The 144179-nt window shown below is 41.1% G+C and overlaps 2 protein-coding genes across 2 annotated transcripts; one reads left to right on the top strand and one right to left on the bottom strand.

Annotated features, from left to right (window-relative positions):
• Nucleotides 1-2894: 2894 nt before the first annotated feature.
• On the top strand, nt 2895-74378 carry Itga2 (integrin subunit alpha 2). Its single transcript, XM_038322064.2, has 30 exons — nt 2895-3054; nt 5898-6015; nt 20346-20455; nt 24457-24548; nt 28005-28119; nt 28264-28391; nt 31480-31628; nt 35672-35822; nt 36080-36245; nt 39073-39149; nt 41190-41328; nt 42601-42746; nt 43590-43733; nt 45500-45703; nt 46367-46503; nt 49607-49746; nt 52344-52495; nt 53868-53978; nt 54659-54741; nt 55130-55271; nt 56857-56949; nt 57419-57495; nt 57580-57663; nt 61506-61608; nt 62921-63031; nt 64684-64788; nt 67482-67595; nt 70825-70914; nt 73666-73782; nt 74255-74378. The coding sequence occupies exons 1-30, from the start codon at nt 2895-2897 to the stop codon at nt 74333-74335; spliced, it is 3639 nt and encodes a 1212-aa protein (XP_038177992.2). The 3' UTR covers nt 74336-74378.
• A 7580-nt stretch (nt 74379-81958) lies between these two features.
• Mocs2 (molybdenum cofactor synthesis 2) lies at nt 81959-92046 on the bottom strand. Its single transcript, XM_038322057.2, has 6 exons — nt 91925-92046; nt 90690-90834; nt 87586-87713; nt 86690-86840; nt 85546-85669; nt 81959-83108 (listed from the first exon to the last, which is right to left on the bottom strand). The coding sequence occupies exons 2-6, from the start codon at nt 90785-90787 to the stop codon at nt 83040-83042; spliced, it is 570 nt and encodes a 189-aa protein (XP_038177985.1). The 5' UTR covers nt 90788-90834; nt 91925-92046; the 3' UTR covers nt 81959-83039.
• Between the last annotated feature and the right edge of the window lie 52133 nt (nt 92047-144179).

A 144179-nucleotide genomic window follows, 5' to 3' on the forward strand; every position in this document is an offset into this window, starting at 1 on the left:
GGTCTCTTGAGCTTTGGGATGTTATGTCCAGGGCACACCGGTTCTGAGTACCTTAGAAGAGGGAAAGTATTTCATTATCCTTATCTCTGGTGGTTCAGATCAGATCTTTGAATTCTTGCTGCCTTATTGGTGGAACTGTTTGGGGAAGGATTAAGAGGTGTGGCTGTATTGGATCAGATGTCAATCTCCTACAGCTCCAGCACCATGCCTGCCTGTTTGCTGCCACGATCCCCAACATGATTATGGACTTTTCCTCAGAGACTGTATACAAGCCCACAGTCAAATGCTTCTTTTTATAAGTTGCTTTAGTTATAGTGTCTCTTCACAGCAATAGAAAAGTAACTGAGATACCTGCCCCTACACTAAGAGTGGTGTGAACTGTGTAGTAAGCATTTGATAAACGTCAGTTGACCAAACGAAAAGCTAACAAGTGAGGTAAGTCTGCTTTGCAAACACATGTATGAAATGCTCATGGCCCTGAAAAGTGTCCCTGTGCCTTGGTCATTGCTGTCCCTTCCCTGGTTATAAATCTTGATGCACAGCTGGCTTCTACAGCTGCTGACAACCAGGGTCCACTGGTGTGGCAGAACAATGTTCCATTTTCTTAGAGCATTGACAGCCTCTGCTTCAAACTCTTGGAGAGCTGGGTATATGGTCCTTATATTGTTAGTCATCCTTTAAAGGAAACAGCTTTGCTCCTGAAACACCAGCATAGGTCTGTAGGAATGGCCCCATTAGGATCTGAGAAATAACAGTAAAAATGATCTTGGCTGATTCTAAGTCCATTTCTCACTTTCAGTGTTGACTCTTCTTAACCTGAATTTTTCCTGCCCACCCCTGTGTCTTCTAGCAAATGAATCCCTCACTGGAATCCCTGGCTCACTTGTCCTTCAGTGCACATAGAGGGGCTTAAATCTGCATAGGTCACGTCGTTAGAGTCCACGGCCAAATACTGCTGTGAACATGTTTCCATAAACGCTGCAAATCACATCAACGAAGTCAAGTCTCTTGTGAGGTTAAATCAGTTCCATCCCCAGCCATGTTCAATTATCTTGTAACTTAAAATTCATATCCAGAACATGGTGAGAAAATGAATTCCTCGTTTACCAAAACTTCATTCTTACATGTTTCTGGTTTCCAAGGGAACTATTTCAGTAGTAGTTGTCAACTTTAAGAGGGGGGGGCTCATAAAATATTTAAATGAGAAATAAACCCCAATCTGCATGAGTTGACGTATGTATAACTATCTGGTCATCTGGTTAACTCGCTCATATTAAAATGACAGCATGGCAAGTAAAACTAAAGATGAAACAGTATCCTCTTTTGATTTTGAAAGGAGAGAGAGAAGTTAACCCCCACCCCACCCGCACACCCCAGCATGTGCCAGAGATACAGTGCTTATATCTATAGTTCATTTCAATGAGATTTACTTGACTACTTTGGCTTGGTTATAGTCAATAACTGGCTAACAAGGTTACCTTTGCTGAACGTTTTAGGAATTCTTATTGGCTGATGAAAGCTTTCTAGTCTTGGTAATAATAGGTTCCTGGAAAGGCAAAATGCAAATTGCTTTGACACTCGCTACATCTGATATAGAACTGGGAATATTGGCCTGAATGAAGCAGGCTATGGCTTTCTGAGCAACCACTCTTCACCATCATCACAGCCTTCTCTTCTGGAGCTGACTGCTGAACATGACAGCTCTTGTGCCTGGAATGGGCTTCTCTTCCTCTGCATAGACTGAATTCCAGCTCATCTGCCACTGCTTCACGCTTGTCTTAACATCTAACTTGTTTAACTTGTCTTGAGGATTGGCATATCTTGCTCTGTGCTATGTCTGTCATGTTGTTATATAATCTCTCATTTTGTTGTCAACTCGCAAGAGTGGAAACTCAGAGAAAACCGGGATATTGTTTGTTTTGTTCATCTGCTGCTCTGTCCTCAGGATGTGGAAATGTTCACAGCACAAAGGCTTGACATAAATATTTGTTGAATGAACTATTTCTTAGTGGCTATAGACCTGGAGGCTGAAAAGGGAAGTTCAAGTTGAGTTAAATGTAGTTCTTAATAACCATGTGGTCCTAAGGAGATAATAGGAAGGTATCATTACAAACGGTGGCTTACCAAGGAGAAAGAAGCAGATATTGAGTTAGACAGTATACTTTATATACAAGTATTATATTTACAGAAACTGAGAAGATAGCTTCTGTTCAGTGTGGCACAAATAATGGAAATAAGTGTGTTTGATAATACTTGATTTATCAAAAGAAGCAGAGCCCAAAGGAAATGATTTAAACAGCAGGAAAGGAGAATTTTAGGATCAGTAACATAGAGGATGGTGATGACAAGTGACATGTTTTATGAGAACATAAGCAGGTCATTTATTAATAGAACTCCTAAACAGTAATGCTGGAGAAAATGAGCCATGTCAAGACTTGAAGAAAAACTTGGACATAAGCAATACGGACATTTAATCTTCGTGAGTTTCCCTTTCCTTATTTGTGCATTGGTGGTAATGGGCTATGCAATTACACAAGGTTATCTGGGGTTCAGTTAAGTAAGGATAATTCTGCCATTGTCATGAGTACATGACCACTAAGATACAGCAGGTTGTGGGGTGGTGCTGGATACAGTAGGATGGTGGATAATAGGATATATACTATAGCTTAAATTATATAGAGAAAAATAATGGGAGGAAATATTTTGAAAAAAAATTTAAAAACTTATATTTGCGGAATGAGGCTCTAGGTTGTCTTATTTCTCCCTCATTTTTTATATTCAAAATTGTCTCTGAGAATATGTATGTTAACTTAAACTGTTTTCATCAGTAAACATCATCTTAGATGCTGAGGTCATAGAGATGGCTAAGCGGCTAGGAACACTTCTATTCAGGCATGAGGGAGGCCCTGAGTGCAAAGTCCCAGGACCCATGGAAAGCTATTGCAAAACCAGCTGCAACTGCAGTGCCTCTCACCGAGCAGGGAGTGGAGCCTAGAGAATCCTGGGGATTACCGGCTGCTAGTCCAGCTCTAGGTCCAGTGAAGGACTTTCTCAGTGCTGTGACAAAACAGAATGCTTGACATTGTTCTCCATATGTGCATGGGCATGTGTGTTAGTCATGTGCATCATGCGTGAATGCATGCACACATGCACACACATGTGTGCACATGCACGCACACACTAATATTACCTTAAGTTCTGAGAAAATATGGGGAAATAAAAGCCATGGCTGGTCTCTCAAGGACCTTGCATTGTAGTTGACAGAAGGTGACATCAAGGAATATGGAAACATGAGAAAACTGCACGTAATTGTCACCCCAATGGGATAGTGTGGGAAGATGATATTGCTGCTAAATCAAAGAATTAAGGAAGTCCCTAGAACAGAGACTATTCAAACACAGACCAGTACAAGGAATGATTTCCAAAACCTTAAATCTGCCGTTTTGAGAGAGCTACGGTCAGTGAGACAGGTATCAAAGACCATGACTAGAATTTTCTGGGTGTGTTCAAGGACAGAACGAAAAGGGATGTGTCTGGGACCCAGTGAAGCCAGGAGGAAAGCAGAGGGATGAGACCAGAAAGCTACATGAGCATCATGTAGAAGACCTTTGAAACTCTGTGAGAAAACTGGATTTTCTCAGTATTACAACAAGACCTTGAGTAATTTAAACAGAAAGATGGAATGATGTCTTCCATTTTTAAAAAATGTTTTTCATACATACATTTATAATATACAGTAATATATATATATACATTTATGAATTAGACTATTAAAATGAATTCTTGTTTCCTTACCTTATTTATAAATAAATCATTATATATGTCTATATAATACATAATAATACACATATGCTACATGTATATGTTGTATAGCAGCATTTTAGTCAAAAAATGGATAACAGAGTAGTATGAACCCTTAAGATAAAGAGAAAAGAAGGACATGAAGTTAGCTGGGTAGGGAGTTGGGGAGGAGTTGATGGAGAGGAAAGAATACAAATAAAATATATTATATGAAAAAACTTTATAATTTTCTAAAAAAATTGTTTCCCCAGAGTGTAATAGTGATCTTGTGTGTTTATGTGCATTTTATGATTACATAATAACAAAGGCACCTAACAACACATTTCTTAAAGCGTATACTTGCCATTATGTTGAAATAAATGCCTATAAATGCAAACTCTCATAAAATTTAACCTTAAATAATAAAACGAACTCCACCCTGATTCACTTCCTATTACATGATTTGCCAAAGTCTAACTTAATAGTGGGAGGGAGCTGCATGATTTTATGTCCAGTCACATATTCTTTCTGGTGTTGGATGTGTTTAAAATGACAATAGTTTGACATTGTCTCTCAAGCTTTAACCAGTATACATAAAACCTGATGAACATTCCAACAGTGTTTGCTAAGTTCTCATAATGGGTGAAGATGAAGTCTTGTTAGAAACACGGGCACTCTAAATGCCGCTTTCGGGATTCTGCTCAGTTTTCGAGCTGTTGTTTCCCTTTGCATTTTGCTTCCTCAGTAAAAAGGCGCAGTGGTCCTATGAGGAGACAGATGTTACAGGTCAAATGTCCAAATGTTGACCCATGCAGATTATGTCACAGTGTATTTCAAAAATAATATGTGCCATTTTCTTCCTGGAAAGTTTACATTTCTAAGAAATAATGAGCTGGGCTTTTTTGAGTGAGCCAACGCCCAGTAGAGTATTTTTGGCACTTAAAAAGGCTCATTGACTGTTTCAGCTCCCAAAGCGTCATCCGTCATCTGTGACTTCATTTTTCCTTGGAAGCAGTCTATAGCATCTCCTCCCCTAAGTTCAGATGCACAATGGTAAAGCAAATCATTACATCCAGGCTTTCTGTGCCTGGAACAACAGACGTCTAAAACACCATGCAGGCATAATGCTGGCCCCAAAGTGAAATCTTCTCTGTGAAGACAAAGGGCACAAGAAGGGTGACGTTAAGTTTAAAGAGTTCAGATTGTTTTGTTGTTGTTTTTTTTTTTCTCTGCAAGGATAACTGGTGGAGCTCTGCAGCCCCCTCTTTCCAAATCCACAAAACCTGGCTTCTACAGTGTGAGGCCCTCCCAGCATCCGTGCTTTTGGCACCAGAGAGAGTTAGCCCTGCTCTTCTCTCTCTTTCGATCAGGAACAGAAGTGTAAAACAAACAAATTCAATTAGATATTGTCTCCTTTGGTTTGTTCTGTTTTCCAAGCATGCCATTTATTGATTGTTAAGTAAGAAAAAAATCAAAAGACAAAGTGCTTTTGACAGTTCCCACTGGAATAAGCAGATAATGCACCGTTTCCTAAGTCTTTAGCTTACGAAGCATCCTTTTCTGAGAAAGCAAATGATGCTGATTTGCGGGGCTGTGACTTTCCTTTCTCCTCAGCACTGCGTCTTTAACACGTTTCATACGGAGACTATGTCAAGGACAGGGCCCCCTTCGGACACTGTGTGTGAGTAGCTTAGGGTCTTGCTCTGTGAGTGAAGACAAGTAGAATTTAAATCACCATACAATATATAATAAAACAATGGTTTAAGAGCTGAGTGTGTTAATTCGGTCTCTCGTTCAAATCCTGGCCTTCCCTTATCATTGGGCATAAGAGACTCATCTGGAACCTCCAAAATCTCTGTGAAGCAAAGATACCATTGTCCGCTGAGGCTGCTGGGAGGGGCAATATTAAGGCAGTGAATTATGCATATGAGTATCTAGACCTGTGCTAGGGCCCACACACATGCTTTAGATGTAGTAGCTGTTACTTCTTATTAACACTGATAAGAAGAAGAGTTATCAGGTTAGACAAAATTTTTTTTTAAAACACGGTCCTTACCAATCATATTATGCACTTACATTAAAAATTGTAAATATGGCTATGTTTTCAATTTTAATAGGTATTTTAAGCTGTCTGGCATACAATGTTGGCCTTCCAGGAGCAAAAATATTTTCCGGTCCTTCAAGTGAACAGTTTGGCTATGCTGTGCAGCAGCTCAAAACCCCACAGGGCAACTGGTAAGGCTATTCTCTTCTTTATTATTTCAATAGAATATAATTGTATAAATGTAACATTTGGATACTGTCAATAGATAGTGTGTGTTTTAACGTTGTTCTGAGACAGTCTCACCGTGTTACACTGGCTGGCCCGGAACATACAGAAAAATGCTTGCCTCTGTCTTCAGGGTGTGTTTGGAATTAAAGGTGTACCCAGTTCTTTTGTTTCTTTGATCAAATATTTTTAAATGAGGGCTTTTCTTCAAGAGTTGGTAACTGTGGACTTATAATCAACAGGATACTAGAATGGTACTTTTTAGTGGGGAGAAATTTCAGATAGAAAACTTTCTGTAAATACGAGTTCTGACCATAATTGTGGTAGATAAGAAAAAATATAGACAGATGCATATTGCCTTGGTTCTTTAACCTGTAACCTGATCTTCCATGAGCTTTCCAATAATCATCCAGCTAATATTATTTTGGTGTCCCTCCTGGGGTGGAACAGACAATGTCCAAAATACTCTCTTTCAGCAGGGCCTTTGCCCCCTCAGCTCTAGGTCAGGTTTAGCCTGGTAGCAAGAGTTCTCAGATGTGTTCATAGAAAACTCACAAAATTGACTTCTAGCTTAAAGTACTTGACTATTGCTGTGATAGAACGCCAGGACACAAGCAAATAGGGGAGGCAAGGGTTCATTCAGCTTACACATCCACATCACAATTCATCATTAAAGGAGAGCAGGACAGGAACTCAAGCAGGCAGGGACCTGGAGGCAGCAGCTGATGCAGAAGCCATGGAGGGGAGCTGCTTAATGACTTGCTCATCATGGCTTGCTCAACCTGCTTTCTTACAGCACCCAGGGCTACCAGCCAAGGGATGGCACCACTGACAGTGGACTGGGTCCTCTGCCACCAATCGCTAATTAAGAAAATGTTCTACAGCCAAATCTTCTTTTAAAAACTTCTATTTTAAAACAATTTTACATAAAATTCTTATTTTGTGTAACAATCCCAGTTCCCCCTGTCAGTCTGGAGCCAGTGAGCTCCAAATAGCTCAGCTCGGAAGTTTCTGTGTGTATCCCCATCACAGTCTTGATCCCTTTGCTCATATTATCACTCCTACCTCTCTTCAACTGGACTCTGGGAGCTCAGTCTAGTGCTTAGCTGTGGATCTGCTCCCATCCATTGCTGGATGAAGACAACTAAGGTGGTCATCAATCTGATTACAGGAAAAACCCAGTTCAAGCACCCTCTCCACAACTGCTTAGGGTCTAGCTGGGGTCATCCTTGTGGATTCCTGGGAATTTTCCTAGTGCCAGAAAACTGGGAGTGTGGGAGGGGAGGATGGAAGGAGAGGGAGAGGAGAGAAGGGGGGAGAGGAGAACATGAGGGAACCACATGGTTGAGACGGGGGAAGGACAGAGAGGGAGAGCAAGGAAACAGAAATCTTGATTGAGGAAGCCATTATGGGGATAGCAAGAAACCTACAGCCAGATCTTATGAAGACATTTTCTTAATTAAGGGCTCCTCCTTTTAGATAACTCTCACTTGTATATAAAGTTGACATAAAACTAGCCAGGACAGTACCCAAGACTTTTTAATGTGTAGGATTACATTTATAACTCAGAGCTTTATTATCTGGTGAAAAATGACACTTGAAAAACTGGAGAAATGTGTGTGTGTGTGTGTGTGTGTATGTGTGAATAATGAATATATAATGGATATCTATCTATATATGTTAATTTAACATATATCTATGTTAATTTATGTGAAAGTAATAGAAAAAACTCAAGGAAATCAAATGACACTAAAATTTATGTTGAGGCAGGCAAGTTCCTTCCCTCTCCAATTTGATGCCCATTTGTGGACAGATCCTTGGAACACAACCTCTCTGTTGTGGCACAGGGACTTAAGCTCCGCCCATTGAGCCTGCAGCTTTAGGTCCTGATCTTTAACCTCTGGATGCTTTTAAACAATAACATGAACTTCAACTGACTTTCAGTGAGATCTGCCATGTATTACCTTTATGTTGCGAGCTTACGTTTGATTCTCTAAGCCACTAAATTAAAGAAAAAATCTATTTTATGCCCATGTGGCTTGTCCCCACATTGGGCCATGCTTATCTGTGTGATGAGAAAACAAAATTAAGTTATCACGGTTCATTTTAGAAGGCATTTAGAAGAAGCAAATGTCAAGCTAGGATTAAAATGACGGAAACATGTGGGCTGGAGAAGAACCTGAACTTCTTACTCTGAGGAGACCCAGAAAACAATGGCTATCATTAGATAGAAAATAATCTATCAGCCAGGAGACTGGAGAGCAGTCAGGCTGGGCGCTCAAGGGCTAGCACTGACTGCCATCATTGGAAGGACCGGAGGGAACACCGGCGGGAGCCGCAGTCCTACCGGTAATCATTCCTTTCTTTAGTTAATATAGAGATGAAAGCAAGCTAGAAGGGAGATGCAGGCCATGTTTTGACCTTAGAATCTAGTTCATTAAGTTGCTAATGAACCCAAGATCAGATCTGGTCCTAAGCAAGAAATCCAGAACTACTTCCTGGGGCTGGAAAGATGCCTCCACAGTTAGGAGTGCAAACTGCTCTTACAAAGGATCAAAGTTTGGTCGCCAGTATTCATGTAGGATGATTATCAATGACTTATAATTATAATTCCAGGGGTATTTAACACCTGCATTCACATGCACCAATTTGTACATAGATAGAAAGACAATTAAAATACATCTTTTTTTCCAGTTTATTTATTTTTTATTAAAAATTGCCATCTCCTCCCCTCCTCCTCCCCCTTCCCTCCCCTTCCCTCCACCCACACCCCCACTCCCTCCCTCTTGAGGCCAAACAGCCATCAGGGTTCTCTACACTATGTTGAGTCCAAGGTCCTCCCAACTCCCCCCAGGTCCAGGAAGGTGAGCAACCAAACTGACAAGGCTCACACGGAGCTCGTCCATGTCGTAGAGACCAAGCCCATCGCCATTGTCCTTGGCTCCTCGGTCAGCCTCCACCACTTTAAAATACATCTTAAAATGTTAAAAGGATAACCATTTGTTGAATGACTAAATGAAGGACCTATTTCCAAATGGTTCACCACCACAGATAGCCTATGAAGTGAACTATTTGAGACTACCTTCAGATATACAAACTGAAGAAGAGCGCTACATGAACTCCAGCTAGGCACATCCACACTAAGGACAATCTGGCATTGAGTTTTAAGGTTGTTTTGTCTTTGTTTTCAGTATCAGCTTTTCTGGGGCATAATACGTCTAAGAAAAAAGGCTACCAGCTGTAATAGATGTTATTAAAGATGATAAGTCTGTTCTGGATTGGCAAGGAACTCAACCACTGGCTAGGTGACAGCTGAGTAAGACCAAAATGACAAAAAGCTGATAGGGACTTTAACAGGTAGAATCCTGGGAAAGTGAGAGTCAGTCTTGTCGTTTTTCTCTGTGTAAGAATTCAAGATATTGTTAAAAGGCATTGATATTAGCAGATTATATTGAAATTCTGGTGCTGATCAGGTGACGTCAAGACCAGGGACATCAGATAATTCTAAATCCTGCACTACTCTTCCCATAATATTCTTGTGTAAATAATAACAATGGCTGTTGGGAGACAAGGCCCTACTCTCTAATTAGCTGGGTTGGTGCCTGGAATTCCAGTATGGAACTTTCTGATCAGATCAAACTTTTGCTTAGGATCACAGCCTTTCTTCCCATTAGCCAGGATCTAATCATCAGCCTGTAGAGACTTACTGCACCTCACAGAGGAGAAGGGGCAATTTGTGTCTCTCTAAGTGGCTGAATCCTCTGGAGGCACAAAGCAGAAAGGAAGAGAGCAAAGCTGGTGGGCAAGTCTGTCCGAAGCCTCTCACTGTTTTGGCTCTTGCCAAGCAAAGAAACAGAACAGGTCAAGCCACGGACAAAATTACCTAATCCACTGTGGAATGGACACTGTGCCTATGTGGGGTGCAGGAAATACAGAGCTTGGGACTTGACCTCCAGAGTGGGGAACAGTCTAGGAGGAAGATTTATATGCAGAATAGGAATGCATGAATAAGAGGGAAGGGGAAATTCGGTGCCAAGCCTTGGAAATCCTCCTGTTTTCATGCTCCTATTCCATGAACTCAACAGTAAGAGCTCATTTTCTCTTTCCAAGGCCCAGAACACTAGAGATAAAAGATTTCCTCACGGCCTCTGTTCTTAGCACGGCTATGTCAGTGGGCCTTTCCTGGATACAATTGCCAGGCTAGATAGTCCTCAGTCAGGACAGGCTGCCTTCACAGCGAGGAGGAAAAATAACACAAAACCTGGGCTCCAGAATCGCCTATTTGTTTTGACAATTGGCACTGTGCCCTTCCCCACTCCTAATTTATGACAATTGCCCAGACATTATGGGAGTAGCAGATGTGGGAAAAAACTGTTTAAACATTGACTTTCCTTCTGATACTAATGAAGTTAGCTTTTGCTAGGAATTCCTTCAATAAATTGTGAGTGTTTTCTCTTGAGTCAGTGCATCATACACACACGCACGCACACACACACTTACAGGTCCTTTTAGTTCATTGCTGTCTAACTGCTTTTTCTGAGGTAGATTTTGCCCGTTTCCTTCTGCTTACGTTTACTCTCTTATAATCTCTTTTACCCTTGACTCCATTTCTCAGCTCCTTTCTTCTAATGCATTCAAGGCTCTATCTAGTTAGAGTGTTTTTAAATCACACTATTGGTTTAGGGTGCAGTTTGAGTTGTCCTGTGTATCCAATGCTAAGAATATAGGCGTGTTTTACTTCAATATCTACTAGATTTTAATGAAGCAAACTTGGCTATTTTAGTAGTCTTATTTATTAGATTTTTTTTTATTACACCCTAGACTTCCACTTTAATAGTATGGCTGACATCCCTTCATTACTCCGTGAGTCTTTTCCACAGTCTTCAGTGAGCTACATAGTTTTAAGAGCACGTTGACCCTCCCAAGCAGAGCTGATGTGTATCCCTCTGGCTAAGAGTAAAGTCTGGTGTACTCTTCCCTCGGCGTAGGCAGAGGAGGGCCCGCCTGCCCTCAGCCTGAATCTCATACACCGGATGTTCAGCGTGGATGATGTAATCCTTATCACAAACAATCTACAAGGGCCTGAGACATGTTTAAGATCATTTCCTGGAACTAGTGGTGATATGTACTCGTTTTGTTTGTGGAGTCTGAAGGCTTGCCCCGAGAAAAATCTGAGTTCATTATGACTCAAAATCATTGTAACTGAAATCACTTGTGAGATGAAGACAAAGAATGAGGGGTATTTCCAGTCATGGCAATGTATTTACTTGTTTTGTCAAGGATGGCGCATTCTACTTCCTTATAAAGAGAGAACAACTATGAATGAATATTGCAGCAAAAAGAAAAAACACTGCATCTGTGTGTGGGCACATGTTGCTGTTTCAACTTTCTGGTTAAGAGAAAACTTAGTAAAGGTCTTTATTTACTATGAGTGTGAATAGTCTTCCAACAAATGACTCTAGTAGAAAGTTAAATAGAAAGTCCCATGGAAGAGAAATTGTTCTGTTTTGTAGCAGACATCAAAGGCTCTCTGTGTTAAATAGCCCTTGCTCAAACTTGCTTTCATCCCTTCTGGACTTGAGTTTGTGGTGTTCATGCACACACACACACACACACACACACACACACACATGCACACACACACATGCACACACACACACTATGTTTTTTACTCACACTTGAAAGATACCTGCTGTTCTAGAATACTTAGAACATATCCGTGATCTGTGGAAAATCCTAAAACATCTTATCAGATAATCCTCGGGATAATATTGAGTGCCTGCTCCAAAGCAAAGCTTATTGATCAGAGTAAAGAGCCTGGACACACAAAGCTTTCTGGCATCCAACCATTTCAAACATTTCTTTCCATTAGAACATGGATGTGAGAAGTGGGAAGTGGCATAGATGTGAGGTGGCTGTTAATGTTTTTAGGTTCCATGTGATGAGCAAGTATTGAGTTCTTGCCTAGAAGAATTCTAAGTAGACCCCGTATGATAGAATTGTGGATTTAGAAGGGAAGGACTTAGGGGTGGGTCTGGATTCTGCTCCCACTGAGATGCTGTACTAATGTTCCATTGCTGTGGTAAAGCACCATGACCAAGGCAACCTGAGAAAGAAGGGTTTCCTTGGCCTTACAGTTCCTCAGGGATGAGTCCACTTTGAGAAGAATACATGACAGCAAACATCAGGGGCAGAAAGCTAAGAGGTCATATCCCAAACAAAGTCAGAGAGAGGAGAGAGAAAAATGAACAGAGGATGAAGCTGTACATTCTCAATGTTTATCCTTAGTGACATGCTTTCTCCAGCAAGACCACACCTCCCAAATTTCCCCAAACAGCACCCCCAGCTGGGGACCAAGTGTTCAAATGCCTGAGTCATGGAAGGGGGTAGGTGTATCTCATTCAAACCACCAGAGTCTTTATACAAAACCAGAAATATGTTACACCTCATAGGTAATAATAAGGAACAAAGAAGATAATTCCTATAAGAGTCCTTAATTAACCATTATGTAGTTTTACAATGCTGTTGCTATTCAAGTGTTTATCTCTGATTTAAAAAAAAAATGCTGTCAAAACACCTAGCAAAAAGGTATGGTATTGTCTCGTGGGCTTTGATGTCTGAAACGGAGTATACTTCAAAACCTGGGATGGGTAAAAGTGAGGGGATTTGCATCACCTTAATTCTTTTTTTTTGTTATTGTTTGTTTTTTCGAGACAGGGTTTCCCTGTAGTTTCTCGAGCCTGTCCTGGAACTAGCTCTTGTAGACCAGGCTGGCCTCGAACTCAGAGATCTGCCTGCCTCTGCCTCCCGAGTGCTGGGATTAAAGGCGTGCGCCACCACCACCCGGCTTGCATCACCTTAATTCTTTACAGTGAGTATCTCAGTTTTTGATTTTGACTTCAGGAAAACTTTATGAAGGACGATTTGAAGCCATACTTGATATTTATTGGCTCCTTTGATTCCAGTAAGAAAGTAAATTTCTAGGGTTTTTATAAAGCCCAGCAGCCTTAAGATGCTTTAGAGATAGAGGTCGGTGGACTCCATTGTGACATTGACAGACCTTGAGGGCTTTGCCATCTCACCACTTCAGGGAACAGTCTGGAAGCTGAAGAGTCTGTGGTCATATAATGAGACTGAAATACTAACATTACTTTTAACTTATGCCAAAGAATTTGCCTATTGGGTTTGGAATAGCAATACTATGACCTAAAAGATAAAGTTTATCTGCTTCCCCCTTCCTTAAGGAGCAACATTTCATAGGTGACCTCCTTCATCCACAAACATCTTTTCCATTAACTAGCAAGAAGCAAGGGTCTATTTATACCTTGCCAGATGCCCTGTATTGTCAATAACCTAGAATGATAAAAGGATGATATTCTTATTCATATGCTGTGGGCTTTGAAATTTCTAATGTTGGCACTAGATATTATATAGAATAAGCTCCAGTCAGGGTCTAGAGGACATCTCAAACTCCTAGTGTCCCGGTGTCACTCATACAGACATTGGGCTTCTTCATCTCAAGATCTTGCTCTGCTGGTCAGCCTAATGTCCCAACTCCTAGGATTTCCCTTGATCTTGTGGTCACCCCTCTGTCCCCCTGTCCCTTTTTCTTCCTGCCTCTGTTTAAGTTTGAAGAAACCCTGCTGACCCTACTTTGAGAAACTATTTTAAGCAAGGCCAGGGCTCAGGGCCGGAATTTTCTGAACCTCTTCGAGCCCCTAACACCTTTTACACCTTTTACACAGGAGACCGCAAGACCAGTCGTTTGGCTTCCTGGTGGCTTTACTACAGCCATTTTAAGGAAGCAACTGTCACAGTTCCCCAAATGTGTCACATTGTGATTACTTGACACTCGGCCCCTGAAGCTTTCTTACTTAGAGATAAAAACAAGGGCTAATCACACACTAGTCTATGTGTGACCTGGCCCGCTTGACAAGCTGATCCCACCGTTTGCCATTTTCTCTGGCCACTGGACGTTTGTGCTTGTTGCACCCCTAGGCTACTCTCCCTGTCTTCTTTTAAATCTTCTTTAAGGCTTAAATGCTTAAGTCTCCTTAAGTCTTGAATGCATTTGGGGGAGTTGGGCTTCTCTAACCATTTGAATAAAGATTATACCAGTCTCTACCTTATGCTTCTGACATTCCCACTCATCTTCCTTCCCAAGCACTGATCACTGCCACCATATGGTTCATTTTCAAGATTTATTATCTGTCTTCACTCTAGGATGTAATTCTAGAATTTTTTTTTAGTGACTCATTCAGTAATGTATCCTTAGTACCTACAATCGAGTATGGTCCATAATAGGTGTTCTGTCTAGTTTTAGGTCAATTTGACACAAGCTAGAGTCATGAAAGGAGGGAGCCTCAATTGAGGAAATGTCTCCATCATATCAGGCTGTAGGCAACATTTTTTAAATTAGTGATTGATGGGGAGGGCTCAGCCCATTGTGGGTGGGGCCATCCCTGGGCTGGCGGTCCTGGGTTCTATAAGAAAGCAGGCTGAGCAAGCCATGGGGAACAAGCCAAAAAGCAGCACCCTTCCATAACCTCCGCATGAGCTCTAGCCTCCAGGTTCCTGCCCTGCTCGACTTTCTGTCCTGACTTCCTCCAGTGATGAACAGCCAAATGAAAGAGTACTAAGAAACCCTTGCCTCCTCGGTTTGCTTTGGGTCGTGGTGTTTTAGCACAGTCATAGTCACGCTGGGACAGCAGGTCTTGTCACCCACCGTACACGGCCTTACAGGTGTCTACTGTACAGGGCCAGGACACACAGTTTACATGAGAATGGTGCCACCTGGAGTTGTGCAACATGTCCATCCCATAGGCACTCAGTCAACGCGTCTCCATGATACCGTGTTGTTTGAACTGCACCCCCATCCTCAATCTCTCCAAAAGTCCTTACTGTTGAGGAAGCGCCTGGAGAGCTTAGAGACCCACAGGCCAAGGGAAGGTATTTTTAGCAGCTCCTGGATTGTGGGTTTAAAATTGTCTGACCTACACCACCGTAAATATTGTTTACTAACGAAACAAAGCACTTGGAATTCCACTGGAGGTGGGCAAATTGGCTGCTTTTTAGAGTCTCCATAATCACTATTTTCCCACAAGATAATTGAACAGTAAGTGTTATTTAGGATAGTCTTGGAAGAAGTCCCAGTTTCACCGTCGGGAAGGAGCGGTTTGTATCTTGGACTTTGGTTTAGTTTGGAGAATCAGCACCCGTGGCTATTCACATAGCTCTATTTTTTTTCTGGTTGAGTCAGTGAAATCCGTAACTGCAAAGAACTCCTTTCATGTTTCGACATGGTTTTCCCACCAGTATGTGCCCTACCCCACTTTGTGACATTTGTCCTTTTGTACTTCTCCCTGTTACAGCTATATGCCCATAAAATTTGATGGTTGGCCAGACCAGCCTCCTTAACTTCCTGTCTGCTTAATTTAAGAATGTCATGATTGCCTGGGAGTGGCCTCTGGTGACTTCATAGCCTCCTATCATGAGGGTGAGCTGTAAGGAACAGGATTCCATGAAAGCCTGTGGGTGTGATGAGGTGTCTGCTGCGGGGAGGGAAATGGTACCAGAAAAGACAGTGGCAGTGGTCTAGAACCTTCCCTGGAATTGGGTATCTATTGGGCTATAATATTCACATACTGAGTCATGTGTGAACGAGGGAGCGGGACTCCCTTGGTCTTCAGGTGTACCCCAAATGGTGAGGTTTTACCTTGTCTTTTGTTGTCTCATGTTAATAATCTAAGATGACAGATAAAGAAAATAACTTTGTTTCTGTTTTGTTCCCCCTGCACATTTCAGTGCTTTTATTTACTGCTTATTAAGTGGCATGTGACAGAGCAGGAACATGCTTCTTTCTCTTTGTTGTGTCTGCTTACCTTACAGAGAGCCACAAAGCTCCCAGTAGTGACAGTGATGGTGACATCTTAACCCCTTTCTAATTTCAAAGTTAACTAATGCTGAATTCTTAGATGAGGTGTGAGGAGGTGAGGGAGCTTCCCTTCAAGGTGCTCAGTGGGACAGAACGGCGCAAGTCTCTCTTGCTTCTTCTTGTGGAGATTAGCAGAGAGCTGGTGCTGTGTCCTTGCTGCTGGAGACACTGAGAAACAGAGCACTTTAGTTCAGAAACCCTTAACTTTCCTCGGTGTGTCTCCCCTGGGCTTTGGTGAGAAGGTGTGGAAATGTGTATAAAAGAAGTCACCGAGTAATCAAATCTGGTACTTCCTGGACATGCTCTGCCCTTGATCGTCATTGTACACAGAGTGACCTGTACCATGCTGTGTATATGTGCTCTCGCAAGGGTGACAATGGACATGTCTGAACTGGGGCTCCCTTCAATACCACACAACCATCCTCCTGTGTCCAGGAGGTATGACCTGGACCTCTGCTTCCAGTTTCTACTCCATCAGTTTCTAGAATTCATCTCATTTATTTAGATAGTTTTCCCAGGCCTGGCCTAGGGCTTCTTGCATTGAAGAGGAAAGAGAACTAATTGCCTAGAGGTTACAATCTAGGGCTTCAGAAAGGGACACAGTTGACCCTGACCAGCAATTTTGTAAGGGGTGACTTGTTCACTTCTCTGTCTCAGCACTTCCATTTGCAAAATGCCAATAATATAATCTCAGATTCGTTTTGCAGATTAAATTAGATAAATTTTGGAAGGCCTTACACCCACTCCAAAATAATGTAAGACTTACTAGCATTAACTAGAATTCCCAGAATGCCAAGGGCCAGAGTCCCACTTTCTGTACCTGCTTGTCTTAGGCACTTCATTGGTGACTTTTCTCATTGCTGTGACTAAACACCAGCAAGAGCATTTTAAGGAATCGTGGTTCATTTCCGCTCACACATTGAGGGGTCAGCCATCATGGCGAGGGAGGCGTGAATGCATGAGCATGAGGCGGGTGGTCTTATTTCATCTCTGCTCAAGAAGCAGAGGGCAATCAGTGCCAGAACTCGGCTAGATTTCTCCTTTCTATGGATCAAAGCCTCCAGCCATGGCTGACTGCTGCCCACATTGAGGGTGGATCTTCCCTTCTCCATGCAGCCTTCTGGGAAGCAGACGCCACAGACACAGCTGGGGTGTGTCTCCATCAGATTCTAGATCCAGTCAAATTGGACTACGAAGATTAATGACCATGATGTCCTTTTCCCTTTGCTTCGTGCTTTAAACCTTGACCAGCGAAGCTTCTTTCTGCACGGAGACTCATAACTGGCCCAGGGGCCACGTGTAAAATAACACAAAGTGCTGAGTTTTCTATGGTTCATCTGTATCACGTCTTCACCATCTAAGACTCAGGAAACTATGCAGAATGGGGAGGAGGCAAAAGAATGTAGCCATCAGTGTGTGGGGAGTTGAGCTGGGAAATGATGGCTTCTGGATTTGCAGTCACTGAGCACATCCGCTCCCAGCAGCTGCGTGCTATCTCTGCATGATCAGCACAAGATGAAGCCAGTGAACATTCCACCATGGATGAGGAAAGGGCACATGAGAACCCACTCCTCGCTGAGGAGCTATGGGCAATTGATGGCTGCTGGGGAAGAAAAGTCTGTTTTCTTCAGGGGAGTGGCTACTGGGAGATAGCCAAAACCCTACTGAAGGGTCACACACCCCTGTGCTTATGGGGAGCACTAACGGGACACAGTAGGAGATTTTAAAAGAGGTTCAGCAGATGCACTGGGGGAATAGGGAGTTAGCTTGGGAGTGGAAAGCGGTTACAATCAAGACATGTATACATGTATGAAAATTTCAAAGATAAATTTAAAACCTTAAATCTTTCATAACTATAACTTTGATACACAGTCGAATGTACAAGCTGAATCTGAAACAGCTTGCAGAACAGCCACAGGGTTTTCCGTCCTTTTGGCTCTCTTTGACTTTTCAAGTGTCTTAACCTATGTGTCTAATGTGATTGAAACATTGAGTACAAGTAATGATTTAATATAAATGCTAAATTTTATAATTTACACATATATATTGTGTATGTGTGTGTTGGCTATATTTCACCTTTACTTGGACAAATTAAGTTCTTTGGCTAAAAGATAATTATATATTATTAATTAACTTTTCCTTTACCGAGACAGTTCTTCCAATCAATAATTAAAATGTTTATTTTTTTCATTCATTTGTTCAACAAAATTTAGACCTACAAGCCCAGAATCTTTGGCCCTCATCAACTTTCATATCTACCTCATAGATCCAGTCCACATAGTTCAAAGATGGCTTTCTGGAGGGAGCGTTATTGAACAGGAGATAAATCTGACGGGTAGAACCTGCCATGTGTGGGATGGCATGGCGTGTTGGCAGCAGAAGAGACTTTGGTCTGCAGAGCTGAGTCCCATAAGACTGGACTCTTCTGCCACAGGAGAGGCAAAGTATACGACAGGGCTTAACAGGAGATCAGGGGCATATTGCCTGCTTCTTTAAGATGTGTTTGTCTGCAAAAATAAGGTGAACACTGTGTAGACCCCTGTAAGTAAATACTAGAGACTAAAGATGGAGAAAGTGGAGCACTGTTGAAACAGTTTTCACAGTACAGAGGAGATTCCTAACTGCTTCTCAGTGGGCGTGAAGAAGACCACATCTACTCAAACATACATGCCAAATGCCACCAGCAATCCCCACCATTAAAATGAATATGGTGACTTCATATCCATCATTCAGATTTCTAGCTTTTCCAGAGTCTTAACCTGTGTGTCTCGTGTGATTGAAGCGTTGAGTACAAGTAACATTTTAATAGGCAATGCTAAATTATCTGTTGATGAGAGGACAAATCTTTCAGTTGTGACCTTAATAAAACTTAATTTAATTAATGTATTTAAAATGCTCTCTGAGAATAATTTTATGCAATGAATAAGGTGATTTTACTCTTCATCCTTTGTGTCTATTTTTGTATCATTTGACCATTTTAACATTTTTTCACAGAAGAGCTTAAGTCCTATCCTTCATCTCTCTCATATAATTGTTTTATTGTTTATGTATATTAAACAGTTATGCTGGATTTAGTAGGTAGGAATCTGCCTTAGATTTCTCTTTGTCTACTATATAAAATTTAGCATGGAACACAAATATAAATGATAGTGACAAATTATTAACAAAGAATGCTAATGGAAGATTTTCACAGATAATCTTCACAACTTAAATAAAAACAACTAACAGTAAAGCAAAGGTGCTTCCTTAGCAACTGGATGTTACACAATAAATAACCTGCTATGGCCTCTGAAGATTAAGCCAATCAGGTTGGGCAATAGCTCAGTGGGTAAAGTGTTTGTCTCAGAAGCATGTCCCTGATCCCCAGAACCCATTTCAAAATGCTGGGCATGGTGATTCACTTGTTACCAATGAGTAGAGAGGCAAAGACGGGTGGATCTTTGGGGTCTCTCTGGCTAGCCAGTGAAGCCTAACTGAGGAGCTCCTAACCAATGAAAGACCCTGTCTCATAGGAGGATGATAGCGTTTCATGTTATCTTGTGCCCCTCCCACATACACACACACACGCACACGTGTACACACACATCCACCTGCACACATATGAACACACATGCATAGGAGAAAAATGATCAAACAGTACATGGTCTCTTTCTGTCCAGTACTGTATGATCATAAACATCTACTGTATTTCTGTGGGCAGGAGAAGCATAATCTCTAGAAGGGAAACGAAGCTAACCAAAGGAAGGATGTGAATATCAGACTCATCCTGTATTCTAAATATGCACCCAGTATCTCAGTCAGTAAGGAGATCTCCAAGATACGTGTGTTCAGTATTTCTGCTAAGCATCCTCCTTAAATAAAGGCAGTAGCCAAAAAGCCACCCAGATAGCTCATCTGTTGCCTAAATAGCCCAGCCCATGACAGCATTTAAGGCATAGAAAGAACTCCAGAAATGTCGGTTGTCACTCTTGGGTATGAATGAATATGATGTCATTCTTCAGCACAATGCCACCACACACCATAGTATCTAGCTGCATGTGCCTCTCGTGTTCTTAAAATGTTGCTTGAATATTGATATGTGCTCTTAGGAGGAGCTACCCAATGAATTTTAGAGACTATGCTTCTCTAGATGCTGGGGAGGGACATCTCGGGGAGTTTTGTGAAGCAGCCATATACAGACATCCACTAAGTGTCCTGATCAGCTTTGAGGGCAGAAGACAAGTCAAATTATAACTGAACACATTTGAACTATGAATTTTTATAAGATTAAAATTAAATGCGATGTTTCTGACCTATAGTCCATTTTCTCTTTAATAAACTGTCCGTATCCTGCTGTGACTCATGAGAGCATCATGTTTCTAGGCTGCTGGTTGGTTCACCATGGAGTGGCTTTCCTGAGAACAGAATGGGAGATGTGTACAAGTGCCCTGTGGACGTCCCCATGGACGCTTGTGAGAAGCTCAACCTGCAAAGTGAGTTGTTATTAGCAATGCGATTATTAACAAATGGCAGGTCTCATTTGTCAGAAACGCAGACAAAAATGACAAGATCCCAATCTTGTCTTAAAGAAATGTAGATAGCTTTGTGCCTTGGTTTATTTACTCATATGGACACAAGTTCATATCCACACTTCAGTGTTTGAAGACCTGGTTTAATAATTTTCACAGGTAATGTTTTGCCTCCTGAGTCATTTGTCTTAGATCATTGACTGATTTCTCTACTTTTATCTTTCATATTATGGCCAGAAGTCTTAGACTATCAGTATTTCTCTATCTCTGCTTTTCAGAAAAAGTCATTATGTACAAAAACAATAGTTCTGGGGTTGGTATTGAAGGTTCCATGAAATGCTATGTACTTCAGATTGTACTGAATAATTACATTCTAGCTAAAATACATAACTTAAAATTATTTGCTATTTTATTTACCTACATTGCAGGTGTATTACAATGAGAAATATTTAATAAAGATTTGGGACTAGAAAGCTGAATGAGTAAAATCCCACCAGTATTGCCTGAAGGAAGTAAAAGAACTTTCAACTCTAAGGTTAGCACCTTAGTAAAGCCATGAGGATACAAACATTGCTGAGCCCTAGTCCTCCTAGAAAATCAAGGCAGGCAATGAGAAAGGGCATTGTTAGAAAACTCAGAGGACAAAGAGCCATCAGGGTTCCCTTTACTATGTTAAGTCCAAGGTCCTCCCAACTCCCCTCAGGTCCAGGAAGGTGAGCAACCAGACTGACAAGGCTCACACAGAGCCCGTACATGTCATAGAGTCCAAGCCCATCGCCATTGTCCTTGGTTTCTCAGTCATCCTCCACCGTCAGCCACATTCAGAGGGTCCAGAGAGGGAGGGAGTGGGGGTATGGGCGGAAGGGAGGGGAGGGAAGGGGGAGGAGGAGGGGAGGAGATGGAAATTTTTAATAAAAGAAATAAAAAAAAGAAAAAAAGAAAAGAAAACTCAGAGGAAAGAACGATTTCAATGATAGTTGTCAAGAGTTAGAAACATGGCTGGGGAGGTGGCTCAGTCAGTAAAGTGCTTGCCTTGCAAACACAAATACTTGAGTTTGACTCCCAAAAGTCACATAAAAACTGTCAGCCCTGCGCTGCCTGCATGGCCAGGAACCAGAGGAAGGACAGCGCAGAGACACAAGATAGAACCAAGCACGACTGGAGAAAAAAAAAGTCAATGAAATGATCCCTAATGATGTTCTGCTATATTGATAGATGGGCGCCTAGCCCAGTTGTCAGCAGGGAAGTCATCCAGCAACCAATGGGAGCAGAGGGTAGAGACCCACAGCCAAACACTAGGCAGAGTCAGGGAACCCTGAGGAAGAGGGAGAGAAAGGATTTTAAGAGCCTGAGGGGTCGAGAATACCATGAACACAAGGTCCATAAAATCAATTAAGCAGGGCTCATAGGGGCTCACAGAGACTAAAGGGTCAATCATGGAGCCTGCATTCGGAGCTAAGTCCCCTGCTTATACCTTACGCTGTACTTGTGGGACTCCCAGAACGAGAGTGGGAGGGTATCTCTGACTCTTTTACCTGCATGAGGGATTCTTTTCCTACCACTGGTTTGCCACCTCTAGCTGTGATTAGAGGGTCTGTGCCCAGTCTTACTGTATCGTTTTTAGGCCGTGTTGGATGGATACCCCTGGGAGACCCGCTCTTTTCTTGCGTGTGTGAAGGGAAACAAGAAGAGTTGATCTCGGGGAGAGGAAAAGTTGGGGGGGAAGGACTGGGAGGAGTGGAGGAAGGGGAAACTGCAGTTTGTATGTGATGTGTAAGAGAAGAATAAAAGTTAAAGAAAACATTAAGACAGTCGGCCTCGGCAGCACACACTTGTGTAAAAAAGTCAGGCATGCTGATGCAGACTTGCGAAAATAGCAGTGGGAAGCTGGCGGCAGGTGGGCCTCCTAAGCTCAGTGGTCAGTCAGTATTGCCAGCTAGGTGAAGTAATTCAGTAGTAGACCCTGTCTAGAAAGACAAGGTAGAGGAGGCCTGAGGATCTGTCCACATCTGTCCTCTGGCTTCCATGTGCACACACACACAGACACACACACACACACACACACACACACACCACGTTAGAAAAAGGAGCAAGAGTGCCCCTTACTTATCTCTACGTGACACATTTGTCACACGATTTCCTCCCCACACAAGGTTCTAAATGAGCACATTTTCAGTGAGCCGTGTGGTCAGTGATGTCAGAGAGATGGTACAGAGGTTGAAGTGTGAGGCCCGAGTTAACATTTTGGTTTACGTAAAAGGGATGTGGGTGATAGAGCTCTAAATACTCACCATGTATGGAATTGATATTCAAAAATTTTTTACTGTAACAACAGGGTGTGTAGCTGAATGGTAGATCCAAGAAGACATGAGAGTCTGTGTTCAGTCTCCGGCATTACACGAACTACAGCACCCAGAAAAAGAAAGCAAACACCAGCAATGTTACTGTATTACCTCAATTGTATCATTTTAACTTTTGAGCATTTAGGTGGTGGCTTTCTAGGAAGAGTTTTCTTCTTGATTCTCATGCCTCTGGAAAGAATCTGTGGTTAGTGTCTTCCCACCATCCCTGTTTTGAAATAAACCCTAGAGATTTAAACATCGGGGTTGGCTTTGGGGTCAATTATACTAGTTAGGTGGTCCAGGAAAAAATAACACTGTTGATGGGTAGCTGGATATTCAGCAAAACAATCATAGAATATTTTGTATGAAACACAGGAGTTAGGAAGACACACATACACATAGTTCATTTTAAGCTAAGACGTACTGGCACATTGCCTTATTAACAATATTTACATAAAAATACATTTAAAAATAAGGGCACATGCTTAGGAGTTTCATTGTTTTCTTTCTATACCAAAGAAATTCTTACTCTATGAAAGCATATGTAACTAACGTAGTTATAAGTCCAGTGGGACTATGAGGTTAGGAAAAAAATAATTTATAAAGAAATAAGTACAAGGATCAATAGCCATCCCCCATTTCTAGAATTTAGGCGATATGGGAGTGGTAGCAAGACAACTCTATGGGGTAACAAGATTAAGAACTCTTTCCTGAAAAAGGCAGAGTGTGAGAGGTGCCACAAATGAAGTGGGTATTGGCCAATGACAGAGCAGTATTTATCTAACTAGAGACAAATCCCCAGCGCCTGGGAGAATGCATCGAAGAATTCTTCCTCCTCTAAGACAGAAAGAAAGGAGGGAGGGAGGAGGCCTCCTGGTGACCCTGGGCAGTGCTGAGGAGCCAAGGTCGCTGGAGCACGTGATTCATACCACAGTGTTCTAGCGTCTCACCGAGACTGGCAGAGCAAGTGTGGAATTTAAGGCTTCAGAAAAGGGAAGTCTTTGAGCAGTCTCCCTGGGAAATGGGGGAAGCAACCCAGCTGAGGATTAATGACTGTGGTGGCCACGGCTTGCCCGAAACTAAAGAACACCAGGAAATCGTGTTACCTAAAACTGGAATTTCAAGGCTCAGGAAATATCCAGGTAGTGGTTGGTGCCATAGCTTGGAAGGACAGATTCGTTTCTTGTTTTACCTGGCTGGTCCCATGGTTTCTTTTTGAAATTCTCCTACTGATTTGAGCCAGAATCTGTCAAATGTGTTCATTAAGAGTATTTTAAACAATCCCGATTAAAAAAGAAGAAAAGAAAAGAAAGCCAAGGCAAGGTGAAAACCAGAAATGAATGGTGCCCTCACTGTGCGTTTTGTTTGATGAGAACATTGTCCTTTCTGAAACACATATTTCAATGCCCTGGCAGTGCAGCTGCCTAATGGCCCCTCACACAGGAGAGCTGGGAGTGACTGAAGACACCACGTTCCCACTCTTCATTATACAATGCTTGTTTCCGGATATGTTATACTACACTTAAACCTATGGAAAAAAATGAATCTGCCTGTTTGTTTTATTATAACGTTACATGAAGGGTAGATATTCAATACTTCAAAACATCTCTTTCTCTCCAAAAGGTTCAACCAGCATCTCAAATGTTACGGAGATAAAAACCAACATGAGCCTGGGTTTAACCCTCACCAGGAATTCGAGGACCGGTGGCTTTCTAGTGAGTGTTCTCCTCTCAGCTCCTCCTTCCTCTGGAGAGAATGTGTGGTCAGTGTCATCTTGCCTTCCCTCTTAGCAAATGCAATCTGGAGATTTAAACATTGAAATGCGCTTTTGGATTAACTATGCTACTTGGCTAACCAAGGAAACATAACAGGGTTGATGTGGAGCCTTCTTGAGTAGTCAAAAAATGATAGGGTGTTTGGAATGACATGAGAAGTCAAAGAATAAGGCCTTTGCCCTGGGAGGTGTGTGGGCAGGTGTAGATGCCATCAAAATCACAGGCACCTTGCATTCAGCAGGCAGGGTTCAAAGCCAAGGAGTGTGTTTCCCTTCAATCGCTGCCATACAGTCTGGCTACTCCTATCCTATGGAAAGTGAGGAGCTGTCTCTCCTGTCATGTATCTGCTTGTCCTCTCGTGTATTTCCTAATGTGCTAGGAAAGGAAGGTTTCTGAAGGAAAACAGAATTTCTGAGCTTCGATTTTAATATAGGAAATTGCTGAAAATATTTGACTATACAAATAGTTAAAAAAAATCACATACCCCCCGAAAGTTGAAAGACAAAAATTAAACTGTATTTGAAATTTCCTCTGACTCATAAAAAAATAGTCTAATTAGACAGCTCCGAAAATTTGTCTCCAAAAGCCTAGGTTGTCTGCTATTGACATGCTCATCTAAAATCTTGTTTTATGAAAAAAATCTTGATTTAAAAAATGTAGCCAATATTGTCATTTCATTTAGAATAACAGATATTTACATTCAGAAAAACTTATTACCACTAAATAAATTAAATATTGGCTATCATATTGGCAAATCAGTGTATAAATGGCTATTGCAAGATGTCTTTGTGCTTTTCTGTATTCTGAGATCTTTATAATAGAGCTGATTTCATGGTTTTTGACTATTTTGACAGTTGGCTAAGTCAGAAGAATATCTTGAGAATTATGGATTGTAGATGTACTTTTAAAGTTTTAATGCTAAATTCTAGATGAAATCAAAGTTTTAAAAAACTACAAGGGAATTCGTAGTCACTGTACAGGGGCTGGAAGGAGGAAGAGACCTGAGTTTCTTTACATATTTAAAAGGTCAGAGTCTTGAGCTGCTCTTAAGAATTATGTGGAAAAGACAGACAATCATCACATATTTCTGAACCTTCTTAAGTTCTGGGCTTAAAGCAAGAATGTTTTGGCAGTAACGGCTGGCATATTCCAACTTCAGCTTCTTAATTCTGTTTTCCATTGCTTATGAAAAAGAATGTCTATTCGCGCATACATCATAAATCATCTGCCAAGGTGATAAAAAAGACTGAGGATATAGACATAGGCATGAATGATTATCATCTACTATGTGCGTGTGTGTGTGCGTGTGCGTGTGCACCTGCGTGTGCGTGTGCGTGCGTGTGTGTGTGTGTGTGTGTGTGTGTGTGTGTGTATACTAGCCAGGTGCAACGACTTTTTCCTAATTGGCAAAGTGTTCCAGTTTAATGGGACGAAAGCCATGCTTGCTCACTGGGCATGAAATATGAGCACAGCTGCTAGGAACAAGCCACTAACAGTTAAACTGGGTCAAATAAATCCCCTTTGTTTTTCCAGTTGCTTCCTGTAAGTCCACACTTTTCTATTCAGTTTTAATAATTGGTCTGGCCATAAGTTCAATGTTCTAGGCATGGGTCACAACTTTATATAATGGGAATTCCTTGGGTGATTTTTAGTATCTTTAGACTTGACCTCTCTCCCCACGTTTCTTCTTTTTATATAGAAAATTGAGTGTTAGAGAGTCTAACGTCTCCTGTGTGCTTTAATCATGATTTAGCCCGCAGTTCTCAGCATCCTCCTAAGGGCTGCTGGAAAGGAGAGAATTGGCGCTGTGTTTATGATACTAGCAGGAGTTAGGATTTGTGGGCTTTGAGCGTGGAGATAAGCACCAGCCAGCGAGGGACCTTGCTGTTCAAAATAAACAAACAAGTTTATAGCAAAGTTAAAGGGTAGCTGTTCAACACCTCCCCTGTGTTGTTCAGTGTGTTCATATGCTTTACAAGAAAGCTTTTTTTAACTCAAAATTTGCTTTCAAAGTCTCAGAAAGGAAACGAGTGGGGTTTTAAAATAGCAGGTGAGCAGGGACACAGTGGCCTGCCCCTGAATGGAAGAAGTGTTTGCTTGCTTACCATAATGTCCATACACAGCTCAGGCACTCTTGAGGACTGACCCCTGCCTGTCCTCATAGGCAGTTGGGGTTTTGCTTCCTATGGAGAAGTTTTAGATGAATGGGACAGGAGGAGACCCAGTGCTCAAACAACCACAATGAGGTGCTAATGTATCAATTGCTCTTTCCATGACTTTGTTTTGAGTATTTCATTTCGATGGACTATGGAATATTCAATCTTTACAATCTTACAAGGAAAAAGACATAATTATCTTCCTTTTATAAATGAGCCACATGAGATTCCCATACCTGAGAGACAAAAAGCCAGCTTAGCATTCTGTTTTCTTTTTTTTTTCCAAGTATTTATTTATTTATTATGTAAACAGTATTCTGTCTGTGTGTATGCCTGCAGGCCAGAAGAGGGCACCAGACCCCATTACAGATGGTTGTGAGCCACCATGTGGTTGCTGGGAATTGAACTCAGGACCTTTGGAAGAGCAGGCAATGCTCTTAACCTCTGAGCCATCTCTCTAGCCCCAGCATTCTGTTTTCTTGTGGAACTTTTCTAGAAGTAGTTTGGTGGGAAACCCCATCATCTCTCTGTCCACTGACAGCTACTCCTGAGGGCCCCTTCTCTCTTCCTGAAGGCCACTATGAGGCAGCACATCTATTGCTTTCTCCTCATCTTTTCAGCCTTCCAAGAGGATGGTCACTCAAAAGCATTTTAAGACTATTCTTGAGAGTTTATTTTTATTTCCGCCACATGACTGCGGGCCTGAATGTATGTTTGTACGCCAGGTGCATACCAGTGCCTATGGAAACTACAGGAAGGTCTCAGATGTCCTGGGATGGGAATTATAGAAGGTCGTTAGTTGCCATGTGGAGAATGGGAGCTGAATCTGGGTCCTCTGGAAATGCAGCCAGTGCTCTTAACCCCTGAACTATCTCGCCAGTCCTTCCAATGCATTTTTGACTTGCTAGTTTTGACAGTTAGCAAATCGGGTGCTGGAGAGAGGGCTCGGTGATTAAGATCACTGGCTACCCTTCCAGAGGACTTGGGTTCAATTCCCAGAACCAATCTGCTTCTGGCCTTCATATGTATATGTGTGTGTGTGTGTGTGTGTGTGTGTGTGTGTGTGTGTGTTTGTGTGTGTGTGTCTGTGTGTGTGTCTGTGTGTATGTCTGTGTGTGTGTGTGTGTGTGTGTTGGTGAATCCTAATATCCTGGGAAAGAATGGATATGGTGTCTTTATTCCATAAAAGGAGAGGTATATTATTTTATTATATATATATTATTTTTCCCTTTCTTTGAAGACCTGTGGTCCCCTGTGGGCACATCAGTGTGGAAATCAGTATTATGTAACTGGAATTTGCTCTGACATCAGTCCAGACTTTCAGCCCTTGACCAGCTTTTCACCTGCAGTTCAGGGTAAGAAAAAAATGTGAAGGAGGTCTGAGCAATGCCTTACAATTAAAGGGGGAGGGGTACCGAGGCCAACCCAACCTTCCTGTAAGTCTGAGGTTGCCATGGTTATGAAGTCTGACTTACGTTTTCTCATCTCTTGCTGCGTAGCTTGCCCCTCCCTCGTCGATGTTGTAGTCGTGTGTGACGAATCAAACAGTATTTATCCCTGGGAGGCAGTAAAGAATTTTTTGGAAAAATTTGTACAAGGCCTGGATATAGGTCCCAAAAAGACACAGGTAAGGACATCAAAAATCAAAAATGAGCCCATGGCTTTCCTTTGGGGAAAAGAGTGTTAGACGTGAAGTCTTAAAAGTTTCATTTGTCAGATATTTATTTTTAATGTATTTAATGTTGACCTGGGAAATTAATTGAAGTATATACTTCGAAGGTCAGTATTTGGCTTATGGCTTTGTTCAGCGTTGTGGATTTTGGTTTTATTTTTGACACGGTCATCAAAAGAATAGTGTATAGCATTTGAGACTCTTTTAAAAGCTCCTTTTTTAATTCTTTAACCCATGATTTTATTAATAAGACATTTACAGGAATAGGGATGTGGCTTAGTGGTTAAGAACAGCTACTGTTCTTGCAGAGGACCCAGGTTCAGCTCCCAGGCTACACCTCCTGTCCCAGGTAACCCAAAGTCCTCTGTCACCTATAGGCACCTGTACACACATGGCGCACATAAATACACATAAGCACACACATATACACAAAATAAAAGGCAGTAAATAATATATTTTAAAATTAGATGCATATTCCCCTATATTAATTATGGTCAACAGTCAATTCCACGTGTTTACACTTTCTTGTAAAAAGAATTATCTGACTTCTGTGAAATTGAAAAATAACTCAGTAAGGACGATTTTGATTTATAACCTTTTGTATATAATCCAACATAATCTCAGGTATATTTTACATAAGAGAAAGTATTTTCAATAATTTTAAATCATTTTCTATATTTTCAAAAGTCTCAATTGGGTGTTATTTTATCTTCTTTTTGTTTTGTTTTTATATGTTTTCATTAGTTAATTTTACATCTCTGCCACAGTTTCCCCTCCTTCTTTTCCTACCAGTTCCTCCCCTGCCCCTCTCTATTCACACCCCCCATCCACTCCTCCTTCTTTAGTGTTCAGGAAGGGGCAGGTCTCCCATGAGTAGCAACAATACATGGCATAACAAGTTTCAGTAAGACTAAGCACTTCCCCGTGTATTAAGGCTGGGCAAGGAGACCCAATATGAGAAGTAGGGTCCCAAAAGCCTCTAAAAGAGTCAAAGACAGTCCCTGCTCCCACTGTTAGGAGTCCCACAAGAGGACCACACTATACAACTGCAACATATATGCAGAGTGTCTAGGTCAGTCCCATGCAATCTTTTTGATTTAGGCACTCAAAACACAGGCATACATGTTTCATGATTCCCCAAAGACTAAGTAGCATGTATTCCAAGTTACTCAGTAGATAAGGCAGGAACGTCTTTAAAGACAAGGATTCTGAGTCTGGACTGAAAAGTATTGCAAGACCCTGAAGGGAAGAAGAGAGTAGGCAAGAGAGAGAAATGGGGGTCAATTCCTGGATATTTTGAGGTTTTTTTTTTCACCGTGCTCCTTGTTTCTTTTTCCAATTTCTGATTGAATCTACCGCAAATAGGTCCTTCTGACTGGAGCCCAGTACCCCAGGGTGTATGTAGTTCACTGATTCCCTAGTGTGCATTCCTAGCTGGCATCTGACAAGACAACACCTCACACCTGGGAACAACTGTCGGAATAGTTTTCCTTATTCTTTGCAGTTATCTCCACTGAAAGTTCACTTTTCTACTTTTCTAAAATATTTTAAAATTGTTAGGCAGTGGTAGGCCACACCTTTAATCCCAGCACTTTGAAAACACAGGCAAGTGGATCTCTGTGAATTTGAGGTCAGCCTAGTCTATAAAGTGATTTCCAGGATAGCCAGGGCTATAACATAGGGAAACCCTGTCTCACAAAACCAAATATATATATTTACCCTTTCAAGACCATGGAAATTCTACTGTGGATTTTTACTATGAACTTCTATTAATGAATGCTATATATCACATTGGTTCCTGGAGAACAATACTTTTAAATCTCCTGAAGAAGAAACTTTTTCCCATTTGTCTGTTTCTTTTCTGTCTCTGAATCAGTTACTATCCCTGTCCGAGCTGATTTAAGTCTCCACACTTCATGACTTTCTTCTGTGTCATTCTACCTCAATCCGTTGTCTCCTCTCTAGAGGAAGCTGAGTTCAGTCTCTCTTCTTATGATCGGTATTTAATACTCTCCCTGCACTGAGGTCTATGGCTGTTTTGTAGGAATCGTATTCGGCTAGAATCCTCAGTTCGTTTTGAATCAGTTTCACATCGAATCTTAAAGGAAGAAGGACAGGATGATCACTGTGTTTCTCATGCCTTCACAGTGGCCACTGAACCATGCCCCAGGCAAAGCTACAAACGGAACTCAGCTGTCGAGGACTGTCCTTCCACCTCCTTTATAGCCTTACCTCAGAGACTCTTCTGTCTTTCAGAAAGCCTCTTACTGCTCATCCCTATTTGCTGCGCACACAATCCCATCTCCTGGGCTGGGAGAATTCTTTTCATGCTTGGAAATAGGCATAGTGATAGAAAGATGTAAGTTGCTTGATCTAAAGGATTAGACACTGTCCCCCGGATATCTTGTTCAAAAGTTTATCTTTCTGTTTACTCTCTCACATAAAGTTCTTTCCAATGGTGTGTCCTTTCTGAAGGCCAGAGGTTTCCCGCACCACATGCATATCTAACACCCTTGCTCCAACAATACTCAAGCCCACAACAGGGGAAATCTAATAGTCCATTTAACTGAGTACATAGCATAGAAATACATGAGTCTTTCTTCAACTCTGACTCTGTTTCATAACTACTCAAAACTAATGAGATATCCTCCATCTATGATTGTTTATATCTGTTTTCAAACTAGTAGCCACTGATAATTAGGAAGTCTATTTATTTGTATGTATTTTAATCTTTGTGTCAGAAAGTTAAACCTAATATTCTTTTGTATTAAAATGTTAAGGACATGCTTTCAGTTATTTTACAGCTATTTCTGAACCAAAAATATGTGCTGTAACAGGTCATCTTGTGGGCAGTCACACTTCTGTTATATACTGGAGACCTCTCCCAGAGATGATTCCACAGAAAGAATACTTTTCAAGAACAGAACTGAAATTGGTTCCTTTAATCTTTCAGACTTCACATCTAAGTTTGCCTTTCTCATTATATTTGCTAAATAGAAGTTATGTGTAACTTAATGATAATTCATAAACTTCTCTTTGAAAGGTGGCGTTAATTCAATATGCCAATGAACCAAGAGTTGTATTTAACTTGAACCATCACAAAACCAAAGAGGAAATGGTTAAAGCCACATCGGAGACCCGCCAATTTGGTGGGGATCTCACAAATACCTTCAAAGCAATCAAATTTGCAAGGTAAGTTTTGATGCTATTGGGTCAACACTTTGACAACATAAAAGTGCTAAAGACAAGAAGAAGGAATGGGAGAGGCAGGGCAGAAGTAACAAGGGCAGAAACAATCCTTCCTGTGGCATATGTACCTTGACATGGAACAGAGCAAATGGAGTTACACACCCCGGTCCTGGCATGGCCAGACATATGAAGTTGTTTTATAAGATTTTTCATGAATGACATAAACTGCAAAGGACTTAGATTAAGATAGCGTGAAATGAAACAATCTGATGTGGGAAGTCCTTCTGTATATGTGTTGCTTTTATTAGATAATGAATAAAGCTGCTTTTGCCTATGGCAGGGCAGAATATATAGTCAGGCTAGAAGAGATAGAGAGAGAGTAGGCAGAGTCAGGGAGATGCCATGTTGGAACCTTACCAGTAGGCCGCAGCACCATGGCAATACATAGATTAATAGAAATGGGTTAATTTAAGATATAAGGGCTAGCTAGAAATACACCTAAGTCATCAGTCAGACAGTGTTGTAATTAATATAGTTTCTGTGTGATTATTCAGGTCTGGGAAACTGGGAAACGAATGAGCAGGCTCCGTTTATGACAGTCTATCATTGTTTTTTAGTATTAACTTCAAATTAAGCTAAGAGAGCATTTTGTACACATTAATGAAGCTCATGGTGTATTATATACAAGTGTTTGAATGCTGAGATTATAATTCATGCAGCAACACACAGGAAATGGGAATTTTACAACTTCATGGCATCCACCTCCTTCTTACCTCAGTCTCTCTTTTTCTGCTGTCATCTTTACTAGACTCTTTATTAAATGTCTGCCTTTCATTTTTTTAAAATGAGAATAATGTGCCTTCCCTTAAACCCGCTTCCAGCCCTTTCCATCTCCTGTGTTTATTCTTTCAAAAGCCATTAAAACAAGTTGTCTATGAATCTTCTCATCTATTCCTCAAAGCCTGTAACTCTGCCACTAAGTGAGCCCGGTCTCTGCATCAGCTAACCTAGTGCTCTTGTCTGAAACCCACGGCCCTTGGCTCTTCTGTGCATGTGGTAAGGACAGACATGCACTGCCACTCTGAACTCAGTCTTCACTGAACACCATGAACGTCTGGGACCCCCACCAGCTCTGGCCTCTTCACTGACTCCTTCTTCTGGTTTGTCTTCACTGAACAAAGCCCTCTTTCCTCCACAGTCCTCACTTTTAGGAATAATGTCCCCACCCTTGTTGGGAGGACCAACCCTCTGTGGGTTCCCCCAATGAATGTGTCATCTCTTAACCCTCCTCCCAAAATCATCAGGCATCTCACTGAAATTGAGCATCTTCATTGGGGAACTGTCTCAGAAAACTCACTCTGTCCTAAAGCAGCCTCATTCCTTTCCCTCACTGCTCATGATGCTGGTGTCTGTTCACCCTGGCATTAGGCAAAACCCTCATTACTACCTTCCCTCTCCTCCCACTTCTCCTTCGATAGAGACCAGGCCATCATCACATTCAGCATGTCTATTTCTTCATTCCATTTTATCTGTCCCCTCATTTTCTCTGTGTGTATACTGAAGCTGCTGCTTCCATCAACTGGTGGCTTTCTTCATATGTCTCAAAAGATACTGTACATAAGAGAAGATATGATTGGCTTCATCTTTCCTGTCTCCAGCTCTTTGGGGGCTCAACCATCATAAACTGCAGGCCATAAAAATGAGTCACCTGTCATTAAGTGGAGCGCCCTTTCCAGTCCAGGAACTCAGACTAAGGAAGGAATGTTGCCTGATAAGCTTGGGGACTTCTGTCTTCAGGAGAGAATGTAACTGGAGCCTATCCCAAGGAAGGAACCTGGGGCTTTGGCAAGCTTTCCTTTCTAAAATAGGGCATGATCACTGTTTGTTGAGGTGTAGCTTGTCTGGCTTTTATTACCTGTTTAAGGCTCTGGATTTTCTCCCTACCACCACAATTTCCCAATGAATAAAAATCAGGACCCACCCAAATTCTAATCAACACCTCCAGAACATACAGCTACACACACACACACACATACACACACACACACACACACACAGAGAGAGAGAGAGAGAGAGAGAGAGAGAGAGAGAGAGAGAGAGAGAGAGAGAGAGAGAGACGGAGACAGAGACAGAGACAGAAAGAGACAGAGAGAGAGAGAATTCTGATATTCTTTCTGTAAACATCCCCATTTCCACATACTTTATTTCATTGAACACCTACCATTACATGATATCACCCTAAACAATGCAGTTAAGCCAAACTAAATGAGGCAGTTCCAGCTTCAGTTTACTCTTGATGTATACTGTACCCACAAAGGGTAAACTTCATTTTTTTAAAAAAGGATATGACATGAGCTCCATGATTAAAATTTGTCTGGCTGAAAAATATGGAATGTATTTCCCTGTTCCCTAATACAGGACACATAAAATATTCAGTGTAACAAAATAATTTATCAGCTTCAAAAACGTTGACTTTAGAGTATTGGTGAATGGGTAAACTGGCTAGCCCGCACTGAAAACATAAAGATAGAAAAGGTGAATTTGAAACAAAGATTGTTATATAACTAGCTGATTGTTTATCCTATGATGTAGTTGGCAATACCTAGGAAGAATGTCATGGGAAGTTCTAATAGACAGAGAGATATAACTTGTTGGTTGACTGACTAGCTATAAGAAAATAAAGCTAAATAATGTCCTTTGCATCATGCATCAAAATTGATATTAGCTGAATTAAATTTTCAATCTAACTGCACATTTTGGTGTATGCCTATGATCCCAGCCTGTGCTACATGGCAACACCCTGTCTCAAGAAAAAAATACAAAATGGAAAAAAAAGAAAGCCTTACTGGAGTAAGCATGTGCACAAGATTTTAACAATAATTTTAGACTTTTTTAAAAAGAGATTATTCTTTTTGTAAGTGCCATATCAAATATAATGGGAATATAAGAAAATGGCTTAAAGAACTTGATTCTGTAACTAGAAAACTAGGGTTTGGGTGGGACTGGAAAATTGCCCAGTGGGTCAAGTGCTTTCTCCACAAGTATGAGGACCTGACTTTGGATTCCCAGAACCCACGTAAAAGTCACTTGCTGTGGTATGTGTTTGTATCCCCAGAACTGGGGAGGAGAGAGACGGATGGAACTCCAGAGCTGCCTGGCCATGCAGTACAGCTGAGTCGTTGAAATCCAGGTTCAGTGAGACCTTGTCTTAAAAACTAAAGTGGAGAGCTAGAGAGAGAGACATTTAATACTGATCTCTGCCCTCATATGCACATTCATGTATGTGTACTTGAGCATATATACAGGAAAACATATATGGATCATATACAACACACACGAGAGAGAGAGAGAGAGAGAGAGAGAGAGAGAGAGAGAGAGAGAGAGAGAGAGAGAGAGAGAGAGAGAGACACCTGGGAAGACTAAACTTCAACTGAGGAGTCGCATCCATCAGAATATCCTATGGACATGACTACATGTCATATTCTTGATGTATGTGTTTGGAGGCGGGTCCAGCCCACTGTGGGCAGTGTTATTCCTAGGTAGGTGGTGGGCATGGGCTGTATAATAAAAGTAGCTAAGCAAGCCAGAGAAGCAAGCTGGTAAGCTGTTTTTCTTCCATAGTTTTTGCTTCAAGCTCTCACCTTGTTTCTGCCTTGGCTTCCACTGATGATAGACATAACCTGTAAGCCAATTGAGCTCTTTCCTTTCTCAAATTTCTTTTTGTTTTGGTGTTTTATCACAGCAACAAAAAAAGCTAATTGGGACATACAAACACAACACACACATACACACACACACACACACACACACACACCATGAAACATATTGAAATTACTACTGAACATAAATTTTATCTATATTTCTCTGAAGAAGCTGCAAATAGAAGAATGTCCTTAAATATGATACTTGCATTGCACAGAAGGACATGGAAAGCACAGCACAGCTCATGACTGATGTGCTTAAGGATGCTAATTTCCTGCTTCTCTTTCAAAACAGAGATCTAGACCTTAGCTTCTGTTAATAATGGGCAATTTTATCTGTCACAGAGAAAAGGCTTATTTACCAGCCTCCGGTGGGCGCCCCGGTGCTACCAAAGTCATGGTAGTCGTGACTGATGGTGAATCCCATGATGGGTCGAGTCTGAAAGAAGTGATCCAGCAATGTAATGATGATGAGATCCTGAGGTTCGGCATAGCAGTAAGTGGCTTCCGTTAGGACACGTCTGAGAGTTGAAGAGTCCACAGTCTGGTACTCCATCTCTTTCCTGGTTTGCGATTTGTACAGTCTCTCTGCTTCCTGCTGATTTCCAGTCCTGTCAGCTAAAGAAATGGCTGTGGAAATATTTGCAAGAAGCCCTGTGATGATCAGAAGCGTACTGCAATGAACAGAGGGAAATTGAAGTAGAAGAAGAATGAGTGACCTTTGTCCTCTCTCTCTCTCTCTCTTTTGTCAAGGTTCTTGGGTATTTAAACAGAAATGCCCTTGATACTAAGAATTTAATCAAAGAAATCAAAGCAATTGCTAGTACTCCAACAGAGAGATACTTTTTCAATGTGGCTGATGAAGCAGCTCTGCTGGAGAAGGCCGGGACCCTGGGAGAGCACATTTTCAGCATTGAAGGTAAAAAGGCCTTTCACAAATGTTTCCTTCAAATACTTTTTGTTGGAAAAACTGCTATTTTCATTTAATGTACTTGCTATATGAATATTAGCTCATAGACTGTGCATAAAACTAACTCAGATATGTGAACAAGAAAGATAGAAAAAACACATGAATAAACAATTTATAAGAGAAATGTAAGTGATTAGCAAATAGAAGAAAACTATGACTCCAAACACTTTTGTGTTTTACATAAAAAACAACACATCAATACTGTTTAATTTTCCAGAAGTCTCTGAGGTGCAAAGCTCACACAAGGTTAATAAGATGACTTTTTTTTTCAATTTTTGAGAGAACAATCTGGCAACATCTATTATAACCATAGATTTTTTTCTTTTTAAGTTATGTATTTCACATATTCTTGAATTTGTTTCTAATACATATATATATTATATACCTTTAAAATAGTGAAAATGCATAGTGATCTCCAGCAGTTTAGTTGGGGGAATGATTTTCCTGATTGTAGCTCTAATGATGCATTACCATAGCCCTTGTGACATCCTCAGGACAGAATTGTCAGTCATGCAAACAGTCAGGACCTGGAGAATTGGAGCACTCCTTGCAGTTGGTAAAATGTCTCACCTAACCCAAATCGTTGTTTCAGGAGCTTAATCCAGATAACTCAGAAATAAAGCTGGTGTCTAATCATGTACTTACTAATCGTGTACTTATCAGGTCCTGCCTGAGAAGCTGCCTTCAAAGGTATTACAAAGGTCTCCACTGTCATAGTCCAACCTTGATCTTCTGATGGTGCACCAGAAATTTCTAAACCTCTGCAAATTTTATTGCAGAAGTGTGGTATTTCTGACTTAATTTAAATCATCACCAAGAACTAAGGTCTCTCCTGCAATAACACAAAACTACTAAGGCATCTGTAGTAGAAAATTTGCTCCAAGTTCATGAGCAAGAGTAATGGCAGTGTAATTTAAGGCTGTCTTAAAATGATTTTGGATACTTTTTGTCATTGAAGACTTTGAGGAACATAAAACTATTTTTTTGGTTTTTTGTTTGTTTTCAAGATAGGGTTTCTTTGTAGCTTTGGTGCCTGTCCTGGAACTAGTTCTTGTAGGCCAGGTTAGCCTTGAACTCACAGAGATCCTACTGTCTTTGCCTCCTGAGTGCTGAGATTAAAGGCATGTGCCACCACTGCCCGGCTCATAAAACTATTTCTCCCTCAAACCGTCTCTATACAATCAGTGTTTATTATTATTATTTTTAATTTTTTAATTTTTTAAAGAAAACAAGCTATCTTTTTTCATTATACATACCAATCAAAGTTCCCACTCCCTCCCCTCTTCCCATTACCTCCACATTGCCTCCACCCCACCCCCATCCACTCCTAAGAGCAGGTAAGACACATTGCTTTGGGAAAGGTCCAAGGCCCTCTCTGCTATATCTAGGCTGAACAAGGTATCCATTCAAAGAGAATAGGTTCCCAAAAGCCAGTACAAACAGTATGGATAAACCCTGGTGCCACTGGCAGTGGGCCCTTAGCCTGCCCCAGCCATGCAACTGTCAACCACATTCAGAGGGACTAGTTTGAACCTATGTTTGTTCCTTCCCAGTCCCACTGATATTGGTGACCTCCCATTAGCTCAGGTAAACTGTTTAAGTGGATGATGTCCCCATCATGGTCTTGACCTCTTTGCTCATATTCTCATTCTTTCCTCTCTTCAACTGAACTTTGGGAGCTCAGTCCAGTGCTCTGATATGGGTCTCTACCTCTGTTTCCATCAGTTGCTGGATGAAGGAAGGTTCTATGGTGATATTTAAGATATTCATCAGTCTGGCTACAGGGCAAGGCCAGTCCTGGCACCCTCTCTTCTATTGCTTAGGGTCTTAGCTGGGGGCAAGGAGAACTTAAGAGAATGGGATAGTCGAGCTGGAAGAAGGACAAAGATGAGAGCAAGGAAAGAATTATCTTCATTGAGGGAGCCATAATGGGGTTAGCAAGAAACCTGGCACTAGAGAAATTCCCAGGAATCCACAAGGATGACCTCAGTGTTAATTATTATACCTCCTAAGCAAGAGAAGCCCTCACAGCAGTACAGTTTGTTCTATTGAAGTGTCCATGGACACTTGCATTTCATGAGCATTATTGAAACACGACCATCCCAAACAATGCTGAAAAGAACGTGCCTACCAATAAAGTTCTGCGGTGTTGGACAAGTGTTTGATGCTTCAGTGTGATCAAAACAAATTTCCCAGCTAGTAAGCTCTTTAGTCTTGAGTCCTGGTTTCCAACAGCTGACACAAATCTCCCTCAGTCCAGTCTCTGGTACAAACTAATCACCAGTTCTTCCAACGCATCTGAAGTATTTGTGCATCAGGAGCATCAATATTTAAAAGCAAAAGTCACATAGTTTCTTAGCTGGTAATGATAAATTTACAGAATATCTTGATCTCAGTTTTTCTTTTAACTAATGTGCTTTATTTCTTTAATCTAGTTTGGTATCAGGAATGGCATAAACATTACAGTAGGTTAATTAATACTTAATGGGGATCACAGCCAACTTTGAACACTTTTTTTGGATACTTTCTTAGTAATCGACTCATCCTAGAATCCTCTAGGGTATAGCTGTATATTGACATAAGAACGTGTGTGGTAAAAAAAAAAAAAGAAAAAAAAAAAAAGAAAATAAAATAAAAAAATAAAAAAAGAACATGTGTGGTGTGTGCGTGCAAGTGCGTACGTACGCACATGCTTACTTGCAGGTGTGTGTCCACGTGTGAAATTTGATTTGAAATTGCTGACAATAATGTAATTTTGGAAAATGATATTTTCCAGGTACTGTACAAGGAGGAGACAACTTCCAGATGGAGATGGCACAAGTGGGACTCAGTGCGGACTACTCCCCTCAAAATGTGCGTCTATCAGATAAGTTTAAGCCAGTACTGCCACTTGCCAGAACACACACAGACACAATAATTTAGACCTAGTAGGAAAAAACAGCCATCCTCCGAGCAGTGATTCACATTCCTGGGCCCAGTTACTAAGTCTTAAAACAAAAAGCAGTTAAATTCTTCCTTCCCCGTGTCAGAGGAAAATACCTTTTGTAATAAAGGCCTTGAGTTCCCTATGGCAAAGATATTCTACTAATTCCGCGCATCATCCTTATTAGAATTTCATGGGAATCAAAACCTTTAGGTCCCTGACACAGTTACATTTTACATTGCCATAGTATCATTTTTGAAGAGCAGAGAGAGAGAGAGAGAGAATTATTGAAAATGGGCAATTTGTCAAACCAAGTCCACTGTTTGGGTAGCTTAGCTTGAGTTCTTTCTGGTACAGACCTAAGGGATATTTCTTGTTCTCAGAATTCTGCCCAGAACATTGGGGGGGGGTGGAGGATGAAACACAAAGCAACACAAAACTTTTGGAAATATTTAGGAATTAATTTGAAATCAGAGGGTGATAAGCTCCTCTGCCTGGAATAAAGATGCTTGTGTTACTGATTCAAACCCTTTAGAGATGCTGAGAAAAAAGAAATAATTCCTATAGAAAAAGATAAATGAATACAATTTTACATAAGTCTTTCCCTACAATTCCATGAGTTTACTGCCCACTCACTGGAGCCCATTCCGAAATCCCCAGCTTAGAGTCTGTGCTTATATTATGCTTATTCTTAAAATCTTATATTTTTCCTCAGAATGGGATATGTTTTTCCATATTTGTTATTTTTTGACCACACATCATCATATCCTTGTTTCCTTATATCAAAAAAACCCAAAACTTGACAATAACATCCTTTATTCTGATCAAACCTGTGCTCTTAAGCACTTGTAGCCTTTGATATTTAAATTGAGTTTGAGCCAATGCAGAGGCCCCTGAGCTGCTTGGACCTCCCCATGCATGACTTAGGCTTTGCTCTCTGTTGGCTACATTGACTCTCCCAGCTGCAGGTGAGTTTTCTGGCTGTGCTATGATTAAACACATGGGACATAGGGATGCAGATGCCAGAGCATTTGAAAAGAAGAATGAAGCACTGTGAAGGCTAGAGCAATAATTCAGTGGGTAAGAGAGCTTGTCGGACAAGCATGAGATCACAGTACAAATCCCAGCACCCATAATTCAGGAAGAAGCCCATGGTTGCCCTTGCATCTGTAAGCACATGGGAAGCACATAGCAAAGAGGAGCAATGGGTTTGCTGTTCGCTATCTTTGCTTTAGCTTCCCAGAGAGTCTCAGTGTCAAGGAAATGAAGCAGAGAGGGATAGCACAATGCAAACAATGTCCTCCTCTGGCCTCTCTGTGCACAAGCTTGCCCATCCAAACATGCAACTCATACTGCAAGTGTGCAAAGAAGAGAGTTGAAAATGCAACAGGTCATGGGTCTCCCAGGACATGCTAGGGAAGAGCAGCATCCCCCCTCACCTAGCTCCTCTGAGGTCAGCACTTTCTACTGCTTTGGTGTATCTCATATTCATCATGAGCCTTTCCTGTAAATGTGTGGGATGAGAAGTTCTCATCTTTTTCTTCCATGAGTTCTGAAATTGAACATGACTATGCATCCATCCTGTACCATGGCCTATTGCAAAGATTTCTACATAATGCATTATAAAAAGTTCTCCCAAGACAGCATAGCCCAGTGGTTCTCAACCTTCCTAATGTTGCGACTCTTTAATACAGTTCTTCTTGCTGTGATGACCGCCCATCATAAAATTATTTTCATTGCTATGAATCATAATCTAGCATTCAGGGAGTCTTAGGTGACACCTATGAAAAGGCACCCCCAATGGGGTCAAAGCTCACGGGTAGACCTGTTCTCCAGTAAAATCAAAACCTTTCTAAGATATATATTTTAGTTTTTACTGTGCAAATTTCCTTAAATTTTGATAGTTTATGCCTGAATTCCTTTGCATTAAAGGCGATTTGTCTCAGTCTTCATTTCTTCCATTCTTTCAGGATATTTTGATGCTAGGCGCAGTGGGCGCTTTTGACTGGAGTGGAAGTGTTGTTCAGGGGACATCTCGTGAGCACTTGATCTTCCCTAAGCAAGCCTTTGACCACGTTCTGCAGGATCGGAACCACAGTTCGTTTTTAGGTGAGCACAACAGCGGTGGGCTTGGACAACTCAGGTTCTTCTTCCTTAAACTCTCAGGTCAGCTCAGCAGAACGGAACTGTCCTCTGTACTGTCCTCTGCTTATGTGTTTGTAATCCATTTGCCAGTCAGTCAGCCCATAAGTAAGGAAATCTGAGTTTTACACAAAAATCTCTGTAGATGTCTGTTAAACTCATATGTTCGATAATGTTATTTAACTCCACTGCTTCTAAAACACACAAATCGCCGGGCGGTGGAGGCACACGCCTTTAATCCCAGCACACGGGAGGCAGAGGCAGGCAGATCTCTGAGTTTGAGGCCAGCCTGGTCTACAAGAGCTAGTTCCAGGACAGGCTCTAGAAACTACAGGGAAACCCTGTCTCAAAAAAAAAACCCAATAAATAAATAAATAAATAAATAAATAAAACACACAAATCTGTTCAGGCAGATATTCCTGGAACATGGTTGTTTCTTTAAATCAGAAGTTGTTCCTAAAAGGTAATAGACTAACTAGTGTCCTTCTATTGTTTTAGAGTTCTTAGGGGTTTTGATTGGTTGTTATTGTAGTTATCATATGATAAGCATTCAGTGATGTTCAGTATTTGCTGTGTGGTATTATATTCCATCCTTCCAAAATCCTTTGAGAGCCTGTGACCTTAATAACTTCTATCAATTTCAACAGCTTAGAAAATGATAAATCCAGAATTCAAACCTAGAAATCTGTTATTCCAGGACCTGCGTTCTTCCCACGAAGCAGTGTTATCATTTAAATTCATTTATTCATTCATTAAACATTTGTTAAAGGCCACTTTCTTTGCTTTTTTCTTGTTGCTAAATACATTAAACAAAAATAAAATACATTAACAAAAGAACTCTAAAAAAGAAAGAATTGATTTGGCTCACAGGGTACAGTCCATCACTGTGGGGAAATCAAGGCAGCGGGAGCTTGAAGCAGCCTAATTCCCCCTAGATAGGCCCAGGGGAACACTTAATCTAGACAGCCCTTCGCTGATATGCTCTTCTCCAGTAATAGTAGATGGTATCAAGTTGACAACCAAAATTAGCAATTAGCCAGGACTGTAGGTAGTTGAGAACAACCCAGGAATCAAGGGACAGCTTCATACATTGAGGTCCTGTCTATGGTAATCAGAGCTACAAAGAAAGGTCAGGACATCACATCTAACACCAAGACTTCTGAGCACCTCTGCTTCCTTGAAAGCCCTCTCTGGCTGGCACAATTAGTGGTGCTTAACCTACAATTTCTTCTCTCCTAGGTTATTCTGTGGCTGCAATTTCTACTGAAAAGGGTGTCTACTTTGTGGCTGGTGCTCCGCGGGCAAATTACACAGGCCAGATAGTGCTGTACAGTGTTAACAAGGATGGCAATGTCACAGTGATTCAGTCCCACAGAGGGGACCAGGTAAATATCACCACCGAGTGAGTGAAATTCATTTTATGGATAAGTGGGGCAGGTGGACCATTGAGCAGGTGAAGTGGAAACTGGTGTGTACTGAGTGGCTCCTCTGTGAATGGCATCTGAATTTACTCAGGTCTACGCTAAGTCCCAACTACAGAAGGTTCACTGGGATTAAATCTGATCCTGCTATTGCCATTGATTTTATAGGTGTAAGAGAACCGCACACTGGTCACAGTGTAGCTACTAGATCTTGCTTTTGCTTCCTCTGTTGTGGTTTAAAGAATGCTTTTTCTATTTTGAAGAAAAAGAAAACAGTGACAGAGTCGCAGAAGAAATCATTTATTAATTTTTGAATCCTTAATAAGTGTTCGAACAGGCACCCACTGAATATCGATGGATGGGATGGTATTCAGATGCTCAGCCCTTCTAATTTACCTCATCTCTACCTACTTCTCCCATCTTTTCTCCCTGGGAGACCATGTGCTGGACCATGCCACTGGCATTAGGTTGTTCATGTTTCCCTCCATCTCGAAAATGCCTTTTGTCCTTAAGTTTCTATTCAAATGATCCCCTGATCCCTCCAGCCCCTCCCTATGTTCTGATAAGGTATCTTTATTACAACAGTTTCTGCTTTGTGTTGTTTTTCATGGGAACATGGTTGTTTGCTGCCCTTGGCTGACCCTATCCCTCCCGTCTTTGTCTAAATCACAGCTCCCATAGCTATTAAGGGTTCCTCTTCTGAATGTGGCCTCTGGCTCACTGGCATCAGAAATACCCAGAGTTACATGTGCTAGAATACATACGTGGTTCTATGACTCCTGAGATTAATATGCTTTGCTACTCCAGATTGGCTCCTATTTTGGTAGTGTGCTGTGTTCGGTTGATGTGGACAGAGACACCATTACGGACGTGCTCTTGGTCGGTGCCCCCATGTACATGAATGACCTCAAGAAAGAAGAAGGGAAAGTCTACCTGTTTACCATCACAAAGGTAAAAATAAACATTAGACAGCTTAATTGACTCTAGCATTGATAAATAAGTTAATCTGAAATTTGAAGGACGCTTATTATTTGGGAATAATTGCTAATTTTCATGTATAGTGTGGCATGTATGTAATCAAATCCAAGGTATCATCATTGTTACAATTTTTTAAAATGCATTAAAAGGCATGATGCTTAATATATAGTGCATCCTATTTTCCATGAGAGGTCTGTGGGTATGTGTTTCTATTCACATAAAGTCATTATAAGTACAAATAATTTTTGGCATACACATACTTATAAATGTTGGTTCATTTTGAAAGCATCTTGTGACATTTCTTTGAAATGATAGCAACCACTGGGCGTGTGGACCTCTTCATCTCAGCCATCTCAGCCACTCCAGCAACCTCCAGATGACCTAGAATGCTTTCTACATTAGTTTGTCAGAAAATTCCAGTGTTTAGTGTCACATTTAGGTGCACGTCCAACTCTTGGAATTTCAGATCCCTGCCATAAAACAGAGCTGACTCAAAGAGAGAAAGCATCATTTTTCCAACTTGTAGACAGAACTCTAAATCCATTTCAGCAGGAATCTGGAGCTCAGCAAGGACAGGAGGAAAAGCAAATGAAAGACAGTGATTGCCTTAGGAAACCAGATAGGTATAGGGGGCAGGGAGAGCTGTGCTTAGTCATTGGAAGATTCTCTATGTTTGATACTTACTGTATATTAATGTAAAACCTGACCCTTTAACAGAAGCAGTTAAAATAATGGGGTGCTGGAAAATAATGTGAGTGTTGAGAAATGAACCCAGGTCCACTGCAAGAGCAAAAAGTGCTCTTAATCTCTGAGCCTCCCCTCCAGCCCCAGCAACACTATCTCTTAATGCTTTATCTAACCCAGTTTGAGAAATGAGTCTCTATGAAACTACTATAAACTAGAGAGAATCACACTGACCCAGTTTCTTGGTTGAGGCACTTTGCTACCTTGCAAAGCCATTAAATATCTCCATACTGGAGCACACAATCTGAAGGAAAAGCTGTTATACGCAAATGTCTTTTCCTTTGCACAGAATCATTTGGTGTTGCCTGTCTTGTCGTGGAATGACAGCGACTTTGTTTTCCATTAGGAAGTGGAAACTATAATTATATTTACATAATATAATTATAATTATGTCACTGTCTAGCATGAGTAAGATCTAAATTAACCGGCTCCCTTGTGCTTTGTACCTACTTTAACTTCATTCACGATATTAGCCTTCCACCAGAAGTTTTTAAGTCAAAGATTTGGAAAAGACGTGACAGTCCCAAAAATGAGAAAAAGTAGAGGCAGAGGACCAAAAATCTTATGTAGGTTTTTCAGGTACAGAAAATTCAGGAGAATTACCTCCTTTAATCTTGACGTAGGAGCTGGTCTCTTGTGACCTGGATTAATGAAAATTTTATTTGTAAATCTCATCACACAATAGGGAATCATAAATTCTAAGATTAAAACCCTATCCATTTTCATATTTTGAAATCATGTGCATAGTTGCTTTGGATCATTTATTATTATTATTATTATTATTATTATTATTATTATTATTATTATTATTTTGGTTTTTTGAGACAGGGTTTCTCTGTGGGTCTGGCTGTCCTGGAAACTCACTCTGTAGACCAGGCTGGCCTCTAACTCACAGAGATTTACCTGCCTCTGCCTCCTGAGTGCTGAGATTAAAGTTCTGCACCACCACCTGACAGTTGAGAGTTTTGTGTAACAGTGCCTTCTTTCTTTGCAAGGGCATCTTGAATCAGCACCAGTTCCTTGAAGGACCTGAAGGCACTGGAAATGCTCGCTTCGGTTCAGCGATTGCCGCCCTTTCAGACATCAACATGGATGGCTTTAATGATGTGATCGTAGGTTCACCCATAGAGAATGAGAACTCTGGAGCGGTGTACATTTACAATGGTCACCAGGGTACAATTCGCACCAAGTATTCCCAGGTAACCATGAACAACGTGATGACATAAATGCTGGCACTAGACAGTGTCATCCAACCCGTGCCTCTTACCTTAAATTTGTGCTCTTTCCATTGAACAAACAGTAAAGTTTTACTGTATGTTGAACACTGTTCTGCTCTGAGAATGCAGTTCAGGACAAGACAGACAAAATTCTGCTTTTTTTGTCGATCTTATATTCTAAAAGAGGAAATAGGAATGAAAGAAAAAGTTGCAATGTTATAGAGAATAACAAATGCCAGGAATCAAACACAGAACTCAATTCAGAGGTAAATTTTCAAGTGTTATGTATTATTTAAGTATTGCGAGGGGTATCAGATGACCAAAGGATGGTGAAGAATGCCTCGCTAACAGGCAATTTTGTGTAAGTCTCAAGGAAAGCTGGCTAGGATAGGAATGAAGATCTGAACTTGTCTCGGCTCATTCCTAGCCCACTGACTTCTCGCCATTTTGCACTGCCTTGTGATTACACATGAAAGATCCACACTGCTTCCTTGATGAAAGAATCCTTGTAAAAGACAGAGATCAGTTAAAATATGGAGAAAGAAAACAATAGAATAACCTGAACAATGACCACCTAGAGAATGTAAGGGGCAAAATAGAGGCTGCTGTGTATACTACAACTTCAAGTGAAATCTGCTCTTCCAGAAAATCCTTGGATCTGATGGAGCCTTCAGGAGCCAACTCCAGTTCTTTGGAAGGTCCCTGGATGGCTATGGAGATTTAAATGGAGATTCCATCACTGATGTATCCATTGGTGCTTTGGGACAAGTGGTTCAACTCTGGTGAGTCACTAAGTGCAAGATTCAGACTCGCTCGCTAATTAAAATGACTGCTGTGTTGTATGCTGTGTGTAGTGCCCAATGTATTGTATAAGACTGGAGGAAATGTGTTCATCATGGTTTGCATAAAGGAAAGAATATGCATGGTTTTCCTGAGAGTTGGGAGAATATATATGTATGTGTGAGTGTTCGTGTGTGTGTGCGTGCATGTACATGTATATATACACACACATACATACACACACATATATATATATATTGCTGACAGTCATGTATCTTTGGCATAAACACATATAGATGCATATGTGCAATACCTATGCATATATATATATATATATATATATAGAGAGAGAGAGAGAGAGAGAGAGGTTTCTTTATCATTAGAGTCATGCTTTCCTTCTCCTTATGTGAAAAGAGTCAGTGTGAAGAAAAGACAAAGTCCTTGAAATGATATCATACATGTCATACCTGTTTCTAAACATTATTTTCTTACATACAGTCTCATTTCAGCTTCCAGTAAGGAAACCTCATGAGAAAAATCTTATAGGACACAAATAAAGTGAAACTTCTTATGTGCTTAAAGGCATATTTTAAAATCATTAGTCATAAACAAGATCCACTATTTTGACTGAGCTGACCTCTTCATTGAGTGCATAGGTGTAAAGTTGAGGGAACAAGAAAGGATTCAAAGGATATGTGGTTCAGGGTTTTAAAAATTAGGTATATGAAGGGCAGGCTCACTTGGTTGAAGAACCTACTATTCAAGCATGAAGATCTGAGTTCAATCCCCAGAACCCATGTCTAAAAGCTAGACATAGCTAAGTGAAGTAGTTCATGCCTTTTAGCCCAGCATTTGGGAGGCCAATGTGGGTAGAGCTCTGTGAATCTGAGGCCAGCTTGGCTTACATAGAGCATTCCAGGCCAGCCATAGCCATATAATGAAATGGTGGTGGCACATACCTTTAACTCCAGCACTCGGGAGGCAGAGGCAAGTGAATCTCTGAGTTCAAGGCCAGCCAGGTCTACAGAGCAAGTTCCAGGACAGGCTCCAAAGCTGCACAGAGAAACCCTGTCACAAAAAGCCTAGACAAACGAACAAACAGCCCGGCTTAGTGTCATGTACATATGACCCCAGTGATCGTGAGGCAGAGAAAATGCCCGGAGCTCACTGGCCAGATAGCCTTGACTAACTGTCAAGTTCTGGGGCAGAGAGACCATGTCTCAATCACCAGGGTACCTGAGGAATAACATCCAACATTGACCACTGGCATCCAGATGCACATGCCCATACATACATGCACCTACACCCTACACACACACACATACACACACACACATACACACACACACACACAGAGAGAGAGAGAGAGAGAGAGAGAGAGAGAGAGAGAGAGAGAGAGAGAGAGAGAGAGAGAGAGAACTAAACACATACACACAAAACTTAGGTCTATGATCTAGTGAGATAGTGGAATTGAAAAGAAATTGGTTATTCAGTCAAGAATACTCATGCATTCATTTTTCTCTGTAGAAAATATGTGATTTACTGTCCAGACATATTGGGAATAAAAACACAGTCCATGGCATTATATGATTTCTGAGTTTGATGCTACTCTGTAAACATGTGAATTGTGCTTTTCAAGCATAAAATGCATTTTTTGACAAGTGAAACTATTATATGGAAAACCAATAATAGCTTTAAGACTGAGGAACTAGAAAATGCATTGACTGAATAAAGTTAGTTAAAATAATTAAACAATGGCATGCGAGGAATGTTACAGAGTTTATGTGGCTTCATTTAAAATAATGTATCAAAGCACATACCTGGCAGCAAACGACACTGTGTAGGCCTCAAGGCAGGCTTTCCCATGTGATGCCTTTGTATTTACTTATACTGTGACATTGTTGAGTCAGTGATGTGACCAAGCTTCTGTTTTAAAAGGTGTATCTGATTATTCAGAAAAGTCAACACACATGGACTCAAATAAATGTGCTGAGTTGACTCGTCAAGCTAAGCTAATATTCTGTGGTCACATTCCTACAAAGTGCTGAACTGCTTTTTCTGGATAACTCTAGGAATAATGTCCAGTAAATTTTTAAAAACATGTAAGTCAATGTCATCTGTATTAGAATGAATGTTCGGTCCCTCAAATAGCTGTGCTAAAATTGAATTAAGCATTAGATTGTAATTGAAGCCATGTTACATTTCTTAATAGATGCGTCATGGCTGCATATTTAGAGACATCACAGATACATAGTAACTTTTGAAACGGTTTTTTCCAATGATACCTGAAAATAAAAAAAAAAAAATGTTCTCTGGGTCTCTTTGTGGTACTTTTCCAAAAGGTGATATATCTAATCATTACTTGCTGCCCTATACATAGTGGAAAATGTACACAGAAGTCATTATGGTGAAGTTCAAAATCCAGTAACGGAGGGCCTCAGACTGTGGATTCTGTTTCCTCACTGATAAATACCCAGAGAAGTAATCAGCCTTCAGGTCTCTGTTTCTCAGCCATTTTCGTTAATAAAATGGAACTAGAATTTGTTCAACTTCACACCAGTGTTGCAGGAGCAAATAAGACTGTCTCGGGTATACGAAGGGCCAGACAGGACACTCTGGCATCCAGGGATGGACTCCTCAGTCATATTCTGCCCTCAGGGTAGTCACCGCCATCGGAGACAGGTGACGTTAACCACAGAGGCAGCAAGGCACAGGATATGGCAATATTCATCAGCTCTGGCCCTTCCATATTTCTACCTTCTCTCTCTCCTGCCATCTCAAGAAGCGAGAGTGCCACCCACCTCAGCGGGGAAGACACAGAGGGGTCCTGACTTAACACTTCATTTGCAAAGCAGTTTCCTCCGGTTTCTATTCTGTGTGGATTCAAGTGTTATTTAAATATATATTCTGCAAGCTTCAGTTACCAACAAAAATCCATTTACCCCTGCTGCTATCTTCTGCTTTCAAATAGGAAAAGTTACTTAAGGTCTAAGGCAGTGGAGAGAAAAGTTCAACAATACTGGCCCTGGGTCCTCTATGAGAAGTTCATGTGTATGCTGGTATGCTGGGCAGAGAGGTGCATGTGTTTCCACTTATGTCTTTCAGGTCCCAAAGCATTGCTGATGTGGCTATAGAAGCCTCTTTCACTCCGGACAAAATCACTTTGCTCAACAAGGATGCTAAGATAACCCTCAAACTCTGCTTCAGAGCAACGTTTAAACCTACTGGGCAAAACCATCAAGTGGGTGAGTGGTCCTGAAATAACCTGACAGGTATAGCTTTGCCTCCACAGCTTTAGCTAGAGGTCTTGGCCTGCAGACCAGAAGAAATTAGGATCTTTACTGGACATACTTAAATTGCCATGCATTCAGTACCTAAGAGTGGCTCATTAGGTGTGGGAGGTTTGTTTGGAGCATCCTTGCTCAGCTCCAGCTGGTGGCATTCTGCTACAGAAGACTGTAATCACTATGGCGTAATCATGGGCTCTGCCTGGGTCTCTCCGACACACGTATCACTTCTGGAGATCCTCAGCACACACGAATTTCATTGAGCTATGGCGAGTTCTAAATGAGTGAGCCACCTACTGCCTATGCCGTTGCCTACATAGGTGTGTTTAATAAAAGCACTGAGTATTATTCCTGCTATCCGTGAAGAGGAGAAAGAGAAAGGAATATCCAACTGGTACCCATAGCTTTACCATTTCTATAGCATGAGTCTGCAGTGTGTCTCATCGGGACGGAGAAAGCACAGGCAGGACTGTGAGCAAATGTCAGCAGGAACTCTCATCCTGGCTCTCCTACAGAGACACGTCATCTCTCAACACCTGGTTGAGGTGTTGCATCCTCTTTGACGCCATTCCCAACCAAACAACTACCTCTGTTATCTCAGCATCCTCCACAGACAGCAAGCAAAATAACATCTCATTAAAAGCTGCCTGTTTTCCCTTGCTAATCTATGGATTCTAATCCCTCCTCCATCAGACCCTGGCTCTTTATTTCGGAACTCTTAGTTCCCAGTGGCACTTAATGAAACTACAAGTAAACTAACTTAAAGGCTGAAAACCATCAGGTCAGTAGTTTGTCATGATTAGGACCAAGAAATACATGACTAAAGAGAGAAGCCAAAGTAAGATTCACAAGTGGCATAGCTTCGGGGCTCCCTGACTCTCAGGTGTTCAAACACTGACCCACCTTTGAGTGGTGTGCCTCATAGGCCAGCCTTGGAGCGCACATCCGTCTGAGTAGCCATCATGATTAAGCTGAAAACTGCCACCATATAAACATTTTTAGTCTGCTCAAAAGATTAAAATGGAAAATGTGTTCTCTGACACACATGGCTGGCTGCCCAGGTACCTTGGCTCTAAAGCATGTATATGCCTTATGCGTCTTCCACATTTATGCTGGCACATACTGATAAACCTGTACTTGCAGAGAAGTCCCTTCTCACTGATTGGCTGGTGAGGGTTTGGGCCTTTCCTTGGCACTGGGAACTCTTACCTTTGACTCTTTTATCTTGTTGTGTTCAGGTCTACACTGACAAGCTGGTCATAATTTTTCAGTCTGTCGTTTGGCAATAACAGTGCACAGGAACAAAATCCCATCTTTAAACCTGCATGTCCTATGAAACCACGCCTTTATTTTATCAAGCTCCTTTATTAAAAAGTACATGAAGTTTGCCAACTTTGTCCTTTTGACAGTTACCTAGACTCTGTTACTAGTTTTTCATTTCCATATTTTTTATCATTTACTTTTAGTCTTCCCATTTAATTCTTTCATATTTCCAACATTTTTATTGGTCTCTTTAAGTCATTGAAGCACAAAGATTCCTCAAGTTTCTTTATTGGGGATATTAAAGGTAACATAGATATATCGTCTTAGGAAGTACACTCAACTTTAAAATATTGAATAAATCTGATAAAGTAAGTCTAAATAAGACAGCTGCTGTACCCAGCTGAAATTCTGGTGTGTGGCCCGTGGGCTTTCTTAAAGGACGCTGGTCTGACTATTTAGACTTTGGTTATGGTCATCATTTTTATCACACAGCTGTTTTTAGTTTCTACTTCGCTGAGTTGATATTAATAATTTCTAATTGCCAGAGAAACAGCGAACCAAAGATGGTAGACAAAGTGCTCAAAGTCAAGGAGGCCATGCACTGTAGGATTACTGTTCAGTCTAAGAATACCTGGCTCAAACCTTGGACCAGCCATGTTGCTTGTCTTTCTCCACGCAAGCATCTAGTAGAACACATCAGACACTGTATCTGCTCTTTTATGTGATCACAGTTACTTCTTATAATAACAGTTAGTCCCTGCAATGGCGTGGGAATAGAAAGAACATGAACTTCCATTTCAAAATTGCTCAGATCTTAGCTCTGACCTTGTCTCAGCTGGGTGAACCCATGCCAATTATTCTGCCCCATTTCATCGAGCTTGCTCTCTCAACAGTAGCATCAGACTATCCAGTGTCCAGGTTTATTGGAGAGTGGGTAGCATATGAGGGTGTGTTCAACTGGAGGCATTCCGTAACCACAGCTTCTTCCCTGTGTGTGCCCCATGCTATGGTAAATGAAGCTGAAACACAGGAAAGGGATCCGTTCTCCAGGTTGATCCAATAGATTTCCTGGGGCAAGTGCAGCTGTTGTTGTTTTCCGTTGCTGCAAGCTGTATTTCTCCGGCTCGTTTTTGGTTTTGCTCTGTATTCACGTAGACAGAATCACATGAAACTACAAATGTCATGCCGTCTCTGCGTTTTCTCGATATCAGGCTTTGTCCAATAGAGCAAGGCAACAGCCTTGCTTTGTCTTCAGCGCTCACTTGACGTATTTCTTTGTGATTTTATCATAGCCATCCTGTACAACATGACTCTTGATGCAGACGGATATTCGTCCAGAGTGACCTCCAGGGGGGCATTTAGAGAAAACAGTGAACGATTCCTGCAGAAAAATATGGTCGTATCCCAAGCACAGAGCTGTTCTGAATACGACATTAGCATACAGGTGGGACCTCAGGGTTACCTCTCTCCACCCCTTTCTTCCAAACGACTAATCAATCCAGGAAGTTTAAAATGGGAGTTATGCATTAGAAGATGCTTGCCTTTCTAATGGCTACATTTCCTGTCTAGCTCTGTGGATAAGAAACACATTTCTGTTATGCTAATACTTATGGTCACATTCTGACTTTATATGTGTTAGGGACATTACATTTTATTAGGGTGCGCAACTAAAGGGGCTCAGTGGTTCTCAACCTTCCTAATGCTGTGACCCTTTAATACATTTCCTCATGCTGTGGTGACCCTAACCATAAAATTATTCTATGACTACTTCGCAACTATAATTTTGCTACTATCATAAATCATTATGTGACCCCCAAAGGGGTCATGAACCACAGATCAAGAACCACTGCACTAGGTAAATGACAGTAGTGTATGTGGTAAAGATCGCCTGTTCTACTGTTAGGTCATAATTGTTAGAGTTCACATTGACGTGGGAAATCTTTCCTGTAGGAAACATGCTTCTTAGGAGTAACTTTCCAATCAAAAACTTATTTTTTTTAACTTTTATGGTTTATTTAACTTTATTTTATGTGCATGAAAATATCAGATCCCCTGCAACTGGATCTTTAGACAGTTGTGAGCTGCCATGTGGGTGCTGGGAATTGAACTCAGTTCCTCTGGAAGAGCAGTCAATGCTCTTAACTACTGAGCCATCTCTCCAGTCCCCAGAAACTTATTTATAAGCTATATGAAACATCTCCCCCAGCAGCTGTGTAATAATATCTTAACAGTAACAGAAGACACCTGCACATGGTTGTATACACAAACACACACACACACACACACACACACACACACAGAGAGAGAGAGAGAGAGAGAGAGAGAGAGAGAGAGAGAGGGAGCTAGGAGTGGGTGAGAACATTGAGAGGTAGGTGAGGAGACCAGGCAGGAAGGAGTGAGGAGAAGGAGCAGGGAAGAAATTTGGCTTCTGTTCTTTCTTGACCTTGTCTACTATGGGATCAAGTTACCCATGTAATTACAGTGTTCATGGAAAGAAAAAAGAAGATACTAGGAATGAGAAGCAAGACCACCCAAGTGCTGGGCACTGACATAGAACGTAGCTTCTAAATACTTATAATTACTTGTGTGTGAATAATGAGATTATTTACTATCCCAGGAAGAATTGCTGCTTCAGATTTCTGCTGTAATTGAGTCACCGTAGGTTTCTGAATTGGAACCAAAGAGGAAGTCTTGGTCATCAGAACAAGACTCTTCTCTGAAACTGATGGCACTTTTAATTATAATCACATTTGCAGACTTTGTTTTTTAAGTTCCTATGACTAAGTTATGTATCATCGCCCTCCCCCCGTCTTTAGAAGCCCTCTGACGTGGTGAACCCCTTGGATCTGCGTGTGGACATCAGTTTGGAAAACCCTGGCACTAGCCCTGCCCTTGAAGCCTATTCTGACACTGTCAAAGTCTTCAGCGTGAGTGTGCCTTGCCCTTCCCAAGTCGAGGTTGTCTAATGGCTTCCGTAGTTGCTAAAGGTGCTAAGGATGCAGTCTAAATGCAATGATGCACAGAATTCACGGGCATTTCAGTTCCACAAAGTAGAGATTTCTTCTTCCACACTCTGTTTCTGGCCCCAAGAGAGGTGCCAAGCTACCACCAGTGCTCAACAAATGTTAAAGAAATAAAGAATAAAATGGGTCAGACTGCAGCTACTCAACACTCACTTAAAAATTCAGATGCCTGTGAAGTTGTTCGTCTCTCTCCATTATACCTATTTTAATTTAACTCCCTATAAACAAGCCATTACAAGTCACACATGGTGGCGCAGGCCTTTCGTCCCAGCACTCAGGAGGCAGAGGCAGGCAGATCTCTGGGTTCAAGGGCAGTCTGATCCATAAAGCACATTTCAGGATAGCCAGAGCTACACAGAAAAACCCTGGCTCAAAATAAAAACAAACACACAAACTATTATCTTGACTCTTGTATTTTGCCATATTTGTTTCTTTAAAATTTTGCTATCTATTCACAAGCTTCTAAACCTTTGGTTTCCTGTGGTTTGGGCCTGTAGGCAAACGGGATAATATTGTGTACATTCTGTTATAATTCGTTTTCAACCCAAGAGTATCCAAGAGGATGATGCTTTTGTTTGTTGTAGATCCCTTTCTACAAAGAATGTGGCAGCGATGGACTCTGTATCTCTGACCTGCTCCTGGATGTCCAGCAGCTGCCAGCCATTCAGTATGTTCCCCTTTTCCTTTCTGTGTGGAGTTTAGAAATAAAAGGCACATTACATCTCTTCTTTCAAGATAAAATTTGGGGTTTGTTTTTCTACAGAGGAATTTTTCAGAGTATAGTGAAGGCATTTTTAAACTGAATTTCAACTTCTACCATTCTCCTAAGCGTAAAGCAATGGGAAGTACCAACTGCTGGCTTTAAGCAGTTCTCTTTAATAATTAAAAGCTACCAAGGATGAGGTCCAGCATCATTTTACTATGAAGAAAGTCTTTTGTTATTAAATAATCATCAAGTAAATGCAAAGAATTTCTTGAATCAAGAAAGGTTTTGGACGGTGGGGTAGTTTCAGCTTCAGTGGTTTGTATCTGTCTCTCTTTTCATGTTTGAACAGAAACCAACCCTTTATTGTCAGCAACCAGAACAAAAGGTTAACAGTTTCAGTGACACTGGGGAACAGAGGGGAAAGTGCCTACAACACTGCCATCAAGGCTGAGTTTTCCGAGAACTTGTTTTTTGCTTCTTTTTCCATGCCGGTATGTAAGGAACCCACCCTTCCCCAACACAAACACATATGCATCCCTCCTGCCGCCCAGCCTCCCCACACGCCCACTAACCACTCCACACAGCATTTCGCCCCTTCCTCTCTGCCACTCTCTGTCTCTGATACTCTAACCTCTGCGTCTGTCTGAAAAACTCAGACACGGCCTGGGCATGCTCAGTCCTACCTTGTGGCTTCCAGTTAGTGAAGCCTCCTGAGAATGCAGTCTGGCTCCGAATCTAGGGCGGCTCTGTTTGCAGCGAGGGTCACTTTTTCCTTTACCCCAGGCCTTGGCAGTGGCAGCTCATAACTTCTCAGCCTCCTATGCTGTGAGGAGGCCGCCTGTCCTGTGCTGGACAGATGTGATGCACTTGCTCAGTGGTATTTAGTCCCACAGCGTAGTCCCGGCTTTGCAATGCTGCTACTTCTGGTGCCAGGATGGTGCATTCCTGCAAAAGCATTCTATCGAGCTGACCTGATCACTAAAGCAGGAATACACTTAACCAGGAGAGCCCCTTGCTGATTCCTCTGTTCTCCAGCCATGACACGAGAATAAGAAAAAAAGGGAAAAACTATTTTTCAACTGGGCTGCCTGATTAAAGGATATAAAAAAGTTTCTGTATATTTCAAGTTAATGTGAACATTATAAATTTAAAATTCCAAGCCTGTGCTGCTGACCTCATGTTTAAATGGCTTGTGCCAGACAGCAGCCCTTACATTAAAGACAAAATGAATTGAGGAAAAGGGGCAAAATCTGTTAGTTATTTAGAATACAAACACCAACATGTATTTTTCTTCTTTTAAAAATATGTATTTCAAAAACATTATGAAAAAACTATTACTAAATATAAGGCTTCTGAATGTTATATTAAAGATATTTGTGCTTCTGAAATACAAACTTTGATTTGCATCTTAGTGCACATTTTTCCAATCCTTTAGCTTCTTGAGTGTCTCTTTAGAGTTGGCAATAATAATATGTTTAACTGCTTGGCTAATACAAGATATTCAAGGCTTTGAGAACAAAAACCTATTCCAATAGAAACCAATGTCACTGCTAAGATGTCCTTGTCTACCTTTCAGTGTGAGTACACCCCCCCCCACACACACACAGGTTGACCGAGTTTTCTGTCCCACCCAGTTCCACAGCAGTCCAGTCCCAAAGAAACACACAGAAGTCTACATTAATTATAAACTGGTTGACCTATTAGCTCAAGCTTCTTATTAGCTTGTTCTTACATGGTACATTAACCCATTATTCTTGTCTGGTGTTAGCCACATGGCTTGGTACCTATCATCAGTGAGGCATTCTCATCTGCATCTTCTATGTCTGGGTGACGACTGCAGACTGCCTCTTTCCTCTTCCCAGAATTCTCCTGTTCTCATTGCCTAGCCTATACTGCCTGGTTGCCTTGCCTATACTTCCTGTCTGACTACTGGCCAATCAGCGTTTTATTAAAATACAATTGACAGGGTACACACAGCACACACACACACACACACACACACACACACCACACACACACACACACACACACACACACACACACTTAGTTAATTTTCATTTCTTTGATCCTCTTCAGGTCGACGGAACAGAAGTAACATGCCAGGTGGGCTCATCGCAGAAATCTGTTACCTGTGATGTGGGATATCCTGCCTTAAAGAGCGATGAGCAGGTACAGCTTGCCTCATCTGACCCTGGCTCTCCACACCTGAGGGTACTCACTGTCTTTACCGGGCATCATCACTTAATAGACATCACTCAACAACCAGCCACATATGGAAGAGGCTCCCTCACTGGGATTATTCTCTTTAAATCATTCGCCAAAGTAGCATTTCCTCATGCACCTTCTTCCCAGTGCACATACAATATGCGGTGTGCTTTTGTGTGACTATGTTGACCAACATTGGTCACAGTGCTGTGAGTGAATATCAGATCACCACAAAGCTTGACCATTTAATAAATGTGGCCAATTGGCCTGAACATCTGATAGGAGTCGACCTCTGCTCTCACGTGAGCAAGGGGGACAGAAGTGGTTTACAAACTTAAAATTTTAAGACATGAAATTCAGAGTCACACTTTGCTGGGGAACTTTTGTCCTGGTCTAAAACATCACAGATGATAAATTTTAATGTCATGTATAGGTGACTTTTACCATTAACTTCGACTTCAACCTTCAAAACCTCCAGAATCAGGCATCCATCCATTTCCAAGCCTTCAGGTAAGACTTGTGCAATCATAAACTTATGCCCAAGAAATTTTATAAAATTTCTTTTTGAGTAATTTCTAACACTTGTTTTGATAGTGAGAGCCAAGAAGCAAACGAAGCAGACAATTTGGCCAGTCTTAAGATCCCTCTTCTGTATGATGCCGAACTTCACTTAACCCGGTAGGTGAAGTCTGCTAGACAGGCGGGTAGCTTTTTACACCCTGGTACATAGATCATTCAGCTCATGACTACAGTCCACAATTGGCTCAGTGTTAGCACATGAATTTAGTGCCTACTTGTCAACTAGATTCGAAATATGCAGACAAAATGATGCCCAGGAAGACATGAACGTTTTAGGTTTATTGACTCAGAACAGCACCAGAAGAAAAACGTTTCCATACCATATCATGGGTCAATGCCCTTAAAGGTGGGAAGATACCTGTAATCTAATCCAAGATGCAAAAACAGACTCTTAGAGGCCATGGGAGTTACCAACACTTCTCACTGCTCCCTTCATAGTATGGTACTGGATGTCAATAACGTACTTGTTTTTGGTCATGGAAGTCCTTAGCATCATGTTTTGCACATTGAGGGGGCACAACAAGTAAGAAATGGAGTCTCAGGCTCAATAAGCCCATATGGAAACTACACCAAGACTAGCTTCTTTATGGAAAACCCCAGACATGACTGCTGATGGTTTTCTTCCAATCACGAGGAAATGAGGGATTTTCCAAAAGAAGTCATCCATGAAGCAAAGCTTTATTCCTTTTTCTTTCCTCTTTCCTTTTCTGCCTTCCAAGGCAGGTCAAGCTGAGGACAGTGGTTAAAATGTTACCAGCCAACACCAGTTAGCTTGAATTGTCCCAAAAGGCAGGTGTCTTAGGAAATGGGTAACACACAAATCCTCCAGGTGTTATGGGATAAACTCACTCTCTGAACTAAGACCCCTGAAAACATTTCCCAGGAAGTATATGGGCAACCACATTCTCCAACGCCTGCCTTGCCAGCCTTGTCCATGAAAGTATGGAGCACGCAGCTGATCAATAAATCACAAAACAAAATTGACAAGGAGCTCGTGCCACCCTGTTGGAAGCTTGAGACACATAAGTAAAGAGAAAAAGAACACATCTGTATCCAGTGAGTCTCAAAGGCACCCACAGAAAGGATGCGTAGCCCAGGTTATCCAGCCTGATAAGTGTATCAGTAACTCGAGTTTCCAAAAAAAAAACATCTCTCTTGGATAAAAGAATTGGTGACAAAGCTATGGTGATGTGTATTGCCACGTCACCTGAACGTTCTCCTTCTAATGCAAACAATTCTGTATTTTTTTTTTGTTTTGTTTTTTTTGTTTTTCGAGACAGGGTTTCCCTGTAGTTTCTAGAGCCTGTCCTGGATCTAGCTCTTGTAGACCAGGCTGGCCTCGAACTCATAGATCCGCCTGCCTCTGCCTCCCGAGTGCTGGGATTAAAGGCGTGCGCCACCACCGCCCAGCTACAATTCTGTATTTTCTTAGACCCATTTAGTGAGAGTCTATTTTTTTCTGGAATGTTCACATGGAATAAATATGGGATTAAAATAGGACTTTACTTTTACTAACATCTTAGCCATGTATTTTATGTGATTGTAATTTTTTATTCTAATGCATTCTAGTATTAGAGTCCATGTCTTAAAATATTAAAGTATATGGTAAAAAAAAATTTTGTTACGGAGAATTTTAAAGACATGACTCCTGATCCTACCATCAGATGGTTCCCCCACATGATTCTCTTCTTTAAAGAATGACATGAATGTATTTGGAAAATGCAAACATCACAATAAGACACAAAATGAAAAGTGAGATTATCATTCTTCAACACTTTGATGACAGTCCCCACAAATGACTAAGAAGACTGTTTTGGAATATCTTCAGTTCAAACAGTTATTTTATGTATAAGGTTACACACACACACACACACACACACACACACACACATACACACACCAACAATTTACCTACTAAAGGGGGAATACTAAAACATTCTTTCATATCTTTATGTGGTTTTCATAGAAGGACATACATATCTAATTTATTCTATTTCTGGACAAATCATAATTCGTGCAGCCACCTCAGCAGTCATGAGATACTAAGTTGATTCACATTTTTGCTTGTGTAACCATCAAAAACAATATTAAAGAAAGGCTTTAACATTCTGTAAATATTTGAGAAAAGTCCCACCTACTCATCACGTCCCTTAGTAGCCACTTAATATTGTTTAATATGCCGTCATGTTCTACGTGTGTAATAAATGTAAATAGAATTATTTTTTAACTGGATCCGCCTGGATGTAGATTGCTGCTGCTGTAACCCTTAAGTACTCTAGAGAAAACTTATGTAAAAAATAGAAAAGTGTCAGATCTCCTTAAAATACAAAAAGCAGACCCTATCAATCAATTTAGGAGTTGGCTGTGTTTAGGGGCTTACATAAACATCTGGAAGGCAAACAGGATAACTCATGCACACGTAGCTGGGTTTTCTATTTCAATTCCTAGTCAGTTTTCCCATTTTCCATACAAGGCTGACACACCATTGTTTCCCCTCATACACATAAAACCTTGACAACTGCCACATATATTCAACTCCCCCATAACAGATTTTCCTTTTGAAATTTTGGAAGAACTTTCTTAAGAGACTGAGAGAGACAGGGACAGAGAGAGAGAGAGAGAGAGAGAGAGAGAGAGAGAGAGAGAGAGAGAGAGAGAGAGAGAGAGAGAGAGAGAGGAAGAGGAGAGAGAGAGAGAGAGAGAGAGAGAGAGAGAGAGAGAGAGAGAGGTACAGAAAGATAAAACAGAAAGAGACAGGGTGCCCTGAGGATAGAAAACATTCTGTCTCAGAAAATGTCTAGTCCATTCTTCTGGTAAATGAACTAAACATCCTATAATTTAGATAAACTTTCCCCTGGGATGTATAGAGAGATATGCATCACGCTTCTCAGAATCCTACTCTGCTATCAGGTCCTTCTCACTCCACACAATGCACAGAAGCTGCCCTGGTTGGACTGTAGCCTCAAGGCACCAGGAATAAGTGAAAAAATGGAAGGCCTCCAGTTTCACACACATCTATACAGTTTCCTGGGGAATCCTCTGGTTGGACACTATATACTCGCAGGCATTAGTTAGAAATCCTAAATCTTGTGGTCAAGATCTCATAATAAAATCTTTGGATTTTAAGAGTGGTTCTGCAATGATGGAAACAAATTAAATCCACTCCTAATTCACTGCCAACTATTTGAGTTGGTCTAACACTGGAGAAAGATTAGTAAAACAAATGCACGCCCTGTTGGAGAGGCATGATTAATGAATACTGCAGGAGCTAATAGCTGGTTCCCATCATTGCACGACACACAGCAAGTGAAAAAAAAATCTTGACTTACAGAGCCAATCCAACCACCAAAGCTGGAGTGTCCACATTTCCAACACCCTTGCCAATGTAACAGACCAATGCAACTGTCAGTTCTAAAGCGATACTTTTATGCCTATGTTAGAAACTTGACAACTGATAAACACGTAGGCTCTGCTCAGAAAGACAGTGAAGGACTATGAAAGGAAGTTGTTTTCGTCACAGAAAAGTGCATTGGACTGTGGAATCTAACATTCATTCACATGTGGTACTTTTTAACTTTTGTATTATGATTATAATAATTAGAAATTCCAAATATCTATGGGGCTTAAGATTTTATATATGTGTCTGCATCTGTGTGTGTACATGTGTGTGCATGTGTGCATATGTATGTGCATACAAAGAACATCAGTGGTAGGTAGCATTGCCATTACTACACTCCCCAGACACCAGTCAAGCAGAAAGACCCATTCTCAAATTCAAAGTGGAAGCTTAAAAAGTAGAATAATCATTTGGTGCTTTGGGAAGTAAAAGTGGAGCATTTTGATGATATTCCAATGTAAAAGATCTTTAAGTAAAGTAAATATAATGCTTCAACAGCAACAGCAAAACAAAAATAATTGGGTTTACCAATGTCACTCAACAGATCCACCAATATAAATTTTTATGAAATCTCTTCGGATGAGAATGCTCCTTCTGTCATAAACAGTGTTGAAGATATTGGTCCCAGATTCGTCTTCTCCCTCAAGGTTGGTAAGCTTGTCATAAAGATGACAATCCAGGAGGAGAAGGGATGAAATTAAGGCGTATATAATATAATGAAAAGGAAGTAACCCAAAATTCCAATGCACCCGTGGCTGCCAATCTTGAGTGTGCAGTAACAACAAAAGAGTGTGTTAAAGCACACACAGCTAAGCCTCGTCCCCAAGCTGCTGACTCAGAAGATCTGCAGTGAGCTTGGCAGTGTGCAGCTCTGACAAGCCCACAGGCAATGCTGCAGTTGCCGCTGGTTTGGGTGTCACACTTTGAGAACATTATGGTAGATGACAGATAAGCAGAAAGACTCGTGTTTAGTTGCGGGTCCTCAGTAAAGGAGAAATAATATATTTTCAAAGCAAATATTCAGGATTAACCAGCACGGCATCGCTAGAATGGCATTACTGTGGGTGAGTGTCCGTCGCACTGCTTTATGCTTGTAGACCAGTCCTGTTTGAAAAGCTCATCATTTGTACATGGTACAAACAGGGCTTTTGGACAGTAATGCTAAATAGTTTCTAAAATGCTCTGATCCGGTTCAGTGCAATATAACTGTAAGTATCTATGAAAAAGTATCTATTATTTTAAAGATTGAAATAAGTTATATAGAGAAATTCAAAGAAAGACACCTGTAATCCCGAACTTGGGAAGCTGAGGTGAGAGTGCTGTATGTTTAAGGCCAGTCTGGGCTCCAGAGTATGACTGAGGAAGAGAGAGAGAGAGAGAGAGAGAGAGAGAGAGAGAGAGAGAGAGAGAGAGAGAGAGAGAGAGAGTTAGAAAAGAATAGCTAACTTGAAAAGAATGCCACGAAGACGTTGGAAAGTCAGTAGGAATGCATCGGCCCTCCTGAGCCTTTGAGCTTCCTGAGATCTTTGGTCTCCACGCATTCCCACCTGTTAATCATGCTCACCCTTCGCTCTGTAGTTTAGTCTCGCGTCTTTAATGACAAGAGAATCTCGATTTGTTATCCAGATATTGTGTTTCAGAAAATGAGGATGGTAACCACATGCTTCATAGGATTTCAATTCATGGTAAATAACAACAACAACAACAACATTAAGAGTGCAAGTTTCAGCCATTGTAACACATGCTAACTCCAACAACATAGCCCCCATCAGTGAGAACAGATATCATGGGAGCATGTGGCCACTGAAATCTTGATGATCTTTAATTTTTAGGTAAACATTCTATCTTTAGAGAGGGTCCGCCCCTTGCCCACGCCACGCTGCTACTCTGCGTCCCCCTTGGCTAGCATCAGGGTGGTTTTCCTGGCAGCATCTGCTTCACCTGTCATTCTCTACATAGGTAACGACTGGAAGCTCTCCGGTAAGCATGGCCTCAGTCACCATTCACGTTCCTCAGTACACCAAGGCGAAGAACCCGCTCCTGTATCTGACCGGTGTGCAAACAGATGAGGTAAGGAGAACACAGCTGGCCACATGGACAGAAACAAGCCATGAATAAAGGGTGGTTGTATCTGCACCTAAAAGCTGAAAAGCGAAAGGGAACACTATGCATCCCAGATCCCAGCAAACCATCACCAGACTTCAGAGTATAAGCAGAACACTGTCCAAAGAAAATGAGCATCCTCGTGACTGAAATTATCCTAAGTATCCCTGTTCTGGATAGGGGAGGAGTTCACTTGATCAGAACCCTGTTAAGAGAGAGCACTGAGAAGTGAGAGGTTCTGTCTACTGTGGGCACACAGTAGGTCTAGAGATCTGCTGGTCTTCAAGCAGCTGGCTGGGACTTTCACCCAGTAGGACTCAGCCATAGCTATTCATTTTAATCCCCAGTTACCTTTTAAGGAGAAACATCAAGGCAATAAAATCAGAATCTGAAGATAAGGCCAGAACGCTGGCATTTCCCTTTGAAAGCTACAGACCCGGGTTCTTCTATGCTGCCTGCACCAAGAGGTCGTGCCTGCCATAACCAAACGTCTTAACAGTGGCTCTCCTGCAGTTGAGCACTTAGCTGGTCTTACAGTAATATTTCTGTAATATACATAACAGATTTCAAGAAATTAAACTCCTAAAATATTCCATAGGAAAAGCCTTGAATTGAATCACTTACGGTGTATTTGTTTTACTGTATTAAGAGAACAAAAAGAACTATTTTTTTAAATTATTCTTTGTGTCTTTCACATCAAGCATCTTGATCCCTTTCATTTCCCCATCCCTTTGTGTCCAACCTCTGCCCTTGTAATCCCCCGCCAAAAAAAAAAAATAAAAATTAAGATGAAAAAAAAGAAAAATCTCGTCATGGAAGCTGTAGTGTGACAGTGAGTCATGCACGAACACTTTTGTCCATATAACTTTATGTGGAAGCATACATTGCAGAGTCATTGGTCTGGTTCAAGGCCTCTGGTTTCTGCTACACTACCAATGCTGGGCCCTCACTGGGACTCCTCTCGGGTATCCTGCTGTTGCCCTGTATTGTGAAGATCCTGCAGCTTTGGATCTGTAGGACCGGCCCCTTGATATCTTGTCATAGCAACTCACGCATCACTACAATAAAATGCCTGAGGTTAGGTTAACTTTACAGATAAAAGGGCTTATTGAACCTCCAGTTCTTGTGATTTGGTGATATGATGTCAGCATCATTTCAGCTCTGGTGAGGGTCTCATGATAGTCGGTATAAGAAAGAGAAGGGGTTAATGGAAGTACATTGTCAAGTAGGAAACTAGAGAGGGGGCTACAATTCTGAACTCCACTTTTTAGGACATCCTTCCCCTTGGCATGTAGCTGTTCTCCTGGAACCCAACTCGAAAAGTCCCCTGTTCTCTCCACACTGCCAACTTGCAGACCACACTTCCAAGGTGTGAACTTCGAGGAACAAACCACACTGAAATCGTGACAGGCTGTGAGAAGCTGGCCTGCCTCATCAGGTCACATCAGCTGACTGAACTACTTCAAGCTTTACCAGAGCACAAAGCATTTGGCCACTGAGCCCCTGAGAAAGGAGCCTGGGGCCCCTCCCATATGCCGCGTGACGGCAGGATTTCCTGGAAGGAATGGCATCCACCATTTTGCTTTTCAAGTCTGACATGGTGGTCTTCTTCCTTGTAGGCTGGTGACATCAGCTGTGCAGCAGAAATAAATCCACTAAAGCTAGGACAAGCGTCCTATCCTGTCACTGTCAAGAGTGAGAACTTCCGGCATACGAAAGAACTGGTGAGGCGAGATCAATGTTCCTGCCGAACTGGCTTTAAGTAGTCTCTTGCTTGCTGCACCTGGAACCCGGTCTCTTGTTTTATGCCAGCAGCAAACACTCTCGAGTGTTCTTTTGCCTTTGATGTTGAGCGTGGATTAGGATACGGTCAACAGGTTTTTAAGCTTACGCTGACAATTTGCAGCACCAACAGGACATGTGGGATGGGATCTGGAAGTGAAAAGGGGACTATTGGAGGTGGAGGGTGCGGAGGGTCGGGGATGGTGAGTAGGGCAAAGAGTGTCAACAGAGGCAATCAGGTTTGAAAATGGCACATGGAACCCACTTCCTCTGCTAACTTTTAAAAAGGAACTCCATGTGCTTGCTGTCTGTTCCCCAGCTCTGTCCTGTTCTTAGAGGAAGGGGTTAGTTTAGCAGCTAGCATGGCATGGCTCTTGGCACAGACTCAGTCATCGGGCAAGTAAACATGAAACCGCAAGCAAGCCGTGACACCTCCCCATCAGTGATATTGAAGTTGTCCTGGCTTTCTTTATATTGTGATGGATGGACTAAACAGGAAAGGCTGAAACGGAACTTTTTTCTATATGTATTAATATGTAGATGTATATGTAAGTTGTTACACAAAGAAGCCATGTTGTTATGTTTTGGCCATACATAAGCCGATGTTATAGACTGCACTTTTGGGTTTTCAGGGTTTTGTTTTGTCTTGTTGTTTGTTGATTTTTGATTCTGTGTGTCTGTGTGTCTGTGTGTCTGTGTGTCTGTGTGCATGTGTGGGAGAGACAGGAAGAGTGGATAATGTATGTTGGGGGAGCATGGTGTGATTTTGTGTGGACAATGTGTACGTCTGTATGTATAGTACAGCGTGTGTACACCTGTGTGTTGTGTCGAGTATTGCGCATATGCACATGGTGTTGTGTGTGCGTGTGTGTCTTGTCTGTCTGTCTCTCTGTGGCTGTGTGGTACATGCACAGGAGTATGAGGCCGGAGCACTCCTCGACTGCTCTCATATTACCTTGAGACAGGGTCTCTCACTACCTTGGATGGTCACCATTTGTCGAGGCTAGATTGTCAGAGAACTCTCAGGATCCGCTTGTGTCTGCACTGCCTCCCCAACACTGGGGCTGCAGGCACACACAGCCAGGTCAGGCTTTTCAGGTGGATGGATGCTGAGGACTTGAACTCGGGTCCTATTGCTTGCAAGTACTCTAATCCACTGTGCTATCGCTCTAGGCCCTCACAGCTCTTTTGAAAAGACTTTACTTTCTAAAGCAGTTCATAACAAAGTCGTGTACACTGTAGAGGAATTTCCCATGTACCTCCTGTTCTCACATATTCACAGCTTCCTCCACTATCGAAAGCCCCTGATAACAACAATGCATTTGTCCTAAGTGACAGGTCTACACTAGCAGACAGCATCACCAGTGCCAGAGTTTACATTAGGGCTCATGGTTGGAACTTCAAATATTCACACTATGGAGTTGAAAATGTGTAATTGCCTGTGTCCATTAATTATGGTAGCACATTGAGTGGCTTAGTACCCTAAAGCCCTGCTGTGCTCTGTGTTCACACCTCCCTCTTTCCCCAACCTCTGACAGCTATGGATTCTTTTACAGACAAGCTCCAATCTAGGAAATTAATTCTTATCCTTAAGTTTAATGATTAAATTATACGACATGCTGTTTCTGTTCAATAATTTACTTGCCTAGCACATTGCTGATAACATGAATTAGTTACTGTTTCGTTTTTATGGTTATAAATAGTGTATTTGAACAGGCTGTATATAGTCAAAATAAGTGGTATAAAGAACAGGTTGTGCCTGTTTGTAGTTGGAAATTTTGGGAGGCCACCAAACAGCTCCCAAATAAAGACATGGAGAGTTATTATTAATTATGAATGCTCCGTCTTAGCTTCAGCTTGTCCCACTAGCTCTTTTAACTTAATCTAACCTGTTTCTTTTTATCTGCATTTTGCCTCAGGGCTTTTTACCTTTTTTTCATTCTGTATGCCCAGCTTTCCTGCTTCCTTTTGTCTGTAGAGCTGGCCCCTGGCATCTTTCTGGTGTCTCTTTTTCTTTTGCTCTCGAGCCCAAATTCTTCCTCCTACTTACTCTTCCTGCCCAGAAGTTCAGCCTACACCTCCTCCCTTGCTATTGGTTGTTAAGATTTTTATTAGACAAATTGGGTTCCTGAGGCAGGCAAGGTAAAACAGCTACACATCTTTACATAATTAAACAAATGCAACGCATCATTCCATGGTTAAACAAATATTCCGCAACATAAAATATATGCAATACATAATTAAACAAATGCAACACATCTTTGCATGCTTGAACAAATATTCTGCAACACCCTTCTTTTCACATATTTCTCTTATCTCTGAGGTTATCGATACAGACAGGAAATGACTGGGAACAAGCTATTTCAACTCTCTTTATATTCGGAAACTCATTATCAAAACCCCTTGAAGATATAAACTAGTATAAATACTAATACTATATAGCTATCAATATTAATAGACCTAAATACTAATATAAATTAGTATAAATAATAGAAGCTATAAATACTAAGAGCCCCTGATAGTGCCTATTTCCACGTGTCCTGCCTAGCACTGCTTTATCTTTTCCTAAAGTTTTAGCGTTTGTAACACCCGTTTTCTCTGTCTCTCCCCGCCCCCATTGACTCTGATCTGAAAGGACTGCAGAACCGTCTCCTGCAGTGACATCACCTGCTGGCTGAAAGATCTTCACATGAAATCAGAGTACTTTATCAATGTGACAACCAGAGTCTGGAACAGGACCTTCGCTGCTGTAAGTCTCAATTCTACCTACTGGGCTCGTCAAGGATGAGCAAGGAAGCATGTGGCTTCATTGCCAAAAATACTCTTTTTTTAATGAAATAACACCCTGCCTACAGGCAGCAATGCCCAAACAAGCCTGAGCAACCATACTCAAGGTAGTAAGTTCACACCCCTTTCCAGTGCTCACCCTGTTTGGCTTTGCCTCAGAATCATCTGGAGAGCTCATTAAGAGGTCTGCCTTTTAGATGCCCACACCTGCCCATGGCATCTAAATGAATAGTGCCAAGGATGCCTTTGCTGTCCTTGCCAGAAACAGCCTCTTCTTGGTCTTCCTCATGGTGTGCCCCGCAGTTCTTTTTGTAGTCACACCTGAATCGGCATGTTCATGCGGTCTTTCCCCTTGAGTTCTCAGCCAAGTGTGTCATTGATCTAATTATGCAAAGATGAATCCAGCGTGAGGGTCCGTCTCCTTCTATTAATAAACAGGCAGGTCCTCTGCTTTCCTGGTTTTGCTTCAGTTTGATGAGTAAACCCAGAAAGCATACAAGTCTTAGGCTACTTCCACCTTCGTGATAAAGAACCCCCCCTCAGTGTTGTTTCCCTGCACGGCAGGCCAGAGTCTATCATAGCATTATTTGCATAGGGATTGGGTAGCCAGGACTTTAGTCTGGCAGGAACAATGTAAATACAGCAGACCTCAGCCACCACTTGAACCTGACTGCCAGAATGGCTAGCTATGCCCTTTTCCAATGCTGGCTCTGAGCACCGTCTGGATCTCTCAGGGGTCTGGATGGCTCTCACTGGATCTCACTGAACTCTGGTCCTTCGATTTTCACCATTGCACAACCAGCAATAACCCCCAATCTCTGAGTTGGAGTTCTGTGTTAGATTAAAGATCACCCTCATATCTTGGCCTTGGAGTCAAAGCATAAGCAGTAAGAGGGAGTAAAGACATAATATGAAAATACTGGTAGGAGTTTAGGGAAAGGTTATAGGGCTGGAGGAGTGGGAAGACTGAGGGGTTGGGATTCCTTTTGAAAATACGGTCCTCTTTTGTTTGCCTGTTAGCTGCATTGGCTTCCCAGCCTCTGGGACAGTTCTAAGTCCTAAAATGGGATGCATGCTGCTGGAGCGGCCATCATTCTCCCAGCTGCTGAGCATGGTCCTCAGTCTTGGTACTCAGTGGGTTCCTGGCTCCTTAGATCTGAAGAGCAAATACGTTTGTAACAAACTCTGCCCAGTTGGAAGGAAAACTGACTTCTGCACATCAAAATATTGTCACTCCAGCCCTGTGAAAAGTCTTTGGGTTTTCTTGAGTTTGCTTGAAGCTACAATATTTTTACCATTGGGCTTTATGAAAGTGACTCTTAATGGGCTCAGAGGTAGCCTTTCCTTTGTGGGAGCCAAGTTCTTAAGCAGTGGAGAATTTATCCTTTTTCACAACCGTTACACCCTCCAGAGTTACTGATTGTCAAGCCCGGCACACCTTTCTCTTCCATACGAGGCCAACTCTTTACCCTTGCCTTACTTCCGTCTACTTTAACAGTCAAGTAGACACTCTGGTCTGAGATTCGGGTCTTATTTCCTGCATGGGGCTCACTAGGTGGTGTCTCCTGCTGCTCCTTTTTCTGATGCAAGAATGTCAGCCTAACATCTCAAGTGTCTCATCACACACTGATTGCTCGGGCTGCCCAATAGCACTGGCTGCCTTTTGTAAGGAAAGCCTGGGTGGACACTAACAAGTGTGCTATTCTGCTTTCCTGGGTGTAGTTAATACTGTAGGATACTGGGCATGTGTTAGAATAGCCAGCTCTGTGGGCAGGTATATGAACATTTTAAGAACAATTATTTCATCATACAGTCTACAGGTGCTATTGCCTGCATTCACTGACTGCCACTTTTTGTTTACATTTCTACTGTCAGTACCGTAAAAACATAAGAATGTGTGTGTGTGTGTGTGTGTGTGTGTGTGTGTGTGTGTGTGTGTACTGCATGCATGCAGGGGCTCTTGGAGGTCAGGAAAGGGAATTGGATCTTCTGTAATGGGAGGTATAGGTGGGAACTGAGCTGAAGTCCTCTGTAAGAGCAGTGAGGGCTCTTAACCACTGAGCCTTTTCTACACACACACACACACACACACACACACACACACACCATGTAAATACTCTCAATGTTTCACCTATAACATATGTTTAAAAATCAGTGTTTAGGGTTAACATATGATGCAATCTTCCATCTTGAGAAAATTAAGAGTAACCAGAGACTGGGCCAGCAGACAGGAAACAAGTGGCTCACTTTTTGGAAATATATTCTCTCTTCCTGGCTCCTGGATATGGTCTAGCGAATTACTTCATGAAGATGTTCAATCGTATGCCCTAGCAACAATAACAAGGGAGTCCTAATAGCCAGAGCCCATTAAAATGGCTCTAAAATCTGAATGTTAATTCTCTCACACATAATTATAAGGCCCCTAAGTGTACAGCAAACACTAACAGCAAGATATTGGCATTATCATGTTCCCAATGAACACTCTTTTTCCATAAACAAATTGATGACACATAAGCTTAATGTATATCCTTACTTATAGCATCATCATACACATATGTCCTTATACATGAATCCCAGACAGTATCATCTCATAGAGACACTTAGATTAGGACATGTAAAATTATTCCTAATGTGATATTACATGTAAGAAGGCTCAAGGTTTCTGCAGTCAGCATGTATCACCAAGATCAGGTACACTTTCAGATAGTAATATTTTATACAATAGAAGAAAAAACTCAAATGCTGGTGTCCTGTTCCATTATGAGACTTGTTCAGGTATGGTTAAAAGAGTATTATGTGTGATTTTCTTTCACGTTTCAAGTTTCATTAAATTAAAAAAAAAAAACCTCACAATGACAAGCTTTTCCTTTTAAAAAGGCCTTGTAAGCCTTCTATTTGAATCACTTTCAAATTTGAATAACGTAAGTGGCTTCCAAGGCTCGTGTCTGGGTGCCACCCTGGGCTTTGATTTAACTTGCAGCAGTGGGCTCCAATCAGTGCACCTTTCAAAGGCCGCCCGGCAACCTTAGGGCATGCTTCGTCCTCACAGCGAGTTCAAGCATGCAAAGGACGAATCTTCGGCACCGGATTTTCTTCTTGTGACTTTCCACCAGGAACTAAACAACCTTAAACAGGCCATTTTTTCTGTGTTTACTGCTGCAAGGGGGAAATGTTTTTACTCTGTGTTCCAGTCGACTTTCCAGGCTCTGCAACTGACAGCAGCCGCAGAGATTGATACACACAACCCGCAGCTGTACGTGATTGAGGACAACTCTGTCACGGTGAGTGTGCCGTGTGCCTCCGTGACAGGCATTCTACGGTGTAAAGCACAGAAGGGCCATTCTCATCTCTGTGCGTCCAGAAGACTAGCTGAAAACCTGAAGGCCTGGGCTTGGTTAGACTGAGATGTGGCCAGGATCGCTGAGACTCAGAAAGCCCAGTGGCACACTTGCCTTCTCGTAGCCTTGCCCCCCAAGGCTGAGAAGTGCTTTCTAGAAGTGACCGATCCACCAAAAAGGTACAAAGGGGCTGTGTCATATTTGGGACACCATGGTGACAGTTCATGTCTCAAGCAGCATCACCACCCCTTCGTGTGCTGTGAGAAACCATCAGGATCTGAGGCATAAGACCTAAGATATACTACCTTAAATCATGAATTAGATTGGGAGCATTATAAATGAGAATGTAAAGAAGGCATTTATTAAACTTTTTATACAAGTTCTTCTTATAACCAGACGCTGTGACATATCCCATTCACTTCACGGCCCTACATTCTAAAGAACTACAAATGTAACCCTCGTTTAAAAGGGAGAGTACTAGGGAGAATTTGTCCCTTCACAGAAGACAAAGGCCGTCTGTTCTTGGGGCTGGCAGAGGCGACTTTCCTTAGCAGTGAGCCTCTGGTTAGCATGTGCCATTTTTAGAGACAGCAGGATTTCCAGGCCCAGCTAATCTGCTGGCAGAGCCCCGAGCATTTTCCTCCGCAAGCTTTTGTCTAAGAGCTGGAAATCAATTCACAACTCTGCCCCCGAGGCCAGCTGGACGGTTGGCCTCTGTCCAGCGCTCCAGCCTACACATCGGTTAGAAAGCCAAGGGCCCCGTGAACTCTGGGCCTCTCTCAATGCCTGTGTTGAGTTCCCAACACGGCTGCCCCACTCTTGTCCCCGGAAAAATCATTCCACACAATGGAGGCTGCTTTTCTGTCTTTGGTTTGGGAACCTCAGTGAAAGCCCACACCCTCTCTGCTGAGGCTGGGCATGGAAACCCAGAAATGGAGCCAAAGGAAGGAAGTGCAGGCTCCAAACTCGAATCACTGTGAACCTAGTAACGGTGAGAAGAGTATAGCCTGCTATGAAGGTGCAGCACTTGGGGGGTCTGTAAACGCTGCTAAAGTCTGTCTTTTGTGAAAGCAGCCCTTGAAGATAGTAACTGAAACTTCAAAGTTTTATTTTCATGAATCCACCAGTTTTCTTGTTTTTTTTTTTCTATGAGCAGTACTAACTAATAGCAGAGACTGGCTTCTACTTGTGTCTGTGAAATTATTCTGTAATCCAAACAATAATCTGGATAACCTTTTGAGGAATACTTGGAACCCAAATAATATGTTGGCACACACCGATATAAAGGCCCATTTCAATGAGGTATTGTGCTCAAGGGTACAGGGTGATCCAAGCATCAGATGGTGGGCTCCAGACCACAGTCTTGGTACGGCACCACTACACAGCAGTGAACTGCATGAGTTTACAGTAATATCATTCAGAACATTTTAGCTTTTCAATACAAATGAGGAGAAACAGACTCACAGAGCTGGATTCCTATTTATCCCACCATAAAATGCAGCAGTGGCACATGCCCTTAATTCCAGCACTAGGGAAGCAGAGGCAGGCCAGTCTCTGAGTTCCGAGTTCGAGGCCAGCCTGGTTGACAGAGCGAGTTCCAGGATGGCCATGGTTACACAGAGAAACCTTGTCTCAAAAAACAAAACAAACACAAAAAAAGAAACAAAAACAAACAAACAAAAAGGTAGCTCTGGCACTACAGTTTAACATGGTATCAAGTAAACAAATTCTTGTCCCCTTTTGCTCTGTAACTCTGAGATATTTTTGTGGAGACCCCTTTTATCAACCAAGAAAAGGAATATGAAGTGTCACTGTTCAAGCCTCTGGGGATGCCATTCCACTCCATGCCACAGAGATCACCACAGGACAGGGGCAGAAAGCCATGACTATGCCCAAGGACAGTGTCATCACTGAGAAGGTCAACCTCACCCTGGCAAAACCCCATCTGTTCTGCTTTTCCAGTGTTTTATATAAAACTTGAATGAGACTGAAATCATATTTTAAAAGCTGATACAAAGTTATTGAATGAAGGGTTGGATAGTTGGTTGAGGCTATGCTTGCCCCCGTTCCTAGGATGCTTTGGTCTCATTTGATAGAAAAGCAAGAAAGGAAGGAAGGAAGGGAGGGAGGGAGGGAAGGAGGGAGGGAGGGAGGGAGGGAGGGAGGGAGGGAGGGGGAGGGACAGGGAGGGGGGAGGGATGGGAAGGGAAAGGAAGGGAAGAGAAGGAAAGGGAAGGGAAGGGAAGGGAAGGGAGGGAGGGAGGGAGGGAGGGAGGGAGGGAGGGGAGGGGAGGGGAGGGGAGGGGGGAGGGGAGGGGAGGGGAGGGAAATGCAGGGGAGGGGAGGGGAGGGGAGGGGAGGGAAGGGAAGGGAAAGGAAGGGAAGGAAGGGAACTAAATGTGCACCAGAAGCTGGAGTGTCTACTTTAAGCAAGGAAAGCACTGGTGCCTTCGGCTCAGCACAGCCGTAAGACAGTAATACAGCAGAAGGGAAAAAGTAGAAAGGTTGTGCATTGCCCGAGTTTTCAAGTCGTCTCTTCAATGTGTTTTGATGATGCCTGAGGGACGAATGCCATGACAAGTCACAGCCTCCTCCAGAGCTGTGGGTCATATTTATAAATTATTGAACTGTGTTAGGCCATATTACTTTTCTGCTAAATGGATAACTCAATTGTGAGCATGTATTCATTCACAGATTCCCCTTATGATAATGAAACCCACCGAGAAAGAGGAAGTACCAACAGGGGTTATAATAGGAAGCGTAATTGCTGGAATCCTCCTGCTCTTGGCTCTGGTTGCAGGTTTGTGGAAGGTAAGAAAACTTCACGGCCCAAAGGCCCATTTTGAATGGCATGGTACCTCTTGCCAATGAGAAAAGAAATGCAAGATTGTTTGTGCTTTCTTATGCAAATCTTTAAAAAACCAACAAGGACTTAGTTTGGTTTTAACCTCCCTATCACCCAGTAGTAGCCTGAAAATTTTGTCTCAAATAGATATGACACATATTCAGTTTCCCACAATGAAACTTAAAGTTCCTCGATATATGAATGCTAAGACATTAGTCTGCAGTCTGTGCGCCAGTCCGCAAATGTCCAGGCAGTCTAGAGGGGATACAGAGAAGTGGGCAACAAAGCATGAACAAGCCATGGGTGGTGACGTCATTCTTTTCACTGTTGGTATTTTCTGGGCATGGTGTGGTGTGGATGCATGCGTTTGCTGGCTAATGACCAAATCAAGGTAACTGTAGTCACAGGGCGGTAACCAGCTATGTCGTTACCTTACAGCTTGGCTTCTTCAAAAGACAATATAAAAAAATGAGCCAAAACCCAGATGAGACGGATGAGACCACAGAACTCAACAGCTAAACTCCCAGAAGACACCACGGCATGGCGACCACAGAATGGCGGCTGGCGACATCCCAGCTACGGTTCACTATGTGATGAATGAATTGCTTTAACAGTCCAGTTTTAAATAATTTAATAGGCAAACTAGCCTAATAATTTTAGAGTAAACTGCTGGTCAGTTGGGAATAAAGATATTGTGGGTGGAGCTAAAAAAAAAAAAAAAAAAAAACAAAGACCTTATATAGAAAGAGGAAAAAATAAGTAATTTTTAAACTGGCTAGTCCAGTGTTTACAGTGTTTATTGTGTCAAGAAGACAGGCTGAGTCTATGCATGACAAGCCTTCAAGAAAACTGTAACATTTTTCAGATGGGGGGGTGGGAAGTGCATGAGGAATGCTCTTTTTAATTTTATTAAAAATAACAATAGAAGTGAAAAGTACCTGATATGCATATAATACATAATGCATATTATATGTTATTAATATAGCATATAAGTATGTATTACTATATATATATAACTGTGACATAAATTATATTATAAATAATATATATATATTATACTGAGTGTTTCCACATATATATTACTATAATATATATGAATGTTTGTTGAAAAGAGAGAAAACCAGCATAGATTGTTTTTTTCAATTTATGCTGTTCATCCAAGGTTGCGACAGAGGATGCTTTTAAATGATAATATTATTTATAAACTAGTTTTTTTTTTAAGAAAAAAAGAGTCTTGCTATTGCAGGACAGTAATTTCAGCTACTCAGGAAGCTGAGACAGGAGTCCGAGTCTGGGGTCTCCCTGAGTTGTACAGTGAGCTCAAGGCTATCCTGGACAACTTAAGGAGACCTTGTCTACAAGCAAAGGTGAAATGATGCTGGGGCTCAGCTTAATCACAGAGTACTTGCTTAGCAGGATCTTTAAAAAAATACATAAAACCTGTTGCTTTCTTTCATGTCCTGACTGCCTCTTCTGAGTACTATCTTTACTATAAACATGCTTGAATGCCAAGAGAAATACAGTATATATATAGTATTATATATGTATATAATACATATATTGCACACACATACAATACATATGATATATATGGATACATACATATATAGAATACTTGCAGATAAATATACCAATTACAAAAAAACCCCACAAACATTATGCTGTGGGAGGGTCAGTTTAAAAGCCAAGGCACCAAAATTTACTAATACCCTATACAACTGTCTGCTGGGGCCATCCTGACAAAGGAAAGGGGGAGGAGCGTTCCTTTTAGGAATAGCAAGATCTCTCTTTTAGTTGGTTGGCTAGCTGGAAGGGAGCTAGTGGATTTGCCAGAGATGAACAATTTCTTTTGCTAACTGCCTCGTCTGCCTCTCCCCTTCCCTGTTGCCCTTAATGACAGAAACCCCGGGTGGCCTGCCTTTCCCCCCAGTAGTTACCCACTCTCCTTTACCAGCCAGCCACAGCTCCCACACCACAAGTCCCAACCTACCCCCCAACACACACTACCACAGTGTGGGGATTAGAAGGTCCCCTTTAGTTCATACCTGTGTGGCTACTCATACACTCAACTTTAGGGAGCTATGTTCATTTGCTGCTACACAGTAAGAAGACTACGCCTGGATTGCAGCTGTCGCTGTTATACAGAAGGTAAACAGAACAGCTCAGGGATTCGCAGGTTGGACAAGCAGCAGACCCTCTATGCTTGACTCAGGCAGGCAAAACTCTTCAGCCCCGACTCTGGAAATTCTGAATAGGTCGGGCTGATAGAAAACCCAATGGCCTGAATTTTGACAAGCACCCAGGCATTGTGATGCAAACAGACCATGCTCCAGGGAGTTGCGTACCCTTTTCCACCCTTGGCACCTTATTTCGGAGCCTATACATTCTCCAGAAGAGAGCCAGGAAGACGGGTTCAGGGAACAACATTAGAAGTCACTGTCACACTATATGCATAGGACTTTGGCCCAGTCCTTAACCTTGAGGAACTTCATTGTTCTCATTATGAAAGGGGAAGTCAGGGTTAGGGCTCAGCAGTGACTCAATCTTAAAAGTTAAACATAAGGATTTCCTACTATACAGCCTGCAAGAATGGGATGTAGGGAGGTCAGAAGAAAAACAGCTTGCCCGGATGTGCATGGATGGCCCTGATGTCTCCATGGCCAGGCCCCTGCATGGCAGTCCAGAGCCAATTGGACCAGTTATTGGCTTACTTCATCCTTGATTAAAGCCAAACAGAAGGAAAAAAATATATTAGCTGCAAATGTCAGGGAGGCACAGCGAAACCAGCTTGGTGTGGAGAAACCAGGTTGACAGAGAATCCTTCACAAACCTACCACACACACACACACACACACACACACATTTTTCTAGCGTACTTTAGGAGTACTCATATCACACAGTTCCTTTATTTCACTGCCTCCCTCTCCTTCTATAGGCAGTAAACCAGGGTTATCTACTACTATGTACATAGAGCTTGAGACCTTTGACGAGCTTTGGCTTAGGTCATCAGCTTTGATTAGTTTTTAAGGGGTAAGGCTGGCTTACGACTAGTCTCTAAACCATTTCTCACACTGGCCCAGGGGTTGTGACCTCAGCAATACTGCAATTCTGGAGCAGGCAGTTTCATGAGGGGAGGAGCTGTCTTGTTCCTCACAGGGTTTTCAGCAGCATCCTTGGCTTCAACCTACTCAAGGAAAGATTGCATCTTCCCCCCGGGGTCCTGACACCAACAAATGTCCCCCACACCCAGTCTTTACTAAGTGACTCCTGTATCTTTCAAGAAATTTTTAGCAAAGCTGAATGTTCTCAAGAAATTATTGGGGGCAGGTAGGCAGGGTTGGGAAGGAAGTTATGTGGTTCATTCCACCCTATCTTTGCTTGAATAGTAAGTATAGGACTCAAAAGATGTCAGGTTAAAATTTCCATTTCATAAATGGTGGATCACACAAAATGGTCTTATATACTTGAGTTGCCTCCTGTGTGCTCAGCACACAGCTCTATAAAGAGCAGCAAGGTAAGATAGTGTAATAAAGGAACCGGACTCATTTGAAATCATGCACCACTCATTTCAGTAGCAAACTATGAATGCCTAGCTGGTCAGATGTTTTCCAGCCAGCAGGGTTATTTTTATAAGACAGTGAACCTTGCCTTTCACTGTGGAGAATAAAGAGAACTGAAGCCAATTCATGATAGTCACACGGTGATTATTCTAAATTATAAAGTATAGTCTCACGCTGCATCTATCTTGATACAGGGCTGTAACCTAAACTGTAAGAATCTCATTAAGACTTCATTAAAGAGAAGGCAGGATTCTTAGCAGAGCTCCCTCATCCATCTCCTTACACACACACAATTCTCTACACAATCCCCGGCCACCATGCCCTTTATGTACATTCAGGAAGGTTCCTTTTCATTAACACGAAAGAGTAAACACCCAGAGTTAAAAGATAAACATGGGGGCAGCTTTGGGAGTAAAATATTTACTACTTTGAATTTTCAAGTAGAAAGATGTAGTCAATGTGTAAATATATAGATTGTATTGTATGTACTTGGTTTTGGCAAATGAAGCCAAAATGTAAATGTATATATTGCACAAGCAGTAGAATTGTCTATTTTTAAAGGAGAGGGTGTCTCATTCCCTCCACAAAGGATTAGCAATCTTGCTGAGATGTAATGTTTGCAGGTTTGAACTAAATGTGCTTTGCCATTTTACTCCCCCCAAAAGTGAATAAGATGAATGTGTTTGTTTGTACCCCAATTTGGTGAATTTATTTGATTTCTTAGAAACAATCAAATTATAGTAATTGGCATAAATAAGAACTTTCCTGATATCAAAGCATGAGAGTCAGATAGAAAAGTCTTATTTAATTGTAAATTGTTCTTTTCATAACCTGTTGTTAAGTATCATTAAAAATGTTTTGAAAGTAAGCTCCTCTACTTGGGTTTTTATTGCAAAGTTACACATTTCAATATGTCTTAGGGAGTTCTTTTGCTTCAGAACACATTCAAGATTCAGTCTAAGAAGACGTGGGCTATTAGTAGCCTAAGTTTGTGGCCTGACAGACAATCAAAGCAACCAATGGGCAGCAATGTGCAAAGCAGTTATTCACACACACTGAAGAACGGAAGCCGATAGACCGGAAGCTGGATAGACTGGAAGCTCCATAGACTGGAAGCTCGATAGACAGGAGTGTGCCAACTGCCATCACTGTGTGCATGGCAGGGAGCACGTGACCGTGTTGCCATCTACGCCAATGCTAAAACATCTCCCACTCTGGTATCAGGCATTCCTTCATGTGAATTCCCACCCCCAAAATATGTAACTTTCTATAGAAAAATGAGTACATGTGCTTAACATACAAGCTAGAAAAAAAATTGTTTTTAGTTTTTTATTTTTCTTTACAGAAAGATCCATATTATTTCTTCAAAAATTTTTTGACAATGTATTTCAACCACACTCTTTCCCCACACTCAACTCTTCCTAGACTCTCCCACCTCCCTACTCAACCAACTTGGGTTTTGTTTTTCCTCTCTCTCTCCTCCCCCTCAATAAATAAATAAATAAATAAAAATAACAGAGAAAAGCATGGAACTCTCTGTGTTGGCCAACTACTCCAGGGCACAGGGTCTGCTCTGGAGTGTGGCTGATGTACCAAATGACACTCTATTAATTTTCCATTTCCCGCAGAGATAATTGAAAATCGCTTATTGGTCAGAGCAGGGCTTCCTTCTTATCAATGGTTTTAAAAAACCTGTATGAAAGCCATCATCTTGTCACATACAGGTAACTGTATAATAATTACTGTTCTATATTAGTACTAAAAACTACAAACAAACCTTATGGTTCTGCTCAGTATTAAATTTGCTTTAAGTCACTCACAATTATAGGCCTGGATCTACTGCCCTCTGCTGGATGTTTCAACTAATTACAACACACCATGGACTAGAATAGCTACCTTTGCCTACTGGTTCGTTTAACCAGATGCTTTTTCACATCTGTATGTGGTACGACTTACATGTCAGATGTGTTTAATTTGAGAGACAGTATGTGAAACCAACAGCACCAGTATTTAACACCACCACAAACATTTAGCCGAATGCTATAAGCTCATGCACTTCTGTGAGAAAGCCCTTGATCTCATGGAGTTGAAGCTAATGATGATGATAAATGGCTGGGTGTCGTACTTCAGGTGGCATCAAGCACCATAACAAAACACGAGGCCGAGGAAATGGACAGGAGTCCACTTTTAAGCAGTGTAGTCTGTGAAAGTTCTGTGTGCAAATAACAATCAGAGTCTGGAACAAAGACAAGAAAGAAGCAGGGTACATAAATCTCACAAGGAAGAACAATCTAGAAGAGGCACGAGCAGCTTGCCTACACCAGTCACAGCAATGGCTGGAGCAGGATGGGAGGTGAGGAGGAAGGCTACTATGCTGGATAGCAGAGGTGAGAACGCTGGAGTCTGGGAGATTCCAGCACCCATGTGAAAGCCCTTACAGAAAGAGAGATGAGTTAGGCTGGAAATGGCAGAGGCAGAATGACTGTTAGGTGATGGTTGAGTCCACAAGGCCTGGCCCATGAAGGGGAAGTAAAGAAACTGGGCTAAAAAAATCACCCAGGAATCCTATTACAGAAAGTCAAAACCAAGATCCGAACGACTGTTTCTTAACCACTGTCTCGAAACGTTCTTAAGACATATTGTGACTCTACAGATCATACCCAGAAGATACAAATCTAGAGGCTACATCAGTGACTGAACATCTGCTATGACTTTCGTGTTTTGTTTGGAAATTTTCAGCTCACGATTATCAAGCTTCTTGAGGGAACTCACTCAGGACCAGTCAGTCCAGAGCACGCAATGTGCTCAGGCTGCGGTTTGTTGTGAAGACTACTCTTCTGCTTTAACAGCCAGCTGGCAATGGCTACGTGCGAGGGTGACATCAGCCTTTAATCTCCTAACCACCCATTAACTCTGCCCCTCCTGAGAAGTCGGGGACTAAGGAAGATCCCTTTAAATTCCAGTGCCGTGCACTATAGACTTTCAAGGGTTCTCCACTCTGGTTCTTCCAGCGCATCTAATCTAACCTTACATCTCCATGCTGGGGACTTAAGAGCACAGTAGTCAAGGTCACACACAGCGTCAAGCCTACTTAACAAAGGCAGGATTCTTAAAACCATTTTTAATGTCTGCTCTATGCTCTTTAAAGACATAATTACCTTCAATAAAGGCCTTTTAAGAACATTTGAATGGTAACTTTTTGTTGTTGTTTTTGGTTGGTTTTAGTTTTGGTTTTAGAGACAGGATTTTTCTGTGTAAGCCTGGTGTCCTGGAACTCACGACTGTAGACCAGGTTAGCCTCAACCTCACAGAGACCCTCTCTAGTGGTGAGATTAAAGGTGTGAGCCACCACTCTAACTAAGCTCTAGTAGAGATACCTTAGAAATGGAAAGTATCTCACATTAACATCAGGGGTGCAAAATCCTAGGCATATACACAGTGGCCCAGTAACCTAATGTGTTTTCAGGGTTAGAGTAACTGACTCCAACACCCAGTTCTTGACACAGATGCAGACTAAACCCTGTGGAAGGAAAGAAAGGTTCTAAAGTGAGAGAATGTTGAGATACACAGACTACCCCAAATCACTAATGGAGGTGGTTGGTGTAAACAGAGTTTTTCTGTCTCCCCTGTTAAGAAAAAGTCTCTACACAGGCGCACAGAAATCCAATCAAGCCAAATTAAATCCAATTAAAATTCCCGTATTTTAATAACTGCAGCACTTTCAGGTGGCCGAGAGCATGGGGAGCCCATGCAAAACCCGTAACCAAGTGTTCCTCCTTAGGGCTCCCACTTAAATACACTGTGGTGGTGGTCCTGACCCCTCCCCAGGGTCAGGACCTGGCATGCTGGGATTTGGATTTGGAGACCAATGCAACTCCCAGGCCAGGGGGCTGGGATGGATGCCAGGGCCTGGGGTGATGCTCCCAACTGAACATCACACCACCCAGTCCCATAGCTGCTTCCAAATAACCACTCAGAGGCTTACATTAGTTATAAATCTTTGGCCAATGGCTCAGGCTTATTACCTAGCTCTTACATTTAAATTAGCCCGTGATTAATCTATGTATTGCCAAGTTGCCATGGCATTTGCCTGTATGCTGGCATGTTGTTTCTTGGGTGGCTGCTGGCGTCTCTCTCTACTTCGCCCTCCTTCTGCCTGAATCTCCATTTGGCTTTCCCACCTAGTATTATTCTTCCTGGCTATAGGTCAAATCAGCTTAATTATCAACCAATGAGAGCAACACATATTCACAGAAGACCATCCCACAGCAGGATGGAGATTTTGTTCTCTTCCAAGTGTCCTTTTGACCCAATAAATTAGGGGTGGATCAAGGAACAGAGACCAAGTAACCAAGAAATCCCTGAGGATGCATGGCTATCCTGTTGCTCACAGCCATCAAGAAAGACAATCTTCTCATGATAACAAAGATGTGGGACAGGGGTGGGAGTTTGTCATACGATCGGCTTTCAGAAAACATTTGTTGAATATATGAGCTAACTACTAGGTAAAATGTGGTTTTCCTGGATATAATGAATAGGATTACTAAGCTTACTTAAAAAGAAAAAAAAAAACACTTCAATCTAAGTGTTTAATGGTAGTCTTTATTCTTATTGTAAATGCTACTAATTCTATGATGACGTCTATCATCCAGCTATGCTGGGATTTTAATTATTTAGGAGCTCAGAATGCACCTGAAGTTGCCCGATACTGAAGCTACAGAAACGAGATATGTTATTCATCTGGGTTGTGATGATCACAACACAAGCATCCAAACACCACATTATAGAACTTAAATACATTTTACTTATCAAATATAGGCCAATAAAGCTGAAAAAAACTTTCACAACAAATTGTATGGGACTTTTGTACTCGGGCCTGCCATGACAGCTTGACCAATGAAAAACTGGATGTCTGATATAAAAACCTTGCAGAAAATTTAATTTGTTTAGTAATAACTTCACACAAGCTAATGTCATATAAACATTATGAAAACCATCCAATCTATTTTAATAAATAATCACATAATCTCCCTAAGTAGTTGTAGGCCAACTTTCAAACATCAGATACCATTTTAACACAAACCATTTTGCTGCTAGTTAGTTTTGCAACAATTCTATGCTAATTTTTACAGTCATAAGGATACTGATAACTAATGAAATATAAAAAGGTTTACTGTATAGTTATAGATTCTGAAGTCATAGTGGTCTCTGTAATATAAAATTTCTTAGATTTTATCACTGAATAAAAACAAATATAATTTACTTTTAAGCTATTTAAAATCATGATTTATTTGGTTTTACGTTTAAGTTGTGTAAAATATATAATATCAAAACTAACAATGACTTTTTGATCCTGCCGATCTTTTGTAAAACATGCCTGATAATGATGCTGTCAGTATCCCATGGGACAGGGAGGTCTTCCTGGGACAGCTGACCGTAAAAGGAAGGTCACAGTCCTTGTGAGCTGGCTACAACTGGGAGTTAGCCACAGAAGGATGGTCTAGCAGACACCTTATCTCACATTTTAGTCAAGCCATTTCTTCCCGTCTTTAGTTCCTGCAGCCCCTCACCCCACACGCTCATGCATTCTATTTTTCCGTTTGTATCACCTAAGAGATTGTTTGCCACATTTAAGATTCGGGGCACCACCAAACATCCAGTGACTAATCTCCAGCCGCCCAGAAGCACTCTTTGTTTCTTTTCCAAGATGATGCTGGTTCTTCATATATTTCCTAAAAAACAGAACCACAGCAGGTCTTCAATACGAATTAACAAGAGAGAATAAAATACACTCAGACAAGTCAGACAAGAGACCAGGACGTCTACTTCTGCCACCCACCACTTTTAACAACCTAAGCGACACTTCCATGAGCACAAACACTGATGGCAGGCAGCTGTCTCAAGATTTGTTGGGAGCAGTGAGACCCTAGATCCTGAATTTCTTGTAATTCCCTGATCTGAATGCCTACGGCTGCTCTGAGCACGAGACCTTCAGGAGTTCCTGATGGCAGGAGAGTGGTTTCTGGTGGGTTTGGCTGGGGCGTGGTTATCTCTATATAATCTGCCCCTGAACACAATAAAGGGGGCATTCTTGGGGAATTCAAGGATGACCCGTGTCGTTGTCTGTCTGTCTGTCTGTGTCTGTGTATTTTAACCTCCTGCCTCTTGCCTGAATCTTGCAAAATGGGTGCCAGCGCAGCGAACGCAGACACAGGGGCACGGTGCGCGACAAGATGCAACTAGAGAAACGAGTGAGCAACTCCACCTGGGCCACCTGCCTCTCTGGGCTCTACTTTTATTCGCAGTTAAATTAGGAATGAGAAAATGGAAGGCCTTTAGCTTCAAACCCTTTTTTCTTTCCAAACTCACTGACCTGGACATTCCTAAGATTGGAGGTGGGCTGGGTTTCCAGCAGCTGTGAGGTTACGTGGGAAGCTGGCAAGTGTTTTCCACAGGCCTGTGCCGCTGCCAGCTGTGACCTCTGTGCGGTGCTCTCTACCTGCCTGCAGCCCCTTGCCTGTGTCTCAGGAGGTCTTCAAGTGTGAGCTAGGCAAAGAATCAGACTGGAACGCAGACAACCCAACGGGAACAGAAAGGTTATAGCCTCTTCCTACACTGGCCAAATTTCATTTCCACAGTGAGAGAAATCCAGATTCAACTTCCAACCGCCCTTAAATTCATCCCTGTCATTCTCACTTCTCCTCTCCCCCCCCTTCCTGTCCTCTCTTTCTCACCCTCCCCTATCTCTACTACCTTGCTAAATTGCCTTTTCTGGGTTCTCTGTTTCCTCACAGCAGCCAATTTTAAATGCTAGGCCTGAAAGGTGTGCACTGCAGGCCACGGCAAGTCACTAACGCCTTGTCTGTTCCTGGATACGGTCTGCGTGCCCTGCTCTCCTTCATGGCCTCTGAGCACCTACACGTTCCCATTCTCTACAGACCAGGAAGCAAATAGAAAGTCCAACTAGTCCTTGAAGAATAAACTGAGGGCATTGCCCACAGCTGCCTCTTGATCCCAGTTGCAGGGCTAGCCCCTGCCCCTCATCAGCTGTCTTGACTGTCTGCCTGCTCCTCTCCAGTGAAGAAAGCAGCCTTGCCATCTGGCTTGAACCTCATTTGGAACACTCTCTACCCCTCTCCCGTGAGCAGGCTGGCCTCCTATCCTATTCTCTCAGAATCACGTGGTCTTTATACATACCCTGTCCTGTAATCCCAGAGCAGTTCCTAAACTCTTTAGCCCAAAGAAAGGATCAGATTTTACCCAGAAAATACATTCACTGAATTTCCCAGACCCTGGTTCAGGGTCCCACCTGATCATCTTTCCCACTGGCTGAGGCCAGCCACTCTTTTGAGGATAGTCCTGGCCCTGTATGGCTCTTCTGATCCTTTGAGCAGGCATTAGTTCCTTGGCTTTGGGAACAGCCACACTGCTAAGGAATTCTAGACTCGGATGCGTAAGTACATATTTCCAAGATTTACAAGTACAGAACTGTGTGTTTGTTGTAACTGCATTCGGAGGTGGGGGATAGGGGGTGTCCCTTCAGAATGCGCCATTTAACCCGAGAATGACTCATTCTCGTTTAGCTTGATTTATTGGCAGAAAAAAAAACGACAGAATGTCCTGTCGCTGCTTCTGTCTTACGTACATACATATGCATATATTGGGGATGATGTCTAGGTAGCCTAGGAGACAATAAAGCTTGTGGTCTCCCCAGCAGTGCCGAGAATGTAGACGTGCACCATGTCTGGTTGCCATCTGTCTTCTAATCCACCCAGTAACATTTTCTCAGACATATTATCCACCATAAGACAGAACCACTAGATAAAGGCTCTTCTGCCTTAAGGGGTTTCTATTTTAGCCAAAGACTAAGTGGTTGACGTTCTCACTTTCCTCTAGAAGAACACAGTCCTTACTGAAAGGAGATTGATTGCCTGATGAACTGCAGGAAGAGTGTGGACTAGAAATTCTATCTGCCAGCACTCGGGGAGGCCTTTTCTGCACCACGCATTCCTTGGGGCATATATTTTTTATGCTTAAACTTGGGAAACAGGCATGTCATAAATGCACTATTTCAGATAAGGAAAACCAGATTCTGCAGGCATGCAAAGCATATGAAGCTAAATTCTGAATGTCCTCTTCCTTCACAAATGAGCCATTTCCGTCAATTACCTTTTTCCATATGGGCACCTTGGCTTTCAAAGAATCGATGGCATAGCTCATGGCTTCCAGGGACGCGGCTCTGTGAGCCGAGGACACAGCAATGATTGTGCTTGCTTCTGACACAGGAACCAAACTTTAACAAGATGATGGAAACAATTACCATTATCTCCTGATTCACATAGTAGAGAAACCACTGAAAGGGTGGGAAAATCTGCTTATAAATTAGAATTATAATGTATTCTCTTTTATTTAAATATCTAGTTTAATTAGAAAATGGTCATTCATGTCAGTTATAGCCAGTGGAAATTAGCAGGTATCCATAAAACTTCTTTATGGGGACTAAGAAGAAAAGGTCCTCTCTCTAATTAGTGATTCTCAACCTTCCTAACGCTGTGACCCTTTAATACAGTTCCTCATGTTGTGGTAACCACCAAACAAAATTATTTTCCTTGCTACTTCATAACTGTAACTTTGCTACTGTCATGAACTGCAACGTAAATATCTGTGTTTTTCAATGGTCTTCAGCAACTCCTGTGGAAGGGTCATTGAGACCCACAGGTTGAGAACCACTGCTCTAATTCAACAGCCATCTAACTCAAATAAGGTACAGGGTAAGATAGCATCTAAAGACTAAAGTGACCACACACACTTAACATATAATTACAAATAATAAATACCAATTAATCTTAAGCAACAGAACTGTCAACACCCAGTAGCATTAGCAGTTAGTAATAAAATTATAGCTAATAACAAAATAATGACAGATGTCTTAACTGCTGGCTTCTTTTAAAATCCTGGAATGCCATCATTCTTGGTTATATGAAAAATAAACTGTTTTTAACAGCTTTAGATCTACAGCCAACTTTCAACATAATGCCAAGCCCAGAGCCAAGAACAACAGTCTAAGGCCTCAAGGATTTAAGCAGGCATCCCCGCAGGCACTCAGGCCTGGACCTGAAGGTCTTCATTAGAGCAAAAGAGGGATCGAGGGCACTCAAACTCCCTTCCAATAAGCAGTCAAGGAAGATGCTGGGAGACCTCTCCGCTGTCCTCCAGGGGAAAAGCACAAGCCTTCCTTTCTTGGTAAGAAACTGTATCAATATACAGACAGAAAGTAACCAAATTCAATATTCAAAAGATACGGAAATCCTACCCAAGTCGATGGAACACCGCAATGTGTCTGACTGGCCATTTTTGCCTGATGTCAAGACAAATTTTTCTGATTTCATTTTCTGCCATTGGTAGATAAGCTTCATATTCTAAACTAACGACTTTTTTGCCTTCAAAGTTATTTCTTGTAGTCCCTAAAAAACAAACATCACCACACAATGAAAATAACATTTTTCCTGTTATACTTCATTTACAGAATATTTTTTAAAGGATTGTTTCTAACTTACAAACAAGTATTGTACATTTGTCTAAAACCTACTTTAAATTTTCTACAGGAAAAACCTGATTAATAGAATAAACGATGATCATCTCCACAATGATCAGGAAATAATAATAATAATTAAGCAAGCTCCCTGAAAGCATTCATATTCCAAAACAGGTGCGTTCTTCTTCTTACCAATAGTGTTTCATACTTAAAAGAAAAATATCTGTGTTCCCAGTATTATCAACAAATACATTTTTACCTCAATATTTAGGAAATGCAAATTTTTCTCTTAGCATTGACTTTTATCATGCCTTTATTATCCCTGTAATTTAATACAGCTTGTTAATCAAAAAGTAACTAAGATAAAACCAAAACTGAGCTGGGCGGTGGTAGCACTCCAGCACTCAGGAAGCAGAGGCAGGTGGATCTCTGTGAGTTCAAGGTCTGCCTGGTCTACAAGAGCTAATTCTAGGACAGGTTCCAAAGCTACATCAAAACCCTGTCTCGAAAAGCCAAATACATACATACATACACACATATTAAAAAGTTTTTGTCCACTTCCAAGGGCAATCCTGGTTTGCCACTCAGTACCCTGTGCCCTTTGACTGTTGACACTAACACAGAAGTTAGTGTCACCAGTTCCTACTCTGTAGCAGAGAAAATCACAAACTCACCTACAAAGAGAGATACCGCACCACACTGCGGGGAGATCACCAACTGAGAGACTTCATCCACTGAGAGCTTCTCCGCAGTCAACAGTATTATGTCTTTAGGTTTCTCTTCAACCTCAACCACATCTTTCCTAGAAATAAGGTGTCAACGGCCTTCAGCGAGAGTGTCAGAAGTAACACATAAGACTTACATGTTGTTTCCATGTTCATTTTTTTATTTATCAGGTAGGAAGAGGAGGATTTGATTTGAATGTTAAGTTCAAAGTTTTAAAACACTAATACAACTATTACTATGCCTCATGAGTCTACAGGAACTCTACACGGTCCTAATTATTTACATGTGGCCAATCATGTGCCAATATACTCCAAGAATGTAACTCTGTTCCTCTCTCATCACCATACAACTGAGGTCTCAGCACTTTCATGTGTGTGTATGTCATCACTAACCACTATGTAAGTGAGCCCTACACCCAACACATCACTGACCACTATATAACCGAGTGCCACACCTAGAATACCACTAACCACCAAGTAACCAAGCCCCACACCACCTAGAAAACCATTAACCACTATGTAAATGAGCCCCACACCTAGAACATCACTAACTACTATGTAAAAGAGTCCCACACCTAGAACATCACCAACCACCATGTGACCAAGTCCCACATGACTCAGAAAGTCACTAACCACTACGTGGCCAAGCTACACACCACCTAGAACATCACTAGCCACTGTGTGTCCAAGCCCCACACCTAGAACATCACTAACCACTATATAACCGAGTCCCACACCTAGAACATCACTAACCACTATATAACCAAGTCCCACACCTAGAATATCGTCAACTACCACGTAACCAAGCCCCACACCACCTAGAACATTACTAACCACTATGTGCCCATGCCCCACACCTAGAACACCACCAACCACCATGTGACCAAGCCCTACACCTAGAACGTCATCAACCACCATAGGACCAAGCCCACACCACCTAGAACAACACTAACCACTGTGAACCCAAGCCCCACACCTAGAATCTTTTTTTTTCATTTATTCAAGCAAGAGATGGGAAAAGAGAGGAGACAATAATTCCATAGGAAAAAGGAGCCCTTCGCAATATGGCTCAAACTCAGTAAGTCATGGAAGAAAGAAGGTAACAACTTTGACCTACAATCTAGATATTGTGTAAAGTCTTTTTTGTCTCATTTATTCACCAAACAGTAATATGCAATGACATCTTTTATACTACACTGGGTAGTTTTATGTCAACTTTACACAAACTAGAGTTATCTGCGAAGAGGTAACCTCAGTCTTTCCACACCAGATGGGCTGTAGGTAAGCCTTGGGGGCATTTTCTTGATGTGAGAGGACCCAGCTCACTGTGGTGGGGCGCAACTCTTAGACTAGTGGTCCTAAGTCTAAGAAAGTGGACAAAGCAAGGCATGATGAGCAAGACATGAGGAACAACCCAGTAGGTGGCATTTATTTCTTTATGGCTTCTGCTTTAGTTCCAGCCTTGAGTTCCTGTCCTGGCTTCTCTCAGCACTGGAGTACAACCTGATAGTTCTAAGCAGACAAACTTTTCTGTTCCCAAATTGCTTTTCATGGTGTTTTATCATAAGAACAGAAATTCTAAGACAGAGACTACCCTAGGCACTGGTCTGCAGGCAGGGAACAAAGCACAGGCTCCTGGCCTCAGAGAGCTCATATATGAATAGGACAAGAAAACCAACAAGGAACCACAGGTCCAGGAAAATGGCTCAGCAGGTCAATATCCAAGCTCAGAACATACACGGTGGGAAGAATCAACTACAAGTTGACCTCTAACCTCCACATGCATCCTGTGGCATGTGTACACTTACACACACACACACACACACACACACACACACACACACACCCAAAGGAATGCAAACCTACCACACTGATAACTTAATAGAAGTAAATGAATTTCTGAAACAGGTCTCAGGGATCACAAAGGTCTCTCTAAAGAGTTCATGTTGCAAGTTCAGACCTGAGAGATAAGAAATAGGCACATGAAGAAATGGGAACAGGGTGTAGGTGCTAAAGGGAGTGGCAAATGTCAAGACTGGAACAATAAAGAGCATGCTGTGCCTGGCAGCACAGGAGCAAAGGGAGAGGCTAAGTCTGAGGAAGCCGGGACGAGGACCTTACACTATAGGCACAAGAAGTGTGACCAGAAATCCCGTGTCAGTTCATCTGATAAGAAAAGTGAAAGAAGGATCAGAGAAGTCATTAAAGATATATCTGAAGTGCTGAGAATCCAAGAAGTCTTAATCCAGTGCTGTTTCCCTATTACCTAACTTTAAGAAACTAAAAAGGGGCACCCGACTCCTGGGATTTCACACGTTCTCTATATGCCATCTGGGGTGCTCAGCCCCTTTCCACCAGAGCTGTGCAGCCTTCCCAATGCTGCGGCCCTTGACTACACGTCCTCGTGATGGGGTGACAATTTTGCTTCTGTTATGAACTGTGATGCAAACATCTGATATGCAGGGCATCTGATACGTGATCCCTGTAAAAAGGTCATTCGACCCCTAAAGGCATCCCCTAAAGGCATCATGACCCACAAGTTGAGAACCACTACTTTATACCCTTTTTGGATTCTGATAACACAGAACCCAAACAGGTCACTTATGTGCTTCCCACCATACGGATTCCCCTTTCCTCTGATAATACAAGACTACCCAAACAGCTTGCAGGTTCTAAATCAGCTGAGAAATCACTCAAACGAGCGCTTGATAGACAGAGCCACCTCCCCAGCCCCAAAGACGAGTTTCTTTTTTAACTTCTCTGAATTTATTTTCCCACCATCAAAATACAAGCATAGTAAGATCTTAGTAAGCAAATGTAAAATAAATATAATGAATGTGCCATGCTGACATGAAACCGCTCACTACAGAAGTGATGGGAGATGGGAGACGGACGGTGTGCACCAGCGAAGCTATCCCATTGATGTTGCATCAGTAAAGGACTGGTGCATTCAGACTCACAAAGAATATGTAGCCACAGCAAACCAAATATAAGTTATCATGTGTAGGGTCCTGCAGTACAAGACTGGCTAGGAAAAAGAGATAACCACACACCTAGCTGGCTCCGACGCACTATCCTCCGCTAATTGGGGGGATAATGGCAATTTCGTCTCCAGGCTGAAGCAGGAGTTGCTGATCTCCAAGCTCGACATACTCTTGACGAACAGCAAGTATCACCTGATTTCTAACATCAGCCAATCTGAAAGGGAAACAGTCTGATTAGAAGTGGCAAAGTGAGCTCCGCCTCACTTCTCCTCAGCTGCACTGAGGAACTCATCACTCACAAAGGTATTAATCTAATTCTCATTCTGTAGAGGGCATAGCCCTCCAAGAACACACTTGATGACAGAGATGTGGTAAGTTACTATTTGCTGAAAAGCCGAGTGTTTGGTGGGGGAAAAATAAACAAATACCCCCAAACTAGACGAGGTCAATATTCAAACCTTTAGAGAGAAAAAAACAACAACAACAAAAACAAAAATAACTTCCCAACCAGAACATGGTGTTTTCACAGGCCTAAGTGTAGACAGAGAGAGTCTAGCTGAGACGTCTCCCATGAGGACAGTTGTGTCCCTGAAAGTAGGTAAAAGAGCACAAAGGTTTGGCCAACTTTTCACTGAAAATAAAAGCAATTTGAAAGACTCCAGGGGAAGTATTTCCTGCTGAACACACAGAGGGGGCTGCCTTCTGTCCCGAGCACTGAGTTCTGGGCCAAGCCTGTCTATGCAGGCAGAAGCAACACTCCTGGCACTCCTGGGATATTGTCAAATAAATCCCCTTCTGCATCTCATCAGAGAAGAGCTCGAGGTAAAGATGATGACAGATACATTCAGACTTTCACATGCCAGGAGGCCATTTCTCAAATTTCATAAAAAGCCAAGCTCAGCAACATGTGGTGTTTTGTTATATTTCTTTAAAAAAAACTCAGAAAAATTTAAATATTCTAAAGAAAAGGACATAAACATTAACAGTGAACATCTTTTAAAAGCATCTTTAAAATTCTCACCTCAGATTACAAAAGGCACAACTTACATTTTCTGCCCTAGAAATTATAAAGATAATGGTAAATTATATAAACAAGTCTAGGGGTGTCCACTTTACTGTGTCGTTTTTTAGAAAATTACCTGTAATGTTTGTTAAACATTTCTAAATATGGGAGTTTTAAGATTTCAAGAAAAATAGAACTAGTACTCTTACATTACAACATACACACTTACATACACACACATAATTTACACATTTCAAAAACATTAAAGGGTCCGTTCTATGCATTCTACAACTTGAACTACCCAGGATGCAGAGTCTCTATCTCCTTCCACAGCTGCAACGCTTTGATTTCCTGTGGCACAGAAATGGTCTCCGAACGAATTCCAGTTATTTCAGCACTTTTTGCAAAATACAACACTTCAATCTGAAACAAGAAGGGATGCTTTAAATGACTCCCACTGGGAAGTTTCCAAATGTAACTGCTCATAAAACTTCAACATATCCACAGATTCATATTCGAGAAAAACGTATTAAACCCAGCTCTGATTTCTTCATACTTTTTAAACCTGTCACAAGCTTGTGTGGCACCAGTAAATCCTAGTACTTCTCCTTAAAAACCATGGTTAAGTCTGACTTCAGCTGACATAGAATTGATTCTTCCATAAATCATAAAGCAGTGAACACAGGCTCACTGGGTCAAGGGGTGAATTACACAAGTAAACTAAATAACTCAATCAGCAAAGGTCCAGCTTGATTTCACGGTGGTCAAATGACCTTTGATTCCAGTCTACATTTCGGTTAAGTTACACAACACAGAAAACTTGGCATCCAGCAAAGTAAATGGTCTTGAATTACAGGATAAACTGGTACTGCCTAGGCCAAACCTGTGTAGTCAGCCTGGGAACTAAGGGACCTGACCGTGCAAAAAGTCTCACTTGTCACTCAGTACCACTTAAGTATCTACGCAATAATCACGGAGTCTGCAAATTATCCAGGGCCTGTCAATCCAAAAGGGGTCCCACATTTCCTCGCGTTTTAATTAAAAAAAAATAAATTGTCTCTGTCGAAATGAATCCATGAGGAATGACAGGAAAACAAGGTCTAGGAGCCTTTAGAAGGGAATCGGTCCTGCAGGCCAGGACCTGGACAACAGAGTTCGGGAACGGAACTTGATTTTCGGTGAGCTGCAGGCACAAGGCCCGGAGTAGGGAAAGGGTGGGGAGGCAGGGCCTCCCGAGCAGGGCCGGGCCTGTGGTGGCGCCCCGAGCCCAGACTAGCTCTCGCGCGCATAAAACGCTTACCTGGCACCGTGGAATCATCCCGCTGCATGACAGAGAGCTGGTTTACGACCTCAGCGGCACCGGCTGACTCCAGGCGCGTGCGCAGTCAGAGGCTCCTCTAGCTCTGGACCTGCGCGTGCGTACACTCCGCCCCGCCCCGCCCCGCCCCGCCCCTCCACTCTCCGATTTCGAGTTTCACAAAAGTTCTCTGCTGTAGTTCCCTTTGCCTTTGTGTCTCTGATCTGCAGGTCAGCTGGTGTTCCAGCAGGCTGACCTGCACTGGTCCCGCCCCTGCGGTCCCTTCATCTCCATCCAGGGTGGGATTCGGGTTCTTCTCCCAGCCTGGGGACCATATCTGACTGACACTTCAGTGCTCTGGACGCTCAGAAGTTTCCGAGTCCGCGAATCCATCCAGACTTCCTAGTCTCAAGCCTCTGCCATAGCTGTCACAGGGGTACGTGGATTTCAGTGGCCCTGGCTAGGCACGCAGTCCTGAGAGAAGACTCAAAACTCGTAAAGGTTAAACGGTAACTGTGTTCCAAGTGTAATTCTAGGGGGAAAAAAAAATCTTATGACAGTGCAAAGGGGCGTGTCAGAGTCTCCCGCTGTGAGAAGTCTCACCAAGGAGATTCTTGTGCCAAATAAATTTGCCAAAATAGGAACAAATATGGGAGGAAGGGGCACTTCATGTTTCTGTGTCAAGCAATAGTAGTGTAAAATTGGGTAATAAATTTCCAGGAGGAAAATAGTTGGCAAGGTTGGTGTCTCCAGTTCGAGGAAGGAAAGAAATACTGGAGGCAGAATAAGATTTATGAGTTACATCAACATATAACTTGGTAAGGCTGTGAAACACAAAGGTTGAAGATTTATGCCCACATCTTGTTAGAAAAACAAGGAAACTGTGACAGTCACCCTAGGATCCTGAGTGGCGTCCAATGACAGCAATATCTACAGAAGGCTAAGAAATAAATCATGGTTTAATGTGATTATGCTGCCGAACTGGAGCGCATACAGGCCAGCCCCTATTGCTCCTGATGGGGAAGGGCTCAAAAATTGCCCAAGAAGAACCCTTACTAAAACCTTTCTCGGGTAGCCTCAGAACTGAGTCAGAGGTTAAAAGCACTGGCTACTCTTCCAGAAGACCCAGGTTTAATTCCCAGCATCCACATGGAAGCTTTCAACCATCTGGAATTCCAGTTCCGGGGAATCTGATGCTGTCCTCTGGCTCACCAGATTCCAGATGCACAGGCGGTGCTCAGACATGCCGGAAAAACACCCACACACATTTTAAAAAATAAAATATTAACGACAAAAAAAACCCTTCTTTGGGAAAGATTTCATTAAAGAATGTGACTAAAATAAATAGCTCCATAATAAATTAATTGTAAAAGCAAAGCGTGTTAAAGTTTTAATCCATTTAAATATAAAAAAGCCGATTATGAGACCATGTTTACACTCTAAAAGTGTTCCTGACATCAAAATACTATCATTTATTTTAAAAACATTAATGAAAATAGCCCAAAATTGAAGTATGTAATAAAAACCATCAAGTTTCTCTATAGTTTTCATATTGATGCCTCTTATTTTACAAGATTCTTAGGGCTGGGGGTGTAGCTTAGCTTAAAACCACAATCCACAGCCCTGAAAAATAAAATTTAAATAAATCTTTTAGGAGCTATGAAAACTGTTTTGTCGCTGTTTTATGTTGAGAATCTTGCTGTTTAGTTTCTGAGTTATTAGTGGGATGAGTTTTCCTGTTTCTTTGGCCTCTTATACTTTGAGTTTCTTTTCATTTCTTTCCTTCATTGCCAAATAAATAAATGGCATACAGCCCTATCTCTAAGCTCTGGATTTCAAGCAAGACTAACACCAGGATATTTTCATATCATGCCAAAGGCTTTGATGGTATCTTAATTAAAAATCCGTTAATTACATAAGTGGGTGATCAAAATGAACTATCATAAATTAATTAGGAACAGCAAAACCTCTTTAGTAACAAGGTTATTATTTTTTCTTAAGTTAGAATTTATTATAAAAATGTCTAGAACCACCATTTTCTCCCTGTACTATAGAAATGGCATTTAGTTAAAAATAAGAACATGAGTTCAGATAAAGACAGATTTTTTTATAAAGGCTAAATTCTATGATTCTAGAAATGTAGACATATTTATGTTCTTCACAATAGGCTCTGTTAAGATTTCATAAAGGTAACTTGATCTTTGGAAAGGATTTTCAAAGTGTGCATTTCCTTTTCCAAAATTAAGGTTTCTCAGAAATGTCTGACAGGGCCAGGGTTCATTGTAAGCATTACAGTGCAGATGGAAAGATATCCTGGCAGCTGAGAACCAAGGAGCACTCCAAAGTCACTTTACACAACACACCTCACACAGATTGATTGGGAGGGGAGAAACAGGAAGGTGGCTCCCTCTGCTCAGCTGAGAAACAGAAACAGAAGCAACCTGGATAGAGAATCTTGGGTGGGGTCAGGGTCCTGCAGTTAGGACAGTTAGAGTATTCTGTGGGTAGAACCTGGCAGTCAGAGGTTCTAAGGGGAGGAACTTAAATTCTCTAGAGTCTCTAACAAACTTTGAATACAGAGTTTGAATACAACTGCATTGCCTGTCCAAATAAAATTAATACTTTCCACCGTTACTATTACACGTTGTTGCTGTGCTGGTTGGTTTAAATATTCCACCCCACCACAGCCTTGAATTACCTGGGAAAGGAGTTTCAGTCTAGAAATTCCATAGATCAGGCTGACTGTGGACATGTCTTCGCCCTGATTGGTGATTGACCCATGCTTGTCATGACACCAAACCCTGCTCTAGGCCTAAAACTTTTAATAAGTGTGAAGGAAGTGTGCAGTGTGGTGCAGTCGTTTCTTTCTGCTCTTCACCGTCGATGTGAAGTGACAGGGGCCTTGGATTCCTGCTGCTGCTGTGACTCCCGCTGTAACCTGGAACCACACGCCAAATCAACCCATCCGTCCCTAAGTTGCTTTGGATCAGGGTGTTTTATCACAGTCACAGAAAGGAGACCAGAACAACGGCTTAACCTCCACTTGAACTGAGCCTCAAGTAAAATAAAATGTATATTCTGTTTCTAAAAGTTTCTATTTCAGATTTTGTTTTGGTTTGTTTCTCAGGTTTCATTTTGGCTTTTGGTCTTTTTTTCGGGGGTGGGGGATTGTTTGGTTTTGATTTTGTTGTTGATGTTTTTGAGTCAGGGTTTCTCTACGTAGCCCTGGCTGGCCTGGAACTCATTCTGTAGACTATGCCTGCCTCAAGCTCAGAAATCGGCCTGTCTCTGCCTCCTGAATGCTAGGGATTAAAGGTGCGTGTCACCGCGACCCCCAGCTCAGAGAATTTTTGAAAATCGGAATATTTGTATATTTGCCAAACATCTAAACCACAGCCTATTTCTATTCCTGTCCAAACATTCCTGTGATCTGTGTTTAGTCATTGAATCAAATCTGACCCCAGGCATCTACTGCACGTTATCAAGGATTCGCCCTGGAATGCCACTTGGCTTCACTGACTAGAAAACATTTGAGGCCTATAATCATAGGCTATGCTAAAAATTATAGAGAAGAGATCGTCAAATCCCAGTCTCTATATAACTAACTCTTGAACTATAACAGAATGTATGATCAGTGGGAATATTTCTGAAGATGTTGGAAGCCAATATGAGATGAGTAAGCACTGAACTAGTGTCTTTAAAGTATATCTGACGCCATTGAAAAACTGATGGCATGATAGTTATTCTTTGAAAGGCTAGCTTTACGTAATGCACCTGAAATGATACATCTTTACAGGTGACCCAGAGTTTTCAAACACCAAACAAATGACTATAAAGGCAGATTTATCATTAAGGCATGTTATAAAGGCATGCCTTCTACAAAGGCATGCTATTATTGAATTAGAGCAGTGAATGCCCACAGCTTTTAGAGTACATTTACAAACAGGAGGTGAGCCCATTAGTCCCATAGGCTATCTTTGATAACCTTTGCAGTATAGCTCATAAAATAAGAGAGAAAAGACAAGGAGCTACTACTGGGCAGAACTGAGAGACACATAATTTTAATAAATAGGCTAGGATAAATTTTTTGAGAAGTTTGCATAAAATAAGAAACACAAAATATAAACCAGCCTATTGGGAGACTTCTTATAGCGAAAAATAAGTAAGGAAAACTCATTTTCAAGTGTTCAGCCAACAGGACATAGGAAAGATGATAGAAAGCAAGTTTTGTTTTGTTTTGTTTTTTTTTTTTTGGTTTTTCGAGACAGGGTTTCTCTGTGGCTTTAGAGCCTGTCCTGGAACTAGCTCTGTAGACCAGGCTGGTCTCGAACTCACAGAGATCCGCCTGCCTCTGCCTCCCGAGTGCTGGGATTAAAGGCATGCGCCACCATCGCCTGGCAGAAAGCAAGTTTTTCAAAGGAAAAGTCTTCAGTGTGTTTACACTGGAAGGTTACCATAGCTACCATTATTCCTGATCCTACTTTTCAATTTTAGTTACCTGTAGTTAAGTGCAGTTCGAAAATATTACATAGAAGCTTCCAGGAAAAAAAAAAATCACCATTTTTCATTTGTACATAATTTTCAATAGTTTGGTGAAATATTGGTTATTTTTGTTTTTCCAGAGATGTAAATCATAAACTTTCCCTTCAGCCAGTATATCCACTTACCTATTAGTCACTCATTAGCCTTCCTGGTTGTCATAGTGACCATCAGGCTATCAAAGTACTGTGTTCACATATCCTACATCAGAGTCCTGCTGCATTCAAGACCTCATGACTGAAAGGTATACCATTGAGAGGTAGCTAGAGAGGTGTTCTGTCAGAGAAACTATATTTATGAAAGTTATTATCACATATGGTTATAATTGTGTTATTATTAGTTTTTATATATAAGGGAATATATCATATATATACATATGTATGATATTATGTATTTTGAGACATTCATTGGCGGTCTGGAAATGAATCCACTCTGGACAGTGGGGACTATGTAACAAGAACTCAGACTTAGGTTAAGAATACATGCCGGGCGGTGGTGGCGCACGCCTTTAATCCCAGCACTCGGGAGGCAGAGGCAGGCGGATCTCTGTGAGTTCGAGGCCAGCCTGGTCAACAAGAGCTAGGTCCAGGACAGGCTAAAAAAAGCTGCAGAGAAACCCTGTCTCGAAAAACAAAAAAAAAAAAAAAAAAAAAAAGAATACGTCAGGACTACGACAAAACCAGGGTGAAAAGACAGCTTAGTGAGTGAGGTTCTTGTCCCCAAGCCTGATGACTTTCGCTGATTCGCAGACCCCATAGAAGCAGAAAACTGACGAATGCAGGTTGTCCTCTGGTCTTCGCTTACTGCTTACAGATCATATGAACACACATACACCCACACATGCACACAAATAAATAAATAAATGCAAAGATTTACAAGTAAGAGTAATACAGAACCACAAAGTAGAAATGAAATTTTAATGGAAATACTGATACCCTTTGAGAAACAAACATTAAATAAGAACGCCACAGTAAGAATCAGAGTCAACTGTAGCATGATTAATAAAAACCCAGAGACAGAAATTGGGGTTCAACCTGAAGGTCAGAAAAGCAAAACAGCCAGCTAAAGGCTCTTACCTCTACCTCAGTCCAAAATAATGATCCTGTCTCCAGAAATCTAGAATGAGACTGTGTGTGACAGTTGTCTCCTCCCATCTTATATTCCTCTCTAGTATGTGGAGGCCCAAAACTGTGAGCCTATTCCACCTTGTCCGAAGGTCAGAGAGTTTGAGCTTACTAAAGTCCTTGAAGACAACTTCAGGCAAACACACCCTGACCTAGGGTGTGGTTACTTGGTGTTTTGGACATTAAGGTGGCCCCTGGAGATAGATCCACTCCACCCTGACCAAAGGTCAGAGAATTCAATCATACTTCTTCTTTTGAAATAGGAGATTTGGCCTAGGGAGTGGCTGCTTTCAGGATACTTGGTCTCGAATGGGTTCACTGACTAAACGAATTCTTTCTCGATAGGCTTGATGTCTCAAAGTACTGGGGCAAGTAACTGTTCTGGTTGTCCTTTGTATAATGTTAAATCAGCCTTTTGCCATCCCCCCTTTTTGTATTGGGGTATAAAATGTAGAGAAAATTAAATACAGGTGAACTCAGTACTCAGAACTCAGTATGCAGGAGGCACTGAATGGCCCTCCTGCTACTATTCTGTGTCTGTGATTCTTTCTTATCTCCGTTTCTCCTACCTAACATTTCTAATCCCCAAGCCTCTACTCTGGAACGTGTGAACCCACTGCGGCTAGAATCGCAGCAAAAGTCATCCCAAAAAGGTGGCAAGTGCTGGGATAAGAGGTGTGCACCACTACGGCCCATTTTCTATGGCAAGCTAGTGTGGCTACTGGGGTTGAAGGTGTGTGTCACCACTGCCTGGTCTGTAAGAGTGACCAGTGCAGCTGTTTTACTCTCTGAACTTCAGGCAAACTTTACCTATTAAAATACAAATGAAATATCACTGTTGTCTTTTATTGTTCTAGACCAATGGTTCTCAACTTTTGTAATGTTGTGACCCTTTAATACAATTACTCATGTTGTAGTGATCCCCAGCCATAAAACCATTTCATTGCTGGTTCATAACTGTAATTTTGCTACTGTTATAAATTATAATGTAAACTTCTGTGGTTTCCAATGGTCTTAAGCAACCCCTATGAAAAGGTCATTCGACCCCCAAAGGGATCACTCCCCGTAGGGTGAAATCTGCTCTGCTGTACATTTTGTCTCCACAAGTCTGTGAAATAATTGGCTCTTTCCACACCCGTGGCTCTCAGCACAGCCACAGGCATCTACTGCCTGGTGGAAATGTGTATAAATGTAGGCAAGGAGGTGAACTTTAATGGCCTTAAAATTTCAATCAATTTAAGTTCAAGCAGCCCCATTTTGCTTGTGGCTATGTATTGAATTCCAAGTAAGAAGGATGCACTGGGGGCAATTAGATTAAACAAAGGAAAGGATACTAAATAGTTGCAAAGAGCATAATGAATGCAGAATAGATGTTTACATCACAGAATATAAAGATAATCTATGTCTTTGGAAAACAGCAAGTGGAACCTGGCATGCCTCTGGAAGTTGTAATAGGAGGTGACTTTGCCAAGTAAAGGAAGAACTTATGTGGTATTCTAAGGACACTGTGTGTTCTAATAAAATATGGAAGTATTCTAATGTATAATGACAACCTTGCATATTTGTGTTGACTTTTTCTTTAAGACAGGTCTCACTATAGAGCTCTGGCTGGCCTGGAACTCTCTTATACAGCAGATGGGCCTCAAACTCACAGAGATCCTCTGCCTCTACCTTTCAAGAGCTAAGATTCCTAGAGTGAGCCACTACCCCCGGCATGTATTGAATTTTTATGATAAACATCCTTCTGATTTCCAGCAAGAACAAGCGAAGCTACTTATACAAAGAAAAAAAATTGACCTCACTTGTGATTTCTTCTCAGTAACATTTAGTATTAGCAGACAGGGAATAATATCACTAAAATGTTTTGCAAGAGGAACTTACCAAAACTTTTTAGATAATGACTTATTGTCCAAATATCAAGGTAAATATAGAATAATTTTGGAACTATATAGTTAGTGTATATGGAGATACTTTCTTCATAACAAATTTTACCCATACGGGAAACAAAGTATTATAATTTTAAAAATGAAACACAGACCATTACAATATCAAAACTACTCAAATGTACAAACAAATTTAATGAACATGAATGAAACATATTTTAACTTAATGGGCAAATATACAGGATACCAAACTATCTTAAACCTGGTTTTCCAGATGTATAACCTGAACTTGGAGCTTGTGTATAAGTGGTTTAGTGAGGAAATCCTTCTAGGAAGCATTGATAAGAAAATGGAAGAGAGGAATGGGAAGTGAAAAGAAGGCAAGCATGGGCACAAAGGTACAATTTCATGCAGAACTGCAGCACAGTGTACTCGAGGGTTTCTAACTAAATCAGAACTCTCTAAATCTAATGGCGGCCTGGGCACATGCATTTACCTGTTCTCCCTCTGGAAACCTATTGTGAAATGAACAACAGCATAAAGTTCAAACAAAGAAAGAAATGGCAGAAAGCCAAGGGAATTGAGGCCTTGAGGAGAGACAATGGGGAGAGGCTGAATGGTAGGCAGCAGGTGGAGAAGTTCCAGCTCGTGGTGGGTAAGTTGGTTTCAAGCTTTCTCTCTTTCTCTCACATACACACATCATAAAATCAGAAAAGACATACTAAAAAAATGCCTTCATATACCAGAGAGCAAAGGTTATGGTCTTTTAGAGAAGAAAAATGTGTCATGTAACAACCTTCTTCTGGAGGGTATTTTCTAGTTCTGAAGCAGGAAAATCAAGCTTGGGAAACAGCAGGCAGAGGGAGAAGAAAAAGATAGAAATACACACATGCTATAAGTACTGTCTAAGAAAGTTCGTGTGACAGTGGCCACAAAGAATAAGAGCTATTGTAATATAAGAAATATTAAATAAACAGGGAAATTATATAATAAGAGAGTCAAATCAATTTTGGAAGGTATACAAAAGTTAAATTAGTATATGCCATATAACGTGGCTTTGAATTGCATAAAACAAACACCAACATCCTCAAACCAAAGCCAAATTCAACATACTAGTTGTGTATTCTACACATATCTGTCGGTAACTGTCCTGGTTAGCTGTAACTGTGAATTTGACACAGCCTTCAATCACCAGGGAGGAGAAGCCTCCATAGAGGGACTGTCTAGGTCAGGTTGGTCTGTGGATGGCATCATTCCTTAGGCAGGTAGTCCTGGACTGTATAAGAAAGCTAGGTAAGCAGAAGCCTTGGAAAAAGCCAACAAGCATGCCAGAAAAGTGGCAATCATTTGTGGTTTCTGCTTGAGTTCTCACCCTGATGTCCCTCAGTAGTGAACTGTAACCTGGAAGTGTAAACCAAGAAAGCCTCTTCTCCCCTAAGGAGTTTTGGGTCAGAATGGTTCATCACAGCAGCAGAAAGAAAGCTAGCTCTACAACTAGTCAACCAGCAAGCAAAAATCAGTGGGCATATCATCTGGATTAGCAACTTACTTGATGTAATTGACAAATAGCATTTCCAGAAACTAGAGAATCTCTGATTAATGACTTTATTGTTTTAGAAAGGTTGCTCCAGTGTGATTTCTCCACTAATTCCTTCATTCTTCTCTATGTATCTGCATACGCTTCATCCCCGTCTAGATACTTCTCTAAAGTATTTTTCTAAAGTATCTATGCCTCAGGCATATCATGTTTTGGAGTAACTTTTCCTTTGTTCTTGTTCCTGGAATTCACTGGGCTTCATTAGAAGTGGGTTTGATGTTTTGGTCACATTTAGAAGACTTTAGTCATCCTATTATTTTTTAAAACAATTTCTCTTCTCCTGTGTGGATTATAGTTATATAAAAATATTATTTATACTTAAAACTGCCCCTATGCTCACTGTTACTCTGTTCGCTGGTTTTTTAGTTTCCTTTCCTCCTTCCTTCCTTTCTCTTTCACCATTCAATTTTCCCTTTGTACAGTATCTACTCCAAGTTTACTAAAATTTTCTTCTTTAATACCTAATTTATGATTAATATAATCCAGTTTATTTTTTATTTCAAGCACTTAACTTTGCATCCTTAAGGTTTTGCTGTGGCAAATTTGTCACCTTTGCCATTTGTGTTAATTTGATTGATTGCTTTTTCCCTCAATCATGGGAGAAAATCTTTACCATTTGTTCCTTTTGGGAAGCCTGCTGAAGTGGTGGGAAACTGGAATATCCTCCACGGGCTCATGTTTGGGCTGGTGGAGATGTTATGAGAGGCTGTGGAAGGCTGCTCACCACAGCTCTTGGCTATTTAGTCCAGAAGACCAGAGAGAAAAGAGGAACCAAGGAATAAAGCACCCATCCAACAAAGACAAATGCAGAAATCAACATCTAGATGTAAAATCATCCCAAAGGAGATGGAAAGGAAACTAAAAAACCAGTGAACAGAGTAACAGTGAGCATGGAGGCAGTTTTAAGTATGAATAATATTTTTTATATAACTTGATGTTTAAACACTAGTGCAATAGCACAACAGAAAAGGCAAAATGGCATTGCCAGCCCAACTCTCCTTTACATCCAAGATCTGAACAATCCCACACAGCTGGAGCACCCCAAGAAAAAGACCTTAAAATTACATGGTAACAGAAGAACCATTGCCAAATTCTTTCTATGAGGCCACCAAATATCCAGCCCATACAAAGACTCAACTAAGAAAGAGAATTACAGACTATTTTCACTCATGAACATTGATATAAAAAAAAACACTCAGTGAAACACTGGCAAACTAAATCTAAGAACACATCAAAAGAATCATCCACCATGACCAAGTAGTCTTCATCCTAGAGATGTAGGGATGGTTCAACATATGAAAATCAGTGTGTGAAGAGACGAGGGCCTGGGTCCCTGCTTGGAGGGCCCTACTTTCTAGGCCCTAGACTCTTGAGGCACATCTGGAACCCTATCACCAAACAGGGAAGCCCCCAGAGACCAGGGAGCAGCCTCCCCATATGCCCAACCACCTCCTCAAGGCATCTGTAACCACCGGAACCTTGGCCCCGCCTCCACCTGGAAAGGTGAGTATCTGGGTCCATGGCTGCCCTTGGAGGCAAATCTCGCACCCCACTGCCACCTAGCGAAACCCCAGAAACCTGAGAGTAGACTCCCCATACCTCCAACCCCGACCCAAGGCAGTTTCAACGACCAGAGCCTTTGTCCCACCCACACCTGGAGAAATGAGTGTCTGGGTCCCCAGGGGGAAGGCCCTACACTTTAGGCCCTAGACCCTGGAAACACATCCTTTCCTGTACCGCAAACCAGTGAAGTCCCAGAGACCTGGGAGCAGCCTCCCCACAACCACAACCATCCCCCACGGCATCTGTGACCACCAGAGTCTTGGCCGTGAATATACCTAGAGAGGTGAGTGCCTGGGTCCCTTCTGGACCCCACTGCAACCACCTGAGCCTTGCGGCTGCCCACACCTGAGCCTTGGCGCTGCGCACCAGAGGAGCTTCACCTAGAGGAAGAGCAGTCACCTGGAGGAAGCGCAACCACCTAAGTTAGCCACAGAATCCTCCTGCACTAATTGGAGGAAGAGGGACCTCTTGAGGCACAGGCCCCGCCTGCACCACTGGAGAAAGAGATGGCCAGATGGCCAGATGGCAGTGCAAGAACACATTCAACAACATAAAGTGCAATATGGCACCACCAGAAATTAGCCGTTAAACATCAGCAAGACCTGAACATCCCAACGCAGACAAAGCAAAATAAAACGACCTTAAAAATAACTTTTTGAAGGCAATAGAAGCCCTTAAAGTGGAAATGAAAAGTTCCCTAGCAGTGGCACCAGGATTTATCCCTACTGCTTGTACTGGCTTTTTGGGAAACTATTCTCTTTGGAAGGATACCTTGATCAGCCTAGATGTAGTAGGGAGGTCCTTGGACTTTCCTCAAAGCAATGTGCCTTACTCTCTCTGAGAAGTGGATGGGGTGGGGAATAGGAGGGAGTGGGAACTGGGATTGGTATGTAAAATAAAGATAGTTTGCTTTCTTTTTAAAAAAAATAAAAATTTAAAGTAAAAAAATTAATTTACTTGAGTTATGAATTAACAAAGTTATCGAAAACAATATATTAAAAACCGAAAAGAAATTGCTGTTTGCGGTACTGGCTTGCTAAAGGCATGCTGTTTCTACTCACACCACATGATGGCGCCACTTCAATTAACAATTACAAATTCCAGCCTCCAAAATTTGACTTTAGTTCTGCATCTTTTGAATGCTACTAGATCTTCATATTCATACATGAATCTCCAGCATAAACTGCAAGCATCCATTTATAGGCCTGAATAACTCCATAACTTTATTTAGTAGTTAACTCTTAACTATCAAGATTACTTTAAGGCAGTTAACCCTTAACTAACAAGATTCCTTAAAGTCCGCCCCACTCCATGACAACTGGGAGCTGAGTTTTCCTGAAAGGTCTTGCTACGTTCGTTCAAAACTGCCCCCAGAACAAAGGAAAGGGATACATGGCACATCATTCTTTTATACAGATGTAAATTCCAGGTCAGTTAAGGATTTTCTACAGAGCCAATCCAAATTTGAGAAATGAATGCCCCAAACAGTAAGCCAAGATCAGAATTTTTTAAAATAGTGTGAAATATTGAGATATCACTTCTTGATTCACAAGGTAATATACTATCAGAGAAAATGAATGGACACAGTATGATCACATCCAAGAAACTTTTATTTAGTGTGTCATCTGCCATCCTTGCTTATTAACATCTTAGACAGCAGGACTTCCTGCCGTGACCCCACTCTTTATATTGTTCCTCCCCTTTCTGAGAACGAGTCATTTTTAAGTCAGGCTCCATGCTCCGTGCAGCCAATATTTAGTAATATTTAATTTTCACAAAAGCCTGGTGAGGTAATCACTTTTACTTTATGAGTGACAGGAGACACAAACACTCAGGGGCCTTTGTCTAGCAAAATACAGAGCAAAGGTCCATTTGTGCAAGAGCCACACTTACTCTAGGATGCAGGTACTTCTGCCTTCTTTATCACCCTTTGCTCAGTCTGCATTGAATGCCACCCTTCGTCATACCTGAAAACTTGCTGCTAGAAATAGCCAATATAGTCCCCAATTAAATACGGCCACTTACGAAATCATGATGAAAGGGTCTTCCATCACTACCACAGTCCATTGGCTGTCAGCGTACACCGGGACTACCCCTTTCAAGATTCCAAGGGTTTTCCTAAAAGGATAATTTTAGAGGAAGGGGCAGAAACATCTTAGCCATGTTAGGACTAATAAACAGCAATGGAAATAATTTGTTCACTCAGAGGCTACACGCTGGGTTGGATAGTGAAGCATTGGAGTGAATTGAAACAGGAAAGATTGTCAGATCCAAATAACTGACAGAACTTGAATATGCTCTCCTAAGTGTCAATTGGACATCTGTGGGCATCTGACCACCCTCCAATCAAGTCTCTTGAATGCCTGACAATTCTACAGTCTGAGAATTACTTTCAGTTCTGAGCAAGTAGGACTATTTTTTTTTTATGTTCCCAGAAGCTGGAGGAAGATGTGGTTGGTAATATTCCCAGAGGATTGTACATTTGCTGAGAACGCCTTCAGACCTGGGTGGGAACCATTCCCTGGGGGAAGGGTTTCAAGATAGTCTTTGACAGGCCAGATGCAGCAGGAGAACAACAAATGAAGATCCCATAGGGTTTATATCACAGGATAGGGAATTTCACTTCCATTGCAATGAACTTGATCTGGTCATTATTTTGTGATGAAATATAATATACTTAATTAAATAAGGTCTAGTTCAAATTAGGACAAATTATACCAGCTAAAACAAAAAAAAATCCCTTAGAGTAAATCTGTATATACATTCATTCTGCTATGCTAATTCTCTTTTCTATATTGTGTATATGAAAAAAACTATACAATTAATTCGAAGCCATCAAGTGTCTGGAAAAAGAGACAGCTGTAATACTTTTTTTTTTTTTTTTTTTTTTTTACATTTTCTTCTCCAACAGTTAAAATAGTCAGCTCCACAAGAGGGAGCTAGTGATATCTTCTCCTCAGGATACTAATCTGAAATAATGTGTTGTTACTGTGTTTATGTAGTAATGCAAAGTGTTCAATGCACACACATGTTACTTAGGAAAATTAGCTTTGCTAGTACTGTCTCCTTCAAAGCAACATTTCCGATGACGAAGGTTGGAATTTCAATGTGTCGTTATCTCATTTTAAAGGAAACGTTAAGCAGACCACGATGGTGTATAACTGAAATAGCAACAGCAGAGTGGCGGAGGCAGGAAAACTAGAAATTTGAACTCAGTTTTGGCTACATAGCGAGTTCCAGCCCAGCTACGAGACCTATAAGATAAAAAAAAGTGTTAAAGATGCATTTTAGAAAAAGAATTAACATTATTGTCAATATTATAACTTGCTAAAATAAAAAATTGGCTAAATACCGCATTACCTTAAATATCAAAACGAAAGGGTGCTGAGTGGCTCCTTTTGTGTGTTGAAATGGTGTTAAATTCACAGGCATCCCAAATTTGTAGAACCACCAAAGTATCACATATTGCTCTTGGAAATTATGAATGCCTACTGCCTTGGTTCTAATTTGAGTGTCTTAGTGACCAACATGAACACATAAAGACATGGAGTCATATATGAAAATACATATCTACGTATGAACACACACAAACAACATTACTTAAGACAATGGATACATCTAGGTCTCCTCCACCTCCCGGCCCTTACATTACCCCCCATTTGCTGTCTAAAAAGAGAAACAAGAATTGGTAAGAAACCAAGCTTATTGTGTAGGATAACACTATCAAACTGGTCATTCCTACAAAGTAGAGGAGCTTCCTTCATATTTAGAGTGTTTATATCCATAGAAATGGTAATATTTAGTGCCTGGTTATGCTAGGTATTGCCTAAGAATACTGGGAAAACCGAGTCTCTAAGAAACTAAGTACTTGCCAGGGGTTCCTTGCTCTAAGCAAGGATTTGGATCTAGGTTAACATTATTCCAAGGAACAAATTGCTCATATTCATATATGTTCAATCTTATTACTCGTATTCCTTGTTCGTATATGCTCAACACCCACTGCCAGCAGCAGTTTGATGATACTGACAAGTTCACAACTTAGATTTGTAAGTATCTAGTAAAATACGTTTGGGCATGGTTGGATGTACAAAACATACGACCTCCTTTGATGGATGTCATGGGAAGTGGGGGAGGAATGGAAGAAAGCTATTTCCAAGCTTCAAATCACTTATGGAGTAGCAAAATTTATTATGGAGTACAGCACTGTGGTCAGGGACATGTCCAAAATCCAGGTTAAATTCCAGGATATTTATATGAACAGTGGGATAGCTTGTCTTGGATGGTATGAGTCTTTTGGGGCTTCCACAAAAACTCTGTGACTCTGATCAACTCTCTTTTCATCTAGAGGAAGCCAGGAAGTATGGGATCTGGGGAGCTAGGAAACAGTGGGATATGAAGTAAGGTTTACTGCTCAACTTGTAAGGTAGGTAAGGAAACATGCTTCTTCACTAGAAGAACCATTTTGGATGGACTCTCTGTCCCTCCTAATGAGAAGTCCCCCCGCTGATTCACCAAACTCAAGCAGAGCACTTGATGAGGGTATTTGGTGGTGCCTTCTCAGACTTGGCTCTTAGAAGAGAGCAGTCAAGGATCAGATCAGTCTCTGGATATACATGAAGGCTGAAGGACTGAAGCCACCCCATGTTCTAGTCTGTATGGAGCAAGAGTACTGAGAAGAGGAAAGGGTGGGGCTCAGTGAACTCCCTATCATTGAGAAAACTGTAAGGTTTTCCATTAGAAATGATTCACTTCTTTTATCCAGAGAGAGGAAGGTACTCCTCCACCAAGACAAATACCAAGAAGGTGCAAAGGAATTGCTCGGAGCCTGGGCTGGGGCCTGCAGACTCTTACTCTCAAGGAATATGGGTTCCCTGGCTAGGTGCCAGTGTAAGCCCTATTACCTGACTTGCACATGTTCTGTCTGAGTTGGAGAGAAACCAGCCAAAGAGAGTCAACAAGGCTAGACCTGCGATACAGGCCTGTAATCCAAGCTTCTCAGGAGGCCAAGGGAGAAAGTCACAAGTTCAAGGTCTCCCCAGAGTGCTGAGTTCATTTCAAACTAACCTAGGCAGCTTAGGGACACCTGTCTCAATATATATATATATATATATATATATATATATATATATATATATATATATATATATATATATGGCTGAGAATAGATTTCAGTGACAGAGCGCTTACCTACATGTATGTGAAATCAATGCCATAAAAAAGAGATGGGGATGGGAGAGGAGATGGCAGAAAAGGGACAAAGAGAGATCAACCTCACTGTCACTTGTGGCAAAGACAAGCGAGCTGGCTCAAGACCAAGTCAGTATGGTGAAAAGTAGGCAGCATCCAAATCTTTTGTCCTGCCCATGGCCATGATTGCCCCAAACATAAAATTCTGGTAATTCAAAGCTGTAGGTTTGTGTCACTAGAATATGATTATGAAAGAAGCAGAAGCAGTGTAGTTAACAGCTGGGTCTCCTGGACAGACAGCCACAGAGTAGAGGGTCCAACAAAACCCACCGGGAGACTTGTATGCAGACCACACAAGAGAGATCCCAAGGGAGGGGAAGGATTAAAATCAAAATTGAGATTAATGCTTTAAAGTAAGTGTAATGGGTTTTAGTGGCTCAAAGTGGCTGGAAATTTATGGGATCTATCCCAGATGGTAGTAAGTGACAAGAAATGAAGAATGGATTAGGCATGGTTGAAGGCAGTGACTGGAAGAAATAAATCCTTTATGTATTTACACCACGCTGAGTGGACTGGTCATCAGCTCTAATGGGATACTGGAGAATTCCCCCTTCAGGCAGGCAGCTGAAAATGTCCCAACAAGCAACAGGAACTTTGGCACAGGTTATAAGCGGCGTGGTGAGTGTGGCATCAATACCTTCCCATTCACAGCCTCTCTGCCTTGTCTGTCTTCCTAGACAACCTGCTTAGCAAAGTCTTGATAGAAAAGAGCGAGGGTAGGCTGCGGAGAGATTACTATATGTCTAGTGATTGCTCAGCTTGCATTAAAGTGAACAGCTCAAGAATCAAGTCAGAACTTCATTTGGAGAAGACATGAGAAATTGATCACTTTTCTGTATGTAATTTATGTCTCTGGATGTTAGGAAAAAATTATTTATTATTATTATTATTAATTATTATTATTATTTTACTTTAAGGCCTAATTCCAAAAATACACTATTCCCAGTAGTTTGTTAGGATTGCTGAACCATGGGATCATTCTGGAAAGGATGATGTAATAAGGACCAATAAAAGTAGAAGCCCTAGGTGTTTCATTGAAATGTGGAGGGAGTTAGTTCTTCGCTTGTTGGGATGGTGACAGAACGCAGGAGACGTGGGTGGGCTGTGGAGAAGTGCAGAGTGCCTGTCAGAGGATCCAGCTGTTACCCCACCCCTGCTAACTATTGCAATGTGAACATCACACCTGGTTTAGCCAAGTCTTCCAGTTTCTCAAGATAAATGAAAATTTCACTTTTTCATATAAATCTCATTATTTTTAAGCACTGGCAACTACTCAAAAAAACGTTAAGCCTGATCAGGGCCAAACAAAGCACATCTGTGGGCTGATATGGCTGGTGGGTTGCCAGCAACCTCTGGCATAGGTAATGGGAGAAGGTGGTCAGAACTGAAATATGGGATGAAGGCTCCAAGACTGTTGATCATTATTGCTGCTAAATGGGCTCTGGATGTCTCTCAGGCTGGAAATAAGAACACTGTAGGAGGTCTGAACACTAGAAGACACAAGTCAAATTCTACTAATGCTGAAGAATGAGGTATCAGTACCCCTAGGATGATGTCACTCACCACATGTAAGCCACAGGAAGGCTTCTTTCAGACATCCCCGGGACAGGCAGGGAGACCAATGGTCAGCTGAAGCAGCATTGAGCTTTGGTGGCATTTGGCTGGATGTACCACACTTGAGACCCAAAGGATGCAAAGTGAAAAGATAAATCCAGACACAAGACAGAATTTCATGAAAGCCTGGCATATCAGGGATTCCTTGGAAGAGGAAAACATTACAAATACAACTTTTCAAAGCACACAGAGAAAGCATTTCGAGCCAAAAGGCCACATCTCTTCCTCTCCTTGGATAGTGTTTTGGGTGGAGGTGGACTGGACAAATGTTGGCCCACGTACAGAAATGAGATCAGAGCAGGCTACGCGTGGTTTTAAGAAAATGCTACATTGAGAAACTGGCCATGAGGTGAGCAGCATGTTTTGACACTGAACCCAGATTGGGTTAGATATGTGTATTCCTTTTTATTCTCACATTTATTTTTTGAGAATTTTCCATATGAGTACCATATTTACACTCTTTCTTCCCCTCCTTCTCTCTCCAGCTCCTTCTGCATCCTCCCTGACCCCTATCAATTTGATGGCCTCTTTATCATTAACTATTATTGTTACATATATTAACATCCACTAATATATTATTAATATAGTAACATCAATTAATATATTAACATCTAGTATTTGCATTACTCAGTTGCTTCCTAATCTTTCTCCCTGTTCATGAACTTGACCTCTACAGTTAGTTCCGAACACAAAACCAAAGTAATACTTTAGAGACTTAAACCTGATCCTATTGTCTCTGCTCCCTGGCATCCCTTTTCTTCTGAAACCAATCCCAGTGCCATTAAAAGGTCAAGGTCCCTGATTGGTCCTCAGTGTCCTTATTTTGTGTCATTTGTTCCAACCCTGACCGTCTCATCCACCCATACTGGCCCCAGCCATGTCCTGAACATATCCAGCATCTCCTCTCTCTCCTGCTTTCTTTGCCTCCAACATCTGTCCATTGGAGCTCATAAATTTCTTTGGGTCTTGCTCGGATCAGGGTCCGCTGTCCTCTCAGTGCCCATAAGCAGCTCTGCACCCGAGTCTCTTCCCATATTGCTATGATCACTGTTCTTACGCCATTTACCACTGCCTGGTCCACTTCCTTTGCATTTATCTACTAATATAACCATTCCCCCCCCCTTAAGAACACATGCTCCATTAGGGTTTTTAATCTACTGATCTATCCCCTAATCCCAGAGCAGGACCTGGCACATAGTAGGTGCTTGATAAACGTGTCGAGTGAAGCAGTGAATGGAAGAACAAATTAAGGAAACTTTTAATGACATCTGAGTACATTAACAGAGGCTGGGGAAGTACTCTGACAGTTTTTCAGAAAGATTTAGAGCCTTGGTGTAGCTCCAACACTTAAAAACATATCATTGTCGTTGTCTATTCCTCGCCTGTGATGAGTAATCTTAGTGACACAGAGTTGAAAGGGTGGGTGGTTGCTTTCTGGAAAGGAGGAAGGCTGACTCCTTGAAACTGTTGAAAGATCAGAAAGGAGTAGATAGGATTCCAGGCTTGCATGAAAAACTTGGCTGCAGAAAAGCCCATATGTGTGTTTGCAACAGAGGGGACACAATGTCTACAAGTTTATTGAGACTTTGCCAGAATCTGCAATCAGGACCTATGACTTTTCTGTATTTCTTAACTTCCAAAAGAAAAAAAAAAACATGATTTAGATATATTTCTTCAGAATGCTGGCTGTCATCGAGATCTAGTAGTGACAGCAGTCTTTGGGGATTCCTAGTGGGTTTGCCTAACTTGCTGAGAATTCTTTTCTTCTGTAATACATATTTATAAAACATAATAGGGAGAGAGAGAAACATTTGAAGTATTTTCTCCCCAATCTATTTTTCCTCTCTTTCTCTTTAAGATAAATGACATGTTGTAGTACACATCTATAGCATATATATATATGTATATCTCCATATATATATATATATATATATTTATATCTCCTCTTGGATTTATTTACCCTCAGTTACCCTTCACTTCTAGAAGAGAGTAGAAGAGGCTAGGAATAGTATGAGTAACTTAATTTATTACCTAATATTAGCCATTTAACATCATGTTAATCAAACAGCCTCAGCCAGAAAAGAAGAGGAGACAAAAGTGACTCCCATGTTACCACAATGAATGTCTATATTTGTGATGGGCAAGACCTTGCCATTTTTAAAGCTTAAATTATGTTTTGTATTTTAACTTTATTTAGTTTCAAAGGTTTTTCAAGTGCCAGTGCAAAAAAATCCTCTGCTTTGTTTTTTAGAATAATTTATTTTAATTCAAGTTTAATAAACTCAAGATGGGGAAATGACTCAAAAACAATGAAATGTGTTTTCCTAAGTAATCATATTAGGTTATAATACGAAGAAAGCATGTGAATGAAGCCACAAAGAATACAATTTTAATTAGAATATTTTATGGCCAGTTTTCCTTGTATGATATATAGAATTATGTACTCAATTTCCACTAAACATAATAGGAAGAATGCACAAAAGCCCACCACACACAGCACTGAAAATGTGACTTGGGACCAAAGGGCTATTTCACTCTTTGTCATTGACCCTGATGTCATTTAAGTTGTCCTGTACCTCTGTGAAATGTACCCTGACCTCTTGATAGTGACAAATACTTTGTTCTTTGATCCTGTTTATGGAATCCTGTGGACTTTTACCATTTCCCGATTCTGTTGCTTCTAACCTAACTTTGTGTTTTAGACACTTGTTGTCTTTCTCCTTTATCCACTCACTGACTTATCTAGGGGAAAACATGCTAAGATGTGGCATTCCTCCTCAAGAGGAAATTCTGATATATCAAACTTCAGTCAAGGACTAAAATTTGTTAAATGAGACTACACATGTATTGTTCTTTGCTTTGTTATCTTTATCACATAAAGACAAATTCTTTTAAAAATTCACCATTGGGCATTCTTTTAAATGATAACATCTGGAAAGTTTCAGGAGGAGGTGAGATAGATGTAGGCTGGACATTAAGAACCAGATAGCAAACTATAGACATGGAAGGGGTGTTGTTGCTGGAATACAAAAGAAGAATCCCTTGGGAATGCAGTAGCCTGACCTACATTCAGAAATGGACCAGGTATAATGGAAACCAGGGAATAGTCTGAACATGAAGGAAGTTAATGGTGGATGTGCGTGGAAAGGAAGCCTTGAAAAACATAGAGTAGGTATCTGAGTAGCAGGATGAATTAATTAGGAGTAATGTCATCTTCAATAAGCAGAAAACCTGATTAAAGCCCCCAAATGTTTGTTGTTTGCTTAATTAAAAAAATCCAGAATTAGGCAATCTGGGGTTGTGTTAGCAAGTCAACAGAATTCTCAAGGACCGAAAGCTTTCTACTTCTTTGTGCCATTCTCAAGGACTTTCTGTTCTGTCTCCTTATGATTGTGGGATAGAAGCTTCAGGCATCATTTTAAGATGGGAGAAAGAAAGGCAACGACACATATTCCTTGAAGAGAAAAGCAAAGGCTTTCCTACCATTTCCCAGCAGTCTTATATCAGATTGTCCAAAGCTGAGTCAATGGACTTTTGCAGCTGAAATAGAGCAAAGAAAATTGTGCTCTTTCCAGCCTTTGGGGCGAGGACGTTAAAGGGAAAATTGGAAATGCTGTTGCCTGTGTTAGCCAACCTGCCCAAGTGAATGGGGATCAAATGGGCCGTGCAGGAAAGAGGCAGTTATTGCAGGTTTTCAGAAGAGGAATGGCATAAAAGCAAGGAGTTAATATGATTAATAAAATGGTTTACAGAATGGATTTGGGGAACTAAGAGACTGATGGCAAGGAAAAAACAATGAACACACCAGGTTACAGAATGACAGATTTGAGTTCCTGTTGGAAAGGTATTCACTATTAAATGACCAAAAGAGCTGCCTGCTTGAATCCACACTAACATTGCAGCCCACATAATTGTAAGCTAAATGGTGGTTCCTTCTTTCAGCAGCTAAAATTTGAGATGGCTTGTTAGCAAAACTAGCGGACCAAACTTCCTGACACATATCTCTGCTGCTACCTTGATCAACTCAAGTCTGTTTCAGAAGACAGAATGAACTTTCCAAAAACACAGTGACAATCACATCATTGATGCCTTCCACAGTGGGGCTCACGGTGATCTCTAAAGATGTGCCTTCGTATTACTGCTCCTCACATACTTCCAGTTCCTCAATCCGTTGGACTTTCCATGCCAGCCACACCAGCTCTCTTGGTATTTCTTGAACAATTAAGGCACACTCTTGCCTTAGGATCCTTGCCTCCACTGATGCTACCGCCTGAAATGCTCGTTATCTTTCCCAGTATCTTCTGATCATCCCTCACGTCTCCCTTTCTCAGGAGACTTTTCCTTCTTCTATAGAGCAACCTGAACCCCATCTCCAACAACCCATCTCCCTTTCATTTGTTCTTTTACACCTATCACTTTCTTGTGTGCCCAAAATTGTACCCAGTTATTATGCTCACTATTAACATATGGCTCTCTGGGTGGTCAGGGCCCTTCAGAGGAGTAAAACCAATTAATAGAAAGATGCATTGCTGGGGTGGTATGTGTTTAGATGCATCAAGAAATAACATTTGTTTGTTGTTTGTTTGTTTGTTTGTTTTTAGAGCTTGTCTCAGGGCTGGTATGATTGCTCAGGCCTAAAAGCAATCAGAAGACAAAATCCCTTCAACTCTGGGTGCCAATGTTTACATATGACCACATTTTGTTGCTGTAGCTGTCTTGGGACTCATTATGAGGGCTAGGCTGACTTTGAATGCAAAGAGGTTCAGCTGTCTCTGCTTCCCAGTGGCTGGGATTAAAAGTGTGCATCACCTCCCCACATGACCTCAGTCTTTTCCTCGTATCTTTTAAATTAACTGGATGGATCTAGCTGCATCAAGGTAAGCACTTTGCCCAACTCTAAATCTACCAATTTAAATAGTAATTTTTTACTTAAGACAACACATTCATAGCAAGATCTAAGCTGGCATTTGACCAATTACTGTATGCCATGGCCTTGCCAAGGTAACAGTTAAAAAATCTGTCACTCTATCTTCATCAAAATGTAAGTCGTTGGAGGGGAAAAAAGTCCTTTATTCTTTTCTGTAATATATGTTAAGTGCCTGAACTTATGATTGACACATATATTGAATGAATCAATGAGTCTTACAAAATATAAGGAAAACCCAACAAGACTATTGTGAGTATCTGCAGGATGGTGGGGTCAGTCCAGAAGATTCCCTGAAAAATGTGCACTTCAAGCGTAGGTTTTCAAGGATACTGGGATGAAATTTGGCAAAAGAAAGAGGAAGAGACTTCAGGCAATCAGAGTGATGTGTATATTGGCTCTAAGTAGCGAGAAAGCAAACAAAATGCTCCCTCTACAATAACCACATCTTGTATAAACAAAAGAGACACTCTTCAATGATCCCTGAAAAACTAAACACTTCCTTATTATCTACTGAAGACCAAAAGCATCATTTGTCTGTCTATAACATTTATTTTTAAAATGTGGTCTCTTGAACATCTGAATGTTTTCCAAGTGAAATAGAGCATTTATATAAAGCAGATGCATGCAACATAACCTTCAATCATAATCTTCCTATATACCTGCAATAAGATCACTACAAACAGAAGGCACTGTTCCCCGGCTTGAACAAGCAACTCGAAGCCAGATTCAATCTAATGGCTGCAGGTACCAACCAAATCCATTCAGTTTTCTAAAGAGACAAGTAGTACCTCTGGAGCACAGTTGCTGTCAATTTCACCGAGCCGTAAAATCCTCCCAGCATCTGACCCTGATGAGGCCCTGGGGGTGTCCTGGATAACTATGCTTTTTGTAGAGGTACAGAAACTAAAGCTTAAGTAAGAAAGACATTTATAAAAATAACTATTTCTCATTAGGGTCCATTTGATCTCTAGCTATCACAAACATAATTTCTGGTAAGCTCAATGCAGCCACATTTCTCCACCTGCTGGTTTTCTTGATCATATTTCAGTCTCCTCATCCACGTTCTAATATACATGTATGCTACCTTTTTTCTCTCTGGGTCAAGGACTGAGCTTCTTGCTGTCTTTAAAGGGTGGAGAGTGTGCATACCAATAACCCATCAGTCCTAGTGGCCCTTCATCCTCCGACTGTTACAGATCTCTTGGTGACCACAGTTTAGATAATGCTCTGTGCTTTGTTTATCTTTGAGAAACTGTGAATGTCTTAGCCTTCTCGTGAGATAAGAGTGCCAGAATTGTGTAAAACCTGTGAGAACAAAATTCTCCAAGAATCAGGCTTCCAATACAGGAAATCCTTTCTCTAGAAAGTTTTGGTCCTCTTTCTATATAACACCGAGCAGCTGTGGAATAGGTTGTTAGAAAGACTACAAGAGAACTTAAGTGCACTTAGTCATTCGTGGGACCTTTATTAAAACTATCGTTACACCCAGTCTGCTGTGCACAAGGAAGAAGAGAAACAACACTTATGAATTCCAATAAATTATGAATTTCAATAAATCAGCACGTACGTGGGTCATTGATCACTCAGGGCTACAGAACAAGGACGTGGGAGCCTTATGTCTCCTGACAGCCCTAAGCAAGGGCAGCAGCAGTGTTTATAAGCATAAAAATCACAAACATTTGTTGCCAAGTTACAGTTACAATATTCACCAATCAGAATTCAAGGATTAGGGACTTTCCTTGAGTGTTCCACCACTGTCAACTGACATACAAGGCACGCCTTTGGTCCAACCAATCAGATTCATTTGTTTTTTTCTGTTGTTAGGAGCAGTTATAATGTTTCTAGAAAATTAGAGATGCGTAACGACTATTTCTATGGTATAGCGAAGAGGTTGGTCAGCCACTGAAAAGTTCTCAGCTCCCCTATGGCTTGGGAACCTGAACTTTGTTTTATCTACAGGTAAAATGGAGCCTGAAGTCAAAATGGCGGAACTCAGTACAAGGTGTTTTTGTCTTGCTCCCTTTACTCTCTGTATGTAGTTTTTCCCTTAAAATATGAATATTAATAACAAACAAATGCTTACATTTTAATTTTAAGTTTGAATCCTCACATTTTTAGGTGGGAGGGAGGACAAACTTAAAACACATTGAATCTTTTCTCAGTACTGGTTTCTATAAAAGACATAGATATATTTAAAATATGTTTTCTATAATTTATTAGCATCATCAACCACTGCTTAACAAATATCTTACTGCCAACTGATGGATGAAACAAACAAACAAACAAACAAAAATCCCTGTGCAATTGGCTAGCTGGGTGGATACCTAGAAACTTTTCTATTAGTCAGTAAAGATTAGTGTAGTGTATGAAAAATGCTTACTGTCTGTCACCAGAAGGGCAACCCCAGTTTGCTCTACAATCACAGAAAGCCTAAAATACATTTTCTAGTACCCTGAGCATTATATGATGCTAAGTCCTGCCTGACTTTTATAAGTCACTTTTACTTAAGGAACAAATTGCATCATTGATCATATATCAGTATTGTAAGGGGAGTGAAGACTTAGAAAGAAGAGGGGATAAGAAATCCCACATTGCTCATAGAAAGAGAAGGGGGTGTATGATGAGTATTGTATTGAATACTTAATTTTCTCTATGCCCCACCCCCAACATACATACGCTTGATGCCAGGCATAAATTATAGTCACTGTCTTGCTGCAAATTTGTTCTTTATAATAGTAGGAAGTTATCAATGGTCTTTTAGAAATGACTTTGAACCTACAAACTCTTATAGCCCAATTGGCAGCTACATAGCTTACCATCCTCCACCATTCTGAAAGAGAAGAATTATTGAAGAACTTGCCTAGAAGTTCACTGGGAAGGGAATTCAATAAAGATTCAAATTTCTCCAAAGTTTGGTTATATGTGGACTAGCATAGGCATTTAGATGACGCTTAACTTGGTGCTTGGCATTTTCTCCTTGTTTGGCAGCTTTAGGAAGCTTTTAAAATTTTAATTTAATGCTGTAGATGAGCAGTGACTTTTTTGAAACTCTTGATCGCTTTAGTGAAAAAGAGCTCATTCTCCAACTCCCCACCTAACTTACCCTAAAGAGTTGTAGGATGACAAATATTTAATACCATAAAAATTCTTTCTCTAATTTACAGGAAAGGAATAAGCTGTTTCCCAAGCCCATCTACCTTACACAGATGCAGGTAGCTTGTCCCTTCGACAGATGAACAACAGGAGTGAATTAACTCACACCACACAGCTTCATGCAATTGCTTCATTTTTCAGATTCTAGCATGCATGCCTGGAAAAACAGTGCAATGTAGCTATTGGTTGATGTAACTTTTAACTTTTTAGGTGTTTAAGCTAAATATAAGTAAAAATAAAAAGCTGTGATTCAAGTCACATACTTGACTTGCAATCTTTTCTGGAATGAAATGATTTATAAATTATTTTTGAAGTCCACAATGCTATATAACTGTATATTTTTTAAGTACATGAGGATAAAACAGTTCTTATGCAGAAAGGGAAAATTCCTTTGAATTATCTTTCCACCTTTGCGTGTTCCCTCCAGCCAGAATAAGTAAATGAATGATAGTGCTTGGCCATGAGAACCTCATATCTGTTCGGTAGTCCCTGGGCTTCTGAGGCTACTGGTCTATGTTCCCTCTGCCAATACAGTTCTCAATATAAGAATGGCTTCTTTCTTTTCTCTTCCATTTTTCTACCACCTGGATGTATTCTTCCTTGCCCCTGCTTTGTTCCTAAAAGCCCTCTAGTAGCTATAAATGAGAACCATAAACATTATTCCAATAGTCACGTGGAGTTAGAAAATTTGCTGACTTACGTTCTTATTTACTACTGCTGTGAAGACGCCATGACCACGTCAACTTACAGAGGAAACAGTTTATTGGGGGCTTACGGTTTCAGAGTGTGGGTCCATGACTACCATGGTGGAGAGCAGGACAGCAGACAGGCAGGCATGGCACCAGAGCAATAGCTCAGAGCTTACATCTTCATCCACAAACACAAGGCAGAGAGAGGGAGCTAACAGGGTCTGGCATGGGCCTCTGAAACCTCAAAACCCACCTCCCAGTGACACACTTCCTCCAACAAAGTCACACCTAATCCTTTTCACACACCAAATAGAGACCAATTATTCAAATGCATAAATCTGTGGGGATCATTTTCATTCAGACTACCACACTGACTTGGGAGTAATCTCAATCTTTCAGAGTCAATAATAAAACCTCTAGATATTAGGCTGGATAGTTACTAGGATAGGAATGTCGTGTATTCTTCTTCATTTTAGATTCTCATTGGACTTATTCTTTCTGGACATAAAGAAGTTGGTACGGGCATCGGCCATCCCTGACGATTTGCTTAGTCTCAAAAAGACTAAGGGTGCTTGCCATACTGTCTCACGTTTCTCCTCTATGGTTTTTACTCTTTTTTGTTTTAAAGAAAAAAGCAATTTTTTAAAGGAAGTATGAAATGAAATGATGTTAAATTTAACTCCTCAGGTCCAGGCGCTGTTGCAGGGATGGGATGCCACCAGTCTCCATAGTCCCAGAGCTCTAAACAGATGATATCAAACCTCTGTCTCTCTCCAGGCTTGTGTCAACTTTGGCACAGACAAGCAAGATCCACTTCAGGAAGGAAGCATTAATCTTTAATTCCTTCTTCCTCTGGGCATGCATGATATATTTTTGTCATCTTGTAGCTTTATGTGTCCTTAGAGTTACAAATGTAGTGACCCATTATAAGGCCCTTTGTTTTCCTATCATGTGGAAGGGACAATGTGAGTAATTAGGAAGGCAAGGTTTGTTTAACTGGAAAGCAAGGGAAATGGTCAACGATGAAATTGTTTAATCCTTTCTCCCCAAGTAACTGCAGAATTACAGATGTCTCATGAATGCAATCAATTAATTTCAGTCATGTCTGTTTATTTGTATGCATGTTGCCAGAGTAAAGACCTAATCCAAAGACTAATGATCTGGGACTCTGCTGGGTATTCTTCTGGACCCTGTCCAGTTATTTTTCACAAGACCCAGAAGAGCTCCCTTACAGTATAATACACAGCCAGTGAAGTGGCTGGCAGCTCGTGTGTGTCAAGGCACAGTTACGCTCAGTCTCGAGTAACAGCAGAGTTCAGGTCCTCAACTCCAGTCTTCCTTCAATGTAATTAAGTAGAGTGGGCCCTAGTTAGGCGGAGGGAGAAACTGGAAAAGTTGGGTTGTTATTCAGTGGAAATAACAACTGGTTATAATCCACAGACAAAAAAAAGTAATGAAAGTATTCAAAGGAAGAAACTTTTTGTTAAAAAGAATCAGATGTTGTGTTATTGGCTTTTTGAAAAGTATAACAAACTGTTTCATAATTTGCCAAACTAGTATTCATCTACGTAAACTAATAAAGGCACCACTGATTAGTTTAAGAGGAATCTGATTATTGGGACAGAAGTTGAAAGTAAAATGTACTTGTTTAATAGATAGATTTTTCTCTTTACAAACTCCCTTATGGAGTTTCTCTGCCTGAGAGGTGACAGACTCTCGCTTTTCTGGAGGCCACTAGGCACACTCTCAGTCATGGCTGCAACACATAGTCCCTGCAGTCGTCCCCTCTTGTAGAACTAGAAGATTCAGATGTGACATTATTTTCCTTTTTCTCTCTCCCAGCGATTCATAGAATAAAAGTTGTAATTTATTTGAAGTCCTTTGTTCCTATAACAATGTTGCAGAACGCCAGCACTTGGCACTGCCAGTTTAGCCCTTTTCCATTTGTTCAGGCTAGATAAGAGGACAGTGGATAGGACTGGCCTGAAAATTATCTTCTCCATAAGAAAATCTTACATAGATAGATGAGGGCACGAATTTTGTACCTATTCATTTGTCAACAAAAATCTACTTATTACTATTGGTTCTTTATACAAATCTTCTAATTGAAAAAAAAAGTTCCTAGGGGCTGAGAATAAATGTTATTTGCAATGTTAGGTACTTACAGGAAATATTAACCAACCTGGATATCATTATGATGTCTTAGAATCAGTAAAGTGCACCTGTGCTGAGAACATGGATTAGCTCTCCTGTAAAGGCATTCTACTTGTCTATTGTTTTTCCATCTGCCCAGCTCTAAGTTTTGACTCCATAAAAACAATGATTAAATTTATTTGTTTCACAGGTGACTTAACAGTGAAAACTTCAAGGACCAGGTTTCACTCCAGAGTCAGAATAATGTAAGGAACAGTGACAAGCAAGAACACAGAGCTAGACGCTGGAACAGCGAAGCTACCTGTGAAGTTAGCGGTCACTCCTGGGAAGGTGTGTTCTTCTCATAGGCCATAGGATTTGGCAGAATAAAACAGAAGCAAGACTCCTAAAATGAGCCATGCTAGTTGATGTGAAATCAGTACGTTGTGGATGGAAAGTCTCGGTTTTTATATTAATTCTTCCCCAGTCCCAAAACTCCTGCCTCCTGAAAGTTAAAACACACACCACAAACACACACACACACACACACACACACACACACACATGCACACACACACACACGCACACACACACACACATGCACACACACACACATGCACACACACACATGCACACACACACACATGCACACACACACATGCACACACACACACGCACACGCACACGCACACACACACAAATCTCACTGACTGTTGCCAATGTATAGAATTCAGCCTTAGCTTGTTTTCACAGTGTCTGATGAGCTGTGTAAAGGCACATGGCTAATTCACTTAAACTAGCCCCATACCTACTTTCCTCTTTGCAGTCCAATTTTTCCCACAACGCATTATACCTTCTATCTTAATCTATGCACATTGTACTACTTTCTTCAGTTGCTAGTCTCATCTCAACTCTCTTGTGCTTTATTGACCTTTGAAACTGTTCCAGAGAAGACTGTAACATCCTTTGTAGCGGATAAAATTCCCAAATGACGGCTTTCCTATGGCCCTTTATCTTATGAAGTGCTCCTCTTTGGACTAAATGTCCTATTCTTCGCTTTCTCAGCGTCCATTTCAGGTTATTCTCTTGTCTACCTTCCATTGTTATTTGCAGGGACTTACCATTTAGTGTTCCCTAGTTCATCAGCTATAACATATTAAATGGATATCAATAAATACCAAATCTTTACCATCAGGGTATCCTTTGTTCCTAGGTTCCAGATCTGTCTATTCTTTCTGACCAGGGTATTTACTTTCAAGAAGAACTCGTGTTTGGGACTCACACAGAGTCTTTTCCAAATTGAAATTCTTAGTTCCTGTGTTCATTGTGATCACCAAGAAGAAGTCAGTAATACAATCTGGCTGATATTTCTTCCCAGAGAACTTTGATTACATGGTCATTACCTAACAAAACTTTTTGTGATAGATGCTCTATGGCAGGCATTGAAATGAGCTAAAAGTATTTTCACACTTTATCGCTGCTGCTGTGAATCCACTCATCTCTGACTTAAAACATTCTCATCTCTGGGTTTTCAGAGCAAATGAGTAAGGACTGAGAGTCAGCCCAAGTATATTGTGAATGTTTTGTATTTAGGATATTTTTTTTCCTACCCAAGAAATGGAGAACTTGCTCTATAAGTCAAATCTCTGTTCATTCTCAAGATGCCCTCTGACTAGTCGCATAATATGTTGTAGAGGGTCTGGGCTACAAGCTCTGGGAACTTGCATTTCTCCTGTAGATCCTACCCTGCTTTGTCCTGGAAGTACCACTTAGACTAATACCATGAAAGCATCATAACATTAGCACTGGTTCATATTGAAAATACTTATCTTTAGAGTTTGGTAGATTTCATAGTATTCATGGTAGATCTGGTAGGATGATAATTTGATATCTCACGGTCAGATGCTCCACTGGATTCCAGAGAGCCCTTTTAAAATTGATCCTTGAAAGGCATACAGCTTCACATTGCAAGTGGCTTTTCCCACCTGATGTACATTTGATGATAGACTATCATAAGATTATACCATGAGATCAGTAGACCTGTTGGCACTGAGACATGGAGCTGTTGCAGAGATATTTCTTGCTCTGAATCTCTCTCAAATCTATCAGTCTTTGATGTCACTTACTATATTAATTGGAGCAATATAATGTGGTGGAATTGGAGAGTTATTGAACCCCCTGTGTGTAAAAAGAATGAACAGACTTCTTTTCTTTGGCAAAAAGAGTTTATTTTTTTATTAATAGAGATATTTTTTGAGCCAAGTTATAATGATGCAAAATTTACAGACCCAAACTGGAACTTATTACTTACATCTCTCATTATCTCTTTTCAGTATTAAACATGTTAATTTTCATACTTCTGTATCAGTGTGGGCCATCACTTTCTTAGGCATCACTCCTATAACTAATATGCACCACAGCCAGGGTATTAAATGTTGTATCTGAGAAGCATGAGCCCAAAATGCTAGACTCTCCCCCTTTCAAACCTTATGCTCCTCTTTCCTTAAAGTATACTGTCAGAATCCAGCTTTGTACAGCATATGAATACAAAGTTTCCTAATCTTGTAGTTCTTTGTGGGCATAGCCCCCTCATCATCAGAGTGGTGGTGAGTGGTCCAGCTCCAAAAATCACATCCCAGCATCCGCTGTTTCAGAGCACTTGGGACAGCAACTATTGAAGCTTTGTTCTTTGGGAAACAAACTTTGAGGCCAAAATTTACTTTTCCTGAGAGCAAGATCTTTGGAAAGGCAAAAGAAGAAGCAGAATCACCTAAAGGAAAGAGTTAAACTTCACGATCGCCTCAAAGGAAGCTCGAGCCAATGAGTCTGTTATACGAATGATTCTGAAGATGGTCTATTCCTTTCTAGTCATCTAAAGCTAGGGAGGAGTGGGGTGTTTATGTTCCCCTACACTGAGTGCTGGCCAGCGTGTGAAGAAGGTATGAGGACCAACACCATTTACAATAGCCTGTGTGATAAGCCCTATGTCTTGATGTGGATTCCCAGCTGTCCAGCACAACCTCCACCAAACTGTGTAGAAGTACACTAGTCAGGTCTTCGCGACGACCTGTTTATTACCTTTTCAAAATTAGATGCTGTCAAAATTTTTGGATAGCAACCCACAAACTGATCCGAAAACTTAGGGAATTCGTTATCAGTTCAATAAATATGGCCAAGCTGGAGAGATGGCACAATGGGTAAAGGGGCTTGATGCCAAGCTTGATGATCAGGATTCACAACATAGAAGGAAAGCATGGAGTCCCCATAAATTATTCTGTCTATCCACATAGATGCTGTGGTATATGCATGTTCTCACATAGCCACACCCAGACCCACCCAAGTAAATAAATATAAGTTTAACAATCTTTTAAAGGGGAATAGCTATGCTTAGTTCTGTTGCGCAGTGCCAAAGGCACCTTTTTCCACAAACACTGGGTGCTTTGCAATCATACTTAGGAGCCAAGTGGACCTGTCTTAAATATGAATGGGTGCATTTGTAAAGGCCAGGAGAGTCTGGCTGAAAGAGATCATGCATCCTTTTATGTTAAGGAAGCCACATGGTTTGTTCAAAATAAGGAAAAGGTCTGATCCTTGAGCACCAGGCATACATGTGGTGCATAGATATACATGTGAGAAAAAACACTTATATACATAAAATAAGTGGAAGTTAAAGAAAAGAAAAAGGTACCAATCTGCCTCCTTATGGCATGAGAGTTACGTGATCCTTCAAGGGAGAACCTAGCCAATAAAAGCAAAGGAAACTTCAGTAACTGTAGATTGTGCAGTTCATAAGAAGACAAGTCACAGGCTCCAGCTAAGAGGGTGAAGACTGCAGCATGACCTAGGAAGTACATTGTCCATGGCACTAGAATCTCAGGTTGTTCCTTACACCCCTCAGAGCAGTTCGCTGGGCATTAAACCAACAAGGTGTGAAGTACATTCCAAACCAACAGTGTGCTGATACATTCCTAAACTGGAGCTTCAAAGGACATAGCAAGTCTGACCTACCAATCAGTGATGAATCCCTGTCAGCAAATCTTTCATAGACACAAGCTAGAAGTAAATCCCTAGCTCTTGGAAATGCTTCAGAACTTTACCTTCCCTCTAGGGAGCTAAGGTCCTCAAGGCTGTAGAACTGGTTTATGCTGGAAGATTTGAATATCTAGGACAAGGTAGTGAGCTAGAATCAACAGCATTAGGGTGACCAGGGCGATGAATAGAATATGATCCTTGTACCAGTGTTGTAGGTGACGTGAAGACTGTAGAGTTCTACCAGCCTATAGAAGTGGGTGACTAGCATCACTGATGTTAATTTCATGGGACAATTATAAAACTTCCCTAAAGCAGTAATCCCAAAGTAGACTTATGCCATAAGCTAAACTGTGTAACATACTTGATAATTGGTTTCTATAAGACTCTTAGGTACAGTATTTGTCTTTCTCTGTTTCATACTACTTTAACACTGAGTAAATTGTAGACAATAAAAGTTGATTTGATTAAGAGGTACGATCACTCATACATCAGATAAGAGATGTCATTTCCAGTAAGGACCTCCATGCTATTTTGTAACATGGCTGAAGGGTAAGGAAACATACATGAGACAGAGATGAAATTAAGGGAGCAAACAAAACTATGTAGCTCTTACATCATACTAACTCACCCCTAAAGGCTCAGTCCATGACCTGATCCCATTTGAAAGGTCCATCTTCTGTTTCAACAACAATTGAACTTTAATAAGAATTTGGGAAGGGACCTCCAAACTATAGCAGCATTGGTGATAAATTGTTGATTGCATCATTTATTGAGGCTAAAAGACACAGTGATGTGGGATTCCTCACTGTATGCTGTGAATATCACTAGTTGATAAAAGAACTGCTTTGGGCCTATAGCAGAGCTATAGGGTAACAGAGCTAGGCAGGGAAAACTAAACAGAATACTGGGAGAAAGGAGGAGGAGTTAGGGAGAAGCCATGTAGCCACGCTGAGCCAGAAGGAACTTTTAGCCGGTAAGCCACAGCCACGTGGCGATACACAGATTAATAGAAATGGATTAAATTAATATGTAAGAGTTAGTCAAGAAGAAGCTAGAGCTAATGGGCCAAACAGTGAATTAATTAATACAGTTTCTGTGTGATTATTTCAGAGCTGAACAGCTGGGGACCAACAAGCAGCCTCCTTACTACAACACAGGATTGCTTTGTTATTCTTTTGTTTGGGTTTCTTTTTGCTTTTTTACAACAGGATTCCTTTGTACAACCCTGGTTGTCCTGGAACTCTCTCTGTAAACCAGACTGATCTCGAACTTAAAAAATCTGCCTGTCTCTGCCTTCAGACTGCTGGGATTAAAGGCACATGCCACCACACCTGAACACTTGGTTATTCTCATAAAGAATGAAACTAGAGTGTTACACACATGATCCTAGAGCACGGTGTATCATGAAATAATCAGTGTAACTTCAGAAGAAGGTGCTGTGGTAGTGCAGGTGAATTTTTTGATGGGGGTTGATTCAAACTGAATTCTAGTGGGATTGCCCTGCTCCGGGCTCAGAAGATGCCATTATCAGTCAAATACAATGCCTTAATTTCAGTAACTTTCAAAGAAAGAATGAAAAATAGGGCTAGAGAGGTGGTTCAGCTGTTAAAGGCTAGGATCATAACCCCAAACTGGAAGAGTTGAAAAGCTTTCTCATAAACATGTTCCACCTACAAATGTGTCTCATGGATGTGGAATAGTTTTTCGTTGAGACACCTAGCACCCTTGACCTATTTCCTCAATAAAAATCAATAGTATTGATGAGAGGAAGGAAGGTAGAAACAGGGGTTTACTGATATCTGAACCCATGGGTTAAAAAAGTATTATAGATGGCAGGAAAATATAAACAAATCACTGAATTAACTATCTCTTTTAGAAAATTTAAATGTATTTAAATTTTAAGAATAAAGAAATACTTTGTAATGTTCTTTTTATTAATAAAAATTCAAAGGTAAGTGCAATCTTCACACAGAGAAAAGACAAAACTGGAATTTTCCTAGGAATATGGTCAAAAGGAAATGAAAAGGAAGTAGTTCATAATAAAACACTATAGGCTCCATTAGGAAAAGCAAGAGACAATAGAAGACATAATCAAGTAGCCAGATGCTCATAGCTGTATGTTGAATCATGCATGTGACAGTTACATATGCTGGCTGACACAGACGTACACACTGAGAACAAAACACCGAGAATGGTCTTGTGGCAGCATGATTTTCTGAAACTGTGAATAATGTTTAGACATCAAAAATTACTTTTCACAGATGGTATAATTTTCAATGTTGAAAAACCTAAAAATTCCACATCAAAAAAATCTAGAATCAGCAGAATTACCAGGATTCAAAGTCAACATGCAAAATTTGGCTGCATCGCTATATGCTAACAGTGACCAAACTTTATGAATAAGTGAAAGTTCTATTTCAAAAAGCATCAAACGAATAAAATATTCAGAAGGTAACATTAGCAGTGAGACAAAGGCTTGCACAATGAAAACTATAAAACACTACTAAAAATGATTGAAGAGGATGAATGATTATAAACATATCCCATGTTCATGGATAAGAAGGCTTAATATTGCTTGTATGTTGGTACTACTCCAAGCAATGTATAGTCAGTGAAATCCCTATCAAAATCCCAGTGATTCTTTTATGGGTGTGCGTGCGAGTAATAGGAAAATTCCAGGAGACTCTCAATAGCAAAACCAATCTTGAAAAAGATCAAAACTGAGGACCTAACTTCAAAACCAAATAAAAAGTGATAAAAAATTGTGTGTTACTGGTATAGAGAGAAATATGGCAAATAGAAAGTCTAGACATTGACTCACATGTTCAAATGGTTCTTTATAAAACCGTTCAATAAAAAATGGGGTGTTTTCAATAATCTTAGAAAACTGAATATTTACTTGGAAAGGATAAAGCTGGATATGTAAAAAAAAAATTAACCTGCCAAAAGTTGGGCCCCTAATAAATAAACAAAAATTAACTAAATTTAATCAGATTCCCTAAAACTATTAAAGTCCTTGAGTAAGACAAGGGAAGGCTACATGGCACTTAATAGTGTCCTTGGGTTGTGACAGGAAGGCATAAGCTATGAAATAAAAAAATACCAACTGTACTTCATAAAAAGTAAAATTTTGTATGTTCCAGAAGACACCCAATATCAACAGACAAAAACACAACTCAATAGCATAACAGCAAATATTTGTAAACCATGTACTTAATAATGTACAATACATAATTTACTGTTAATATATTAAATCCTGAAACTCAACAACATAAACACAAGATTACAAATGGGTAGACTTCTCTAAGTTAACACAAATGTTACAAGCCTCACAGGCTTGATCAGCGTCAGAGGTCAAATGTCCCCCCCACATCTTCCTGATGGCTTGTCTCCCAAGTGATTCTAGATTCTCAAAAAGGCAACAACATGAACTATCATATTCTTCTATGATCATAGCATCATTGTCCACATGGAAACAACCCAAATGTTCATCCACAAGTAAATTGAAAAACAAATATGGAATTCATATATAGTAAGATATTAATCTGAACAAAAGAAGGAAATTTTGGAATATTTACAAAACCTTGATAACATTGTGTTAAGTGAAAAAAGAAATACTACATGCTTGCACTTATTTGAAATAAAACAGCAAGACTCATAAAGGCAGATAGAATGGTGGAACCAGGGGCGGGGGAGTCTGGTGTTTAGTGGGCATAGTTTTACTAGTGTACGACGGAAATAGTTTCAGAGATTAACAGTATGATAGTTGGTTGCCCCAATTTAACAACTATTTAATACCACTGAGCTTCAAAATGGTTAGGGTAGTATGTTTTATACTATGTATATTTTGTCACAATGAAAAACTGTAAAAAAGAACCAGTGAGTTGGTAAATGGGTAAAGGCATTTGCTGCCAAGATTGGCAACATAGCATCCATCTCTGAGAACCACTTAGTGAAAGGAGACTACAAGCTGTCCTCTGGCTTCTACATTCATGTCAAGGTGTGCATGTGTATACATGCACACAACAATATTGCACGATATATTTTAAAAATTAAAATAGAGGTACGTTAAGAACTAACATATTAATCTTACAGAAGACATTCTGCATTTGTTTCCTTTAAGCAGTGGGCTTTCCTACCAAAATAACATTCAAAGTCACATCTTTTTCGCTCAGTTTACACAATTATAACATTTCTGAACACTCGAGTCTATATTAAACTACCTAAAAACACTTTACACTTGTAGGTGAAATAAAGATTTTTTTTTCTAAACGCAGATAATGGTAATTAGATGCTTCACCGACACATGTGCCTAGCCGATTTGGGACATTTCTTCTCTACCCTGTAACACTTGATGTAGACAAAGACACCCTGCTTTCCTGGACCCAACCCAGTAAATGCCAGCAATACCTTTTGTGATAGCCAATTTTTTTGCCATGAATTATCAGTTCTTCTGTATGAAACCTTACAGTTTGCAGTGTCAAGGCTCTACTATTAGCTTGGGTGGACTCACAAAAGAGCACAGACTGTGGGCCTCAGAAACAGCTAATCGTTCTGTTCTTGGCTTTCCACAAAGGCACCTTGTGTATCTCTGTGTGGGTGGAGAAGAACATGTACTCATGCTCATGTATCTTCCTAGAAAGCCAGCCCTGAAGCACCAAGACCCTATCCTTATGACATCATTGACTGTTACTTTTGTTCTTACAGGCTCCATTTCAAAAGAGTCACATGGGAGGCAAGGACTTTATTGTGTGAATTTGGCAAGGCCAGGACTCAGGCCATATCCTTAGCAGATTAGAGAAACTCAACAGCTTCTTGTTTGCCCCAGGCCTTGCTGGATGACAGCACTAGACCACCCGCAGGTCCCTATGCACATTGTGCCTTCAGTCCCATGTATTTGTGCCGTTGTTCACCCTGTATTCTGTGTCTAAAATAACCAGCTTCTCCTTCAAGGGAGACTCACCGAGTTTAGGCTGGGTATCTCTTGTATTCCTCTGCTGGACTCCATCTTTTACCTCAGCAAGGAGAGTTCTCTGAGGATGCTGCATCATATCTGCAGTTGAATCTCCATCTCTGAGGACAGTGTTGGCACCTAATGGATTCTCTATTTCCAGATGAAAGGATCCTGCGTGGACAGAATAGTGGAGCTGGTAAGCTCCTAAGGCCCCAAAGGAAGGAAAAGAACGTAGGTACCATCAGTGAGAGCAGAGAAATGGAACAGAATGTACATGTAGAGCAGAGAAAGACATTCCAGAGTTTTTGAAAATTAGAAAGAATATCAAAGAATACATGTTCAACTTACTCTAGGGATGTAGAACCAAGGCCAATGAAATAACATAAGGTTGTTGAAGAGAGAATTCCAACAGATCGGTGCTGAAAAGAAACCAGAGAATGTAAGTTCAAGAAATGGGATGGAGAGGAAGCAGAGGATCTCATGATAACTGCAAGCCCGATGGTTCCACAGACACTGGGAAAGTAGCTCTCCATGAACATTATTCCATGTGATGTTAGTTTTGACTTTTTTCCATGGCAAAGATGTGTTTTGTGCTGAGACAGGCATAGACAGAGAGTGTAAGAAGAAAGGAAAAGTCCTTCAAACGTTGACAAGCCTGAGTTGAACCCTGTGCCTCAGTGAGTATCCTTCCATTCATATTCCTATAGCATAGATACCCTTACGAGTGAACTCAGCTGCTTCTGGAAACATTGTTAGAATCTAGTGATTGCATGGGCTTTGTATCATTTTTGCAATATCTGATGTCTTATTACTTTGTGAATTGCAGATGTCTTAATTAACAGACAGAGTATTTCATTGGTAATAGAAATGGTTGTAATTTGCCCAGGGAAATGGTTTTCAAACACCACGCCTTTGTTTGAATACTGGGAATTCTTCTCTTTGGTGACTGTGTGAATAAACAACTTTGCAACTTCTTTGTGCTTTGGGGGGACAGGCGTGATCCCTGAGTTTTCCATATTGTCCCTCTCTGCTTTCACTGAACTCTAACTCGAAGAAAAGTACCAAGATGGGAGGTCATGGACATTTGTCTTCCTGCTAAATTGTGAATTAAGACCCGATGAAAACCCTAGGACAAAAGACCGAGACAGGGGACCAAATCCCCTGCTGTGGTTTGGAAAGAGAAGCAGGAAAAGAGACGGGTTGGCCTTGCCATTTTTCCCTCCTCCCTCAAGGGATGGAGGGTCTCTGGACTTTCCTCTGCGCCTTGTGCACACTGTAAGGCAGGTCCCCAGCGCCCACTGCACGCAAAACTGGAGGGTAAGGACCATGTCTGCACTGTGAACTCTTGCCCCTATCTCCCTTCCATACAGAGGACTGTCCTGCCCTGGGAGTTAAGGGAGACCTTCTAAATAGGGAGACTTCACAAACTAACCTTCACATATCCTCCCGCATCTCCAATTCTATGAATCACCACAGCAGGAGTCCTGCAAAGACAAGGAAGTTTCTGCTTTACTCTCAGAAGTGCCTAGTTACTAAGGCTTAGTAGCAAGTTTAAGGGTGAACTTTGCAGTCCAGGCTTAGTGAGAGAGCTCCACTTCCTCAATGTTTTTCACAACCCCATCCTCTTCTTCCCAATGTGTGGTTTGATTCTGGGATAAAATATTCCTGTACAAAGGAAGCCTGAGTCCCCCAATCTATTGCTTCAAAGAAGACACAGAGCCAGGTACACATGAGTTTATTGGGTCAATCTCAAAACAATGTTTACTTGAACCAGATGCTAGATGATGTATTTTAGAAACAGTTTTGACTCACCTAGGCACTTCACGTACGAGACTCTGCAAGATTAGTTGTTTCCAATAGGATCAACAGCTGTATAGACAGGGAACCAGCCTAGATTAGACATCCATCCCCAGACATGGTGTTCAGGGCCTCCTGACCTATAGTTACCTCGGTTTGACAAAGCACTATGTTTCTGACATAGCACAAACATGAACACACATTGCATGTAGCATTTTTCTCAATAATGGATTGGATATATGCTGGCCCAGTGAGATAATATTGCCTAGAGACATTGAAACCCTCTTAGTTACTGTTCCCGCCATGGCTAAATTTCCTAACGACACATTTCTTAGAATGTATCCTTTTACTTAACTGACATATGACGATATGTGTGCGCACATGCGAAAACATATATTTTATAGTCACCCGCCAGTTCAAGAATTTATGAACATAATGGGGTGCCTGGGAATAGTTTATTTTCCTCCTGAAAAATGCCCACAGCTGCTTATTCTGAACATCTGGGATAATGGAACTCTAAACAAAATACAGCATGTGCATAATGCCAGGCACACTTAATCCCTTTTTTGAATGAATTACCAAAATTAGTGTGAAGGAAAGAATTCAGTAGACCTAAGAGGGCCGACCTTTAATATCACAGCTAATACATTGCAACACAAAAAAATCTCCCTTGAAGTAGATTTATTCTTATGGAAGCCCTGTCACATAGGCCCCAAAACAAGCCAAGATATGACATCCAAAAGCAGTGATAAATGGCTATCCCTGGAGCAGGGAAGGTGTCCAGTAAAATCTCCATGGTATTGGAGTGGAACCAGGTTAATTTAATATCTTCATTCCAGTTCTGGTAAAGGGCGAGTGGTAAACAGTATTCCCTGCTAGTATGATAAATGTATCAAGTTGGCAGATGTTTAAAAATTACAACAATAGAAAATACAACGCACCATGGAAAAGTGAGACTAGAAATTTGGCATAAAAACAGAAAATGAGGTTCAACTTGGAAATATGAACATCGATACAATTGGGAATTATAATATGAAGCGGGGAAATTGTCCAAGAATCTGGCCCGAAGGCAGAGGGGGTGGGGGAATGAGCAAGGAACAAACATCTCGGAAGCCTTCATTCCCAGCCAGGATATGGCGTTTTTAAGAGCAGAGCTCGGCCTTTACCTATGGAGGAAGAGCATGTAAGCCAGAGGGTGGAGCCGAGGACCGGATAAGACAATGAGTCCAGCAGGTCAAGAATCACATGAGCTCCTCTCATCAGGACCACAGAATGAGCCTGTGCCACTTCCGGGAGAGCCAGCAGGATTGCACTGTCCAGGTCTACCAGATAGCCTCGGGTTATTGGAAACCAGTCACGGTAGAAACATTTTCTTACTCCAGAAAGATGAAGTAGGTGGCTGCTGACAGACATTTTGATGGTCTGCCTATGACAGTCAACTTGTGCGCAATGAAAAGGCAAAACATTAAAATGGTTTTCAGAATCCTTCAAAGAGAAGGTAAAAAATGCTAACACCACGAATATAACTATGACCAATAGTCAGAATTCAGTCCAATAAATATTTTTCTTCCAATGATTCAAATACTTCAAGAGAAACCTAAGATGAATGGGCTTGCCAGGAGAACGAGGAAGTTTTTCTTTTTCTTTTTGTCTTTGGTTTATTAATACTCTCTCAAGTCATCCTGAAAGTTTTTTGAGGTCATTTTTTATTTCTTCAGCTTTTAAAAAAATAGGTAATATTCTTCCTCTCAAAGTTGATTTTAAAAAAGCTTAATGAATAGTGCACAAACAATTCCTTCCACAATACAAACTTTAGAATGCTCCAACAGTAGAAGTAATACTCAACTAAAACCAAAGTCCAATGGGTACAAGGCACTTTGTCCAAATGGCTTTTCCCAGATCTCTGAATCTGAGTAAGTTTCTTAACAATTCTGTGCCTCTGTTTTCTTTTTTTTCAATGTAATAAAAATAATAATAATAATAATAATAATAATAATAATAATAATAATAATAATAGTACCTAGCTGTTTGTTTTTTGTTTGTTTCAGACAAGGTTTCTTTGATAGCCTTGGCTCTCCTAGAACTAGTTCTGTAGACCAGGCTGGACTCAAACTCATAGAGATTCACTTACCTCTGCCTCCTGAGTGCTGGGATTAAAGGTGTGCACCAACATTGCCTGGCATAGTACCTAACTTTACAACATATTTGTGAGATAAAGTACTTAGGCCAATTCCTTATATAGATCTATTTAAAAAAATACTATCTACAATAGACTAACAAGGCACTTAGTTTACTTATGTTAGGTAAAACAAAAATGATTAGTCATTTTGATTTCACTTCATTTGTCTTCTACTGGGTATTAAATGTCTACAATGCAATGCCCTGGCAAGATCAAAGAGCAGGATTCTGGGGCCCAGGCTGGATTCCAGTCTTGACTCTGAGCCGTATGGGCTGTATCCTTGGGGGCATGCAATTTAACTTCCTGGCACCTCCATGCCCTTCTCTAGAAAAGGGTTCTCTACTCGGTGGGATCTTGTTGTCGAAGACTCAAGGACCAGTAGAAAGGCATTGCCAGATGTTGACTCCTCCCGCTACCCTGCGCAGGTTCAAAGAGTTAGAAAAAGCTGGAGAAATCTTTCTCCTAGTCCTCCTGTATTGTGGGTCAACTTCTCCCAACTATTTCCTAAAACTGGGAATGGTTCCAGGGACAGGCTGCAGCTGAGGACACAGAACAGAAGAGAACAGAAATCAAGGACAGTTGGGAGACATAGCTGTGGGCAAACTCAGATCCTTGTGGATGGAAGTTGGCTGGCCCTGGTGTCATTGGGCAATGACCATGGGAAAGAACAGACAAACAAGAAACAGTGCATGGTCTTAAAGATACAGAAAACCCTTCAAAGTCAGAAAAAAAGGCAGGTGATTTCTGTGAGTGGACATGGGGGAGTCGGTGATGAGGGGAGATCTAGAGACATCTCAGATGCTCAAAATGCTCTCTTCGTGTTCTTAAGTATGGGTGAAAACCCACATGCTTTTTGAACCACTGCCATCCCTTCCTTAACTACTTCTGGGACTTGCCCCCCCCCCTTCATTAAGCACTGATTTATCACAAAGTTGTTATTCTAAGCACCATTTTTTATCATCCCAAACAATCAACTTTTATTGTATACTATTCAAATTAGAGGGTCCAGATGAGGTCACAGGACAGTCTCTGCCCAGTAAATACCCCTCTCCCACAGAACACTTTGTTTTCTCACTCCACTGGAGAAGAGATGAGTAGAAATAAATTTTGACAAGTGAAAACAAAATATCTCCGTTCAAAGGGGTTTGGAAACTCGAAAGATGATAGAGGACTTTACAAATAATATGTAACTATGGTTATTAATGATGGACGACAATGTTGTAGATAACAGAATAAAGTTAGGCAAATTAAACTCAACTCTAGACCTGGGAATAAACATGCATAATACGAATAGTCTATGAAGTTATTTATTAGTCCACTCACCGTATGATCTATAAAGTGAGCCCCACACAGATTAAAATCAGTGACTTCCTAGACACAAATGACTCCCTGGAAGATGCTCATGCCTTTGGGGAGGTTTTTCAACTCCCAAGTTCTTTGAAAGCTTTTAATGCAGGACTAGGATTAATAACTGCTACCCTGGGGAGCTCGTAAGAATTAAGATGAGAATGACTCAAAGGGAGTCACTTGGAGAATTCAGTCAAGTGTAAGACAAACAGGGGACAGGAGAGATCCTTCTGTGACTTGGGTAAAACTGAAATGTCCACACCCTTCTCCACTTACTCCCAATCACTGTGAATTCCAAGTGAAGTCCTGAAGAGTTAACAGAGTTCGCTGTATATCTTACATGTGTACAATTTTTTGTGACTTTTTTCCTGGGGTGCTTTATTACTGTTAATCTAGTCTGGTCAAGTGTACTTCTCTCTATCAAAAAAGACACTGCCCTTGTCACCATTTTTGTTAACATTTTAAGAGTTCTTGTTCAGCACAGGAGGCTGGTTTCTCATCACCGTGACAAGGTATGAGGTCACGTGGTGAGCAGATAATGTAATGGCCCATTACTCTTGCATATAATAAGATGGAATTCATAATCTGAAGTAACTTCTCTTTTTCTTTTTCGTTTTTAGTTTCTCGAGATGGGGTTCTCTGTGTAGCTTTGGAGCCTGTCCTGGAACTCATTCTGTAGACCAGGATGGCCTCGAACTCACAGAGATCTGTCTGTCTCTAGTTTCCAAGTGCTGGAATCAAAAGCATGAGCCACCACTGCCTGGCTATAACTCCTATCTTAGACCTCAAGACCGCAGATGCTGGTCCAACTATATTAGTATTTCTTCTTGGGTAGGTGAACATTCTGCTCTTCTACTTAACTTTTTCCTCAATACCACACACATTATCAGCCCAGAGATGCTTGTTAAATAAAATACCATGGCATTTTTATTCCATCAGTTTAACCCTGCCTCTCATACATTATAACTGGAATTGTCACATGATATATTATGTATTAGGTACTCATTCCCTTTGGAGAGCTATGGATTAAGATGGTAAAATTGTGAAATTCAGAAAGTTATAGTTATAACATCTAGAGATCTCTGGTTCCTGTGTGTGGGGGTCCCACCCAGCTCTTGGAACCCTCTGTTGCTTTATTAACATGAAATGATGGTTTTTTTTTTTGTTTTTTTTTTTGTTTTTTTTTTTTTTTTTGGTTTTTCGAGACAGGGTTTCTCTGTGGCTTTGGAGCCTGTCCTGGAACTAGCTCTTGTAGACCAGGCTGGTCTCGAACTCACAGAGATCCGCCTGCCTCTGCCTCCCGAGTACTGGGATTAAAGGCGTGCGCCACCGCCACCCGGCTGAAATGATGTTTTGAATAAAAGAGGCCTCCATAGAAGAATTTTGCTCAATTAGCAATTCACCTTTTGTTTTTCTGAACCATGAATTTTCTACACAGAGCCTGTCTCTGGCAGGAGGGCCTTTCTTTTTCCCTGAAAGCTTATTACAGAACAAATTCTAGCAATCTCAAGTTCTGAACGAATACCCAGAAGCACCAGGAACCTTCCATACCTTGCATACTAGATCTCCCTTAAGAGGGATTTTAAGAAACATTACGAGGAGTTATGCTCTTTTCTTTTAAACTACTTCTGTCACGAAGGGACCTTGTGGAGCATCCTAGTCAATTAGCCTTTCAAGCAACCGTGACCTTCACGTATCATCCTTGAAAAGGAACCTAGAGCTGAAATTTCGAGAGCGCCAATGAGGTAATCCAGGTTTTGTTCCAGTGGAGTTTTGTTTTGTTTTTTGTTTGTTGGTTGGTTTATGGTTTGTTTTCTCCCAGATTCACTTCCTCAGGACACAATTTCGCCATGACCTGGTAAGGACAGCTTTACCTTGTCCTGAAGATTTTCCGCAGAATGATCAATTGCTGCTTGGTGTCACATCAGCCACTCACAAGCAATTTTACCAGTCACCTTAGATGACATTCAGACTGTAGCTATCTGGTTAGGATTTACAGAAGAAGTGTATTTTCTTCTCTACCTTAAGACCTAGAGCACACCATCCCAGCTGGACCATAGCCCCCACACTGATACTTTGACAGAACCTCGGGGCATGAATGTGTAGTGTGAACCTGAACGCTGGTGTCATTTGGGCACCTCTCCATTGGGTGGCAGTAAATGTTCAGAACAACCTACCAGGACCAGCTAGCAATATTTCCAAAAGGGAACTTGTAGTTCACTTTATAAATTCTAATAATAATCCTTTTTAGGAAAAACAACAACAACAACAACAATTCATTAGCCATGTAATTGACAAGAGATAAATGAGAACTAAACTGGTTTCCAGATGCTTATGTATTTTAATTAATTATTGCAGAGTTCATAGATACAGATATATAAGTCATCACTATTGTATTACCAATATCTCCTCCAGTTTCTGGCTTTCATGTTTTTAAAAACTAATGTTATGCTAGTGGGAGATCTAGGAAAATAATTTGAATTGTGAAACATGAACTCACCAGTCTTTTCCATCGAGCGTCTAGAGCTCAGATCACCATACTTGGTATCTAAGCAAATTTAAAGGCTATGATCATTTTTATCTGATCTTGGTTTACACGCTCTTGTTTTCAGCATGGTATAGGTGGAAGCTGCTAAGTTATCATTCCCCCTGAATCATGTAAAGAATCATTTGTTCAATTTTCAAATTCTTACATGTTCGTCTTCTAGACGATGTTTAAGCATTAAGCTACTCAGACTAGTATGTTGGAACAAGCCAACAATGACACTCTTTTCTCTGCATCTGTTTCGTGGCTGTTTATTTACATTGAAGATTCTTTTTAGAAACAGTTTATTGAGCTAGGGTGTATCTTAGAAGGTATTTCTGTCCATAGACGCATACCATCTGTATTAAAGTAAACCTGGAATTATTGTAAGCGGGAAAGTTATTAGCAACACACTGTAAAGAAAATGAATCTCAAAGTTGGAGCAAATATGGAGGATTAGCAGGTTTTGCTGAAAACATTTACAACAAACAGATAGTTTACCCAAGTAACTGTCATTGAAAGCCCACTAAATATCACTTAAACAATTCTTAATGTTTTTAATAGTCAGAAATTGCAGCTCACTAAAAAGAAACTGGGTGAGAATAACAGCAAGTGTGCTTTTAATATATGTGCTTAAACATTATAATTATAAAAATTCTTCTGTGTATTTATAGACTTTTGGGGTCTTTTGGTTGTTTTCCAAGATTGGATTTCTCCGCATAGCTTTGGCTTTCCTGGAACTCACTCTGTAGACCAGGTTGGTCTTGAACTCACAGAGATGCGTCTGCTTCTGGGTTTAAAGGCATGTGCCACTACCACCCAGCATCTACAGACATTTTTACATATTATGAGAAATATATAATTTTTCTTTCCTATTATTGCAATAGTTACAATCACATTGATTTTTATAGGAATTTTTTTAAGACTCCTTTTGTAATTTTGCTCAGTTGAAGAAAATTAAGCTATGTGTACAAGTTACACCACAGAAAAGTAGGTAAGCTACATGTTTAGTTAGTCCTGTGCTAGTTTTCATATGTAGAATTATGGTCATCATAGACTGCAATGTAAAGGAAGTTAACTGTCAGATTCCCTTGGCCATTGCTCCCAAAAACCGCCCAGCAATGCTGCACACAGGGAAACGTGTCACAGAGGACCCAACAGACAAGAATGGAGCATGTGCTTTGGTAGCTGGATATGCAATGTGTGTCCTCCCTGTGTGCCTTTCAACAGACAGCTGTGTACTTTGATAACATTTAAGATGTTTTCAAAATAAAGTTCTCGATCAGGTGAGGGCTAGAATGAATGCTTCCATGGGCCCTGGACGAAGGAACAGAGCTAACGAGGCAGCTATCAGTCCCTGAGGACTATGGGGAAAGGGGAGAGACTGTTGGGTCTGCACTGGGCAGAGTGCTCTCTGATACATGTGATAGTGACTGTCTGCGGTGGGAAAGAGTAAATCAAATGAGAAGCATGCCTATTGTGTTTAGTAGTCCTCCCGGTTCACCTCCCTGCTCGGAGATAATGAAAACGGGGTGTGGTTGGTGCATGTGGAAGGATTTCAGTGCTTTACACTCCCCATTCCTGCCTGGGAACACGTCTCAACTATAACCTGTCTGCTGCAGCGACTTAGGTAAACAGCGGAAAGCTACAGCGGAAAGCTGCAACTGGCAGCCCATACAAAGATTCTGTCTACACGTGTTCTCAAATAGTTTTTCAGTTGACTTAGAAAAAACTGAGATTAAGAATCTTCATGCGTATCAGGGAAGGAGACTTTTAAAACATTCTGAGGATATTTTCCTTCAGAGTAGCTTTGGGAAACGTTCTTAAGTCACCATTAATGGTGCAGGCATATAACCACTTAATAAGACATCCCAAGAATTTACCCTGCACAGAACAAGTGAACCAGTTTCTGTGAGGACTGTTAGCTTTGGATTGGAAGCAAGACTTCAGTTCTGATCAGTTTCCTTGTAAAGTTTCCAATGCTGCCTGAATGCTCGTTTTACTACATACCTGAAGATGATGGATCAGATTGCAAATCAAACTTCTTACCATCGATTAAAAAAAAAATAAAGAGCTGGATTTATTTGCTTTCTTTACTACTGATAACCCCAAAAGCCAATATGTGAAAGAGTCTCACGTATTTTCCTCATTCTCCACCAGGGTACTTCGCTCAGCCCCAGCTTTGCAGATAACATCTCTTCAAAAAGCCTCCTCAACATCTCTGATGCAGATACATTCATACCTGATGTGGGATGTCCTTCTGTATATGTGTTGCTTTTATTGGTTGATGAATAATGCTATTTCAGTCAATGGCTTAGCAGAATAAAGTCAGGTGGGAAATCTGAACAGAGATAGATAAAGAGAGTAAGTGGAATCAGGGAAATGTCATGTAGCTGCCAAAGGATAAAGATGCCACCAGAACCTTACCAGTAGGCCACAACCTCATGGTGATACATAGATTATAGAAATGGGTTAATTTAAGATGTAAGAGTTAGTTTGTAAGAAGCCTGAGCTAATAGACTAAACAGTGTTGTAATTAATATAGTTTCTGTGTGATTATTTGGGTCTGGGTGGCTGGAAAATGAATAAGCAGTATCTGTTTACACATACCTGACCTCTAATTAATATTCCAAAGTCATAACCCCAAATGTAACCAGACAGATACACTATCTATCTCTAAGTTTGCATCTATGGTATAGTGTAGATGAAAGTTTCTGTCCCGCCCATTCCTGCAGTTATTCAGTCCCAAAGAAGAACACAGAGGCTTATGTTAATTATCTATTATCTCAGGCTTATTATTAACTAGTTCTTACAATTTAAATTAACCCATAATTCTTGTCTATATTTAGCCACGTGGTTTGGTACCTTTTCTCAGTACGGCATTCTCATCTTACTTCCTCTGCATCTGACTAGTGACCGCGTCTCTGCCTTTCCTCTTCCCAGAATTCTCTTAGACTGGTTACCCCATCTATACTTCCTGTCTGGCTACTGGCTAATCAGTATTTTATAAACCAATATGAGTGACAAATATTTACAGTGTACAAAAGCATTCTCCTGCAGCAGTTCCCCTTTTCTCCTTTTCAAAACAAGACACTGAAACTATTTTACTTTGCTTAGCTATTTTCCTGATCATTCATTATGCATAACAACTTGCCACCAAAGCTCTAAACAAACAAGTGTTCATAATCCATTTTCTGAGAATCTGGTGTAGTGTTCTTGGCTAATCCCTGCTGACTGGGGACACTGGTAATCTTCTGGGGACCCAAAGAAAATTTAAGATTATGGTCAAGTCCTGACTGGAATATTCTGTGAGCCTGGATCATCTCAGACAGAAGTCTTAAGGCTGTTCTAGATGTAGAACTCAGAGGAAACTGCAACAGAGGTGCTCTGAAATGTTGGATCATTTGGGCCATCTGTTGCCACTGGAAATTTTTCAGAGTGTTTTTCTCCATCAAACCTTGTTTTTCTTAACCCAGAATGAATCCACAGCCTCTAATTTCCTGTGAAAACAAAAGCAAAACCTCTTCTCCAAAGTAACATATCTTTTGACTTAAATTTTAAAATCAAGGCATTTTTCAAAATATATAGGTTGGATTAATCCAGTAGCATTAATAATCAAACATCTTTTAGCAGTTGCTGTTCCTTCCTCATTAGTCAAACAACTCAAAGACAGCACAATAACATACAGTATCCAGATTCTCTATGTATTTTCCATCTTTTCATGGCCCATTTTGATTTTTAATTTTATTTTCCTTTGACAACCTGTTTAACCTCAAGTCCAAATGGATCAAAGACCTCAACATAAAGACAGCCACACTGAACCTCATAGAAGAGAGTGTGGGAAGTACACTTGAATGCATTGGCACAGGAGACCACTTCCTAAATATAACCCCAGTAGCACAGACATTAAGAGACAATTAAAAAATAGGACCTCCTGAAGCTGAAAAACTTCTGTAAAGCAAAGGACACAGTCAACAAAACAAAATGGCAGCCAACAGAATAGGAAAAGATTTTTACCAACCCCACATCAGACAGAGATCTTTCTCCAAAATATACAAAGAACTCAAGAAATTGGTCATTAAAAGAACAAATAACCCAATTTTTAAAAATGGAGTATAGACTAAACAGAGAATTCTCAATGAGGAATCTAAAATGGCTGAAAAACACTTAAGGAAACACTCAACATCCTTAGTCATCAGAGAAATGCAAATAAAAATAACTGAGATTCCATCTTACACCTGTAAGAATGGCCAAGATAAAAAATACTGATGACAATTTATGCTGGAGAGGTTGTGGAGTAAAGGGAACACTCCTGCATTGCTGGTGGGAGTACAAGCTGGTGCAGCCCCTTTGGATATCTGTATGACAATTTCTTAGAAAATTAGGAAACAACTTTTCTCAAGACCCAGCAATACCACTTTTAGGTATATATCCAAAGGCTGTTCAATCATACCACAAGGACATGTGCTCAACTATGTTCATAGCAGCATTGTTTGTCATAGACAGAACCTTGAAACAACCTAAATGCCCCTTTACTAAAGAATGGATAAGCAAAAGATGGTATATTTATGCAATGGAGTACAACACAGCAGAGAAAAATAATGACATCTTGAAATTTGCAGGAAAATAGATGGAGCTAGAAAACATCATATTGGGTGAGGGAACCCAGACCCAGAAAGATCATCACCATATTTACTCATTCATAAGTGGTTTTTAAACATAAAGCAACAAAAGCCTACAGATCACAATTCCCAAGAATTTAGACAACAGTGAGGACCCTAAGAAAGACATACATGGATCTAATCTACATGGGAAGTCATAAAAGACAAGATCTCTTGAGTAAATTGGGAGTATGAGGACCATGGGAGAGGGCTGAAGAAGAAGGGAGAAGAAGGGAGGGAAGCAGAAAAAAATGTATAGCTCAATAAAAATCAATTAAAAAAGAAAATGAGAGCCTGTTTAACATACTTAAATTATTTTTATGACTCTGTCTATCTTTTATTCTCTCTGTCTTAAGCTCATGTACATTTATTAATCTTTCTGTGTTCTGTTTAGAGGTCTTTTTGTCTGAATTTGTCTTTATTGTATACATCTTTTTCTGACCACATGAGTCTTTATCTGCTAAATAGTATGGCTAGGATCAAAGTTGCAGCTTTGGTAGCTGACTCCACACCATTCCTTAGCTTTTTGAGAGTCTAGCTTCATGGTGGAGGTACTGGTGGGAGCCAGATTTATTGCCACAACTCTTAGGAGTTTCTAGATCCATGACCCCACCAAGAAGTCTGATGTTGGCTGCTCATAAGTACCATTTAAGTGTTTGGTGGCAGAGCCTCTTAGAAGAGCTGCAATGCTTTTTTCCATTGATGCTGAGTCATCCAGGAGCAAAATCTGAACAGAGATAGAAAAAGCAGGTGGAGTCAAAGAGATGCCATGTAGCTGCAGAAGGAGAAAATGCCAGAACATTACTGGTAAAGCCACAGCATTGTGGCAATACATAGATTAATAGAAATGGGTTAATTTAAGACATAAAAGTTAGCTAGGAATGAGTCTGAGCCACTGGCCAAACAGTGTTATAATTAACATTGTTTCTGTGTAATTATTTGGGTCTGGGTGGCCAGGAAATGAAAGTACAGTTTCCATTTACAGTATAGGATATGCCTTCTGCATTACAGCCTTACAAAATATGACTTTCTTCAACTTTAAATATATCCCTAAAGGCCTTATCTCTAAATATTGCTACATTTGAGGTTGTGGCCTTGGCAAATAAATTTTAGAGGGGGTTATGAATCCCCCTGTAACAGGAATTTGGGAAGGTTTTTAGAATAAATGGCACCTGCAGCTCTGGGACCTGACTGAAATAGCCCAATGAAGAATATCTAAGTGACAATTGGTGTGATTTCCTCTTATGATATCTTATGGCAGATATGATCTTAAAGGAGATGGAGAAGGAAGAAAGA

This window comes from Arvicola amphibius, chromosome 3 (assembly GCF_903992535.2).
Source record: "Arvicola amphibius chromosome 3, mArvAmp1.2, whole genome shotgun sequence".
Lineage (NCBI taxonomy): Eukaryota > Metazoa > Chordata > Mammalia > Rodentia > Cricetidae > Arvicola > Arvicola amphibius.

What these genes read in the sequence shown, in the direction of transcription:
- Itga2 (XM_038322064.2), top strand. Translation starts at nt 2,895, where the DNA reads ATGAGGGAGGCCCTGAGTGCAAAGTCCCAGGACCCATGGAAAGCTATT. An exon ending in AATACGACATTAGCATACAG is followed by an intron (nt 52,496 to 53,867) that starts GTGGGACCTCAG and finishes CCCCGTCTTTAG; the next exon opens with AAGCCCTCTGACGTGGTGAA. An exon ending in ATCCATTTCCAAGCCTTCAG is followed by an intron (nt 57,496 to 57,579) that starts GTAAGACTTGTG and finishes TTGTTTTGATAG; the next exon opens with TGAGAGCCAAGAAGCAAACG.
- Mocs2 (XM_038322057.2), bottom strand. Translation starts at nt 90,787, where the DNA reads ATGTCGAGCTTGGAGATCAGCAACTCCTGCTTCAGCCTGGAGACGAAA. An exon ending in AGTGCGTCGGAGCCAGCTAG is followed by an intron (nt 87,714 to 90,689) that starts GTGTGTGGTTAT and finishes CCTTATTTCTAG; the next exon opens with GAAAGATGTGGTTGAGGTTG. An exon ending in GCGGTGTTCCATCGACTTGG is followed by an intron (nt 85,670 to 86,689) that starts GTAGGATTTCCG and finishes ATCTTGTTAAAG; the next exon opens with TTTGGTTCCTGTGTCAGAAG.